The sequence below is a fragment of the Pleurodeles waltl genome, chromosome 7 (assembly GCF_031143425.1).
Source record: "Pleurodeles waltl isolate 20211129_DDA chromosome 7, aPleWal1.hap1.20221129, whole genome shotgun sequence".
NCBI classification, from domain to species: domain Eukaryota; kingdom Metazoa; phylum Chordata; class Amphibia; order Caudata; family Salamandridae; genus Pleurodeles; species Pleurodeles waltl.
In genome coordinates, this window is record NC_090446.1 from 9,210,234 (window position 1) to 9,332,129 (window position 121,896).

At 48.0% G+C, this 121,896-nt stretch overlaps 1 protein-coding gene across 1 annotated transcript; it reads left to right on the top strand.

Moving 5' to 3' along the window:
* The first annotated feature begins 30,564 nt into the window (after positions 1–30,564).
* LOC138303539 (gastrula zinc finger protein XlCGF57.1-like) lies at positions 30,565–120,811 on the top strand. The gene is made up of 9 exons (XM_069242768.1): positions 30,565–30,717; positions 59,563–59,666; positions 72,532–72,609; positions 73,613–73,711; positions 85,136–85,213; positions 86,176–86,274; positions 104,455–104,532; positions 105,267–105,365; positions 119,197–120,811. The coding sequence occupies exons 2-9, from the start codon at positions 59,651–59,653 to the stop codon at positions 120,372–120,374; spliced, it is 1,725 nt and encodes a 574-aa protein (XP_069098869.1). The 5' UTR covers positions 30,565–30,717; positions 59,563–59,650; the 3' UTR covers positions 120,375–120,811.
* The last annotated feature ends 1,085 nt before the right edge of the window (positions 120,812–121,896 follow it).

The following is a 121,896-nucleotide window of genomic DNA, read 5'->3' on the forward strand; positions in this document are numbered from 1 at the left end:
ACCCTCACCTATGGTATAGTGCACCCTGCCTTAGGGCTGTAAGGCCTGCTAGAGGGGTGACTGACCTATACTTGCATAGGCAGTGAGAGGCTGGCATGGCACCCTGAGGGGAGTGCCATGTCGACTTACTCGTTTTGTTCTCACTAGCACACACAAGCTGGTAAGCAGTGTGTCTGTGCTGAGTGAGAGGTCTCCAGGGTGGCATAAGACATGCTGCAGCCCTTAGAGACCTTCCTTGGCATCAGGGCCCTTGGTACTAGAAGTACCAGTTACAAGGGACTTATCTGGATGCCAGGGTCTGCCAATTGTGGATACAAAAGTACAGGTTAGGGAAAGAACACTGGTGCTGGGGCCTGGTTAGCAGGCCTCAGCACACTTTCAATTGTAAACATAGCATCAGCAAAGGCAAAAAGTCAGGGGGCAACCATGCCAAGGAGGCATTTCCTTACAGTCGTGCAGTCGGCATGTCCCAATGCTCTTCTCATAACCGACATTGTGAACGCTACCCGGGATGATGTGGTACTGAATCAGGTTAAAGAGGCGTTGAACTATAAGAAATGGAAACACTTTCTAGAGAAGACAAATGCGTCCAGCTCAGACCAGAAGTTGGCTATGCAGGGCATATGGAAGGTACGTGATGAATTGTCCACAGATAATGCTGGACTGATCCTGAGGGGAAGGAGCATTGTACTTCCTCAGTGTCTATGGTCTCGGTGATCGAGTTGGCTCATCAAGGGCATCAAGGTGCTGCCAAAACAAAAGCCAGATTACGTGCCAAAGTGTGGTTTCCTGGCATGGACAGTCAAGTTGATGAAATGGTGGGGAAGTGTCACTCCTGTATCATCACATCGGCGGAACTGCCGAGCTGCCCGGTGGTGACTGAACCTGCCACTTTGAAACCATGGACCAAGGTGAGCATGGACTTTGGGAGTTTTCCGGATGGGAGGCTGACTGCCGTTATGATAGATTCCTATACAAAGTTCCCTGTGGTTGAGGTCATAGCGTCTACGGCATTTGAAAATGTGCGGCCAGTTCTTCAGAAGACTTTTGCATTGTTCGGGCTACCCGACTAAATTAGAACAGACAATGGGCCCTGTTGGACCTGGCTTTTTGACAGGGACATCCCCAAACTTTTTGCCTCCTTCCTCCTATTTTTTCTGACCTGTTGTTGTTGGCTTTTGACCTCTGAGCACTTTACCACTGCTAACCAGTGCTAAAGTGCATATGCTCTCTGTGTAAATTGTACTATTGATTGGTTTATCCATGATTGACTATTTAATTTACCTGTAAGTCCCTATTAGAGTGCACTACATGTGCCTAGGGCATGTAGATTAAATGCTACTAGTGGGCCTGCAGCACTGGTGGTGCCACCCACCTCAGTAGCCCCTTAACCTTGTCTCAGGCCTGCCATTGCCAGGCCTGTGTGTGCAGTTTCACTGCCACTTCGACTTGGCATTTAAAAGTACTTGCCAAGCCTAGAACTCCCCTTTTTCTACATATAAGTCATCCCTAATGTGTGCCCTAGGTAACCCCTAGAGCAGGGTGCTGTGTAGGTAAAAGGCAGGACATGTACCTGTGTAGTTATATGTCCTGGTAGTGTAAAACTCCTAAATTCGTTTTTACACTACTGTGAGGCCTGCTCCCCTCATAGGCTAACATTGGGGCTGCCCTCATACACTGTTGAAGTGGCAGCTGCTGATCTGAAAGGAGCAGGAAGGTCATAGTTGGTATGGCCAGAATGGTAATATAAAATCCTGCTGACTGGTGAAGTCGGATTTAATATTACTATTCTAGAAATGCCACTTTTAGAAAGTGAGCATTTCTGTGCACTAAAAACTTGTGCCCTTCAATCCACGTCTGGCTAGGTTTAGTTGACAGCTCCTTGTGCATTCACTCAGACACACCCCAAACACAGGGTACTCAGCCTCACTTGCATACATCTGCATTTTGAATGGGTCTTCCTGGGCTGGGAGGGTGGAGGGCCTGCCCTCACACAAAGGACTGCCACACCCCCTACTGGGACTCTGGCAGACAGGATTGAACTGAAAGGGAACTTGGTGCATTTCTTAGAGACTCTTTGAAGTCACCCCCACTTCAAAGGCACAACTTAGTATAAAACAGGGCCTCTGCCCTACCTCATCAGACACTTGCTGGAGAAGAAACCTGAACCAGAAACTACATCCTGCCAAGAAGAACTGCCTGGCTGCTCAAAGGACTCACCTGTCTGCTTTCTCCAAAGGACTGCTGTCTTGCTGTTGCCCTGCTGCCTTGCTGAACTCTTGTCTGGCTGTGAAAGTGCTCTCCAAGGGCTTGGATAGAGCTTGCCTCCTGTTCCTTGAAGTCTCAGGACCAAAAAGACTTCTTCCTTTCACGTGGACACTCCGTGCGCCGAAAATTTCGACGCACAGCTTGTTTCGCGGCGAGAAAAACGCCGCACACCGACGCTGATCAACGCGACGCCCTCGGGACGATCGAGACTTCGACGCACAACCTCGCAAGGACAAAGCCGCCCGACTTCCAAGGAGAAATCGACGCGACGCCTACCGTGAGTGCGAAACTTTGACGCACGGCCTCGCAAGGACAACGCCGCCCGACTTCCAAGGAGAAATCGACGCGACGCCTGCCGTGAGACCAAAATTTCGACGCACGGCCTCGCAAGGACAACGCCGCCCGACTTCCAAGGAGAAATCGACGCGACGCCTACCGTGAGATCGAAACTTCGACGCGCAGCCCCGCAGAACGACGCGCAGCCGGAAAATAAGCAGGAGAATCCACGCACAGACCCGGGACATCTGGTAATCCTCGCGATCCACAAAAAGAGACTGTCTGCGCGCCGGAAAACGACGCCCGACTTCCCCGCGTGGAAAAGAACGACGCAAGTCTGTGTGTGCTGAGCGGAAAACGACGCACACACCCCTTTTTCCACGCATCTCTTCTCCTGTGGCCCTCTGAGGAGATTTCCCACCAGAAACCAGGTACTCTGTGCTTGAAAGACACTTTATTGCTTTTTAAAGACTTAAAGACTCTTAATATCACTTTTCAGTGATATCTTTACAAATTCGTATTGCAACTTTGATCGTTTTGACCTACAATTACCCAGATAAATATTCTATATTTTTCTAAACACTGTGTGGTGTATTTTTGTGGTGTTATACTATGGTGTTGTATGATTTATTGCACAAATGCTTTACACATTGCCTTCTAAGTTAAGCCTGACTGCTCGTGCCAAGCTACCGGAGGGTGAGCACAGGCTGATTTTGGATTGTGTGTGACTTACCCTGACTAGAGTGAGGGTTCTTGTTTGGACAGAGGGCAACCTGTCTGCCAACCAAAAACCCCATTTCTAACATTGGTGATCAGCGGTGAGGATAGGACTTGTGTTTGTGCAGTGACATACAGTAGCTAAGTATTTCACTACCTACCCACAGTTGAAGGTCAACTTGATTTTTTATCTCTTTTTTGACTTTTGGTCTCTGATGTCCTCCTGGATATACTATTGATATTTTGGACTTTGGATTTTGGTTTTTGCTGGTAAGATCCTATCAGAATGGGATCGCTTACCTACTTATTCTTTTTGCCTACTGACCACCTCACTAAGGCTGACCTAAGGAAGCTTTGCAGAGAATGTGGCCTTCCTGTAGCAAAGAGATCTACTAAAGCAGAGATGCTACATGCCTACATAGTCTGGGAGGAAGACAGATGGGCAGAGAGAGAGGCAGCAAGAAACCAAATGACTAAGTACCCCTCAGAGGAGGAGGAGGACGACTCAGATGAGGAAAGAGACCCAGTGAAAAAGGAATGGCTCATGGCTCAAGCACGGTGGATGGAAGAGCTAGATGAGTTTATTGAAAGGGCTGAGGCAGCAAGTCTCTTAGCCCTGGAAGAAGAAAAGATTGCAGCTCAAGAGCTGAGCTGTAAAGAGCTGAAACTGGAGGCCGGAAGGGCTGAGTCCAGTTCAGATGGTGGCAGCAAAAATCTTGCATCTAGTACTGCTGAAGAAGGGCACAAGCCCAGAGATGTGGTGCCCAACTTGAAGAAGGGAGTTGACACACCCCAGGCAGTTCAAGGGTATGAGGTAGTTCCCGTTATGCACAGGGTCCCTGAGAAGAATTGGGGAACTGGCACAGGGAGTCATATTCCTACTGGGGGGAGGGACACTTTACTGACTCTAGCAGAGAGTGACAGAGAAAAGGGTTCCCCCCTGGTGGACGTCCTGGATATAGAGTGTAGAGACATCCCAGAAGAGTTTGGGTTGAGTATCAGGGACAGACAGAAACTGTCTCACCAGTCTCAAGAGGGTGATGTAGAGTGCTTTTCCAAGGCTGAGTTACTAGGTGGTTGGGTGAAGGGTACTGTGGTTAATACATGTGAAGGGCAGAGTGATGTAATTGCTGGAGAGCATATGTCTGGTCCTTATTTTCCAGAGCTACGCCAACACCAGGTGGAGTGTGAGTTCTCTGACCCCAGGGAACTTACAGTGGAGGCAGACTTTTGGGTGAGTACCAGAGAGTCTGAAGAGGCATTTGGGGGTGCTCCTGAAGGGAGTGGTCTAGGTGGTTCCCGACCAAGTGAGGTGGGAGAGGATTGTAGTGTCCCAGGTAGGTCTCAGAGCCTAACCTGTACCGTAGGGCCACCTTTTGAGGGAAGCCCCGCAGTGTCAGAAGAACTTGGGGGGATGACTGTAGACAGCATCCCAACAGTTCTGGTGTCTGGCAGTACCACTCCTAGTGAGGGGGTGCAGAAGTCCAGACATAGGGTTGAGAGGGGGTGGCAGACCCCAGTGGAGGATCTTGAAAGTCAGGGGTCAGCTCTGAGAGCAGAGCCCCCCAGGAATGACCCAGGTGAGACCGTTTCTGGTTTGGGGGAAACCCAGACTCTGCCGGATGGGCAGAGGTCGGGAGACCTGCGCCAACCAGACTCTTGTGTGGCCCTTGGGGACGGCGTGTCCCTTGTGGGGGGTGAGAGTGCCCCCCAGGAAGTCCTGGCATGCCAGGCAAAGATTCAACCTCAGGGTGGTGACTCTGGGTTGGCTTACCAGGTGAAGAGGTCAAACTCTGACCTGGTGGGGGGTAGGTGTGCCCCCCAGAAAGTCCTGGCGTGCCAGGCAGTTGTCCAACCTCAGGGTGTCGACTCTGGGTTGGATGGCCAGGTTCAGAGGTTAAACTCTGACCTGGTGGGAGGTAGGTGTGCCTCCCAGAAAGTCCTGGGGTGCCAGGCAATTGCCCAACCTCAGGGTGGTGACTCTGGGTTGGCTAACCCGGTTCAGAGGTCAAACTCTGACCTGGTGGGGGGTAGGTGTGCCCCCCAGAAAGTCCTGGTATACCAGGCAATGGTTCAACCTCAGGGTGGTGACCCTGGGTTGGAGAACCAGGCTCAGAGGTTAAACTCTGACCTGGTGGGAGGTAGGTGTGCCTCCCTGAAAGTCCTGGCCTGCCAGGCAATGGTTCAACCTCAGGGTGGTGACTCTGGGTTGGATATCCAGGTTCAGAGGTTAACCTCTGACCTGGTGGGGGGTAGGTGTGCCCCCCAGAAAGCCCTGGTGTACCAGGCAGTTGTCCAACCTCAGGATGGTGACCCTAGGTTGGAGAACCAGGTTCAGAGGTTAAACTCTGACCTGGTGGAGGGTCAGTGTGCCCTCCAGGAAGTCCTGGCGTGCCAGGCGATTGTTCTACTTCAGGGTGGTAACTCTGAGTTGAATGGCCCAGTTCAGAGGTTAAACTCTGACCTGGTGGAGGGTCAGTGTGCCCTCCAGAAAGGCCTGGCGTGCCAGGCAATTGTTCAACCTCAGAGTGCTGACTCTGGGTTGGATACCCAGGTTCAGAGGTTAAACTCTGACCTGGTGGGAGGTAGGTGTGCCTCCCAAGAAGCCCTGCTGTGCCAGGCAATTGTCCAACCTCAGGGTGTTGACTCTGGGTTGGATGACCAGGTTCAGAGGTTAAACTCTGACCTGGTGGGGGGTAGGTGTGCCCCCCAGAAAGTCCTGGCGTGCCAGGCAATTGCCCAACCTCAGGGTGGTGACCCTGGGTTGGGGAACCAGGCTCAGAGGTTAAACTCTGACCTGGTGGGAGGTAGGTGTGCCTCCCAGAAAGTCCTGGTGCGCCAGGCAATTGTTCAACTTCAGGGTGGTGACTCTGAGTTGAATGGTCAGGTGCAGAGGTTAAACTCTGACCTGGTGGAGGGTCAGTGTGCCCTCCAGGAAGTCCTGGTGTGCCAGGCAATTGTTCAACTTCAGGGTGGTGACTCTGAGTTGAATGGTCAGGTGCAGAGGTTAAACTCTGACCTGGTGGAGGGTCAGTGTGCCCTCCAGGAAGTCCTGGCGTGCCAGGCAATTGTTCAACTTCAGGGTGGTGACTCTGAGTTGAATGGGCAGGTGCAGAGGTTAAACTCTGACCTGGTGGGGGGTAGGTGTGCCTCCCAGGAAGTCCTGGTTTGCCAGGCGGTGATCCAGTCTGAGGGTACAGACCCTGGGCTGGAAGACCAGGTTCAGGGTGTCCCCCCGGACCTGGAGGGAGGGGCTACTGATAACAGTGCCCCTACCATGTTGTCTTCTGAGGAGGCCACTCCTAGTTGGAGGGTGCTGGACCCCAGAAGGGAGGGCAGGGGGAGGGAAGCCTCACCCCGGGCCCTAGTCCAACCTGAAGGTACAGACCCCAGGTTGGAGGGCCAGTGGCAGGTTAACAGCCCTGCACTGGTGGAGGAATGGTACAGGGCGACTTCTGTAAGCCCCCTGGCCATGTTGGACTCTGGGGGTACCGCTCCAGGAGGGAGGGTACAAAGCCCCAGAGGGGAGGACCAGGTTCAGGCTGTCATCCCTGACCTGGTGGAAGGGAGAGTGGTTAAAGGGTGCCCAGCACCTGGGGCTACCGCCCCCCACTCTCCACAGCCACAGTGGTTGGAGAGCTTTGAGAGGCCTGGGGCCTGGCTCTCATCCCTGGCAGCTGTCAGTAATCACTGTGGCTTGCTGTCCGGGTGGACAGAGTTATCCCTGGGGAGGGGACAAGTGTCCCACCCCGGGGATAGAATGGGCAACACCACTGTGTTGGTCCTGGTGGTACTATCCTGCTCCTGGGATACATCTGTGAGCAATGTAAGGTTAGGTGCTGCACAGATGAGATCCGCAGGAAAGGAGAAAGGTTCCCCATGGATGGGCTTAGTGGGCCCTGAGAGTATGGACAGAGGGATCCAATTGGAGTCAGGAAGGCGAAGAACTGGAGCATGCCCCTGCTGTTGTGGGCCTGGGTCCTTGTTCTGTCGCCTCAAACAGGGAAGTACATCAGGATAGTGATTGTTCTCCCCTGGCTTTAGGCTGGTGGGGGGTCATGTTGGACCTGGCTTTTTGACAGGGACATCCCCAAACTTTTTGCCTCCTTCCTCCTATTTTTTCTGACCTGTTGTTGTTGGCTTTTGACCTCTGAGCACTTTACCACTGCTAACCAGTGCTAAAGTGCATATGCTCTCTGTGTAAATTGTACTATTGATTGGTTTATCCATGATTGACTATTTAATTTACCTGTAAGTCCCTATTAGAGTGCACTACATGTGCCTAGGGCATGTAGATTAAATGCTACTAGTGGGCCTGCAGCACTGGTTGTGCCACCCACCTCAGTAGCCCCTTAACCTTGTCTCAGGCCTGCCATTGCCAGGCCTGTGTGTGCAGTTTCACTGCCACTTCGACTTGGCATTTAAAAGTACTTGCCAAGCCTAGAACTCCCCTTTTTCTACATATAAGTCATCCCTAATGTGTGCCCTAGGTAACCCCTAGAGCAGGGTGCTGTGTAGGTAAAAGGCAGGACATGTACCTGTGTAGTTATATGTCCTGGTAGTGTAAAACTCCTAAATTCGTTTTTACACTACTGTGAGGCCTGCTCCCCTCATAGGCTAACATTGGGGCTGCCCTCATACACTGTTGAAGTGGCAGCTGCTGATCTGAAAGGAGCAGGAAGGTCATAGTTGGTATGGCCAGAATGGTAATATAAAATCCTGCTGACTGGTGAAGTCGGATTTAATATTACTATTCTAGAAATGCCACTTTTAGAAAGTGAGCATTTCTGTGCACTAAAAACTTGTTGTGCCCTTCAATCCACGTCTGGCTAGGTTTAGTTGACAGCTCCTTGTGCATTCACTCAGACACACCCCAAACACAGGGTACTCAGCCTCACTTGCATACATCTGCATTTTGAATGGGTCTTCCTGGGCTGGGAGGGTGGAGGGCCTGCCCTCACACAAAGGACTGCCACACCCCCTACTGGGACTCTGGCAGACAGGATTGAACTGAAAGGGAACTTGGTGCATTTCTTAGAGACTCTTTGAAGTCACCCCCACTTCAAAGGCACAACTTAGTATAAAACAGGGCCTCTGCCCTACCTCATCAGACACTTGCTGGAGAAGAAACCTGAACCAGAAACTACATCCTGCCAAGAAGAACTGCCTGGCTGCTCAAAGGACTCACCTGTCTGCTTTCTCCAAAGGACTGCTGTCTTGCTGTTGCCCTGCTGCCTTGCTGAACTCTTGTCTGGCTGTGAAAGTGCTCTCCAAGGGCTTGGATAGAGCTTGCCTCCTGTTCCTTGAAGTCTCAGGACCAAAAAGACTTCTTCCTTTCACGTGGACACTCCGTACGCCGAAAATTTCGACGCACAGCTTGTTTCGCGGCGAGAAAAACGCCGCACACCGACGCTGATCAACGCGACGCCCTCGGGACGATCGAGACTTCGACGCACAACCTCGCAAGGACAAAGCCGCCCGACTTCCAAGGAGAAATCGACGCGACGCCTACCGTGAGTGCGAAACTTTGACGCACGGCCTCGCAAGGACAACGCCGCCCGACTTCCAAGGAGAAATCGACGCGACGCCTGCCGTGAGACCAAAATTTCGACGCACGGCCTCGCAAGGACAACGCCGCCCGACTTCCAAGGAGAAATCGACGCGACGCCTACCGTGAGATCGAAACTTCGACGCGCAGCCCCGCAGAACGACGCGCAGCCGGAAAATAAGCAGGAGAATCCACGCACAGACCCGGGACATCTGGTAATCCTCGCGATCCACAAAAAGAGACTGTCTGCGCGCCGGAAAACGAAGCCCGACTTCCCCGCGTGGAAAAGAACGACGCAAGTCTGTGTGTGCTGAGCGGAAAACGACGCACACACCCCTTTTTCCACGCATCTCTTCTCCTGTGGCCCTCTGAGGAGATTTCCCACCAGAAACCAGGTACTCTGTGCTTGAAAGACACTTTATTGCTTTTTAAAGACTTAAAGACTCTTAATATCACTTTTCAGTGATATCTTTACAAATTCGTATTGCAACTTTGATCGTTTTGACCTACAATTACCCAGATAAATATTCTATATTTTTCTAAACACTGTGTGGTGTATTTTTGTGGTGTTATACTATGGTGTTGTATGATTTATTGCACAAATGCTTTACACATTGCCTTCTAAGTTAAGCCTGACTGCTCGTGCCAAGCTACCGGAGGGTGAGCACAGGCTGATTTTGGATTGTGTGTGACTTACCCTGACTAGAGTGAGGGTTCTTGTTTGGACAGAGGGCAACCTGTCTGCCAACCAAAAACCCCATTTCTAACATTGGTGATCAGCGGTGAGGATAGGACTTGTGTTTGTGCAGTGACATACAGTAGCTAAGTATTTCACTACCTACCCACAGTTGAAGGTCAACTTGATTTTTTATCTCTTTTTTGACTTTTGGTCTCTGATGTCCTCCTGGATATACTATTGATATTTTGGACTTTGGATTTTGGTTTTTGCTGGTAAGATCCTATCAGAATGGGATCGCTTACCTACTTATTCTTTTTGCCTACTGACCACCTCACTAAGGCTGACCTAAGGAAGCTTTGCAGAGAATGTGGCCTTCCTGTAGCAAAGAGATCTACTAAAGCAGAGATGCTACATGCCTACATAGTCTGGGAGGAAGACAGATGGGCAGAGAGAGAGGCAGCAAGAAACCAAATGACTAAGTACCCCTCAGAGGAGGAGGAGGACGACTCAGATGAGGAAAGAGACCCAGTGAAAAAGGAATGGCTCATGGCTCAAGCACGGTGGATGGAAGAGCTAGATGAGTTTATTGAAAGGGCTGAGGCAGCAAGTCTCTTAGCCCTGGAAGAAGAAAAGATTGCAGCTCAAGAGCTGAGCTGTAAAGAGCTGAAACTGGAGGCCGGAAGGGCTGAGTCCAGTTCAGATGGTGGCAGCAAAAATCTTGCATCTAGTACTGCTGAAGAAGGGCACAAGCCCAGAGATGTGGTGCCCAACTTGAAGAAGGGAGTTGACACACCCCAGGCAGTTCAAGGGTATGAGGTAGTTCCCGTTATGCACAGGGTCCCTGAGAAGAATTGGGGAACTGGCACAGGGAGTCATATTCCTACTGGGGGGAGGGACACTTTACTGACTCTAGCAGAGAGTGACAGAGAAAAGGGTTCCCCCCTGGTGGACGTCCTGGATATAGAGTGTAGAGACATCCCAGAAGAGTTTGGGTTGAGTATCAGGGACAGACAGAAACTGTCTCACCAGTCTCAAGAGGGTGATGTAGAGTGCTTTTCCAAGGCTGAGTTACTAGGTGGTTGGGTGAAGGGTACTGTGGTTAATACATGTGAAGGGCAGAGTGATGTAATTGCTGGAGAGCATATGTCTGGTCCTTATTTTCCAGAGCTACGCCAACACCAGGTGGAGTGTGAGTTCTCTGACCCCAGGGAACTTACAGTGGAGGCAGACTTTTGGGTGAGTACCAGAGAGTCTGAAGAGGCATTTGGGGGTGCTCCTGAAGGGAGTGGTCTAGGTGGTTCCCGACCAAGTGAGGTGGGAGAGGATTGTAGTGTCCCAGGTAGGTCTCAGAGCCTAACCTGTACCGTAGGGCCACCTTTTGAGGGAAGCCCCGCAGTGTCAGAAGAACTTGGGGGGATGACTGTAGACAGCATCCCAACAGTTCTGGTGTCTGGCAGTACCACTCCTAGTGAGGGGGTGCAGAAGTCCAGACATAGGGTTGAGAGGGGGTGGCAGACCCCAGTGGAGGATCTTGAAAGTCAGGGGTCAGCTCTGAGAGCAGAGCCCCCCAGGAATGACCCAGGTGAGACCGTTTCTGGTTTGGGGGAAACCCAGACTCTGCCGGATGGGCAGAGGTCGGGAGACCTGCGCCAACCAGACTCTTGTGTGGCCCTTGGGGACGGCGTGTCCCTTGTGGGGGGTGAGAGTGCCCCCCAGGAAGTCCTGGCATGCCAGGCAAAGATTCAACCTCAGGGTGGTGACTCTGGGTTGGCTTACCAGGTGAAGAGGTCAAACTCTGACCTGGTGGGGGGTAGGTGTGCCCCCCAGAAAGTCCTGGCGTGCCAGGCAGTTGTCCAACCTCAGGGTGTCGACTCTGGGTTGGATGGCCAGGTTCAGAGGTTAAACTCTGACCTGGTGGGAGGTAGGTGTGCCTCCCAGAAAGTCCTGGGGTGCCAGGCAATTGCCCAACCTCAGGGTGGTGACTCTGGGTTGGCTAACCCGGTTCAGAGGTCAAACTCTGACCTGGTGGGGGGTAGGTGTGCCCCCCAGAAAGTCCTGGTATACCAGGCAATGGTTCAACCTCAGGGTGGTGACCCTGGGTTGGAGAACCAGGCTCAGAGGTTAAACTCTGACCTGGTGGGAGGTAGGTGTGCCTCCCTGAAAGTCCTGGCCTGCCAGGCAATGGTTCAACCTCAGGGTGGTGACTCTGGGTTGGATATCCAGGTTCAGAGGTTAACCTCTGACCTGGTGGGGGGTAGGTGTGCCCCCCAGAAAGCCCTGGTGTACCAGGCAGTTGTCCAACCTCAGGATGGTGACCCTAGGTTGGAGAACCAGGTTCAGAGGTTAAACTCTGACCTGGTGGAGGGTCAGTGTGCCCTCCAGGAAGTCCTGGCGTGCCAGGCGATTGTTCTACTTCAGGGTGGTAACTCTGAGTTGAATGGCCCAGTTCAGAGGTTAAACTCTGACCTGGTGGAGGGTCAGTGTGCCCTCCAGAAAGGCCTGGCGTGCCAGGCAATTGTTCAACCTCAGAGTGCTGACTCTGGGTTGGATACCCAGGTTCAGAGGTTAAACTCTGACCTGGTGGGAGGTAGGTGTGCCTCCCAAGAAGCCCTGCTGTGCCAGGCAATTGTCCAACCTCAGGGTGTTGACTCTGGGTTGGATGACCAGGTTCAGAGGTTAAACTCTGACCTGGTGGGGGGTAGGTGTGCCCCCCAGAAAGTCCTGGCGTGCCAGGCAATTGCCCAACCTCAGGGTGGTGACCCTGGGTTGGGGAACCAGGCTCAGAGGTTAAACTCTGACCTGGTGGGAGGTAGGTGTGCCTCCCAGAAAGTCCTGGTGCGCCAGGCAATTGTTCAACTTCAGGGTGGTGACTCTGAGTTGAATGGTCAGGTGCAGAGGTTAAACTCTGACCTGGTGGAGGGTCAGTGTGCCCTCCAGGAAGTCCTGGTGTGCCAGGCAATTGTTCAACTTCAGGGTGGTGACTCTGAGTTGAATGGTCAGGTGCAGAGGTTAAACTCTGACCTGGTGGAGGGTCAGTGTGCCCTCCAGGAAGTCCTGGCGTGCCAGGCAATTGTTCAACTTCAGGGTGGTGACTCTGAGTTGAATGGGCAGGTGCAGAGGTTAAACTCTGACCTGGTGGGGGGTAGGTGTGCCTCCCAGGAAGTCCTGGTTTGCCAGGCGGTGATCCAGTCTGAGGGTACAGACCCTGGGCTGGAAGACCAGGTTCAGGGTGTCCCCCCGGACCTGGAGGGAGGGGCTACTGATAACAGTGCCCCTACCATGTTGTCTTCTGAGGAGGCCACTCCTAGTTGGAGGGTGCTGGACCCCAGAAGGGAGGGCAGGGGGAGGGAAGCCTCACCCCGGGCCCTAGTCCAACCTGAAGGTACAGACCCCAGGTTGGAGGGCCAGTGGCAGGTTAACAGCCCTGCACTGGTGGAGGAATGGTACAGGGCGACTTCTGTAAGCCCCCTGGCCATGTTGGACTCTGGGGGTACCGCTCCAGGAGGGAGGGTACAAAGCCCCAGAGGGGAGGACCAGGTTCAGGCTGTCATCCCTGACCTGGTGGAAGGGAGAGTGGTTAAAGGGTGCCCAGCACCTGGGGCTACCGCCCCCCACTCTCCACAGCCACAGTGGTTGGAGAGCTTTGAGAGGCCTGGGGCCTGGCTCTCATCCCTGGCAGCTGTCAGTAATCACTGTGGCTTGCTGTCCGGGTGGACAGAGTTATCCCTGGGGAGGGGACAAGTGTCCCACCCCGGGGATAGAATGGGCAACACCACTGTGTTGGTCCTGGTGGTACTATCCTGCTCCTGGGATACATCTGTGAGCAATGTAAGGTTAGGTGCTGCACAGATGAGATCCGCAGGAAAGGAGAAAGGTTCCCCATGGATGGGCTTAGTGGGCCCTGAGAGTATGGACAGAGGGATCCAATTGGAGTCAGGAAGGCGAAGAACTGGAGCATGCCCCTGCTGTTGTGGGCCTGGGTCCTTGTTCTGTCGCCTCAAACAGGGAAGTACATCAGGATAGTGATTGTTCTCCCCTGGCTTTAGGCTGGTGGGGGGTCATGTTGGACCTGGCTTTTTGACAGGGACATCCCCAAACTTTTTGCCTCCTTCCTCCTATTTTTTCTGACCTGTTGTTGTTGGCTTTTGACCTCTGAGCACTTTACCACTGCTAACCAGTGCTAAAGTGCATATGCTCTCTGTGTAAATTGTACTATTGATTGGTTTATCCATGATTGACTATTTAATTTACCTGTAAGTCCCTATTAGAGTGCACTACATGTGCCTAGGGCATGTAGATTAAATGCTACTAGTGGGCCTGCAGCACTGGTTGTGCCACCCACCTCAGTAGCCCCTTAACCTTGTCTCAGGCCTGCCATTGCCAGGCCTGTGTGTGCAGTTTCACTGCCACTTCGACTTGGCATTTAAAAGTACTTGCCAAGCCTAGAACTCCCCTTTTTCTACATATAAGTCATCCCTAATGTGTGCCCTAGGTAACCCCTAGAGCAGGGTGCTGTGTAGGTAAAAGGCAGGACATGTACCTGTGTAGTTATATGTCCTGGTAGTGTAAAACTCCTAAATTCGTTTTTACACTACTGTGAGGCCTGCTCCCCTCATAGGCTAACATTGGGGCTGCCCTCATACACTGTTGAAGTGGCAGCTGCTGATCTGAAAGGAGCAGGAAGGTCATAGTTGGTATGGCCAGAATGGTAATATAAAATCCTGCTGACTGGTGAAGTCGGATTTAATATTACTATTCTAGAAATGCCACTTTTAGAAAGTGAGCATTTCTGTGCACTAAAAACTTGTTGTGCCCTTCAATCCACGTCTGGCTAGGTTTAGTTGACAGCTCCTTGTGCATTCACTCAGACACACCCCAAACACAGGGTACTCAGCCTCACTTGCATACATCTGCATTTTGAATGGGTCTTCCTGGGCTGGGAGGGTGGAGGGCCTGCCCTCACACAAAGGACTGCCACACCCCCTACTGGGACTCTGGCAGACAGGATTGAACTGAAAGGGAACTTGGTGCATTTCTTAGAGACTCTTTGAAGTCACCCCCACTTCAAAGGCACAACTTAGTATAAAACAGGGCCTCTGCCCTACCTCATCAGACACTTGCTGGAGAAGAAACCTGAACCAGAAACTACATCCTGCCAAGAAGAACTGCCTGGCTGCTCAAAGGACTCACCTGTCTGCTTTCTCCAAAGGACTGCTGTCTTGCTGTTGCCCTGCTGCCTTGCTGAACTCTTGTCTGGCTGTGAAAGTGCTCTCCAAGGGCTTGGATAGAGCTTGCCTCCTGTTCCTTGAAGTCTCAGGACCAAAAAGACTTCTTCCTTTCACGTGGACACTCCGTACGCCGAAAATTTCGACGCACAGCTTGTTTCGCGGCGAGAAAAACGCCGCACACCGACGCTGATCAACGCGACGCCCTCGGGACGATCGAGACTTCGACGCACAACCTCGCAAGGACAAAGCCGCCCGACTTCCAAGGAGAAATCGACGCGACGCCTACCGTGAGTGCGAAACTTTGACGCACGGCCTCGCAAGGACAACGCCGCCCGACTTCCAAGGAGAAATCGACGCGACGCCTGCTGTGAGACCAAAATTTCGACGCACGGCCTCGCAAGGACAACGCCGCCCGACTTCCAAGGAGAAATCGACGCGACGCCTACCGTGAGATCGAAACTTCGACGCGCAGCCCCGCAGAACGACGCGCAGCCGGAAAATAAGCAGGAGAATCCACGCACAGACCCGGGACATCTGGTAATCCTCGCGATCCACAAAAAGAGACTGTCTGCGCGCCGGAAAACGACGCCCGACTTCCCCGCGTGGAAAAGAACGACGCAAGTCTGTGTGTGCTGAGCGGAAAACGACGCACACACCCCTTTTTCCACGCATCTCTTCTCCTGTGGCCCTCTGAGGAGATTTCCCACCAGAAACCAGGTACTCTGTGCTTGAAAGACACTTTATTGCTTTTTAAAGACTTAAAGACTCTTAATATCACTTTTCAGTGATATCTTTACAAATTCGTATTGCAACTTTGATCGTTTTGACCTACAATTACCCAGATAAATATTCTATATTTTTCTAAACACTGTGTGGTGTATTTTTGTGGTGTTATACTATGGTGTTGTATGATTTATTGCACAAATGCTTTACACATTGCCTTCTAAGTTAAGCCTGACTGCTCGTGCCAAGCTACCGGAGGGTGAGCACAGGCTGATTTTGGATTGTGTGTGACTTACCCTGACTAGAGTGAGGGTTCTTGTTTGGACAGAGGGCAACCTGTCTGCCAACCAAAAACCCCATTTCTAACATTGGTGATCAGCGGTGAGGATAGGACTTGTGTTTGTGCAGTGACATACAGTAGCTAAGTATTTCACTACCTACCCACAGTTGAAGGTCAACTTGATTTTTTATCTCTTTTTTGACTTTTGGTCTCTGATGTCCTCCTGGATATACTATTGATATTTTGGACTTTGGATTTTGGTTTTTGCTGGTAAGATCCTATCAGAATGGGATCGCTTACCTACTTATTCTTTTTGCCTACTGACCACCTCACTAAGGCTGACCTAAGGAAGCTTTGCAGAGAATGTGGCCTTCCTGTAGCAAAGAGATCTACTAAAGCAGAGATGCTACATGCCTACATAGTCTGGGAGGAAGACAGATGGGCAGAGAGAGAGGCAGCAAGAAACCAAATGACTAAGTACCCCTCAGAGGAGGAGGAGGACGACTCAGATGAGGAAAGAGACCCAGTGAAAAAGGAATGGCTCATGGCTCAAGCACGGTGGATGGAAGAGCTAGATGAGTTTATTGAAAGGGCTGAGGCAGCAAGTCTCTTAGCCCTGGAAGAAGAAAAGATTGCAGCTCAAGAGCTGAGCTGTAAAGAGCTGAAACTGGAGGCCGGAAGGGCTGAGTCCAGTTCAGATGGTGGCAGCAAAAATCTTGCATCTAGTACTGCTGAAGAAGGGCACAAGCCCAGAGATGTGGTGCCCAACTTGAAGAAGGGAGTTGACACACCCCAGGCAGTTCAAGGGTATGAGGTAGTTCCCGTTATGCACAGGGTCCCTGAGAAGAATTGGGGAACTGGCACAGGGAGTCATATTCCTACTGGGGGGAGGGACACTTTACTGACTCTAGCAGAGAGTGACAGAGAAAAGGGTTCCCCCCTGGTGGACGTCCTGGATATAGAGTGTAGAGACATCCCAGAAGAGTTTGGGTTGAGTATCAGGGACAGACAGAAACTGTCTCACCAGTCTCAAGAGGGTGATGTAGAGTGCTTTTCCAAGGCTGAGTTACTAGGTGGTTGGGTGAAGGGTACTGTGGTTAATACATGTGAAGGGCAGAGTGATGTAATTGCTGGAGAGCATATGTCTGGTCCTTATTTTCCAGAGCTACGCCAACACCAGGTGGAGTGTGAGTTCTCTGACCCCAGGGAACTTACAGTGGAGGCAGACTTTTGGGTGAGTACCAGAGAGTCTGAAGAGGCATTTGGGGGTGCTCCTGAAGGGAGTGGTCTAGGTGGTTCCCGACCAAGTGAGGTGGGAGAGGATTGTAGTGTCCCAGGTAGGTCTCAGAGCCTAACCTGTACCGTAGGGCCACCTTTTGAGGGAAGCCCCGCAGTGTCAGAAGAACTTGGGGGGATGACTGTAGACAGCATCCCAACAGTTCTGGTGTCTGGCAGTACCACTCCTAGTGAGGGGGTGCAGAAGTCCAGACATAGGGTTGAGAGGGGGTGGCAGACCCCAGTGGAGGATCTTGAAAGTCAGGGGTCAGCTCTGAGAGCAGAGCCCCCCAGGAATGACCCAGGTGAGACCGTTTCTGGTTTGGGGGAAACCCAGACTCTGCCGGATGGGCAGAGGTCGGGAGACCTGCGCCAACCAGACTCTTGTGTGGCCCTTGGGGACGGCGTGTCCCTTGTGGGGGGTGAGAGTGCCCCCCAGGAAGTCCTGGCATGCCAGGCAAAGATTCAACCTCAGGGTGGTGACTCTGGGTTGGCTTACCAGGTGAAGAGGTCAAACTCTGACCTGGTGGGGGGTAGGTGTGCCCCCCAGAAAGTCCTGGCGTGCCAGGCAGTTGTCCAACCTCAGGGTGTCGACTCTGGGTTGGATGGCCAGGTTCAGAGGTTAAACTCTGACCTGGTGGGAGGTAGGTGTGCCTCCCAGAAAGTCCTGGGGTGCCAGGCAATTGCCCAACCTCAGGGTGGTGACTCTGGGTTGGCTAACCCGGTTCAGAGGTCAAACTCTGACCTGGTGGGGGGTAGGTGTGCCCCCCAGAAAGTCCTGGTATACCAGGCAATGGTTCAACCTCAGGGTGGTGACCCTGGGTTGGAGAACCAGGCTCAGAGGTTAAACTCTGACCTGGTGGGAGGTAGGTGTGCCTCCCTGAAAGTCCTGGCCTGCCAGGCAATGGTTCAACCTCAGGGTGGTGACTCTGGGTTGGATATCCAGGTTCAGAGGTTAACCTCTGACCTGGTGGGGGGTAGGTGTGCCCCCCAGAAAGCCCTGGTGTACCAGGCAGTTGTCCAACCTCAGGATGGTGACCCTAGGTTGGAGAACCAGGTTCAGAGGTTAAACTCTGACCTGGTGGAGGGTCAGTGTGCCCTCCAGGAAGTCCTGGCGTGCCAGGCGATTGTTCTACTTCAGGGTGGTAACTCTGAGTTGAATGGCCCAGTTCAGAGGTTAAACTCTGACCTGGTGGAGGGTCAGTGTGCCCTCCAGAAAGGCCTGGCGTGCCAGGCAATTGTTCAACCTCAGAGTGCTGACTCTGGGTTGGATACCCAGGTTCAGAGGTTAAACTCTGACCTGGTGGGAGGTAGGTGTGCCTCCCAAGAAGCCCTGCTGTGCCAGGCAATTGTCCAACCTCAGGGTGTTGACTCTGGGTTGGATGACCAGGTTCAGAGGTTAAACTCTGACCTGGTGGGGGGTAGGTGTGCCCCCCAGAAAGTCCTGGCGTGCCAGGCAATTGCCCAACCTCAGGGTGGTGACCCTGGGTTGGGGAACCAGGCTCAGAGGTTAAACTCTGACCTGGTGGGAGGTAGGTGTGCCTCCCAGAAAGTCCTGGTGCGCCAGGCAATTGTTCAACTTCAGGGTGGTGACTCTGAGTTGAATGGTCAGGTGCAGAGGTTAAACTCTGACCTGGTGGAGGGTCAGTGTGCCCTCCAGGAAGTCCTGGTGTGCCAGGCAATTGTTCAACTTCAGGGTGGTGACTCTGAGTTGAATGGTCAGGTGCAGAGGTTAAACTCTGACCTGGTGGAGGGTCAGTGTGCCCTCCAGGAAGTCCTGGCGTGCCAGGCAATTGTTCAACTTCAGGGTGGTGACTCTGAGTTGAATGGGCAGGTGCAGAGGTTAAACTCTGACCTGGTGGGGGGTAGGTGTGCCTCCCAGGAAGTCCTGGTTTGCCAGGCGGTGATCCAGTCTGAGGGTACAGACCCTGGGCTGGAAGACCAGGTTCAGGGTGTCCCCCCGGACCTGGAGGGAGGGGCTACTGATAACAGTGCCCCTACCATGTTGTCTTCTGAGGAGGCCACTCCTAGTTGGAGGGTGCTGGACCCCAGAAGGGAGGGCAGGGGGAGGGAAGCCTCACCCCGGGCCCTAGTCCAACCTGAAGGTACAGACCCCAGGTTGGAGGGCCAGTGGCAGGTTAACAGCCCTGCACTGGTGGAGGAATGGTACAGGGCGACTTCTGTAAGCCCCCTGGCCATGTTGGACTCTGGGGGTACCGCTCCAGGAGGGAGGGTACAAAGCCCCAGAGGGGAGGACCAGGTTCAGGCTGTCATCCCTGACCTGGTGGAAGGGAGAGTGGTTAAAGGGTGCCCAGCACCTGGGGCTACCGCCCCCCACTCTCCACAGCCACAGTGGTTGGAGAGCTTTGAGAGGCCTGGGGCCTGGCTCTCATCCCTGGCAGCTGTCAGTAATCACTGTGGCTTGCTGTCCGGGTGGACAGAGTTATCCCTGGGGAGGGGACAAGTGTCCCACCCCGGGGATAGAATGGGCAACACCACTGTGTTGGTCCTGGTGGTACTATCCTGCTCCTGGGATACATCTGTGAGCAATGTAAGGTTAGGTGCTGCACAGATGAGATCCGCAGGAAAGGAGAAAGGTTCCCCATGGATGGGCTTAGTGGGCCCTGAGAGTATGGACAGAGGGATCCAATTGGAGTCAGGAAGGCGAAGAACTGGAGCATGCCCCTGCTGTTGTGGGCCTGGGTCCTTGTTCTGTCGCCTCAAACAGGGAAGTACATCAGGATAGTGATTGTTCTCCCCTGGCTTTAGGCTGGTGGGGGGTCATGTTGGACCTGGCTTTTTGACAGGGACATCCCCAAACTTTTTGCCTCCTTCCTCCTATTTTTTCTGACCTGTTGTTGTTGGCTTTTGACCTCTGAGCACTTTACCACTGCTAACCAGTGCTAAAGTGCATATGCTCTCTGTGTAAATTGTACTATTGATTGGTTTATCCATGATTGACTATTTAATTTACCTGTAAGTCCCTATTAGAGTGCACTACATGTGCCTAGGGCATGTAGATTAAATGCTACTAGTGGGCCTGCAGCACTGGTTGTGCCACCCACCTCAGTAGCCCCTTAACCTTGTCTCAGGCCTGCCATTGCCAGGCCTGTGTGTGCAGTTTCACTGCCACTTCGACTTGGCATTTAAAAGTACTTGCCAAGCCTAGAACTCCCCTTTTTCTACATATAAGTCATCCCTAATGTGTGCCCTAGGTAACCCCTAGAGCAGGGTGCTGTGTAGGTAAAAGGCAGGACATGTACCTGTGTAGTTATATGTCCTGGTAGTGTAAAACTCCTAAATTCGTTTTTACACTACTGTGAGGCCTGCTCCCCTCATAGGCTAACATTGGGGCTGCCCTCATACACTGTTGAAGTGGCAGCTGCTGATCTGAAAGGAGCAGGAAGGTCATAGTTGGTATGGCCAGAATGGTAATATAAAATCCTGCTGACTGGTGAAGTCGGATTTAATATTACTATTCTAGAAATGCCACTTTTAGAAAGTGAGCATTTCTGTGCACTAAAAACTTGTTGTGCCCTTCAATCCACGTCTGGCTAGGTTTAGTTGACAGCTCCTTGTGCATTCACTCAGACACACCCCAAACACAGGGTACTCAGCCTCACTTGCATACATCTGCATTTTGAATGGGTCTTCCTGGGCTGGGAGGGTGGAGGGCCTGCCCTCACACAAAGGACTGCCACACCCCCTACTGGGACTCTGGCAGACAGGATTGAACTGAAAGGGAACTTGGTGCATTTCTTAGAGACTCTTTGAAGTCACCCCCACTTCAAAGGCACAACTTAGTATAAAACAGGGCCTCTGCCCTACCTCATCAGACACTTGCTGGAGAAGAAACCTGAACCAGAAACTACATCCTGCCAAGAAGAACTGCCTGGCTGCTCAAAGGACTCACCTGTCTGCTTTCTCCAAAGGACTGCTGTCTTGCTGTTGCCCTGCTGCCTTGCTGAACTCTTGTCTGGCTGTGAAAGTGCTCTCCAAGGGCTTGGATAGAGCTTGCCTCCTGTTCCTTGAAGTCTCAGGACCAAAAAGACTTCTTCCTTTCACGTGGACACTCCGTGCGCCGAAAATTTCGACGCACAGCTTGTTTCGCGGCGAGAAAAACGCCGCACACCGACGCTGATCAACGCGACGCCCTCGGGACGATCGAGACTTCGACGCACAACCTCGCAAGGACAAAGCCGCCCGACTTCCAAGGAGAAATCGACGCGACGCCTACCGTGAGTGCGAAACTTTGACGCACGGCCTCGCAAGGACAACGCCGCCCGACTTCCAAGGAGAAATCGACGCGACGCGTGCCGTGAGACCAAAATTTCGACGCACGGCCTCGCAAGGACAACGCCGCCCGACTTCCAAGGAGAAATCGACGCGACGCCTACCGTGAGATCGAAACTTCGACGCGCAGCCCCGCAGAACGACGCGCAGCCGGAAAATAAGCAGGAGAATCCACGCACAGACCCGGGACATCTGGTAATCCTCGCGATCCACAAAAAGAGACTGTCTGCGCGCCGGAAAACGACGCCCGACTTCCCCGCGTGGAAAAGAACGACGCAAGTCTGTGTGTGCTGAGCGGAAAACGACGCACACACCCCTTTTTCCACGCATCTCTTCTCCTGTGGCCCTCTGAGGAGATTTCCCACCAGAAACCAGGTACTCTGTGCTTGAAAGACACTTTATTGCTTTTTAAAGACTTAAAGACTCTTAATATCACTTTTCAGTGATATCTTTACAAATTCGTATTGCAACTTTGATCGTTTTGACCTACAATTACCCAGATAAATATTCTATATTTTTCTAAACACTGTGTGGTGTATTTTTGTGGTGTTATACTATGGTGTTGTATGATTTATTGCACAAATGCTTTACACATTGCCTTCTAAGTTAAGCCTGACTGCTCGTGCCAAGCTACCGGAGGGTGAGCACAGGCTGATTTTGGATTGTGTGTGACTTACCCTGACTAGAGTGAGGGTTCTTGTTTGGACAGAGGGCAACCTGTCTGCCAACCAAAAACCCCATTTCTAACATTGGTGATCAGCGGTGAGGATAGGACTTGTGTTTGTGCAGTGACATACAGTAGCTAAGTATTTCACTACCTACCCACAGTTGAAGGTCAACTTGATTTTTTATCTCTTTTTTGACTTTTGGTCTCTGATGTCCTCCTGGATATACTATTGATATTTTGGACTTTGGATTTTGGTTTTTGCTGGTAAGATCCTATCAGAATGGGATCGCTTACCTACTTATTCTTTTTGCCTACTGACCACCTCACTAAGGCTGACCTAAGGAAGCTTTGCAGAGAATGTGGCCTTCCTGTAGCAAAGAGATCTACTAAAGCAGAGATGCTACATGCCTACATAGTCTGGGAGGAAGACAGATGGGCAGAGAGAGAGGCAGCAAGAAACCAAATGACTAAGTACCCCTCAGAGGAGGAGGAGGACGACTCAGATGAGGAAAGAGACCCAGTGAAAAAGGAATGGCTCATGGCTCAAGCACGGTGGATGGAAGAGCTAGATGAGTTTATTGAAAGGGCTGAGGCAGCAAGTCTCTTAGCCCTGGAAGAAGAAAAGATTGCAGCTCAAGAGCTGAGCTGTAAAGAGCTGAAACTGGAGGCCGGAAGGGCTGAGTCCAGTTCAGATGGTGGCAGCAAAAATCTTGCATCTAGTACTGCTGAAGAAGGGCACAAGCCCAGAGATGTGGTGCCCAACTTGAAGAAGGGAGTTGACACACCCCAGGCAGTTCAAGGGTATGAGGTAGTTCCCGTTATGCACAGGGTCCCTGAGAAGAATTGGGGAACTGGCACAGGGAGTCATATTCCTACTGGGGGGAGGGACACTTTACTGACTCTAGCAGAGAGTGACAGAGAAAAGGGTTCCCCCCTGGTGGACGTCCTGGATATAGAGTGTAGAGACATCCCAGAAGAGTTTGGGTTGAGTATCAGGGACAGACAGAAACTGTCTCACCAGTCTCAAGAGGGTGATGTAGAGTGCTTTTCCAAGGCTGAGTTACTAGGTGGTTGGGTGAAGGGTACTGTGGTTAATACATGTGAAGGGCAGAGTGATGTAATTGCTGGAGAGCATATGTCTGGTCCTTATTTTCCAGAGCTACGCCAACACCAGGTGGAGTGTGAGTTCTCTGACCCCAGGGAACTTACAGTGGAGGCAGACTTTTGGGTGAGTACCAGAGAGTCTGAAGAGGCATTTGGGGGTGCTCCTGAAGGGAGTGGTCTAGGTGGTTCCCGACCAAGTGAGGTGGGAGAGGATTGTAGTGTCCCAGGTAGGTCTCAGAGCCTAACCTGTACCGTAGGGCCACCTTTTGAGGGAAGCCCCGCAGTGTCAGAAGAACTTGGGGGGATGACTGTAGACAGCATCCCAACAGTTCTGGTGTCTGGCAGTACCACTCCTAGTGAGGGGGTGCAGAAGTCCAGACATAGGGTTGAGAGGGGGTGGCAGACCCCAGTGGAGGATCTTGAAAGTCAGGGGTCAGCTCTGAGAGCAGAGCCCCCCAGGAATGACCCAGGTGAGACCGTTTCTGGTTTGGGGGAAACCCAGACTCTGCCGGATGGGCAGAGGTCGGGAGACCTGCGCCAACCAGACTCTTGTGTGGCCCTTGGGGACGGCGTGTCCCTTGTGGGGGGTGAGAGTGCCCCCCAGGAAGTCCTGGCATGCCAGGCAAAGATTCAACCTCAGGGTGGTGACTCTGGGTTGGCTTACCAGGTGAAGAGGTCAAACTCTGACCTGGTGGGGGGTAGGTGTGCCCCCCAGAAAGTCCTGGCGTGCCAGGCAGTTGTCCAACCTCAGGGTGTCGACTCTGGGTTGGATGGCCAGGTTCAGAGGTTAAACTCTGACCTGGTGGGAGGTAGGTGTGCCTCCCAGAAAGTCCTGGGGTGCCAGGCAATTGCCCAACCTCAGGGTGGTGACTCTGGGTTGGCTAACCCGGTTCAGAGGTCAAACTCTGACCTGGTGGGGGGTAGGTGTGCCCCCCAGAAAGTCCTGGTATACCAGGCAATGGTTCAACCTCAGGGTGGTGACCCTGGGTTGGAGAACCAGGCTCAGAGGTTAAACTCTGACCTGGTGGGAGGTAGGTGTGCCTCCCTGAAAGTCCTGGCCTGCCAGGCAATGGTTCAACCTCAGGGTGGTGACTCTGGGTTGGATATCCAGGTTCAGAGGTTAACCTCTGACCTGGTGGGGGGTAGGTGTGCCTCCCAGAAAGCCCTGGTGTACCAGGCAGTTGTCCAACCTCAGGATGGTGACCCTAGGTTGGAGAACCAGGTTCAGAGGTTAAACTCTGACCTGGTGGAGGGTCAGTGTGCCCTCCAGGAAGTCCTGGCGTGCCAGGCGATTGTTCTACTTCAGGGTGGTAACTCTGAGTTGAATGGCCCAGTTCAGAGGTTAAACTCTGACCTGGTGGAGGGTCAGTGTGCCCTCCAGAAAGGCCTGGCGTGCCAGGCAATTGTTCAACCTCAGAGTGCTGACTCTGGGTTGGATACCCAGGTTCAGAGGTTAAACTCTGACCTGGTGGGAGGTAGGTGTGCCTCCCAAGAAGCCCTGCTGTGCCAGGCAATTGTCCAACCTCAGGGTGTTGACTCTGGGTTGGATGACCAGGTTCAGAGGTTAAACTCTGACCTGGTGGGGGGTAGGTGTGCCCCCCAGAAAGTCCTGGCGTGCCAGGCAATTGCCCAACCTCAGGGTGGTGACCCTGGGTTGGGGAACCAGGCTCAGAGGTTAAACTCTGACCTGGTGGGAGGTAGGTGTGCCTCCCAGAAAGTCCTGGTGCGCCAGGCAATTGTTCAACTTCAGGGTGGTGACTCTGAGTTGAATGGTCAGGTGCAGAGGTTAAACTCTGACCTGGTGGAGGGTCAGTGTGCCCTCCAGGAAGTCCTGGTGTGCCAGGCAATTGTTCAACTTCAGGGTGGTGACTCTGAGTTGAATGGTCAGGTGCAGAGGTTAAACTCTGACCTGGTGGAGGGTCAGTGTGCCCTCCAGGAAGTCCTGGCGTGCCAGGCAATTGTTCAACTTCAGGGTGGTGACTCTGAGTTGAATGGGCAGGTGCAGAGGTTAAACTCTGACCTGGTGGGGGGTAGGTGTGCCTCCCAGGAAGTCCTGGTTTGCCAGGCGGTGATCCAGTCTGAGGGTACAGACCCTGGGCTGGAAGACCAGGTTCAGGGTGTCCCCCCGGACCTGGAGGGAGGGGCTACTGATAACAGTGCCCCTACCATGTTGTCTTCTGAGGAGGCCACTCCTAGTTGGAGGGTGCTGGACCCCAGAAGGGAGGGCAGGGGGAGGGAAGCCTCACCCCGGGCCCTAGTCCAACCTGAAGGTACAGACCCCAGGTTGGAGGGCCAGTGGCAGGTTAACAGCCCTGCACTGGTGGAGGAATGGTACAGGGCGACTTCTGTAAGCCCCCTGGCCATGTTGGACTCTGGGGGTACCGCTCCAGGAGGGAGGGTACAAAGCCCCAGAGGGGAGGACCAGGTTCAGGCTGTCATCCCTGACCTGGTGGAAGGGAGAGTGGTTAAAGGGTGCCCAGCACCTGGGGCTACCGCCCCCCACTCTCCACAGCCACAGTGGTTGGAGAGCTTTGAGAGGCCTGGGGCCTGGCTCTCATCCCTGGCAGCTGTCAGTAATCACTGTGGCTTGCTGTCCGGGTGGACAGAGTTATCCCTGGGGAGGGGACAAGTGTCCCACCCCGGGGATAGAATGGGCAACACCACTGTGTTGGTCCTGGTGGTACTATCCTGCTCCTGGGATACATCTGTGAGCAATGTAAGGTTAGGTGCTGCACAGATGAGATCCGCAGGAAAGGAGAAAGGTTCCCCATGGATGGGCTTAGTGGGCCCTGAGAGTATGGACAGAGGGATCCAATTGGAGTCAGGAAGGCGAAGAACTGGAGCATGCCCCTGCTGTTGTGGGCCTGGGTCCTTGTTCTGTCGCCTCAAACAGGGAAGTACATCAGGATAGTGATTGTTCTCCCCTGGCTTTAGGCTGGTGGGGGGTCATGTTGGACCTGGCTTTTTGACAGGGACATCCCCAAACTTTTTGCCTCCTTCCTCCTATTTTTTCTGACCTGTTGTTGTTGGCTTTTGACCTCTGAGCACTTTACCACTGCTAACCAGTGCTAAAGTGCATATGCTCTCTGTGTAAATTGTACTATTGATTGGTTTATCCATGATTGACTATTTAATTTACCTGTAAGTCCCTATTAGAGTGCACTACATGTGCCTAGGGCATGTAGATTAAATGCTACTAGTGGGCCTGCAGCACTGGTTGTGCCACCCACCTCAGTAGCCCCTTAACCTTGTCTCAGGCCTGCCATTGCCAGGCCTGTGTGTGCAGTTTCACTGCCACTTCGACTTGGCATTTAAAAGTACTTGCCAAGCCTAGAACTCCCCTTTTTCTACATATAAGTCATCCCTAATGTGTGCCCTAGGTAACCCCTAGAGCAGGGTGCTGTGTAGGTAAAAGGCAGGACATGTACCTGTGTAGTTATATGTCCTGGTAGTGTAAAACTCCTAAATTCGTTTTTACACTACTGTGAGGCCTGCTCCCCTCATAGGCTAACATTGGGGCTGCCCTCATACACTGTTGAAGTGGCAGCTGCTGATCTGAAAGGAGCAGGAAGGTCATAGTTGGTATGGCCAGAATGGTAATATAAAATCCTGCTGACTGGTGAAGTCGGATTTAATATTACTATTCTAGAAATGCCACTTTTAGAAAGTGAGCATTTCTGTGCACTAAAAACTTGTTGTGCCCTTCAATCCACGTCTGGCTAGGTTTAGTTGACAGCTCCTTGTGCATTCACTCAGACACACCCCAAACACAGGGTACTCAGCCTCACTTGCATACATCTGCATTTTGAATGGGTCTTCCTGGGCTGGGAGGGTGGAGGGCCTGCCCTCACACAAAGGACTGCCACACCCCCTACTGGGACTCTGGCAGACAGGATTGAACTGAAAGGGAACTTGGTGCATTTCTTAGAGACTCTTTGAAGTCACCCCCACTTCAAAGGCACAACTTAGTATAAAACAGGGCCTCTGCCCTACCTCATCAGACACTTGCTGGAGAAGAAACCTGAACCAGAAACTACATCCTGCCAAGAAGAACTGCCTGGCTGCTCAAAGGACTCACCTGTCTGCTTTCTCCAAAGGACTGCTGTCTTGCTGTTGCCCTGCTGCCTTGCTGAACTCTTGTCTGGCTGTGAAAGTGCTCTCCAAGGGCTTGGATAGAGCTTGCCTCCTGTTCCTTGAAGTCTCAGGACCAAAAAGACTTCTTCCTTTCACGTGGACACTCCGTGCGCCGAAAATTTCGACGCACAGCTTGTTTCGCGGCGAGAAAAACGCCGCACACCGACGCTGATCAACGCGACGCCCTCGGGACGATCGAGACTTCGACGCACAACCTCGCAAGGACAAAGCCGCCCGACTTCCAAGGAGAAATCGACGCGACGCCTACCGTGAGTGCGAAACTTTGACGCACGGCCTCGCAAGGACAACGCCGCCCGACTTCCAAGGAGAAATCGACGCGACGCCTGCCGTGAGACCAAAATTTCGACGCACGGCCTCGCAAGGACAACGCCGCCCGACTTCCAAGGAGAAATCGACGCGACGCCTACCGTGAGATCGAAACTTCGACGCGCAGCCCCGCAGAACGACGCGCAGCCGGAAAATAAGCAGGAGAATCCACGCACAGACCCGGGACATCTGGTAATCCTCGCGATCCACAAAAAGAGACTGTCTGCGCGCCGGAAAACGACGCCCGACTTCCCCGCGTGGAAAAGAACGACGCAAGTCTGTGTGTGCTGAGCGGAAAACGACGCACACACCCCTTTTTCCACGCATCTCTTCTCCTGTGGCCCTCTGAGGAGATTTCCCACCAGAAACCAGGTACTCTGTGCTTGAAAGACACTTTATTGCTTTTTAAAGACTTAAAGACTCTTAATATCACTTTTCAGTGATATCTTTACAAATTCGTATTGCAACTTTGATCGTTTTGACCTACAATTACCCAGATAAATATTCTATATTTTTCTAAACACTGTGTGGTGTATTTTTGTGGTGTTATACTATGGTGTTGTATGATTTATTGCACAAATGCTTTACACATTGCCTTCTAAGTTAAGCCTGACTGCTCGTGCCAAGCTACCGGAGGGTGAGCACAGGCTGATTTTGGATTGTGTGTGACTTACCCTGACTAGAGTGAGGGTTCTTGTTTGGACAGAGGGCAACCTGTCTGCCAACCAAAAACCCCATTTCTAACAGGCCCCCATTCCAGGGGAAAGAGTTTCGCTCGTATCTTGATGGGTTGGCTATTCATCATCGTAAGATCATGCCGTACTGGCCTCAGGTGAATGGTGACGTTGAAAGATTTATGCGAACCTTGAATAGGGCTCTCAGGATTGGAGTTGAGCAAAGGGAGGAAAGTGAACAGTGCCTACAGCAGTTCTTGAGTGCCTACTGTCAAACACCGCATAGCACCACTGGGTGTGCCCCCTCCGCCTTGATGTTCAAGGTTTCTCCACGTGACTGTATCCCATCTGGTCCAAGGTGGAAACCACCTGTGTTGGATGTTAAGGCCGCTCAGAGACGACGGGAAATTACTAATCAGAAAGCCAGTGGAAAACAAAGAGCCAAGTATTGAGAGTTTCGGGGAGGTGATCGAGTGGTGGTGAAAAGTCGGAGAGGAGGAGGAAAGTTCCGGACACCGTTTGAACCTGAAGTCTGGGAGGTCATCGGTGTACAAGGAGCAATGATAACAGCGGCCAGAGGAAGACAGAGAGTGACACGAAATGTGTCACATTTCCGTAAAGCTGGTGTTGTTGTCTCGGCAGAAGAAGAAGGAGAGATGGAGGATGTCATAGGCGGTTCGCCGAGTACACCTGAAGAGACTGTGAGTGTTCTTGGGCCTGTGCTGGTTGAGCAAACCAGGCCTTGTGTTGCTCCTGGACATGGGGGTTTGCGTACCAGAAGTGCGAGGTACGATTTACGCCCCAATTCTGCCCCAGCAGCCAGTTGAAAGATTTTGGGGGTCATTCTAAGTCTGGCGGGCGGCAGAGGCCGCCCGCCAGACTTCCCCCCTCCAAAATACCGCTCCGCGGTCGCAAGACCGCTGAGGGTATTTTGGCTTTTGCACTGGGCTGGCGGGCGACCGCCAAAAGGCCGCCCGCCAGCCCAGTGCAAAAACCCTTCCCACTAGGACGCCGGCTCAGAATTGAGCCGGCGGAGTGGGAAGGTGCGACGGGTGCAGTGGCACCCGTCGCGTATTTCAGTGTCTGCAATGCAGACACTGAAATACAAAGTGGGGCCCTCTTACGGGGGCCCCTGCAGTGCCCATGCCATTGGCATGGGCACTGCAGGGGCCCCCAGGGGCCCCATGACAACCCATACCGCCATCCTGTTCCCGGCGGGAGAACCGCCAGGAACAGGATGGCGGTATGGGCTGTCAGAATCCCCCATGGCGGTGCAGCAAGCTGCGCCGCCATGGGGGATTCCCATGGCAGCGGAAAACCGGCGGGAGACCGCTGGTTTTCCTCTTCTGACCGCGGCTGAACCGCCGCGGTCAGAATGCCCTGCGGGGCACCACCAGCCTGTTGGCGGTGCTCCCGCCGACCCTGGCGGGGTCAGAATCACCCCCTTTGTCTGTAAAGCAGGCTGTTCGTGAACTGTATTTCGTTACCATCTTCCGTTGACTGAAGACTGTTGAAGCCCGATATCGATGGTATAAGAAGGTGTATGGAGGTTAAAAGTGAACAGTGTTAGTGTGTGTGGGAAAATGGGTTTTTCCTGGATTATGTTATTCAGTTCTATTGTTCTTTCTAATATCTTCCTTCGGGGGTCTGTGGGGTAATGTTCAGTTGTTTGTTTTAAGTTTACAGAGTAATCCTTGTCCGTGTGAAGTAAAACATGGGAGGGATGTAGAGAGTGTGCGGAGTCGGGCTCTCCTCTGATGTACAGCATGCTATGCGTGTCAGGGAGGGGCGCAGAGCACGGGTATAAATAAAGTGGGAACTGCGGTGACGCAGTTCCTGGTGTGCTAGCATCCAAGCACCACCTCTGTGTCTTTATTTGTGCAACCCAAGGGTGACGCTACACCTGGCACAGGGCACCATCATGGGGTTCATTCAGTTACTCCAAGGTGTTTAAGAAGTGTTCACATTCTGTAATTGGCATTTCTACAGCTGCCCCTGGAGTCTGCTGCCCCTGGTCCTTCCCAGCCACTGACACCTGCTCTGCAACTGAAGTACATGGAAGGGGCTGGAGCTGCCAGCGCCCCTCCTCCTCGTCTGGTGGGTGTTAAAACGCGGGAAAACGGGATAGTTCGTCATCCTGCAGTGTAAGCAGATTGTTTAATAAACTACAAATACATCAGAGCACTTTCGATTTAAAGGGACTGAACATGTCCTACGAGGTCAGTGACTCAGAGTCTGCACATGCGCAGTAAACCACATAAGTGACGCGGAGCGTCTGCGTATTTCTCAGTATTGCGAGGTTCGAGTTGTGCGCACGTGCAGAAGAGCGGTATCTCGAGTTCTGCGCATGCGCCCTGGAGAGGCCGGCTCATTCCCTATGCACAGCTCTAGTCTAGGGAGGGGACCCGGTTCATTGTCTGTCCCCCGCCCCAGGGTCTCCCCGAAGCCGGCGCTCCCCCCGAGCGGCCACCAGGAGGAGTGCACCCGGGCTCGGGAAGAGAGGGACAGGTCCCACCTGGAGCAGGTGAGTCCTGCGCTCCGACGGGGTTGGCAGCGCTGTGACGCTGGTGCTGAAGCGCTTCGAGGGAGCCCGGGGTCTCCAGGCGCTCCTTCCCGTGGGTGTCACATCGGCCACCCCCGGCCTTCCCTCAGCACCGCTGTGTGTGCTGCGGTTGAAACCGGGACTACAAGGTCCAGGATGCACTGCGCGGCTGGCTGGAGAGCCTGGGCTGGCCGGGGTGTCACAGCGCGCCTGCTCCCTGGCAGCTGAGCAACACCTCACTGTTTCTATAACACTTATAAACATCACAGATGACAATACATGACAACAGCACAGGACTCACAGCAGAGCCCCCGTTGCTAGACCCATGACAGTGATGGGAAAGGAAAGAGTGACCCTGAGCTCACCGTCCCGGGGGGAGGACTGGGAGGGCTGGGGGGCAGGTGATGTGATCATGTGGGTACAAGCAGTGATAACTCTTCATCTAAGAGGAAAACGAGGGGCTACCTGGGTGATAGCTGCATCACCGGCCCATCATGCCCCCACTTATAACAAATGCAATGATTCCCCTCAGGGGGGGCTAGAAGTCTTTGCCCCATAGGCTTAAAAAACGATAACCGACCTTGAGCAAAAAACAACAGCTGTTTAATGAATGCCCTTATGTTTGAATAAAGAAGCCAGTGCATTCCGTACATTTAGATATTTACATACAACGCTGCTATTCAAACACAATACTGATATTTACATAAATATTTTTGACTCACAATACAATAATCAGTGCCAGCACTCCTTTGAAGGAGAGCTGCTCAATTCATGAACTGAGTCAGCACTTTTCAGCAGGGCTCCAATATGTGTATCCGACAACAACAGCAGTTCTCAGTGCAGTCCTTTTTAGATTGCAGCCTGCGAGACAGCACAGCTGTCTGCCTTGTTAAAGACATCTTAGAGACATTTAAAAACTGACCTAGGAATGCATTATGTCTATTGCTTACCATGGGCTTTTGTGGTCTGTAACTCACATTTTCTTGCTTTCTGTTTGTTTGCTTTGTTTTAGGCTGTCCAGCTTGAGTATGGCACCCCTCCCCACCTCGTTGCCCAAATTTGTTTACTTTATTATTCCACTAACTTGCTTTCTGTAAACAGGTTTTTTAACTCTTCTTCTATCCTGTCACATCTGCTCTGCTTTCAAAGACAGAGGTCAAATGTCATGCTGTTTCTTCCAGGGAGCTTGGTGTTTATTTTTCTTTCTCTGACTTCAAATTGAGAGAATTTATTTGACAATCTTGCTGAGTACTCATATAAAATGAGAACGGTGGTCTTTTTTTTCTAACACACAGCAAATAAGTAACTGTGTGATGTTTAGGAATATATCAGAATTGGTACAAATGAAGAACATTTTTTAGCAATTCTGAAGCGTGGTGCAAACAAATATTTGAATACGACCAAAACAGTAGGGCATTACATTTGCACACATTATCGTTTGTGTGCTTTAAAACTGTATTTCGGTGGCAATGTAATTTCAGTTGAAATGTGTTTCTCTAATGGCAGTGTGCTACTGTAGGAAAGTACCATCTTGCCTGGCATGTTACCCCCATTTTTCACTGTATATATGTTGTTTTAGTTGTATGTGTCACTGGGACCCTGGTAACCCAGGGCCCCAGTGCTCATAAGTGTGCCTGAATGTGTTACCTGTGTAGTGACTAACTGTCTCACTGAGGCTCTGCTAACCAGAACCTCAGTGGTTATGCTCTCTCATTTCTTTCCAAATTGTCACTGACAGGCTAGTGACCATTTTTACCAATTTACATTGGCTTACTGGAACACCCTTATAATTCCCTAGTATATGGTACTGAGGTACCCAGGGTATTGGGGTTCCAGGAGATCCCTATGGGCTGCAGCATTTCTTTTGCCACCCATAGGGAGCTCTGACAATTCTTACATAGGCCTGCCACTGCAGCCTGAGTGAAATAACGCCCACGTTATTTCACAGCCATTTTACACTGCACTTAAGTAACTTATAAGTCACCTATATGTCTAACCTTTACCTGGTAAAGGTTAGGTGCAAAGTTACTTAGTGTGAGGGCACCCTGGCACTAGCCAAGGTGCCCCCACATTGTTCAGAGCCAATTCCCTGAACTTTGTGAGTGCGGGGACACCATTACACGCGTGCACTACATATAGGTCACTACCTATATGTAGCTTCACAATGGTAACTCCGAATATGGCCATGTAACATGTCTATGATCATGGAATTGCCCCCTCTATGCCATCCTGGCATAGTTGGCACAATCCCATGATCCCAGTGGTCTGTAGCACAGACCCTGGTACTGCCAAACTGCCCTTCCTGGGGTTTCACTGCAGCTGCTGCTGCTGCCAACCCCTCAGACAGGCATCTGCCCTCCTGGGGTCCAGCCAGGCCTGGCCCAGGATGGCAGAACAAAGAACTTCCTCTGAGAGAGGGTGTGACACCCTCTCCCTTTGGAAAATGGTGTGAAGGCAGGGGAGGAGTAGCCTCCCCCAGCCTCTGGAAATGCTTTCTTGGGCACAGATGTGCCCAATTCTGCATAAGCCAGTCTACACCGGTTCAGGGACCCCTTAGCCCCTGCTCTGGCGCGAAACTGGACAAAGGAAAGGGGAGTGACCACTCCCCTGACCTGCACCTCCCCTGGGAGGTGTCCAGAGCTCCTCCAGTGTGCTCCAGACCTCTGCCATCTTGGAAACAGAGGTGCTGCTGGCACACTGGACTGCTCTGAGGGGCCAGTGCCACCAGGTGACGTCAGAGACTCCTGCTGATAGGCTCCTTCAGGTGTTAGTAGCCTATCCTCTCTCCTAGGTAGCCAATCCCTCTTTTATGGCTATTTAGGGTCTCTGTCTCTGGGGAAACTTTAGATAACGAATGCAAGAGCTCATCCGAGTTCCTCTGCATCTCTCTCTTCACCTTCTGATAAGGAATCGACTGCTGACCGCGCTGGAAGCCTGCAAACCTGCAACATAGTAGCAAAGACGACTACTGCAACTCTGTAACGCTGATCCTGCCGCCTTCTCGACTGTTTTCCTGCTTGTGCATGCTGTGGGGGTAGTCTGCCTCCTCTCTGCACCAGAAGCTCCGAAGAAATCTCCCGTGGGTCGACGGAATCTTCCCCCTGCAACCGCAGGCACCAAAAAGCTGCATTACCGGTCCCTTGGGTCTCCTCTCAGCACGACGAGCGAGGTCCCTCGAATCCAGCGACTCTGTCCAAGTGACCCCCACAGTCCAGTGACTCTTCAGCCCAAGTTTGGTGGAGGTAAGTCCTTGCCTCACCTCGCTGGGCTGCATTGCTGGGAACCGCGACTTTGCAGCTACTCCGGCCCCTGTGCACTTCCGGCGGAAATCCTTTGTGCACAGCCAAGCCTGGGTCCATGGCACTCTAACCTACATTGCACGACTTTCTAAGTTGGTCTCCGGCGACGTGGGACTCCTTTGTGCAACTTCGGCGAGCACCGTTTCACGCATCCTCGTAGTGCCTGTTTCTGGCACTTCTCCGGGTGCTACCTGCTTCAGTGAGGGCTCTTTGTCTTGCTCGACGTTCCCTCTCTCTTCAGGTCCAATTTGCGACCTCCTGGTCCCTCCTGGGCCCCAGCAGCGTCCAAAAACGCTAACCGCACGATTTGCAGCTAGCAAGGCTTGTTAGCGTCCTTTCGGCGGGAAAACACTTCTGCACGACTCTCCAAGGCGAGAGGGATCCGTCCACCAAAGGGGAAGTCTCTAGCCCTTTTCGTTCCTGCAGAAACCTCAGCTTCTTCTGTCCAGTCGAAGCTTCTTTGCACCCGCAGCTGGCATTTCCTGGGCATCTGCCCATCTCCGACTTGCTTGTGACTTTTGGACTTGGTCCCCTTGTTCCACAGGTACCCTAGATTGGAAATCCACAGTTGTTGCATTGCTGGTTTGTGTCTTTCCTGCATTATTCCTCTAACACGACTTCTTTGTCCTTAGGGGAACTTTAGTGCACTTTGCACTCACTTTTCAGGGTCTTGGGGAGGGTTATTTTTCTAACTCTCACTATTTTCTAATAGTCCCAGCGACCCTCTACAAGGTCACATAGGTTTGGGGTCCATTCGTGGTTCGCATTCCACTTTTGGAGTATATGGTTTGTGTTGCCCCTATCCCTATGTTTCCCCATTGCATCCTATTGTAACTATACATTGTTTGCACTGTTTTCTAAGACTATACTGCATATTTTTGCTATTGTGTATATATATCTTCTGTATATTTCCTATCCTCTCACTGAGGGTACACTCTAAGATACTTTGGCATATTGTCATAAAAATAAAGTACCTTTATTTTTAGTATAACTGTGTATTGTGTTTTCTTATGATATTGTGCATATGACACTAAGTGGTACTGTAGTAGCTTCACACGTCTCCTAGTTCAGCCTAAGCTGCTCTGCTAAGCTACCATTATCTATCAGCCTAAGCTGCTAGACACCCTATACACTAATAAGGGATAACTGGGCCTGGTGCAAGGTGCAGGTACCCCTTGGTACTCACTACAAGCCAGTCCAGCCTCCTACAGCTACCACAAGATGCATACGCCACACTACGCCTCTCCACTCTGCTGTATGCCATTCCAACCTGTGACACACCACTCCATTCTATGTCACTCCACTCTACGACATAACACTCCACTCCCCTCTAAGACACTCAGCGACACACCAGTCCACGTTACTCCAATCCACACCACTCACTCCATGACACAACACACCATTTCAGTCTCTGCCTCTCCACTCCACACTACTTATCCCACTCCACCCCACTCCAATCCTCCACTCCACTTCAATATACGCCACTCTAGCCAACCCACTCCACTTTGCTACAGTCTACCCCATTCCAATCTACCCCACTCCACGCCACCCAATCTACCCCACTACACTCCAGTCATCCTCACTCCACACTTATCTACCCCACCCAAATTTACCCGTCCCACCATAATCTACCTTCCCCACCTACCTCACACAATTTCAATCTACTCCTCTTCAGTCTACCCTACTCAAGCCCAGTCTACCCTGCTATAACCCCACTTCACTCCACTACAATCCAGTCTACCTCACTCCCCCACAAACTACCACTGTCTACCCCATTTCAAGCCAAACTACTCCAGTCCAGTGTTCCCCACTCCACTCAATCTAACCCAGTCAACCCCACCACACTCCACTCTACCCCCAATCTACTGCACTCCCCTCACCCCACACTGCTATCTATCCCAGTCTACGCTACTTCAATCCACTCCAGTTAACACCAATCCAGCCTACCACACCCCTTCCAGTGTACACCACTGTAACCCACTCCACTCCAGTCTACTCTAATGCACTCCAGTCTGCCCCACTCCAATCTACTCCACTACACCCCAATCGACCCCAGTCCAATTTACCCCACTCTATTCCAATCTACCCCACTCTACTCCAAACTTCACTGTAATCTATCCAACCCATCACCACTCTATTCTACCCCCCCTCCATTCCAGTCTACCCCACTCCATTCTATCACCATCTATCCCATTCCAGTCTATCCAGTCTACCACACTCCACTCCTGTCTACCACACTCCACTCAAATCCAGCCAGTCTACCTCACTCCACCCAAATCTACCTCACTCCACCCAAATCTACCCCTCTCCACTCCAGTCTAACCCAATCTACCCCACTCCAATCTACCCCACACCAGTCTACCCTCCTCAATCCACACCACCCCAATGAAGTACCCCATCTGCTCCACATCAGTGTACTTTAATAAGTACTCTGACCACAGGGTGAGGATAAGTACTGGTTTATTAGTAGGAGCTACATGGTTGTGGAACAGCACAGCCAGCGAACACCCAGAGCATCTTCAGTTCATACAGTAACTGTCCATCACTTTCAGTATCAACTAAGAATGTTACTACTCACAGTCCAGCACCAGAATGTATTACATCATCACAGTAATCATCACAGTACTACACATCTTCCCTTCTTCATACAAAAAAACAACTTAAAAATTCACTTAACATAATATCAACTGACCAGAAAAAAATAGAGCAATAAATAAATACAGAAATGTATATAAATATATAGCAAAATATATTACCATAAATTAATTCTCTATATCTCCTCAGAATAAATATGGTTCTTAAACTCTGCCTCTTTTTGTAATTATTATTCCTCTCATCCTCATCATTTTCTTCACTGTGTCGTTTCACACCAACTTGTTCAGTTTCTGGATCACCAGCTTGACATCAACTTTTAGCTTTACAACTTTAGCAATATTCCACCAGTGACCTCCTTCAACTTGGATGGCATTGCCAAGAATCTTAAAAAAAAATAACAGGTCTCTCAAATTTGCTCTTCCCCTTTTTTTTTTTTTACATGGTTTGGTGACCTAATACGAACCACATTTCCAACTTGTAAGGTTGTTAATTTGACACCCTTTTTGGTGTCATACTGTTTCTTTTGTTGAATTTGACTCATGTTTTCTCTTACCATCTGCTTCAAACTTGTAACATTAGAATTTTTTTTAACCACTTTGCCATCCACGTTGGTCTAAAGCTTGCGTTTGCCATTCTTCCCCTTAGTAACTCAAAAAGAGAGACTTTTGTAGATGAGTGAGGTGTAGTTCTGTAAAACCAAATCATACTGTTAAAAACTTCTCTATATCATGGTGTCCATTTTTGGCCCACTTAATACACTCACCCACAACCTGATTCATCCTCTCCACCAAACCACTGGTTTGTGGATGATAAAGAGAACTCTTCACATGGTTAAGGCAACAAGATTCCACAAACTTTTCAAAATCATGACTTACAAATTGAGTACCATTAGTTCTTCCATAGATTTTTACATGAGCACATCTACACATGAATATTTGTTTGTGCTAAAATACAGTTCACAAATATTTTCTAGGAGTACGATTTCCTGCTCTACTTCAGTAAGTTCCTATGAATTCATGAAAGCCACTAATTCAAAGACATATGCCATGGGTACACATTTGTGACTTTCTTTAAGAATTGGGTCCCTAATTAGGTCTGGCGTTAACAAAGACATTTTGATTTTATTAAACTTCTATTTCTCTCTCTGTTGCTGACTTTACTGTGAGTGATCGAATGTGCTCTTCCACAAGGAGCATGTTGGTACACAAAGTAGTTTTGTTCAGTGATAGAAACTACTGTGGCAATCAGTGGCATAACAAAAACTAGAGGGGACCCCCCTGCAAAGAACATGGAGCCCCCCCTCCAGACTCACTCAGGGCAGGTGCTGTATTGAGGGGGGTCATTACAGGGGGGCTGTGGGGCCTTTGTTACGCCACTTTTGGCAATGTGTGATTTTTGAGACCAAAACCCTTTTTTTTTTTTGCCAGTGTTTGTTACAATGGTGAGGGTCTTGCAGCTTCCACAACAATAAAGTGTTACAAAAGCCATGTCAAAACAATACACGTATTGACGAATTCAAAAGACTCACAAAAAATGTCAGATCGGTTGGCTTTGCCAGTGCTTGTTTATTTTCATGCTGCCCATAATCTTGTTGAAAATGGTTACACTGATTTTCCATGAGGAATATTTTTGTGAAATACTAGCATGTATCAGCACATTTTACTAAATGACGCTTCAAAGAAATAACACCTAAAATTTCATAGGAGCAAATTTTTTTTTTCTTTTTCGTACTTGCATTTTTTTCTGCATATTTGATTTTGAAAGCAAAAAATCATCACCATTGCTTACAAGCTCCTGCAAACATTTACATCTAATCAGAGAGCATTCTGGGAGTATTATACTTAGCCTCATATTGTTAAACTTTTCAAACATGTGTACACTTTTTTTTTTATTGAACCTCTGTCAGTAGTTCAGTGTGACCTTAAAATATTTATTTACAATACTCACCCTAATAATGAAGGCTTTTTATTAATGAACTATAAATACAGGTCCAAACAGCATTAACATATGGACACACATATTACTGCAACTGTAGACAGTCCCTTCTCTGTAAACTGGCAGTCAAAGGGTTTGTACTGCAGGAGGTTGGACCTACTTGTCACAAGGACAAAATAACATAAGAACTTATTGCCCTTGACCCCAAACAATATGACCCAGACATCGAGCAATAGGAATTCCACATCCCCGTAAGGTCACATCCAAAGCTGCTACCCTAACTTTTCCCATGGCCTATCTGGACACTCAGGCATAAGAGGAGGTGTGACCACTTTCAAGCCTTTATCAGCTGATCCACAAACACAACAACTGCCAATTACTTCCTCGACCTCCACATCCATTCTTGGCCACCAAAATATTTCACGAATACGACGTTTGGTAAGGGACATACCCAAATAGCCCTCATGTGCCTTCTTGATAATATCCACTCTGATTGAATGGTATGGAATATTCTTATCTGTATGTAATAACATTCCATCTTCAATAGAATTCTCACTATTTACTTTACAGTGAGGTTGCAACAACGGAGACAACATTTTGTCACGGGGCCACCCATTTCCAACCATTTCGAAAACTTGTTGCAAAATATCATCATCTGTCATAGCAAGCATCAATTCGTTCTTTGTGCATGTCCTCATATCAGGTACATCCAAAGCTGCTACCATACACTCTTCACAGTCTTCCTCCACCAGATCAGACAATTCTACTTCCTCATTTTCTTTCTTTTACTGAAAACTTGACAAATAGCTCTCCCATTCTTTCCTCCTGTAATATAGTAAATATCAAACAGATATTATAAACGTTTTGAGGCTAACCTCAGAATTTTGGGGGTACAACACTTACTCACTCACTCCACTGGCCAGTATACTGACTAAGGGTTTATGATCAGATATCAACTTAAAATGCCTTTTCCAAATATATGATCTAAACATTTCAAAGGCCCATATACACACAAATAGTTCATTTTCTATAACAGAATATTGAAGTTCGGCTTCTCTGAGCACCCTAGGTGCAAAAGCCACTGAAATTTCAGAGTCATCAAACTCTTGTGTTAACTTAGCTCCTAGACCTACTTGACTGGCATCAACAGTAATACAGCATGACTGTTTGGAGTCAAAAGGTTTGAAAGCTCCACTCTGACCTAGCATCACTTTAATTTCTTCAGATGATTTCATACACTAGTTTCCCCACACAAACTTCACTCCTTTCTTTAACAAATTGCTAATAGGGCGCACCTTGGTAGCAAAGTCTGGAATGTGTCTGGAGTATAACCCACATAAACCAAGTAAAGATTTAACCCCTGTCTTGTTTGTAGTAGAAGGAGCCATGGTAATTGCATCAACTAAACCCTGTCTCGGTTTGATTCCTTCCACTGAAATCACTTGTCCCAAGTACTCAACTTCTGTGCACCCAAACTTAACACTTTTCGGTCTTCAGTATCACTCCTTGTTTTTGAAAAACGTTTAATACTTTTTGGAGAATTGCTTCATTGTCAGCAAAGAGCAGAACATCAGTCTGAAACACAAGTACACCCTCAATCTCTTTAAGCAAATTATACATGACTCTTTGAAAGACTGAAGCCGCGGAGGCCAAGCCGAAAGGAATTCGTCGATATTGAAAAGTTCTTATATGAAAAATTAATGCAGTGAAATGACGTGAATCAGGATGAAGTTCGACCTGATGATAAGCACTGGCTAGATCAAGTTTAGAAAAAATGTTGGCACCCCTTAGTCATGCAAAAAGATCACTGATCTTTGGTAGTGGGTGTGAGTCTCCCCAAATTTCTTGTTCAAGGACCTAAGATCAACACATACCCTTAATTGTCCATCCCTTTTGCGAGCTACAACCAAGGGTGACAACCATAATGAGGACTCAGTGGGCTTAATAATGCCATGGTTGCACAACTTCATAAGTTCCTTTTTTGTGTCTTCCCTAATATTGAAAGGAACACTGCTGAGTTTGTGTTTGGTGGGAACAGCCCCTTCTTTGATTTTAATGCTGTGTTTGAACCCACACATTTTGCCTAAATGATTCATGAACACAGAAGGAAACCTGACCTTCCATTTTTGACTTTCCCCCTCACAATCCGCTACTAGAACCTGTTCTTTCACTCCAGGTTTCAATACCATGCCACATAAACCCTGGTGAAACCACCCCAGAATGTAAAGTCCTTTGACAGCAACATATATTTGACCTCTGATCCTTCTACCTTTCAATTCTAAATCATCCTCAGTGTAACCCAGAAGTTCAATTCTACGACCTTCATATGAGACAGGAGAACGATCAGGTGGCATCAAAGGTCTCTCACTCCATGTTTCATTGAATAAAGATTGTGTGGTCATGGTGATTCTAGAACCAGAATCAACTAGTAATTTAAGAACATTGTCCCCTCTTTTATTTCTACGATAGGGTCAACAGAATCCTTATGATAATTGCCTTGTTAAGCATCATCAACCACAGAAACAATTTCAGGCTCTGATTCGTTCTGGGATTCCACAACACAAACTGTTGATTTCTTTTGTGCCCTTTTTTTTACAGCACTTTAGCAAAATGCCCTTTTTTATACAATAGTTAGAAGAAACATTGATTGCTGGACTCTTTCCCCCTTTTGTATGTGGAGCGTTACCACACCGAAAGCACAAATTTGTATTATTGAACCCCGAGTTAAAGTTCTTGCTTGATCTTGCCCCTTCTGCACAGGTTTGTCGATTGCAGCTACTTTCATCATTTCAATTGGTTTATCATCAATCTCCTTTAAGGAGACTTCTGAAATCTCAGTGCTTTTTGCTACCTTGATGATCTCTTCAAGAATTGCATTACTCATGGCTAATACTTTTTGCCTAATTTGTTTGCCTTTACATTAGTGTTCCCAAAACTGTGGGTCGTACCCACTGGTGGATTGTGAGGTGGTTTTTGGTGGGCCGTGAAAGCTCAAAGATGCCTTTAAATTCTTTGATTATCTCACCTCATTTGCTGCACTTCAAAGACTGAGGTCTATGTTTTCTGAGAGATGTCTGCCTATTTGTTTAACACAGGGATTGGTGTTTCCAAACTCATGTCACTTTGCAGCCCAAGGAAGAAAAATGAGGGTAAATTAGACAGTTTTGCAGGGATAGAGGGAGTATGAAAGGAAAGGCTGTAGGATGTCATTTTTTGTAACACAACAAGTTGTATATACTGGTTAAGGAACTGTACACCTTCAGCAGTTAGGAACGCAAAGATAAAGCACATTTGTTTTTGTAATTCTGAAGAATGATGGAAACAAAGATTTTAATAGGAACAAAACAAATCAAGACACTTTTCTTGGTGGTGCACAGTGATAAATATTTACTGAAACCCGATTTTTACAGACACACACACACACACACACACACATTTATATAGTTTTATTTTTGAAACTATGTGACTGTGCACATTTAGTGGCCATTTTCATGGAACATTTGCTGTCTGTGCATGACTGCCCTACTATACAATGCTTTAGTTACATTAAAAACATTGCTTGCTTCATGTCTATTAAAGGTAGGTGAGTCATGAAAGTTGGGCCCTGGTTCTCAAAAATTTGAGGAGCACAGATTTAGCTACTTTCAGCATGATGATAAATGAAAGTCTTTCCAGACAGGAGCAGTTGAATCATCACCCCATCGAGAGAGGATGCCTTTAGGTTTAAGGTCCACCAAATGTGATTGCTATCCACCCCTTTCATCAAACATACCCTTAGGGTATTTGTAGGTGTTTCCCTTACTACTAGGTTTCCATTCAGGAACCTCTTTTCTAGTTTCTTGATTTCCCTTCCCAAACATTACAACATTTGCTTTCTCTGTATTAGGAATCATCCTGTCTCATCGTAGTAAGAATCCAGTGCTGACAGCTGCAAACTACACTCGTCCTGTTTTGTGAAGGTAAACAAGCCAGCACAAGCTTCAAAGGAATAACGTAGTTTATTCAAGAGCTCTTCCAACGCGACACTCTCTCTTTCCCGATCAGCAAGCCAACTGTCGGGAAAGCATCACGTTCTACAAGTTTGGCTCGAGGCTAAGCATGTAAGCAGCCACGAGCCACATCACAACATATCCCTCTCCGTTAACAACATTAAGGAGAGTAGAAAACCCAATACAAATAAAACACCTAATATAAACAATACATAAGAGAACCAACAAAATAACACTACAAAAAACATTACAACCAGAAAATCAAGGTTAATTATACTAACAAAACACATAAAGAAATTAAGGCACTAAGTTACATAATCATTCAAAAATGTGGGTGGCCTTCTAACGCTAGGAATCCTTTCCTTCATATCACTAGAGGATGTACCCATAGCATTCATAGCAACACCACCCTCATCCTGAACACGTTCACCCTCCTGATATCTACAAGGTCCTACAACATCTTCATCCCTCATCAGCATATAACCACTACAATCATTACTGCTTAACTCGTTGTTCCCAGACCAATCAAAAGCAAATTTAGCGACCCGTCTGAAACTCCAGTGCTGACCATTATCAAGCAACACATGCCACCTGTAAACGTTTCGAACTTTGAAAGGACCTAAAAACTTGCAACCCCCTTTTTTTATTCTTCCCGACTTGATTTTCACCCAATCACCCGGCTTAATCTTCGCTTCATTACACACTATCTCACTTACATGCTCGCCCTCATACTCACTACATCCTTTGACCAATTTCTCCATCCATTAAGTTTTGAGTTTACCCACCGGTTTCCTGCCTCTCATGATCTCAAATGGTACCCTCCCAGAAACAAGATTCGCCGTGAACCGATGCACCCATTCCATATCCGAAATCACCAATTCCGCATCCAAGCTGTTAACAACAACCAATTGTAGCCCATCTTTAATCATACGGTTAGCCCGTTCAACAATTCCATTAGCACGAGTATTGTACAACACTGTACGTATATGCTTCACACCACATGCGTCCAGAAACACTTTCATCTCATAAGATGTCAACTGCGTACCATTAACAGTCATCAACACTACAGGAAACCCCTCCTCGGTAAAAATCTCGCCCAAAACACTTATGGTCGCAGCAGTCGTAACTTCTGACATAAACTTGACAATGAGCCATTTGGAATGTACATCCACCATAACCAGTGCAAAACTCTTACCTCTGCCTGCACCGGCCAAAGGTCCAATAAAATCCATGCACACACTATGCCACGGCCTACCTGGGTCAGCTATATTACCTCCATCAGACTATCTTCCCACTTTTAACCTTTTCTCACTTCTTAGACATACCGAACACCTCTCAACCCATCTCACAACATCATCATCCATCCCAGGCCACCAAAACTCCATTCTCAATCTCCTTTTGGTAATTGTTTGTCCCAGGTGACCCTCATGTGCAATATCAAAAAAAAAATCCGTACACCTCCTGGTGCGACAATCTTCTCTCCATGCAATATTATCCTCCCATCAACCTCTGAGTGTTCATCTAACACCTTGTTGAACGGCCGTACCAACACAGGAAGAGTGCTGTCTCTTCTGCCGCCCTTTCTTACCAATTCAATGACCCTCTCTAAAATCACATCATCCTTCATTGCCATATCCCATTCTGTTTCATTCACAACTCCTTTACTCCATTGCGTAACTTCACACACCAATGCTACCACACCCTCCCACTCACTCTCTAGTACATTCACTTTATCCACCATTTGCCAATCAAGAGCCAAACGAGAAAGACAATCAGCCTGTACATTCTTCCACCCAGGAATGAACTCAACATTGTAATCATATTCTTGTAGACGTGAAGCTAATCTTGCCAGTCTCGCTGACCCCTTACCAGTCCCACCAGGTGACAACATTTTAAGCAAAGGCTTATGATCAGTACGCAACGTGATGTTACTACCCCATACATATGTGCGAAAGTATTCCACACCCCATGCTGCAGCTAAAGTCTCACGTTCAATAACTGCAAAACATCTCTCTGCAGCTGTTAACGTGCGAGAAGCAAAGGAAACCGTTTTCTCAACAGATCCGTGCCACTGTGACAAGACCGCACCAATGCCCAGTGCGCTTACGTCTACAGTAATAATGTTTTTTTTTCTTGTGTCAAAAGATACCAAGACACCTGCACCACACACCTCATCTTTGATCAATTGGAAACATTGACTCTGTGCCATTCCCCACTCAAAACTTGCTCCCTTACGTAAGAGCACTTTTAAACATTCAGTTTTGCTGGCAAAGTCTTTGACAAACTTGGAGTAATATTCAACAAGCCCCAAAAATGACCGTAATTGATCTTTGTCCTTGGGATCTGGCGCCGACCTGATGGCATTAAGTAAGTCTTTTTTTGGTTTAACACCCTCCTGCGATATCGAATGTCCAAGATACTCCACCTCCTTCATCAAAAAATGACACTTTTCTTGATGTAATGTCAACCCAGACTCCAAAAGTCTGTCCAACACCGTCTTCAATGTGATATTATGATTTTCAATAATATTGCCAAAAACAAGAATGTCATCTTGAAAAAAGAATACATTTTCCAAACCTTTAAAAATATGACTCATCATCCTCTGAAATACACTGGCAGCAGATGCCAATCCAAAAGGCATCCGGGTAAACTGGTACATGCCCTCCATAGTGATAAAAGCAGTAAAAGCCTTGGACGACGGATGAAGTCTTATTTGATGATAAGCGTGCTTGAGGTCTAACTTAGAAAAGTATTTGGCATCTTTCATCAGTAAGATCAACTCATTGATGTTAGGCAAAGGAAAATTGTCAGTTATGATGTTTTGGTTCAAACCTCTCAGGTCCACACAGAGTCTCAAATTTCCATCCTTTTTTTTAAAATGACAACAGGTGACAACCATTCTGAGCCTCCACAGGTTCGATGACACCACTGTCAAGCATTTCATTTAAAAGTTCCTTAACTCCACCCCTTACTGACACTGGTACTTTTCTGACTTTGTGCTGAACCAGGACAACACCCAGTTTCAATTTAATTTCATGCATATAATTTCTTAACTCCCCCATTTCATCTCTAAACACCTCCCTGGTACCTTCCAGGATATCACCTACTGAAACATCATCAATAACAGTAACCTGGCTAGGAGCACATGGATTGATGACAATGCACAGATCATATTGATGTTGCCAACCCAAAATTTGGTGGTCCAGATTCTGCCACATAGACTTTGCCTACCATATTCCTTCCCTTAAATCTTATTTCTCTAAACATGTATCCAATTATATATATTTGTTCACCCTGATAGCCCCCAGGATTAATGTCTTTCGGCAACAATCTGGTTGACGGCCACTTCTGAAGGAACAAATCCTTAGGAACAATGGTATAAAGTGAACCAGAATCTATCATCAAATTTACAGGCACATTCTTTACAATAAATTCAGCTTTAGGCCTCTGCATCCTCTTCACTCGTACTGCAGCATTATCAAACTCAGACACACAAAGCACCCTCTCTAGCTTGTCATTCATGGATGTACTACCACCAGCATCTGCGACAGTGGCCACTTTCCCTTTACCATGTTCCCTCTCTCTACACATTCTTACAAAGTGCCCTTTGCGTCCACACCTCCGACACTCTTTCCCTAGTGCAAAACAATTTTTGAATTCTGAAGTGTGAAATTTACTACCACACTTGCCACATACCCTGCTATTAATCTTGCTAGAATTGAAGGCAGTGTTGACAACTTTGTCACGCAACGATTTATTCAGAACCGCAACATCACCCTCAACCAATGATATCTCCTCAATTTCCTTCACCCCTCTCCTGTCCATCTGCTTCATACACAGCTCTCAGTCTTCTACAACTTTTGCGATTTCTACGGCATCTTTCAATTTCGGATCTTTCGCCTCCCACAACCTTTCTTGCATCTTCTTGCTCTTACACTGTACTATGAGTTGGTCTCTAATTAATTCCTCAGTCATCGCTCCAAACCTACATTTAACAGAAAGATCTCTTAAATGAGCAACAAATTCATCAATAGACTCGCCCTCTCTCTGAGGTTGCGTGTAAAATTTATACCTTTGCATGACCACATTTTCCACTTTAGCAAACCTTACTTCCAATCTCCGTCTAGCTTCCAAAAAAACATCATCTATGGTCTGCCCATCCTGATCAACTGCCTTTGGAAGGTATTTGAAAACACGTTGTCCTTCATTACCCAAGGAACTAAGTAAAATAGCTTTCTTCCTGTTGGAAGAGAACCCCAAGCCATCTAAAGCTTCTAGGTAATTGTCAAAAATATCAATCCACTCTTCCCACGGTATTGGTGGATTCCCAGGTTGAGTTAAGAACAGAGGTGGCGATTGTATTGCAGAGGTTGTGATCTCCATAGTCTTGACGCAAACACAAACACAAGAAATGAATCAAATGTACTAAGTGTCCAATATGGTGATAAATACACAAAATTCCAATAGTAAACAATGTTACTAAAAAGCAGATACACCCATCACCATCAAAATGAAGAAGAAACAGAATAATGTCATTAACGGCGACAAAAGAAAGATCCAGGTGTGCCCATCACCGTGATAGGCACCTTCATTAAAATCCTGTTGATACATTAGCCATCCACACAGCAGACGTGCACTGGACACGATTTCCGATCAACGTTTTCTAGCGCTTGTAAATAGCTAGAGTAGACGTTCACCAAATGTTACTCATGTGCCATTAGACTTAATGAGAATTATCCCAACATCCCAAGATGGCCGCCAGAAACGTGAATCACGTACACTTGACGTTGATCCAGCAACGATCACACCAAGGCGTTGCTAGGAAACCGGACTCAGAGACAACTGCGCAGATGTCCGTAAATGAAACGCGGCTCATCCGACAATGTACACCAAACAAAAGTCTAGCGATCCGGTTGTGACCAGCAATGAAGTTTTAACGAGCACCTTGCCGATGATGTCCTTAAACGTCTCTACAGACTGCTCTTACTGTGGGTCCCATGCATCTGCGTTGGAAGAGGTGAGTCGCTTGCTGACCTTCGTCGCCATAAAAATGTTGTGAAGGTAAACACGCCAGCACAAGCTTCAAAAGAATAACGTAGTTTATTCAAGAGCTCTTCCAACGCGACGCTCTCTCTTTCCCGATCAGCAAGCCAACTGTCGGGAAAGCGAACGCCGCACCACGTTCCACAAGTTTGGCTCGAGGCTAAGCATGTAAGCAGCCACGAGCCACATCACAACATCCTGCTCAGCAGGTTCATGGAGTCAAATCTCAGGATCAGTTCGCCCTGTATCTTCAGAGGAGCGAGACACAATTATCAAGTCTTTCATCAGGTCAGACACAAAAGCGATTAAAGAGCAGGGGTGTGGGAATTCAGCCCTGCTTTAAACCACTATTTGTATAGCTCCTAAGTTACAGTCCACATGCACCCCCTGATTTCAATATGGACCAGAATTCATTCTTATACTTGGCAAATGGTACCTAGCAGTAAATGGCTGGTATCCCAGCTTTGTAGTTCTGCTCAAAGTAAGGCCTTGTCTAGGTGATAGTTTTATCATTGGAGGGAAGAAAATGAATCTTTTCAAATCAATGAGCTTGGAGAGACTGGCATTTTGCCAAAATATGTAATAAATATGTAATTGCACAGCCTTTTTCTTTTTCAAGTAGACTCCCTATTTTTTCAGTTTTTCCTGAATTTATATTGGCTTGCCAAGAAATGATTTATGTGAGACCGAAAGAGAATCAAGTCTGTTCTCAAAATTGAACTGCAAAGTAGTTGTCCCATTGTAGTTGCTTGCAATTGCTTCTGGTGACTTCTGCATAAAACTCACACGTCAAAGGCAGATAATAGAGAATTAGAGGAGACAATGGGTCCATGAATGCATTAGACAATGCCATCAATGGCCCTAATCTTACTGCATTTTCTGCAAATTCCGTGAGCACATCACTCAATGTCAATCTCTCCTACATTTTTCTTCAAAGTCCTCCACTACCCCTGTGTCTGCTCGAAGGTGTTTCATGTGCATTTCTTTGGTCAGGTTCTATCCAGTCCTGTCTGTACACCACCCATCAAAAGATGGGCCAGTGGTTTGTACACAAAGCAATTTTGTCTTCCGTTTTCCTTTTTCTTCTGACGCAATCCTAACACACATCTACTCATTATGGGCACCCCCTTTCTCCACCAGTCGCCTGCACCAAATGTTGAATACTCTTTCCAAGAAGCTTGTACTACTCTGGCTGCAGATCATGGAAAAGTTGTCTGCTGAAGCTACTGGACACCTGGGAAGCTGTGTGGGCTGTTAGGATGCTCCTATGTCAATAGGGTAGTGATGAAGTATAGTCTATGTAAGAATTTAAAATGGAGATTTAGTTGTAAGCGTGTATTTATTGACACAAGCTTAGTGTATTCTAGGATCTTGCCTCACTCCGTAACCACCACGTGTTCACCTATGTCTTCCTCCCATTACCTTCTAAGTCTCTGCTCTTTTTCCGGCCTGTCCTGTCACAGTGGGTGATACAGAGTAGTTCGGAGTTTTCCACTTTATTTATTTAATGTATTGAGGTTCTCCATGTTTTATTACTTCCTGATCCTGTTCACCATTCACCCCCGAGGGCATCTCTCTCCACCAGCTGAAGTCATCCATTACTTTACTATCAGTCCTCTGTCTCCACCAGCTGAAGTCATCCATTACTTTACTATCAGTCCTCTCTCTCCACCAGCTGAAGTCATCCATTACTTTATCAGTCCTTTCTCTCCACCAGCGGAAGACATCCATTCTTTACTATCAGTCCTCTCTCTCCACCAGCTGAAGTCATCCATTACTTTACTATCAGTCCTCTCTCTCCACCAGTGGAAGTCATCCATTACTTTACTATCAGTCCTCTCTCTCCACCAGCTGAAGTCATCCATTACTTTACTATCAGTCCTCTCTCGCCACCAGCTGAAGCCATCCATTACTTTACTATCCATCCTCTCTCTCCACCAGCTGAAGCCATCCATTACTTTATAAGTCCTTTCTCTCCATACTTTACCATCAGTCCTCTCTCTCCACCAGTGGAAGTCATCCATTACTTTTCTATCAGTCCTCTCTCTCCACCAGCTGAAGTCATCCATTACTTTACTATCAGTCCTCTCTCTCTACCAGCTGAAGTTATCCATTACTTTATCAATCCTTTCTCTCCACCAGCTGAAGTCACCCATTCTATAATATCAGTCCTCTCTCTCCACCAGCTGAAGTCATCCATTACTTTGCTATCAGTCCTCTCTCTCCACCAGCTGAAGTCATCCATTACTTTACTATCAGTCCTCACTCTCTCCACCAGCTGAAGTCATCCAGTACTTTACTATCAGTCCTCTCTCTCCACCAGCTGAAGTCATCCATTACTTTACTATCAGTCCTCTCTCTCCACCAGCTGAAGTCATCCATTACTTTACTATCAGTCCTAACGCCAGCCATCCCTTTAATTCTCACCTCCTAAAGGACAAACACAGACCAAGGAGCTGCATCCAGTGAATCTTTAAGCAACCTTCAGTGAGCGAGAGGCTCAAGCCCACAAACTAAAGCAGGAGGTTCTTTTCCTCTGGCTTGGATTTAGACCAGTAACATGTATTTCAGCAACCCCCCTCCCCGGTTCTCCGTATTCCCTGCACTGCCTCTTCCCAGTAGACTCCCACGTATTGTGAATAGGATTGGTCAGTCTGGCATACACCAAGAACTGACCCAGTCTTACTCCATAGCTGTGCTCGCAGGTCTGCAATGATTGCCTTGGGAGTGGCACCCAGCACTCTCCAGTTGAGGGCAGACAAGCCGATGGGGAGCTGTCACCATCATTTACCATTGAGGTTTGCCTATCAGTTAGAGAGATTTGTTTCTATTATTTGAGTCCTATGATTCCTCACAAGGACACAGTAATGGATGTCTTGTTTGCAGTAAGCTGCCTCCCACCCTCGCAGCCTACATTTCCACCCCCTCGATGTTGCCTGCATTCAATGTCGGTGTTCCTCAGGTTGTATTTAGCAGCATCATAGGTGCATCTCCTACATCTAAGACTTGCATTTTCTCTCATGTCCTGCATCCAAGACTGGTAGTATCTCTCATCTCCTGCATCCAAGATGGGCAGTGACTCATCTCCTACATGCAAGACTGGTAGTATCTCTCATCTCCTGCATCCAAGACTGGTAGTATCTCTCTTCTCCTGCATCCAAGACTGGCAGTGTCTCATCTCCTACATCCAAGACTGGTAGTATCTCTCATCTCCTCCATCCAAGACTAGCAGTGTCTCATCTCCTACATACAAGATTGCTAGTATCTCTCATCTCCTACATCCAAGACTGGTATTATTTCTCATCTCCTGCATCCAAGACTGGCAGTGTCTCATCTCCTATATGCAAGACTGGTAGTATCTCTCATCTCCTGCATCCAAGACTGGCAGTGTCTCATCTCCTTCATCCAAGACTGTCAGTGTCTCTCATCACCTGCACCCAAGACTGGCAATGTCTCATCTCCTGCATCCAAGACTGTCAGTGTCTCATCTCCTGCATCCAAGACTGGTAGTATCTCTCATCTCCTGCATCCAAGACTGGCAGTGTCTCATCTCCTGCATCCAAGATTGGTAGTGTCTCTCATCTCCTGCATCCAAGATTGGTAGTGTCTCTCATCTCCTGCATCCAAGATTGGTAGTGTCTCTCATCTCCTGCATCCAAGATGGGCAGTGACTCATCTCCTACATGCAAGACTGGTAGTATCTCTCATCTCCTGCATCCAAGACTGGTAGTATCTCTCTTCTCCTGCATCCAAGACTGGCAGTGTCTCATCGCCTACATCCCAGCCTCAGCATCTCTCACCTCCTGCATCCCCCAGTGAGAGCATCTCCTCTTCTGCTTCCTAAATTCATTCTTTCCCATCTCCTGCGTCCCACACTGACAGCATGTTACCTCCTGCATACTATACTGCATACTATACTCACTCTCTCTCGCCTCCTGCGTCCCACACTGACATTATCTCATCTCCTGCATCCCATACTGACAGTATCTCACCTCTTCCATTCCATACTCAGCCTCTCTCGTCTCCTGTGTCCAACACTGACAGTATCTCATTTCCTTCTTCCCATGCTCGGTCTCTCTCACCTCCTGCATCCCCCAGTGACCGTATCAGATCTCCTGCATCCCATACTCGGAACCTCTAGGTTTTGGCGTACGGGTTACTCTGTCAAAATGGTGATGGATGTCCCGTCCGCCGAAATATAAATCCCGTTATTTCCTATGGGATTTATAATTCAGCGGATGGGATGTCTGTCACCGTTTTAATGGAGTAACCTGTCTGACCAAAACCTAAACCAGTCCCTCAGTCTCTCTCCTCTCATTCATCCCACACTGACAGTATCTCATCTCCTGTTTCTCATACTCAGTCTCTCTTGTCTCCTGCGCCCCACACTATCAGTATCTCATCTCCTTCATCCCATACTCAGTCTCTCTCATCTCCTGCATCCAACACTAACAGCGTACCTGCCAACTCACACGGTGGCACTGTGTGTCACACGATATCGGCTGACTTCATACGGTCTCCTGGTGAAGAGCCTATATCACACAGTTAATCCATGCCTGAGATCAGTGTTGCCAGACTGCACGACTTCCCGCACAAATGGACAACATTTTTCTGATTTGTGTGGGAAAAGCACCACTGGCGGGTCACTGAATGGGCTGGATTAAATGTTTTAAAAATCGATGACGTCCTCCTTATCATGAGGCATGCCGTGCCAGCAGTTGTCCGCATCCCTGCTTTAGCATAACAGATCCACCAATCATAGTAGCGCTAAGCCTCTACCAATGACTCCTTGCAAATAGATTATTAGCACGTCCCTCCTTGGGGTTGAATTGTGACGGCAATGTAGATCAGTGTCCCCACTTTTTGCCCGTCTCAGCATACTGACTGCACAGTCCTAGTCAGTTCACAGTAGCAAGCAGCACGACGTGCAGCTGCAGGCCTCAGATTAAATAAAAGTAAGTCGGGCCAACCATAAAGAAAGTGCTAAAAGCTGTCCCTGACATGATGCTGCAAGACAACAGAGGAGTTCAGTCTCTCTTTTGTAAAGTGCTTGTATGTGCATCAAAAAGAAAATTAATTCTGTCTGTTACCTACACTATATTGTCTTTTGGACAAAACATTACTCTTTGATATCAGAATTACATGCCCAATTGGTGGCTGAATTGCAGTGAAAAATTGAAAACCTGGGATCAATCCCGGCTTTCCTGTTTAACCAATTAGTCTGATCCTAGTCTCATATTTCCTTCCATTGACTCTCCTTTCTATTCATTGGTGTAAGCAAGGAGGGAGCTAAAGCTGAGGATGTCTATTTTCCTCAGATAGTCTCACTGTGTGTCCCGTTCATACCTCTTCACACCTGTCCCAGGTAAGATGAAGGTGTGACAAGAAATCATTGTTGCCTAGCTGCAAGGATTTCATCCAGATTACAGCTTTTGCTTGTCTTTTTCTGCTCTATTTTAATAGTTTGCACAGACAAGCAGAGATAATATGTTTATTTTTTTGCAACCCTGGAGACAAGCTAAAATTTATTTCTGAATGTTTCTACACATTCCGAGCTGCTGCAGCTTTTTTTTTTAAAGTGACTTGTATTCAAGTGTTTCTAATATCTGTTTGCTGCAAATATCCACCAGGTTTTTGATGTGGTTAATTTTGTACTAGAGGTTTTATTTTTCTTATTTGTGTTTGCAAACATGCTCGCTCTTTCATATTAAAGAGCTACGCATCAATGTTTTAAGTCAGGCCTCGAAAAATCATAAAAATCTTACTAGACCTGCAGGTCGAGTAGCTTTAATAATCTACTCAACCTAACTTTAATGTACTTGACCCAGACACCCGGTCTCAAATTTAGTTATCCTAGGCAAATATTGTATATTTCCAGAGTCACCTTTTTCTTCATTCTCACATATGAGTGCACCTTCAAATATGTGAGTTAAGCATTTCTGCTGTTTCATGCTAAAAAATCCTCTTTTGTTTGCCCATGTATATAAATAATCTAGCCCACATTTGGGTACACATGACCCATGACTTGCGGAAGCCTATTGGTAGACATGCGCTTTATAAATAATATAACATATAACATAACTTGCCTCTTAGTTTACTAATAGCTCTGCCATCAGGCCAGGAGTGTTTCTCAGTTTATGTTTAAACACTCACTTTTAATAAATATATCACTAAAGCACGATGTGGACACACACTGTCATTTACAGACTGTAAATTTCCAAGAAATGGCCAAAAACCTTCCCACTAACTTGTAGCTTTTCTGATAAAACTATACAGTGTATTAACAAGAATTGGGTTTCAGAAAACACATTTATCATTTGCACCTCACCAAGTAAAGTGTTCTGATTTGTTTCATCCTATTAAAATATTTTTTTCATCACACAGAAGTACAAAACATGGTCTTTCACAGCTACTGAAATATATCTTGAAATGTTTGTAAAGTTGACTTAGTTACATAAATGTTGTGTGTTAGGAAAAATCTGATACTGGCAGCCTTTCATTTCCCACAGGTTAGACAGTTCACCTTCTAAAATCCTGGACCTCTGCAGTCACAAGGAAAAGTAATTGCATCACAAGAAGACAAACTGACTTTTGACCTTTGTCTCTGAACACAGAGCAAATTTGACAAGAATAAGATTTTAAGGCATCTTAATTTCTAATTCAGTTTCTGACTGAACAGAACATCTGTTCTTTGTCACTCGCCAGAAGGGGTGAGTAGGTTCTAAAAATAGCTCAACCTGATAAAATATGACTTGCCATAGCGAGTGGTCAAGTAGGTTTTTTGAACCCTGTATGTGCTTTGTGGGAAGGGTGATGGAATGACCATGGATTATATGGAATAAAGTACCTCCTAGTGTACATTTTCGGGCTTCTATATGGTTCTGAAAGCCTCGGGTAGGGTTGGGCAGAGAACAGAACTGCTAGTTTATTTACCAGACCAATATTGAATAGCAAAGGAAATACTGCAAAGCTGCTAATGTATATAAAGTACTTTAATGTTTACAATAATGTTATGATTTAAAGCACAGTTAATGTACATGCAGCAATTAATAAACTACCTGGTAATTCTCAGAATAAGCATTTCATGTTTTATGTTTTATATCCCGTGAAGCAGCCCTGTGCCCACTCCTGTGACACACTGTGGAAAGGTTGGCAGGCCTGTGACAGTATCTCATCAGCTGCATCCTATATTCAGTTTCTTACGTCTCCTGCAACCCACACTGACACTATATCATCTCTTGCATCCCATATTCAGTCTCTCTCTTCATCTCTTGCATTCTATACTCAGTCTCTTTTGCCTCACGCATTCCACAATGACAATCTCTTTGGTCTCCTCCATCTTACGCTGAAAATTGCTCTCATCTCATTACATACGCAGCTGTCCAGAAAACCTTTTCTCACAAAAGGTGCAATGTAGGTTTGCTGAAGGGTTGTGACTGATAACATCTTGAGCATGAATGTTAAAAAAAAAAATGTCTACAGCCTCATAGAACAGACTACAGTTGTAGCTAAAAACATTTTGTAGCAGGGAACAAGCAAGTACTTCAAGTCACATGCAGCTCATATTAACATAGTGCCCTCCTCATGCTTCAAGTGACTCCCCTCCCGGACAGACTTTAGCTACGCACGCTCTCAGACGTCATCCTTTAGATGGAGGAAAGCCCAAAGATCTTAGTGATGTTGGGGGGGTCATAACACGGCTGGATAGGATTTGATCATTGCTGATGGGCAGTCAAGCCTCAATGACTGGTTAGAAATTCTAGGCAATCCTACAGAGCTGTGTTTTAGGTCTCATCTAAACAACACATGCACTGTCACTTTGAAACCTTTTGTTTCCTATCAGTTGCCTTAAGCCCACCCATTGCCTACGATTCGTTGGCTTCATTGCCAGTCTCATTTGTTTGCTTTTTATTGGTCAACTGGCGTAGGTTTCCTTCTCCTCATGTGCTTGTCCCTCTCCTGGCTCACATATGCATTATTTATTTACTTCCACTGCTCATTTTTTAGGAGCTACGTTTTTTATTTGTGTTTAAGCACTCCACCAAAATGCTTCTGTTTCAGCTGGCTTCTCTGTGTACTTCCCCCACCCTGTATGTCCCACCTTCTCTTGTCTGTGTTGCATGCCCCCATCCAGTCTCCCTCCCTCTGTTGTTGCCTCTTTGCACCCACCTTCCATGGTTGTTTTGGTTGCTGTTCGCACCCATCCCCTCCCTCCCTCCTTCCATTGTTGTCAATGTTGTTCCTTGCCGCCATACACCCTCTTTCCTTCCTTCCGCTGTTGTCCATGCTGTTGCTTGCCTTCACCATTTCCTTCCCACCCTTAGTGTTGTCACCAGCTCACCCTCCCTCCTGTGTTGCCTCCCACCCCTTAATACACAAAAAACAGTATGATGCAAACAGCACTGTCCGCGTCATAGCACTTTTCTACCACCCTTGTTTTCCGTGTTGCCCAGCTTTCCAATCTCTTACTCCATGTTACCCCACCCACCCTGCCAGTAATAGAAAATGCACTTTTTAGGTTGAGCGCACAAGTGCTCTGATGTGTTGTAATCTATCTGTGGGCTTTTAACCACACCCACCGCACACCCATCACTATCACTTGTTCATGGGTTTGCCTTTCAAAAATCCTTTGTTATCATTGGTAAATGCTTTACCTTTGTCCCTCCTTGGGGCAGTTTTGTTAGTGCTTTGGCCATTGACCCTGTTACATGGATAATTGCATGTTTGCCGACACGTTTGACTGCAAGCAAACTTCTTTTTCTTTTTGTGTCTCTCCTTCGCACTCATGCTCATGGCAGCTATGGTGCTTTGAATCGGCCCGCTTATATCAACTGATTTACTTTTCATCTTCAATTTATGTGTCAAGAAAAGTCCAGTTAAGAATTCACAACGCTAATAGCTCTTATTTGAGCAAATGTGAGACCCATTGCATTACAAATGCTTGTTTAACTTTCAATTACTGTGCACACCAGCCCAGCTGCTGTATAACATGAGTAAAAACATTAAGAGCACCCTAGCTCTGTCGTAGGTGAGATCTATTGGCTTTGCTAATGCTTTTTGTTAGTTGTGGCAACATAGTCTGCTGTGTCCATAATGTTATTTTCACAATCTATGAATAGATATTGATACCTGCCTTTGAGATTTTCTAAACAACTATTAAGTTGTTACAGCCAAGCTGTCTCGTGACTAGTTAGCTGCTTAAATGTAGGTGAGGTGTGAGATCCGAATAGCTGGTAGCAGTTGGGATATTAGTAAAGTAGGGTTGGCTTCCATTGACCATGTCTGCTAATAAGTTAAGCGCTAATGCCAGTGCTGGGCACACAGTGGCCACGGGTGTTAAGATGATGTTAGAAAAGACACTAAGGCCCCAGTCACGAGTTGCAGGGATGTTAGCGTGAGGATACCGGGGAACCAGTATCTCTGCACAAGAGTCCCGACTTCTGGGTTTCTCCTCCTGGAATGGGGAATACCTACGCATACCAGTTTTTTCTGCACAAAATTCTGCTTTCTCAATTGTGGTCAGAGTAGGTGGAAAATGGGAGTGGAAGGGCCGAAGGGCATCAGGAGGTCTGAAGGCTGCAGTAGGGTGCAAGATATGGATGGGTAGGGGTCTCTTTTCCTCCTGCACCTCAGCCTTTGGCCCAGGTCTTCTAATGTGACTGGGTCAAGATCAACAGTCAGACTTTTTGTTTGCAGGAAGTGAGTGGAGATGGGGTCAATCAGCCAGGAAAAGCCATGAACCTGTTCAGGGGGGATTGATTGACAGCTTCCTCCTAGTTATGGTCCTGATGGGTGAGAGCATTCTCATACTCTACCTATTGCTGTGGGCTGTTGGTGCTCAGACCAGTTGGTGGGTACATTAGCCCAGTAGATCTGTGGCTGAATTGTGACCTACTGGGCCATTGTTCTAATGTTTTTACAAATTTAACCTGCATAAATTGTAATGAAGGGATTAATTTAGATCTTGGCGGACAGGTTACTCTGTCACAAACGTGACGGTTGTTCTGTCCGCTGTATTACAATTTCATAGGATATAATAGACTCGTAATATGGCAGATGGGATATGCTTCACGTTTGTGACAGAGTAACCCCATCCCCCAAGATTTAAATCAGGCCCAGACTTTGAAAATAAAGGCAGCAAAATACTGATCCTTGACAGAGAAGGTTAGATTTTGAAAGATTTTCACCAATTAAAGGAGGTCTTTACTTGTGCCTCTGGAGCTCAATAAGTTTGATTTCTGTTAGAAGAATGCTCTTTCCTGAGAGGACGAGCACAGTTTTGTTCAGAATTAAAATCCAAGGATTCTGTTTCCTTTTGGAGATTTATAAACAAATTACACTACCAAAGAAAGACCAGCAGTAGCTGGCAGTTGCCACTTAATAGAAAACCTACCCCCTTACATTAAAAGCAGGACACTGTTTTGACTCGCTAAAACTTCCCTTGAGACAATCATGTGTGGTTGGTCAACTAGTATATTTAGTTTCTTTATACACATAAATTTGGTCACAATATAGGTTCACGTGCTTTCAACTAGTTTTGTGAGACCGATGTCTACTAGCTTCTTCAGGCAAATATTTTGTTTATTTTGTAGAGGAATGTTTCACCCATAATTTTTTAACACTTTGTCCTCCAGGTCAATGAGTGGACAAGTAAGTGTAAATGTGCATTGCTCTATGCAAATGTAACTATAGGCTGGTATGCAGTAGTGGTACTTGGACTGCAGCTTAGTATGTACATATATATACCGATAAACAGCCTCATTACGAGGCTGGCAGTCCTAGGACCGCCAGCCTCGCGGTGGTAGTCGGACCTCCGCGGCTGTGGCAGTCCGACCACCACATTCCGAGTTAGCCAGGCGGACCCACCTCAAGACCACCGTCCCCACCAGGATCACAGACCCCGACGGGGCGGCGGCAGTCTTGGTTGTAATCAGACACGGGGACGCTGAACTCAGCACCACCCTGCTGCTTACAACCTTGTTCTCCGCCAGCCTTTTCATGGCAGTTTCCCCACCATGAACGGGCTAGCGGAGAACAAGTGCAGGGGGCCACGGGTGGGGTCCTGCATTGCCCATGGCATGGGCAGTGCAGGGCCCCCCCTCCCAGCACCCTCGGAATGCGCACTGTCTGCTTTGCTCCGGTTCACAGACCGTGCGCATTCCGAGGGTGTTGATCGGCCCCCTCTGTGCTACGAGATAGCACTTGGCTCCTTTAAGGGAGCAGAATGCTGTCTCGTAGCACTGTTCCCGCCAGTCTGACTGGCAGGAACGCTCTATTTCAAGGTTTCCGCCGGTCATTTAAGTCAGGCCGGTAGAAATCTTGTAATAGGGTGGGGGGGATGCCACTGCAATGGCGGTGGTGTCGTCCCTACGAGTTTTGCGGTCCCGGGTTGGGACCACCAAATTCGCAATGAACCCCATAATTAGCCTAGTTTATACATATATACCCCATAGGTGTGTGTGCGTATGTGTAGCTTTTTATTTTTTTAAATGTATTTTGAGTTTCATCATAGTGAAGAACGTGCAGTGATTGTAAAAGCATTAGTATATCATAAATGTAACAAATAATGTACGTGCTGTCTCTGCTGCTATGATTACAGGATTGTCAGAACAGTAGTCGTATGGTTCAAATCACACAATCAAGCATTAATAAACCGTGTACTAACTCGTCATGGTGTGATATCAAGGTGTAGCTCTTTTCCTCTTTGTGTAATTATTCCTTTATTTCCATCACTGCCTGTGTGTGCACTTCATGCTGCAGCTCTGTTTGCTTAGTTTGTACTCCTGTGTCTCCAGGATGCTTTGCTTTTTCTATGTCAGTTTCTGTAGTTGTATTGCTTTGACCTTCTAGGTGAGTTAGATACCCACAAACATGTTGTGTGATGGTCGTCCCAGTCATACTACATTTGGGGGACTGTGAAGGATCTCGTGAGAGAGTCATTGATGTCTGTTTTATGTTATTAACAGGTCCTGTTGTTATTACCAATGTCTGCGCATTAAAATCCGAAGAGCCGCCCCCTCTAGATCACCTGCGCGGAGTAAGAGACGGCGCAACATGAGTACTCCAGAGGGTGAGTGACACGTACATGGTCGGCCCTGTCCTTGTTTCTAGAGCCCATAGACAGTTGTGCATCGGTACACATACTTAGGCAGATATAGTTCAGCCAGCGACACAGACTGACCTACACACAGCTGAACACATACACATATTGCAGGGCACAGGTGCCTCATGTTTGGTGCAATAACAATACTTCTACAGTTTGCATATGGATTTATGGCCACCCTGTTTGGGTTTAAACCCGTGCAAGTGCAGTCGGGGCATCATTTCAGTGCTTTTTGGTGCCTTGCTTTTTATCAATGTTCAGATCAGCAAGGTTTCATCGTCCTCCTCCTGCTTTTTCATTATATTTCTATGCTATGTAAAGTAATTCTCATTTTGCCTAATTCATTTCACCAAACTGTAGTACAGACCCTCATCCTTTCCCAAACGTTTGGCTGCAAAGCTCTTTACATGGGCACCCAAGATTATAATTTTTTTTAACAATGTTTATTCGCATACATGTATATGATGTGTACATACAACAAGGTTCATTGTAATGTTCCAACAACAATCACGATCTCATACCTTGCCCATAGTCTCTGCAACCATTCTAGTAAACAGAACAACTAAACCCCCTTTCCTCCCACTCTCCTGGTGCCAAATATCACCTCAGTTGGATAGTATGTCCGCCCCTTGCAAATGTACAAAGAGATAGTGAACCCACCAAGGACTTCCCACGCAGCCACTGGAGAAGACCTTACCTGTTGAACACCTACGCTCAGAAAACACCCATGGGCACAACTGAGCGACCTCGCACCCAAGAGGCGGAGTGCAAGTTATGTATTTTGCAAGGACACTTCAGGGCAGGTGGGTATCATCTGTGGTAATGTTTTAAAATTGCTCAGAGAGCATGTCCAAGACATGTGATATGAAATATTTCTGTAAACCTGCTCGCTCCTCCCTGTGCAGCAATGTACTCTCTGCCTGGCCTCATGTAATCAGCGTACGTGGCCAAGAAGCAGCTGCAGGAGCACTTGAATGCTTCCAACACCTGGTGATGGCCTGTTTAGCTAATATGAGGGCCAAATCGAGGAATTTAATTGTGGGTCTGGTCAGGGATGGATGAGGTCAAGGAGCAACCATGCAAGCGTGTTGGATATAGAGCCACTTGTGGTCGTCTGTGTTTGTAAACTCCTGGCCCAGTACTGTTGTAGAAAGGGACAGGCCCTCAGCACATGGATTCAATCCGCCTGGGGTAAGGCATGAATGGAGCCTGATACCACACTTGGAAAGATCTAACTTATTCTGGCTGGCGTGAAGTAAGCCCTGTAAGGATGTTAAATTGAATATATTGAAAGTGGACTCCACAGGACACCCTGAGAGGGCAGATGATCTATCTTCTGCCAATCTGAGTCGATTATAGTTTGAACCAGGTCCAACTCCCAAGCCTTGCGCAATGTGGCATGGTTCTGGTCCATCTGCTACAGGAATGCTCTTTAGACTGACCTAATAAACTTGCACCAGGTGCCCGCTGAGAGATTGCTTAATGCATTCCTACGTTAGGAACTGTCTGGGGTTGGGGGGCAATCATACTCAGTTGTGGAAGTCTTTTAGCTCCCTGTTTAGGGAAGGATCTCCCATGGTGAAAATGCTAGCCGCATGTCAAGCACTCAGACGTCCCAAATTCAGATAGCCTGTTGATGTCGGTGGGACTATTTGAGGACTGGCTGGGGCAAAGAGTTTGCTTTCCTGTTATCTTGCTCACTCTAGCTAGATAAGTTGCAGCAATGCAGAACAAACACGTGGGTAGAGAAGGACGTCATGTGGAGGAGTACAGTGTGTAACGTAACATCCTATCCCTAAATTAACTCTTAGCCTTGTTTTATGACAAGATCAGCCAGAGAGCCAACGAGCCATCCATTGCAACTGAGCCGCTAAGTAATAGTGTTTAAAATCCAGAAGAGCCAGTCCCTCCGCCTCAACTGAAGTTTCAGGATGGCAGGAACAGCGTCCACTGCCCCAGAGCACAGTCACCAAACACCAAATTAAGTTGTTGAAGGAAGGAGCTGGGGATAAGAGAAGATTGACAAAGGGAGGACCACCGTCTTCACTAAGGTCTCACTCCCTGTCACCGATGATAGAGGCAAGGATGCCCAGAAGAGCATCTGGGAATGAAGAGCTCAAGGCTTTACCCAAATTACAGTCAAAGATCTGCGGGAGAGCAATATATATGGATACTAAAGTACTGAAATATAGTAATTTCAAATGGCAGTCGAGGGTCAGTATGTGTCAGAAGAGGATGATGTCAAGTTTTTTTCCAGAGATAAAATGCAGGATTTAGCCCAGTTGACATTAAGACTGGAGATGGATGCAAAGTCAGAGGTGATCTGGTCCGTAAAGGATAAATCCATGGACACACCTGGACATAACAGAAGATTGTTAGTGCACAGCAAAAATATGTGTGTTTGGCTGTGTACCAGTATCCCCCACGTGGTTCAGGGTACACGCATTTGTGCAACCAGTGCCCCAGAGACATGGCAACTGCCTGGTGCCCCTGAGTATTGGCCAAGAAGCTGAGATATACTTACCTGTTTTCACTCGGGCAGTTGGGGCTAAATACAATATTCATATCCATTTTTGCAGCAAGGACCTATTCCAAACCACCACTACGCGCTGTGCATGTAGTCCACAAGCCTAGAGCAATACTCCTCACTGCGATACCGAGAGGCAGTCTCCACCTTGATATGCCACAAGCGGCAGACATTGTGCAATGTATGACAACCTGGAATGAAGCCCGTCTGATCGTCATATATTGAGTCAGGCAATATCAGGAATAACCGAGTAGCTAGAATCTTGGTCAGAATTTTATAACCTATTTTCAGAGGGGACAGTAGGAATTATGATAGCGACGTGAAATGAACTACACCAGTAAGCAACTAAGATTGTAGCCTTCATTATGGGTTCTCGCAGTATAGTCATGAAAGCAAAGTGGTTCTAGTTTATCATGGAGGTCACTACACGCAGCTCTAAGAGCATCCACATTTTTCAGATCAGTGACCGCACCCGCTCAGCCCTTGCTAAGGAGGTCTTCACCTCTCAATCTCTCAGCAGGACTCAGCGCGCTCTAACTGTCCTCTTGTAACTACTTTATAACCCTCCCATTCGATCAGCGGAGAGCAGGAAGATCTGGCATTGTCATGAAAGGACGACTCTCTCTGTCTGGTGGATAATTTTATCCACCAGCATCGCAGCCAAGAGCCGCCACATGAGAATTGGAGAGGGGGAGTCCTCCCCAAGCCAGTCTCATACCTAAGGAAAGTATTCAAGGTTGGTAATTTATGAATGATACGGCAGTATGTATGAGCACAGAACAGATGAATCTGTCAAGTTGAGAATGCAATTTATGGACCGTTGAATAGAACGAAAAGTTGGGTGCGTAGGGTACTTGACTCACCGGGTATCATCATGGAATCATTGAGTTAGCCATTGACAGAAATGAGCAGCATTCAACAATTTAGGACAGTGGTTCTTAACCGTTTGACTTCTGTGGCCCCCCACTTAGTCATTACTGGTACCCGGGGACCCCATTGAATCATTATCAGAATCCGGGGCGCGCCACTGAGTCATTAATGAAAGCCAGTGGCCAAAGCATACGCATTGTCAATGATTTGGAACACAAAACAATACTTAAAAATACAGAAACAAGCATTCATCAAACAAACACACAAATGATTACATATTTTATTTAATTAACCAACAAATATGCAGAGAGAATCTAAATTTTAATTTTAACGTGAAGATTGGAGCTTCTCTAAATTCAATTTAGCGCACTTATTATCCATGTTTGATGTACACTGCTCCCACGATTCAGTTCGGGGATACTAACTTAAGCCTGATCTAGAACTCGGAGGACGGGTTACTCCATCACAAACATGACGGATATCCCGTCAGCCGAATTCTAAATCCCATTCTATCCTAGGGCCTTCCGGTTTTGGCGGATGGGATATCTGCCACCATTGTGACATAGTAACCCGTCCGCTGAGTTCTAAATCAGGCCCTTAAATTTTAGACTCCAGTTTCAAATCCCTTCATGCTTACAGAACGATGATCCTAGACGCATCCTGCCAATAAGCCATGACAAAAGTTATTCAGGACGAAAGGGATGCATGGTCTGAAGGTGGTCTGAATGTAATACTAGGGAAGAAGTGAAAATAAAGGTAGTAGACAACATAAGAGAATCATAGAATAATTACAAAGAAAAGAAGACAACATTTAGAGATTATAACCCAGTATTATAAGTTGACAATCATCAATACATGAGTAAAAATATTAGCAACAAATATAAAAAAGTAAAAGCATGCCATTAATGATAGCGAGTCAAATACTTCATCTACTGTGAGGGTCTTAGACTTGTGTCTAGACGAAAAGGAGGAAAATGGCAACCACAGCACATCTCTCTTAATCATTTGTTGTGTGGATGTTGTATTCGCTCCATCCTGTCTATGGTTGTGGCACAACACAACATGTTCGACCACCCAGTGAAATTAATACTAACAGTATCCTTCCAGTTAGATGTAATAATTTGTAGAGCAGTAAGCAGATCTACAAACTTCTCAACCATGAGATCAGCATGCCAAACAGTAGACGATCTACCTAGACAGTTGTAATGGTAATGGGATTGAACATATATCTGTAATCTTTTCCAAAACTTGTAAGCAAAACATATTAACCTATGGACGTTCAAAAACATATGCAATACATCACTATTAAAATTTCTGCATGGCCAACATTGGTTGTGTGTAGATATTTTCATGTTATAGAGGGAGGTATGCGTTAAATGTTGTTGAATATATAAAAAAAAAAAAAAGGTTTGCATAGTGCTAGTTGAGTGAGATGGCAAGTGAACCTTGGACCAAATTTTGTTATGCATTTAGAGACAAAAAATATAATGAATGTATTTTTGTCACTGTAATTCTACTTTAGTTTTAGATCTGTCTACAAGATCAATGTCAAAACCCTTATACATAAAAGAAATTCTTACTTCTGTAAAACAAATTACAGACACAAGAAGATGTTACTGGACATTGTAAATCTGATATCTGAGAGGAGGACATTGATTGGTTAATATTGCCTTCAAACAATTCATATTTAAGATTAGGTGCCGGGTAAATTAACTTTACCTTGGAAATCATGAAAGGGAAGAAAAATATTTCCAAAGAACAACTGGGCTACATTATTAAAACCTTGGTTTAACCTATCTTTCCAAAATATTACTTTTTATTTTAACATTTTTATTATACCAGATGGGGGCTAATTTTAAAGTATTCATGTTGGAAAAGGAGCAGATAAGAACAGGCTTTGCTTAAAAAAAGAATGACTGATAACCCGAGGAAGGGAAAGATTTAGGAGGTTGTGAAATGTAAACCACATCCCTATATGAAAGTTGTATTATAAGGGTATTTTCTTATCTCTCCGAGATATTGAAACCTTCACTAGAATCATCACAGAGAAATCCAAATCTTTTGAGGGTAAAAGCTGAAAGATATTTCATAAAATTGTGAAAGTTAACGCTACCTGATACTGTAGATCTTCTAATATTATACAAAGATATTTGTGCTTTCTTTTTATTCCACAAAATTGTTTAAAAAAGCTATCAATTGATTTTTGAGTGATTTTCACAGGAAGCATGAATAAATAGAAAATAAAGATGGCTAACATCATCATCTTAATGATAACCCGGGGAAGAGAATGATTTAGGAGGTTGTGAAATGTAAACCACATCCCTATATGAAAGTTGTATTATAAGGGTAGGGTCTTATCTCTCCCAGATATTGAAACCTTCACTAGAATCATCACAGAGAAATCCAAATCTTTTGAGGGTAAAAGCTAAAAGATATTTCATTAAATTGTGAAAGTTAACGCTTCCTGATACTGTAGATCTTCTAATATTATATAAAGTTATTTGTGCTTTGTGTTTATTCCACAAAATTGTTTAAACAAGCTATCAATTGATTTAAGATATTTGAAGGATTTTCACAGGAAGCATGAATAAATAGAAAATAAAGATGGATAACATCATAATTTTAATGGTACTCAACCTGTCCCACCGGGATAAAAACAGAGGAAACCATTTTTTAGATAGAATAAGTGATTTATATTTACGGATCTCTAAATTAATAGAGATAGTACCTCTAATAGAATTTGAGTACAAAGCACCTGTGTTTATTAAGGGGCAAGATATCTGATTTAGCAATATTTAATTGGTTTCCTGATACATTTGAACATTACAGTAATAAGTTAAAGAAAACAGGATAGTAGGTAGAAGGCATCAGTTACAGTGAGTAGAATGTCATTAGCTCAAGCTATGAATTTGACTTCTATATGTCCCTGTTTATATTGAAGAACACCACCTAGAAAATTTCCAATTTTCTCCAGAAAAGGTTCCCGGGGTGAAATAAAAAAGTAGTGTACACTGTATAAAACAGTTGTTTCTCAACACTGGGTGCTGTCACACTATGATATGTTGAAATATTTAACAAGACATGATGTGGGTCAGTCTTGCTTTCCACACTTACTGGGCAGGAGAACACGTTTTCGTAATGACTCACTGTCAGCAGCGACCCTTCACAACTTCACCCTGCAGTAGTGCAATTCTTTCAGTGGCGATTAATTAGAAAATCTTACATCAGCATCTTCTCACAATTTCGAGACCACAAATTAGGGGTAAATATTCTCCCTTTTCACAACACATCCTCAACACATTTCTATAATGATCTGATTACTACAAAGTACCCTTATAGTCCCTATACATAAATCCTTTCTACATTGCTTTCATCTAAACAGAGTGCAAGGTGCACTCATTTCTTTTAAAATACAACCTTGGTTTCTGTGGTTTACATACAGTCTTGCTGGAGGTGTTAACCTTGGGACACTCGGTCCTCCCACAAGGGCGTAGGGTAAGGTCACAACATCCAGGTGCGAAGGCACAGTACAAACAGTATGCTATGTGGACTTCTGCTAGTACGCAGCGGGGATGAGAGACCCTTCCAGACAGAGCACAGCACAAACATGCCTTGGGTTGCATTCCTACATGACCCAAAGCTAAAGGTTAGGATATTCAACAAAGACCATCACAGGTTTAAATGTACACCATAATGCCCATTATTACACCTCATCAGAACAAGTTGTGGTAATGAAAGGCTAGCATTTTTACCCACACTACTGAAAGACCAATGTTGCCATCTCACAAAAATAGAACTAGAACCCTTTACCCTCCTGTGTTCTCAACAGCAGTGTTGTATACCAAGGCAACAGAATTATGGGCCAGAAAGATACGTGGGTGACCTCCTTTGGTGAAGCCAAAATGCAACATTGCTTCAGTCACAATACAAACAAAAAGAACACAAACATGGGCCACCACCGACTTAAAAAGATGATTGTGTGTGTGTGAATCAAGTGCACGATGCGACTTCCACAGAGGATCGATGTGGATAAAAGCGGTCATATAGGTCAGCTAAAGGTCTCAGCGGCTCGTCTTCCAGGACAATGAAGTCTGCGTAAAACCAATCCCCTACTCAGCTTCATCAGACAATTGAGTACATCTGAGACTATATCACAACCACCAAACAAGGCCTAAATAGAGGGATGCATCACACAAAATGACTGTGAAAATCAGTCCACTTCTAATTTGACTTAGAAGGGAAGACAAATTGAAGAGGACCTTTATAAAGACACCACCTTACGATTATTCAAGGGGGAGTCGACACCCAGTGCAGGTTGACCATCTCAACAACAATTTTTCAAAAACAATTGCAGCAAACTCATGTAATGGGTGATCAAGTGCAGTTTGTGTCAAGTAAAGATCCAGCAAAATGCACCATTGTCCTGACGCCCTCACAGAACACAATAAAGTATGCAACTTTGAGTCATGTAAGTATACAATGCCATTTTAACTCTTAATTTTATAAAACCGTCACGCAACAGGGAATAATGCATACATGTGGTTGGTAACACTGAAATCAGCATCCTATTATTACAAATACAGTCAAAGCATATCTAGAGCACAGAAATAGCATGCTACTTGGCAATTAAGTTAATCAGTGCCTCATCAAGGGTCGTAAGCGATATATAAATACATTTACAATTGTATATACATACAAGCACTAGTCTAGTATGGAGTTGTCACTATTCAGACTTCACTCCCTCCTCCGCAGGGGGTAAAAAATCTCTAGCAATACAAAAGGATGATGGATGGAGTGTTGAAACATTTCAACCACTCACCCCAGTCACAGATCTGGGTTTAATCCATCGTTCTTTTGCTCACCATGCCACCCCAGTTTGGACCAAGCCATGTGAAAATCAGTCTTGACCCTGTTTCCCATGGGAACAGTCCAGCCTGAACTGCCAGGCCAGGACCTCCCTGTACCGGAAACAAGCATCCTGGGACCGGTTTCTGGGTATAACCCTTCATCAGCCAGGCTAGCTTGAATCCAGTGGCACAGTGAGCAAGGGACCCATGTCTGGGCATACCCCCACTTAGGGCAACTTTAGCAACACAAAAGGATGATGGACGGAGTGTTGAAACTTTTCAAACACTCACCCCCAGTCACAGATCTGGGTTTAATCCATTGTTCTTTTGCTCACCATGCCACCCCAGTTTGGACCCAGCCATATGCAAATCAGTCTTGACCATGTTCCTCATGGGAACAGTCCAGCCCGAACTGCCAGGCCAGGTCCTCGCTGGACCGGAAACAAGCATCCTGGAACTGGTTTCCGGGTATCACCCTTCATCAGCCAGGCTAGCTTGAATCCAGTGGCACAGTGAGCAAGGGGCCCACGTCTGGGCATACCCTTCCCACTTAGGGCAACATTTGCAACAAAAAAAGATGAGGGACGGAGTGTTGAAACTTTTCAAACACTCACCCCCAGTCACAGATCTGGGGTTAATCCATCGTTCTTTTGCTCACCATGCCACCCCAGTTTGGACCCAGACATATGCAAATCAGTCTTGACCCTGGGTAAAAATCTCTACATAGTCTATGCACAGCATGTGAATCTAGAAGAGATTTCCTGCAAAAGAAACAAGTTACTTACATGTGGCAGAGATTTTGCACTCACATGACCCTCCCACCTCCTCAGTGAAGGAGGACACAGTAAAAGAAACAAAAAGGTTGTGAAAAATATAAATAGTTACAAAATTAGCTTCAAATAACTACACTGGATACATACATCTGTACTCTGGGCTGCTCAGGTATTCAGATAACCCAAATATACCACACTACACATTACGGGGGACACTTTTATACTCTCATACAATGATGTTCACAGTCTACCATCAAACTGCAGAATGATAAAGCCCAAAAATAACAACTATATTGCTCTTCTTTTGCAAACATACACCGGAATGAGCAAAATTAGAAAATGAACAATAGTGACTATTTATATGTATGTGTATCTATATGTACGTGAACATACATGTATGTGTGCATATTTATGTATATATGCATTTGTGTGTGTGTGTATGTGTATATATATATATATCTATATGTAGGAAGCTGGCTGTCTATATAGTATACCAAAAAGAGGTAAGCTGCGTAAAGAGCCCAAGTATCCCTTATAAGTGGACAGGGGCTTGCTTTATCAATCCCAAGGTGCTCTGTTTGTTATGGTGTGGTCGAGCCGCCTTAGGCTTATCAGAGGGGAGTATTAGACACTTGTTGCATACACAGAGTTAATAAATGATGCACATACTCAAGAAGGAGATCCATACCAAAATAATACATATTTGTATATATATTTCTACAACAAGAACTTCATAATTAAGTAAGTAATTTTGGAGTTAGCGCTTTTTTGAAGTATGTAGAAACACACTTGTGTTTCTAGCTTTAATGTGGTAATGTGATCCTATGGGAAAGAAACATATACCACATATGGATACTTGACAACGACTTACAGGACTGTTCTTGTGGATTCAAGGTAAGTTTGGGACAAGGTCCAAGGCAGCACCACCAGGTCACCTTGGTCGGCTTTGGGGTGTCCGGGTGCAGAGCTGGGTTTCAGCGTCAAGTGCCCCTTTCCATGGAAAACAGTCTTGATGAAAAGAGGCTGCAAGCAGGCACTGAAATGGCAGTCTGGTGGAACTCACAGGAGGCTTTGGTCTCGCAGGACTCTGGCACACAGGGACACGGTCTGTTCACAGAAACTCTGGTTGGGGGCGGGGGCTTGTCTGCAGTGGTGCTTTGACCGTCAGGTTTGTGCTATGGGAGGCTCTCACTGTTCCTGCTGTCCTGCAACAGAGGCTTCCGGGAGGGACTGGGGTACCAGCCCGGCCAAACCCGAAGGGAGGCTCGGCTCGGCTCTTCATGGTCCCTGGATCCCATTGCACCATTGATGCACTTCTACTGAGGCTTTTGGGCTTGTGTGCAGTGGTGCTTTCTGGTTTTGGGTCATGGTGGTCCAAAGCTCTCGCGGTTCCTGCAGAAAGAGGCTGCAGGTGGTAGCTGGGGGACCAGTCCTTCCAAACCCAAAGGGGGGGGGGGGGGGCCATCTCTTGAGGGTCTCTGTACCTCAAGGCTCCATTGATTCAGTGGTACCCGCGCTGGGTGGCTCATGTGCACGCGCTGCTTTGTCTGGCGGGGTTGCGCTGGCAGAGGCTCTCCCTGTCTGACTTTTTGTTGCTTGCAGGATACAGGTAAGTAGCTCCTCTGCTCCAAAGCAGATGTTGCTGGCAAAGTGAAGTCGTGGGTGACTCCCCCATAGCTTTGGGAGGTGACATCACTATCTGGGTGAGCTGGGTCCATGCAGTTGTCGAGGTCCAGCCGCAAGGCAGGGTTTTGCATCAAAAGTTGTGGTGAAGTTGTGAGTTCTCGCGTCGTGGGCTCTTCTTTGTCCCTCTGTCTTCTCCAGGCAGATGAACCTCCGTTCCTGGTGTCGGGGGCCACGTAAATACTGATTGGGGATGTTAGGGGGAGTGAAGGGTAGTAGCCAATGGGCTACTTACCCTTGGGGTTTCTACACCTCCTATATGAGCACTTCCTGTGGGGAGTGGGCATAACAATGTCCCAGAGATCTTAATTCCACCAAAAAACAAGATGGTGGAACCCAACCCTTCTATCGTGAAGCACATCAGGCTGTTCACCCCAGGGGGTGACTGGCCTGGAGGTACAACACGCCTCCTGAATAACTAATTTCCCGCCTTTCCTGATGCCATATCGGCCACAGGCAGGGGGTGGCATCTCCCAGGTCTGGGGGAACCCGGGTCTCATATCAAAGGTGGCAGGGACTTTGAAGTCCCTGGCCTTGTTATGCAGATGTACGAGCCATCCTGCTGGAGGAGGTGCTAACACCTTCCTCTGGAGCAGGCATTGTTTCTGGCCTCTGAGAGCATGTGATATCACCTCCTCTAGGCGTCAGAAACTCGTCTGTGGTCGCAGGCTGTTCAATACCAGTCAGCTAGCACACTAGAGAACTAGTAGGGTTTCATGGGGCACTTCTATGGTGCTCTTAGGGTGTATGTCATAATAAATCCAATACTGGCACCAGAATAGATGTATTAAGATGAGGCTTTTGATACCAAACACCATGGGTTTCAGTTAAGTCATTATGTAGCTATGAAACTCCTTCTGACCAGTGGCCAGTACATACCTTAAGATGGCTTCACTGTCCACTTGCAATATCCATCAGTGGTACTAGACATTGCAGGGCATCTCTGCTCACGCAGACGTACTCACATATAATATAATGCCTTAGGCTATAAGGCCTGTTGTAGGGGTGACTTACATATATCAGATGCAGTGACATGGGCATGGCACTCAGTGAGTGTGACACATCCTGTTTTCAAACATGGTTTCCACTATGTCACGCAGTGTATGATGGTAGTCTGTGTGTTGGTCCATTAGGGTAGCATAATACATGCTGCAGCCCTTGGGGTCGCTCTTTGGTGCCCATGCCCTGGGAACCAGTGGTGCCTTTTACTAGCGACCTACTGGGGTGCTAAAGTCCATGCCAGTTGGGGAACAGTTAGACATATTGCCATTGACTGCAACTATATCATGCCTCATCACCCCAAGACCAAGAACATTGCTTCAGTATCGCACACTCCCTCAGTCGGAAGCCATTTAGGAAAAAGCCAGCTTGCAGCACAGATGTACTTACAGGTAAAGAGAGAATACAATGCATCTAAAACTATGTCGTACACAGTCGCATGGAGTAAAAAATAACCTGAAGGCTTGGCCACACAAAGGAAGGTTTAATAGGCTACTCTCGAGGGATCTGGTTTAACCACGTGCGTCCGCCTCCAAGAGGAGGCAAAGAGGCTTTCAGGTTCCAACCACTAAGTGGCGGAATATGCGCAGCATCTGACTCTAGTCGAGCTTCAGGCTGCACAACCATTGTTACACGTAACTTGTTTCTCCTGCAGTAGAAATGCAGTTTCCTAGGGGGAACGGGCATTATTTGATCTTGGCTTTTGAGAATAGAATTAAAGAACTCGTTCAGTGCTTCCTCCGATGGAAGGTACTGGAACGAAACACACTTGCTGATCTATTGAGGCCATTCGAGATTACTCATGCACAGAAAACTGAGATTTATCACAAGTTTGGGAAAAGAAGCATTTACTCAACAAACTGAATTCAAGAAGTATTTTGTTTTTTATGTCTGACTTTATGGATGAAGCAGCCTGAATGGAGTAGACCGCAGTCTTCAATTTTTAAATATGAATTCTATTCTGGTTCAGAATAGAGCAACCTTGTGGCTGGGTTTCCAGCAGATTTTGTTTGCACTGTCTTGTCTATATATAGGTTTGGGGATGTGCTAAGGTCTGCAATGGCCAGAGCTGCATGTCAATTGATTATTGCGTAACTGTCTAAAGAACTCACATTACTTAACCCTTTCTGCAGGATTTTCCTCTCCCAATAATGATCTTGACGTGAAGAACGAGGACAAGCCAGTCCCACCTGTCAGCAACCCTCCCTCAGGTTTGTTGTGATTGCTTCTAATTCCTTACAGGGCTGTGATTGGCTAGCTTCCAGATGGTTTGTTACATCACAGTCTGCAAACACTCCTTGTCAGTGTGGTTCGAACGCTCCCACGGTTCAAACAGTAGGATCTGATTGCGGTCTTGGCAGTTAGAATACTCCGTCACAGACGTGACAGATATTCCGTCTGCTGTGTTACGATCTCAGTAGGATATAATGGAATTGTGATACAGCGGACGTGATATCCTTCATGTTTGTGATGGAGTAACCCCGTCCGCCAAGATCATATTCAGGCCTAAGTCTCTTGGTTTATTTTAAGTGACTTGGCCCATGTACTAGTAGTGCGCAGATCCCTTCTCAGGCGTTGACTCTTGTTTGCTCCTAAATTAGGATTAGAAGTCAGCCTAAAATACTCTCAACGCAGGAGTTTGCAGACTCCGCACTGAGTGATGTTGGTTACGATTTGCTTGCAGTTCTCCTTTCTGAGGTGTGAGACTCAAGATAATTAGCAGTTTCGGAGATTCCACCTGAAAATTGCAGCCACTTGTGATAGGTGCCTTTAACTGGGTTTCCCAATATCTGTGTTACTTTGGCTCACGATGGATTGTGTATAGCTCCTAATCAGGGCATCCCCTATGCATCTAGGTCTGAGGGAAGCATGGTTTTCAGATGACACTGCCGGGGCGAGCCCTTTGTAAAGACTCTGCTATAACACATTGCTGTTTTGTTTCAACATTACCAAGATTACTTTTACAAACCTCTTCTGAGGAATTCCACAGTGGAGAATATAGGGTTCCACTTCCTGACCCTAACTCCTGCCCCTGCTTTTAGACTGACCCTTTGCCTAACTGTAGACTTTTCTCCTAACTTTTGTAAGTCCAGATGTTGAAGTAACACCTACTATCCTCCAGTTACCTCACATGTGACACTAACTCCGACCACCTGTTGAACAATGCATTGCTTTGTGTTGTAATGTTATCCCTCATCTGTCTTTATCCACCAGAGTCCAAAGTGATTTCCTTATCTATTAAAGAGGAGGAAGAGGCTCATTGCATCAGCCATGATGACATTAAGATGCACAAGGGCGCCATCGGTTCCTTGGGTAAGTACTCAGGAGTGGTACACTGTGGCAAAACCCCACACCCTATCCCTGGCAAGCGTGTGTGTTATGTGAAATCCTTCATATTTAGTCACGTTGGACTATTCCTCTATATTCCATCCCATATCTCTTCTGATAATCTTCATTTACACTTCAGGGTTTTCTGCAGCGGGGAACATTTTCTTTCTTAGTGTAGATGACCATTTTTTTGCCCTCTAGGGTACATTTGAATATGTTCATAAATGCATGTTCCTCTTTATGTGACGAAGAAAATCAAGCCTCTCCTTCCCAGCATTACACTGGGACATAAAATAGTCCTGTGCACCAAAATATAAGTTGCCCCCATTAGTGAACTAGAGTCCTCGAAAATTGGCCCATATTTACAAATTGAAGCAGTTTTGAACTTGTAAAGACACACTGTTAAGTTTTTTGCAAGGTATGGGAGACTGAATAACAGTGAAAGCCCAAAAAAAACAGACCACACACCGACCTTTCAGTTAATCCACAACAGGTCCAAGATGAAGTGAACGCTCAATTCTCTGCAAATCTCCTGGTGTTCAGTTCTGAAAAATGGTCCAAATTATCTCTTCTTTAAGGAAGACCACACTAGGGTCATACACATCATTGATGTTTATGAGCGGGTGCCCTCACCCACTAACCAAGTTAGTGGCATGGTTCATCTTTGGGCATATGTTCCTCGTAGGGCTGGTGCTGCAATGCTCTACGGGTCCCTCAAGAGGATTCTTTGTCGAGACCTTTTTTTTTTTATTCAGTCTTGGAGTACATGTTCATGGACTCTGAATGTAGATTAAATTGGCCAAAGAAGTGGGTAAGGGAACCTTTAAATTAACTAATAAGCCCCCTAAACAAATTATTGTGTTTAAAGTAATTTGGTGGGAGAGGGCACTTTCTCCTAAACGTTAATTCTGCATTCGACCCTAGTGAGGTCTTCTTAATACAAGAGACAATTTGCACCTTATTTCAGAACTGCACACCAGGGGATTTGGTTATGACATTAGGAGGTAGTGCGCTAGGCTGACCCAATCTTCTATTCAACTCTACTAGTGGCGGCTGGTGACATTTGAAAGTGGTGGCGTGTAAAAGTTGGGCCTGACTGTTATGTAGTGAGTGAAGCGAGCAAACCTAGTGGACAATTGTGGGGTCCAAGGTAAGTCCTCCTCTCAAGAAAAAAATGAAAAAGATTGACAAAGGGTACATTTGAAAGCAAATGAATGTAGTGAGAAAGCAAGATTTATAAAGCAGTGGGAACATATAGGGGGTCATTCCAATATTGGCGGGCACCGCCCGCCAAGCGGAAACCGCCAATTGGCCGCTCCGCGGTCAAAAGACCGCGGAGGCCATTCAGACTTTCCTGCTGGGCCGGCGGGCGCCCGCCAAGGGAGCGGCCGCCGGCCCAGCGGGAAAGGCCCAGCAACACAGAAGCCGGCTCCGAATGGAGCCGGCGGTGTTGCAGGTGTGCGACGGGTGCAGTTGCACCCGTCGCGATTTTCACTGTCTGCTATGCAGACAGTGAAAATCATGCTGGGGCCCTGTTAGGGGGCCCCACGACACCCGTTCACCGCCAGAAACAGGCTGGCGGGAAGGGGGTCGGAATCCCCATGGCGGCGCTGCTTGTAGCGCCGCCATGGAGGATTCTCCCAGCCGGGGGTAATCCGGCGGGAAACCGCCGGACCCGGCTGGGCGACCGCGGCTGTGCCAAAGGAAGCACCGCCAGCCTGTTGGCGGTGCTTCCGGTGACCTGGAATGAGGCCCATAGTCTTGAAATATTAAGTGCATTAAAAACGGGCCCATATCTTACTGCATTAATATGTTCAACAGTTACATTAATGTCTAAATTGTACAGTGTGACAACTTCAGGCCCTTTAAAGTGTGTGCTTGCCCAGTGTCTTGCACTTAATGTGTGTAGGAAGCTGGCTCTGTATATGCTATATAAAAATGAGATATAGTGTGCACAGAGTCCAGGGGTTCCCCAGAGACTTGACGGAGTCAGTAATAGATAATACTAATGCTCTATTTGTGGTAGTGTGGTTGAGAAGTTAGGCTTATCAGAGAGCAGTGTTAAGCATTTGTTGTAGACACACAAGCAATAAGTTGTTGTATACACTCAATGACTTAACTCCAGACCAATAGGTTTTTATATAGAAAAATATTTTTTTTAAACTTTATTACTAGAACCACAATCAATCAATCAGTCAGGGATTTGTAAAGTGCACTACTCACCCGTGAGGGTCTCAAGGCGATGAGGAGGGGAGGGAGATGGGGGGGGGGGAGGGGGCAGTGCTGCTACTGCTCTAACAGCCGGGTCTTGAGAAGTTTCCTGAAGGTAAGGAGGTCTTTGGTCTGGCACAGGTAGGTGGGAAGAGTGTTACACGTTTTGGCGGCGAGGTGTGAAATTGATCTTCTGCTGGTTGTAGTTCTGCGGATGCGTGGGACGGTTGCGAGGTTGAAGTCAGTGGAGCGGAGATGCCTGATCGGGGTGTAGAAGGAGAGTCGTTTGCTGAGGTATTCTGGTCCGGTGTTGTGCAGTGATTTTGAGCATGGTGATGAGTTTGAAGTTGATTCTCTTGTTGACTGGGAGCCAGTGCAGGTTTTTCAGGTGGTCTGTGAGGTTGCAGTGGTGAGGGATGTCCAGGATGAGGCGTGTGAAGGCGTTCTGGATACGTTGCAGCCTCTTCTAGAGTTTTGCTGTGGTTCCTGCGTAGAGGGCATTGCCGTAGTCCAGTTTGCTGCTTACGAGATTTTGGGTGACCGTTCTTCTGGTTTCTGTGGGTATCTATTTGTAGATCTTTCGGAGCATGCTGAGGGTGTTGAAGCAGGAGGAGGTGATGGCGTTGATTTGCTGGGTCATGGATAGTGAGGGGTCCAAGATGAATCCTAGATTGCATGCGGGGTCGGCGGGAGTCAGAGCGGTTCTGAGAGTGGCAGGCCACCAGGAGTCATCCCATGCGGAGGGGGTGGAGCCGAAGATAAGGACTTCCGTCTTGTCTGAATTGAGTTTGAGGCAGCTGCTCTTCATCCATTCGGCGGTGGCCTTCATTCCTTCGTTGAGGTAGGACTTGGCAGAGTCCTTGGTGAGGGAGAGGATCAGCTGGGTGTCGTCGGCATATGAGATGATGTTGAAGTTGTGGGATCGGGAGATGTTAGAGAGCGGGGCCATATAGATGATGAAGTGGGTCGGGCTGAGGGACGTACCCTGGGGTACGCTGCAGATGATTTTGGTGGCCGCTGAGCGGAATGGAGGGGAGGCGGACTCTCTGGGTTCTGCTGGTGAGAAAGGAGGTGACCCAGTCCAGGGCTCTGTTGTGGATTCCAGCTTTGCTGAGGAGTGAGCGTAGGGTGTGGTGGCAGATGGTGTTGAATGCGGTGAGAGGTCCAGGAGGATGAGGGCCGCGGTTTCGCCGCTGTCCGGTATGGTTCTGATGTCGTCGGTGTCGGCGATGAGGGCAGTTTCAGTGCTGTGGTTGTTGCAGAATCTGGATTGGGAAGGGTCCAGGGTGCGGTTCTCCTCTAGGAAGCAGGTTAGTTGTCTGTTGACGGCCTTCTCAATGACTTTTCCAGGGAAGGGGAGCAGGTTCAGAAGTAAATACTGTTGCATGTAATTACTTAGCGTAGACATCATTATAACTTTGTTTCATTTTAGTCAAGTAAACAGTTTTTAAGAAAATAGAGATATCTATTTTAAAAGTGGACACTGCATTTTCAGAACTGTTCCTGGGGAAGAAAATAAAGTACAGTGTTAGAGGTATGTACACAACTTACAGATCCAGTGTCCGGGTTATAGATAGTTCACCGTTGGGGGTTCAAGTCAACCCCAAACACCCACCACCAGCAACACGGGGCCGGTTGGGTGCAGAGGTCAAAGTTGAACAATTTTAATGTGGGCTCCTATGGAAACAGGGGGTACTCGTAATTTGGTCTGCCAGCAGGTAAGTACCCGTGGCTCGGAGGGCAGACCTAGGGGGATTAGAGGAGCACTGGAGGGGCCCCAAGTAGGCACCACTCCCACACCCTCAGCGGCACTGTGGCGGCCGGGTGCAGGGTGCAAACAGGGCATCTGGTGTCCAATGAAACTCTATGTGGGGACCCCGGGGGTCACTGAGGCGCTGCAAGCGAGGTCCGGGGGGTGTCTTGGGCACACCACCGTCGGACAGGGAAGCGGGACGCCTTTTAGTCGTTGCTGCACTGAGTGTCAGTTTCTCCAAGGCCTCGGGGCTGCGGGTGCAGTGGGTCCTTTGGTGTTGATTATCATCTTCCAGGGCAGTCGCGGTCAGGGGGTTCTCGGGATTCTCTCTGCAGGCGTTGTCGTGGAGAGGTCAACCCAGGGTGGGCACTTGGTCGCTGTTGCCTGGGGTTCCTCTCTGGTCGGTTGAGCCACTTGGACTCGGACCGTGGGCGTCGGATGCAGAGTGGTTACTCACGCTTCTGGAGTGAGGTGGGAGTCCTTTAGAAGCAGTTTCTTCTTTTCTTTTGGACAGGGCCGCTGTCCACAGGAGTTTCTTGGTCCTCTGTGATGCAAGCAGTCCTCTGGAGGCTTTTCAGAGGCTTTTCATCTGCAGGTTCTTTGAAGCAGGAGACAGGCTGGTAGGGCTGGGGCCAAGTCAGTTGTTGTCTCCTTCTCTACTCTGCAGGGTTTTCAGCTCAGCAGACCTTCTTTCTTGAGGTCATCAGGAATCTGACTAGCTTGGTTCAGGGAGCCCTTAAATACAAGATTTAGGGGCGTTTTAGGGGGTCAGAGAACAGTAGCCAATGGCTACTGTCCCTGAGGGTGGCTACACCCTCCTGGTGCTCACTCCCTCTGGGAAGGGGAGCACATTCTTATCTCTATTGGCCCTGATCCTGTAAAGCAAGGTGGAGGATTTCTCAAGGAGGGGGTCACTTCAGCTCTGGGCGTCTTAGGGGTGGTCCTGGCTGAGGGGGTGACTCCTCCTTGTTTTTCTCATTATCCCTCTGGACTTGCCGCCAGAAGTGGGGATTTGTCTGGGGGGCTGGGCATCTCCACTAGCTGTAGTGCCCTGGGGCATTGTAACACGAAGCCTGAGCCTTTGAGGCTCACCGCTAGGTGTTATAGTTCCTGCAGGAGGGGTGTGAAGCACCTCCACCCAGTGCAGGCTTTGTTTCTGGCCTCAGAGAGCACAAAGGCTCTCACCCCATGGGGTCAGAAACTCGTCTCTCAGTGGCAGGCTGGTACAGACCAGTCAGTCCTGCACTGAAGGACTGAATAAAATACAGGGGGCATCTCTAAGATGCCCTCTGTGTGCATTTTTTAATAAATCCAGCACTGGCATCAGTATGGGTTTATTATTCTGAGAAGTTTGATACCAAACTTCCCAGTATTCAGTGTAACCATTGTGGAACTGTGGATTTCCTTTTGACAAACTCCCAGACCATGTACTTAATATGGCCATACTGTACTTACAATGTCTAAGAATGGACTTAGACACTGTAGGGGCATATTGCTCATGCAGCTATGCCCTCACCTGTGGTATACTGTACCCTGCCTTACGGCTTTAAGGCCTGCTAGAGAGGTGACTTACCTATGCCACAGGCAGTGTTTTGTGTGCATGACATCCTGAGGGGGATGCCATGTCGACTTTGCCTTTTTCTCCCCACCAACACCCACAATCTGCAATGGCAGTGTGCATGTGTTAGGTGAGGGATCCCTATGGGTGTCACAGCACATGCTGCAGCCCTTAGTGACCTTCCCTGGTCACAGGGCCCTTGGTACCACAGGTACCTATTACAAGGGACTTATCTGTGTGCCAGAGGTGGCCAATTGTGGAAACATTGGTACATTTTTAGTGAAAGAACACTAGTGCAGGGGCCTGGTTAGCAGGGTCCCAACACACTTCTCAGTCAAGTCAGCATCAGTATCAGGCAAAACGTGGGGGGTAACTGCAATACGGGCCATTTTCCTGCAATGTGCCATCAACTGTGGAAGAAAATACTCTAACCAGGCATCAGTAAGCACACACAGCTGCTGGCTGCAATCAGTCATACAGAAATATGTGCAGACAGATCTTTAAGTAGGATGAAAAAGTGAGGGCTCTTTAAAAAGGAACATGTAAAATACATTTCTGTGATTCCCACAGTGTGCCACCCGGCCTGTATTTTGGTTTCTCCCTGAGATGTTATTGCATCCAGAAATATAACACAACAACTGACATACACCTAAAACCTGTCAGTACTATTTGCTTTGTCAGTGATTGTTAGCTGTTTATGATAAATTAGTAACAACAATGATTAGTTATAAATAATTAACATTGGAAATGTTTCAGTTCTGAAATTGTGAGACTGTGAATTAAATATTGAGGCCTGTGGAAGGAGTAGGGCCTTCGGTTATGTGTGCTTTACGTTAGATATGTTTGCCCTTTTTCTCTTCACATCTCATCCATCTGCACATTTTCAACCTCATCTTTTTCCTCTTCAGCACCCTCTTTTCCCTCTCCCCTGAATGCACTTCCTGGCATCCCCCTCATTTTACCGTCTCAAACATACACTGCACTCACTCACATTTAAGCACTTTATTTCATTTTGCTTTTGCCTTCTTAATATTTTGACCTGTACACACCCCTTCACACACATTTATACTGAATTTCATTTGCAACTGGAATACATGACCATTGTTCTGTGTGCCCTGCGGAGACCAACCCACTGTCAGGCACTTTGCTTTGCCTTAAGCCTCATCACCAGCCGTCTCAATCAAAGCCCCTCATAAGCACCTGTCACAAGTCAAAGTGTGCACTATGCAAGAGTAATACAATGCACGGAAAGACAGGATGATGAAACAGCTAACTCTCTTGGGGAATGCAACATTAAGTAAAACATGTGAAATAGGAACTAAACTGCTGACACACATTACACACACTTTAACATTCGTTGTTCGCATATCAACCCATGTTTGTGGCATTAATGTTAAGGGCATGAAGACCGGGTCAGATTTAACACCATACAGCAGATAACTGCCTTTTCTGTAGGCACATCTTTCTCCCCTTGCACTTAAGTCGGATCAATTTTTAAGGGAACAAGAATCCTGCTCGTCTTTTGGAACAGTTTACGAGGAACAAATACAGCCGCTCCACTTCTAAAGGAGCCAGTGATCTGCTGCCAGGGCCTTGGGTGCCACATGGAGGAGGTTAGTGTGACAATGGGTCTCAGTACAATAAAAATAATACAAGATCAACATTATAACACTTCCTGTTACCGAAGACAAGGCAGAGTCGCACATGCTTGTATCCAGTCTTTCTGTGTGACGAATGGGGAAAGGGTGGGATCTATGCATGTGAATGACAGACAGCTGCCCTCACGCCGGGATGAAGACTCCCAACGCCCAAAATCATGAGACTAAAAGCATCACTGGCTTATAGTGCATACTGCCGTAGACCACAAAAAAAATGAAGAGCTTTAGAGCAGTGAGCCCTGCATCGTGCATCACAGTGTAGAAAGATGATTTACTGCCTGTCTTTCGTCTCCTGCTTCAAAGCGAGGCGGGGAGACAGCCTGGCACAGATCTTATCTGTAACCAAATCGATCTATTTAATATTTTTTTGTATGAATGTGTATGAATTTCAGAGGGGCGCACCTCTTATGTTCAATACGTGGATCCAGGATTATCCAGTGCACGAGTAATCACTGTTATGTTACTGCCACTGCAAACCCCTGCGTGTCCTCCTTCCCACCAAGACACTGTTTCTGTCAGGTGCTGCTCCCCTCTTGTGGTCTTCCTCCTGCTCCGGTCACCGCTCTGTGCTTCTGACTTTTTGTTCTATCTCTTCAGTCTTTACAAACAGTTCCTCTTCACTCTCTCTGTTCATTTGCCCTTTTCCTTTGCTTCTCTGGTCATCGCTCTCTCCTTCGCTGCCCCTACTTTCATCCTCCTCTCCTCCTCCACTTGCCTTGTTCTTCACTGCCTTTCCCAAGTCACTGCTTCGACAACTCATTCTGCATGTTACCCTCCATGGAGAACTTATTTCAAAGGAAAGACAACTAGGCCCCTCCTGTCCAGCTCTGACCACTCTCCACAGAATCCTAGACTTGTCTCCCAGAAGCAGAATTCAAACACACCGGCGTCAGTCCGTGGTACGCCTCTTCCCACGGATCTTGTACAAGTGAAAGATGAACCAACCTACCCAGTGTACGAGTCTCTGCCAGTGCTGTCACAATCCCACACATGCAGAAAAACATGCAACGTTTCAGGGACAATGATTTTACAAAAACAAATCACAGCTTCAGAAAATGAAAAATGGCTGCCAGGCCATCATGCTACCACAAACTGGTGGGCCTTAGTTGATTGTTTTTGATGAAAAAGTGTGTGAAATGTTGGTGAGCACTTTTATTGAAAAATCCCGACTGACCTGTCAGGGAATTCCTGATACGTTAGACAAGCTAGGACTGGGGAAACCTGCCTGCCCGCCCAATATAAAGTAGGACCCTATGGTGTGAAGGGAGTTTGTGGTAATGCTCCCACTGCAGATTCAAGTGACAACTGTGCCACCCAAGGATGGGACAAGGTCCAAGGCAGCACCAACAGGTCACCTTGGTCGGCTTTCGGGCGTCCGGGTGCAGAGCTGGGTTTCAGCGTCAAGTGCCCCTTTTAAATCGATGGAAAACAGTCCTGATGAAAAGAGGCTGCAAGCAGGCACTGAAATGCCAGTCTGGTGGAACCCACAGGAGGCTTTGGTCTCGCAGGATTCTGGCACACAGGGACACGGTCGGTTCACAGAAACTCTGGTTGGGGGCTTGTCTGCAGTGGGGCTTTGACCGTCAGGTTTGTGCTGTGGGAGGCTCTCACGGTTCCTGCTGTCCTGCAACAGAGGCTGCCGGGAGGGACTGGGGTACCAGCCTGGGCTAACCAAAAGGGATGCTCGGCTCTTCATGGTCTCTGGATCCCGTTGGCACCATTGATGCACTTCTGCTAGGGCTGTTGGGCTTTTGTGAAGTGGTGCTTTCTGGTGTTGGGTTGCGGTGGTCCGAGGTGCTCACGGTTCCTGCAGAAAGAAGCTGCAGGCTGTAGCTGAGGGACCAGCCTAGCCAAACCCAAAGGGGAGTCAGCGCTTGAGGGTCTCTGTACCTCAAGGCTCCTTCGGTTCACTGGTCCTGAGCCTGGGTGGCTCATGTGCAGCGCTGCTTTGTCTAGCGGGGTCGCACTGGCAGAGGCTCTTGCTCTCCGACTTTTTGTTGCTTGCAGAATACAGGTAAGCAGTTCCTCTGCTCTGAGGCAGATGTTGCTGGCAAAGTGAAGTCGTGGGTCACTCCCCCACAGCTTTGGGAGGTGACATCACTATCTGGGCGAGCTGGGTCCGCGCAGTTGTCGAGGTACAGCCGCAAGGCAGGGGTTTGCACCAAAAGTGGTGGTGAAGTTGTGAGTTCTCGCGTCGTGGGCTCTTCTTTGTCCCTCTGTCTTCTCCAAGCAGAGGAATCTGAGTTCCTGGTGTCGGGGGCCACGTAAATACTGATTGGGGATGTTAGGGTAGTGAAGGGTAGTAGCCAATGGGCTACTTACCCTTGGGGTTGCTACACCCCCTATATGAGCACTTCCTGTGGGGAGTGGGCATAACCCTGTCCGAGAGATCTTAATTCCACCAAAAACAAGATGGTGGAACCCTTCTATCTTGAAGCACATCAGGCTGTTCACCCCAGGGGGGTGACTGGCCTGGAGGTACAACACGCCTCCAGAATAACCAGTTTCCTGCCTTTCTTGGTGCCAAGTCGGCCACAGGTAGGGGGTGGCATCTCCCAGGTCTGGGGGAACACAGGGTCTCATATCAAAGGTGGCAGGGACTTTGTAGTCCCTTGCCTTGTTATGCAGATTTACGAGCCATCCTGCTGGAGGAGGTGATAACACCGTCCTCTGGAGCAGGCATTGTTTCTGGCCTCTGAGAGCATGGGATCTCACCTCTTCTAGTGGGTCAGAAACTCATCTGTAGTGGCAGACTGTTCAATACCAGTCAGCACACTAGAGGACAAGTAAGATTTCATGGGGCAGCTCTATGGTGCCATCAGGGTGTATGTCATAATAAATCCAATACTGGCACCAGTATGGATTTATTAAGATGAGGTGTTTGATACCAAACACCATGGGTTTCAGTGAAGTCATTATGTAGCTGTGGAACTCCTTCTGACCAGTGCCCAGTACATACCTTAAGATGGCTTCAGTGTTCCCTTGCAATATCCATCAGTGGTACTAGACATTGCAGGGGCATCTCTGCTCACGCAGACGTACTCACATATAATATAATGCCTTAGGCTATAAGGCCTGTTGTAGGGGTGACTTACATATATTAGATGCAGTGATGTGGGCATGGCACACAGTGAGTGTGCCATGTCATGTTTTCAAACATCGTTTTTTCCATGTCATACAGCCTACGATGGCGGTCTGTGTGTAGTCTGTGTGTGGGTCCATTAGGTAGCATAATACATGCTGCAGCCCTTGGGGTCGCTCTTTGGTACCCATGCCCTGGGAACCAGTGGTGCCTTTTACTAGCGACCTACAGGGGTGCTAAAGTCCATGCCAGTTGGGGAACAGTTAGACATATTGCCATTGACTGCAACTATATCATGCCTCATCACCCCAAGACCAAGAACATTGCTTCAGCATCGCACACTCCCTCAGTCGGAAGCCATTTAGGAAAAAGCCAGCTTGCAGCACAGATGTACTTACAGGTAAAGAGAGAATACAATGCATCTAAAACTATGTCGTACACAGTCGCATGGAGTAAAAAATAACCCGAAGGCTTGGCCACACAAAGGAAGGTTTAATAGGCTACTCTCGAGGGATCTGGTTTAACCACGTGCGCCCGTCTCCAAGAGGAGGCAAAGAGGCTTTCAGGTTCCAACCACTAAGTGGCGGAATATGCGCAGCATCTGACTCTAGTCGAGCTTCAGGCTGCACAACCATCGATACAGGTAACTTGTTTCTTCTGCAGTAGAAATGCAGTTTTCTAGGGGGAAGGGGCATTACTTGATCTTGACCTTTAGCTATAGAATTAAAGAACTCGTCCAGTGCTTGCTCCGATGAAAGTTATTGGAACGAAACCTATTTGCTGATCTAGTGAGGCCATTCAAGATTATTTATGCACAGAAAATTGAGATTTATTACAAGTTTGGGAAAAGAAGCATTTACTCAACAAACTGAATTCAAGGAGTATTTTGCTTGTTATGTCTGACTTTATTGTCGAAGCCACCTGAATGGAGTAGACCGCAGTCTTCAATTTGTAAATATGAATTCTATGCTGGTTCAGAGTAGAACAACCTTGTGGCTGGGTTTCCAGGAGACTTTGTTTGCACCGTCTTGTCTATATATACGTTTGGGGATGTGCTAAGGTCTGCAATGGCCTGAGCCACAGGTGCTTGTAAACTGATTATTGCGTAACTGTCTAAAGAACTCACATTAATTAACCCTTTTTGCAGGATTTTCCTCTCCCAATAATGATCCTGTTGTGAAGAACGAGGACAAGCCAGTCCCATCTGTCATCAACCCTCCCTCAGGTTTGTTGTGATTGCTTCTAATTCCTTACGGTGCTGTGATTGGCTAGCTTCCATATGGTTTGTTACATCACAGTCTGCAAACACTCCTTGTCGGTGTGGTATGAACGCTCCCACTGTTAAGACAGTAAGAGTCTGATTACGGTCCGCTGTGTTACGATCTCGATAGGATATAATGGAATTGTAATACAGCGGACGGGATATCCTTCATGTTTGTGATGGAGTAACCCCATCCGCCAAGATCATATTCAGGCGTAAGTCCCTTAGTTTATTTTAAGTGACTTGGCCCATGTACTAGTAGTGCGCAGATCCCTTCTCAGGCGTTGACTCTTGTTTGCTCCTAAATTAGGATTAGAAGTCAGCCTAATATACTCTCTTAACGCAGGAGTTTGCAGACTCCGCACTGAGTGATGTTGGTTACGATTTGCTTGCAGTTCTCCTTTCTGAGGTGTGAGACTCAAGATAATTAGCAGTTTCTGAGATTCCACCTCAAAATTGCAGCCACTTGTAATAGGTGCCTTTAACTGCGTTTCCCAATATCTGTGTTACTTTGAATCACGATGGATTATGTATAGCTCCTAATCAGGGCATTCCCTCTGCATCTAGGTCTGAGAGAAGCATGGTTTTCAGATGACACTGCCGGGGCGAGCCCTTTGTGAAGACTCTGCTATAACACATTGCTCTTTCGTTTCTGTATTACCAAGATTACTTTTACAAACCTCTTGTGAGGAATTTCACTGTGGAGAATATGGGGTTCCACTTCCTGACCATAACTCCTGCCCCTGCTTTTAGACTGACCCTTTGCCTAACCGTAGACTTTTCTCCTAACTTTTGTAGGTCCAGATGATGAAATAACACCTACTATCCTGTCCGTTACCTCACATGTCACACTAACTCTGACCATCTGTTGAACAATGAATTGCTTTGTGTTGTAATAGTATACCTAATCTCTCTTGATCCACCAGAGTCCGAAATTATTTCCTTTACTATTAAAGAGGAGGAAGAGGCTCATTGCATCAGCCATGATGACATTAAGATGCACAAGTGTGCCATCGGTTCCTTGGGTAAGTACTCAGGAGTGGTACACGGTGACAAAACCCCACGCTGTACCCCTGGCAAGTGTGTGTGTTATGTGCAATCTTTCATATTTAGTCACGTTGGACTTTTCCTCTATTTACGATCCCATATCTCTTCTGATAATCTTCATTTCCACTTCAGGGTTTTCTGCAGCTGGGAAAATTTATTTTAGTGTAGATGACCATTTGTTTTGCCATCTAGGGTACATTTGAATATGTGCATAAATGCATGTTCCTCTTTACATGATGAAGAAAAATCAAGCCTCTCCTTCCCAGCCTTATACTGGGACAGAAATTAGTCCTGTGCACCAAAATGTAACTTGCCCCATTAGTGAACTAGAGTCCTTACAAAAGTGGCCCATGTTTACAAATTGGATCAGTTTTGAACTTGTATAGACACACTGTTAAATGTTTTGCAAGGTATGGGAGACTGAATAACAGTAAAAGCCAGCCCAGCAAACCATAAAACAGGCCCACAATAAGCCCACCCAAAAAAACAGACCACACGCCGACCTTTCAGTTTATCCACAACAGGTCCAAGATTAAGTGAACACTCAATCTTTTGCAAATCTCCTGTTGTACAGTTCCGACATATGGTCCAAATTATCTCTTATGATAGGAAGACCACACTAGGGTCATACACATCATTGATGTTTGGCAGCAGGTGCCCTCACCCACTAGCCAAGTTGGTGGCATGGTTCATCTTTGGGCATATGTTCCTCGTAGGGCTGGTGCTGCAATGCTCTATGGGTCCCTCAAGAGGATTCTTTGCCTGATACCTTTTTTTTATTCATTCTTGGAGTCCATGTTCATGGACTCTGAATGTAGATTAGAATGGCCAAAGAAGTGGGTAAGGAAATGTTAGAAATGGGGTCTCTAGTTGGCAGTCGGTTTGGACCATGTCCAATTAGAGACCCTCACTCTAGTCAGGATAAGGGAGATGCCCACTCAGATAACCCCTGTTCACCCCCTTGGTAGCTTGGCACGAGCAGTTAGGCTTATCTCAGAGGCAATGTGTAAAGCATTTGCATATAACAGTAATACAGTGAAAACACTACAAAAGGACACCACCCCAGTTTTTGAAAAATAGCCAATATTTATCTATATAAAACAAGACCAAATGCGATAAAATCCAACATACAGTAACATATGAATTCTGCAAGACTTACTCAAAAATACAGTTCCTTGAAGTCAATAGCTGTACCTGGGGCTGTCACAGCATTGTGATCAACAAAACCAACAGTTCAGGCCGGCCACAGCGTCACGGGCCAGCTGCGGTGTCAGGAAGACCCGTAAACAGTACCTTGGATTTGCAGGGTGTCGTGATCCTCATGGTGAGGTCCGGAGAGCGGCGTCGCTGGTGTTGTGGTGTCGGTGCAGGAGTCGTCGGGCCCTTGAAGTCACACGTGTGCGGATCGAACTCTGGGCTGATGGTTTCGGGGCTGCGGTGTGAAATGGGACAATGTAACGTGCAGTGCCCACAGGTCACAGTGCAGGCATTGCCTCGGTGACTGCGTATAGCGGCGTCGTTGAGACCAGGGCTGTGGTGTGAAGCCGGCGATGTGCTGTGTCACCAGGTCACGGTGCAGGCTGCTGCGACGTCATTGCTGAAGCGATGTCGTTGGTAGGCCCAAGCTAGCGGTGTGGGACGGGACGGTGCTTCGTGACCCTCACGAGCGGTGTCCACAGGCCATGGTGCAGAAGGATGCCCGGTGACGACACTTGAGTCAATGATGCTGGCATCACTGGACCGGGGCTGCGGTGCGGGACGGGACGGGACGGTGCTTCGTGTACCTTACGAGTGGTGTCCACAGGCCACGATACAGGCAGTGACGCCGGTGTCAGCAGGAGCGTTGCGTCAGGGATGCCAAGGCTGCGGTATAAGCAGGCGATGCCGGAGTGCGGGGTCCACAGGTCGCGGTGCGAGCAGTGGCTCAATTAAGTCGTCTGATAGCAGCTTCGGTGAGACCAGGGTCGCGGTGCGAAGCGGGACAACGCGACTCCGTGTGGCGTCGGCAGATCACAGTGCAGGCCAGCAGCATTGTTGGCGGCATTGCAGTGGTTTCTCCTCTTGAACAGCACAAAACACACAGTTCCCAGTGCTGCAGGTCGAGGAAAAGGAAATCTTTTGTGTCCCTGAGACTTCCAACAAGCAAGCTCTACTCCAAGTCCTTGGAGAACTTTCTCAAGCAGGACACACAACAAAGTTCACCCTTTGCACTCTTTTCAGGCAGAAGCAGTAACTGCAGGCCAGTCCAGAAAAGCAACACAGCAAGGGGACAGTACTCCTCCTCCAGCTCTTCAGCTCTTCTCCTTGCAGAGGTTCCTCTTGATTCCAGAAAGATTCTAAAGTCTGGGGTTTTGGGTCTTCTTCTTATACCCCTTTCTGCCTTTGAAGTTGGCAAACTTCAAAGCAAAGTCTCAAGATCCTTCCTTGTCCAGGCCCCAGACACACACCAGGGGGTTGCAGATTGTATTGTGTGAGGGCAGGCACAGTATTTTCGGGTGTGAATGACCACTCCTCCCTCCCCTCTAGCTCAGATGGCTCATCAGATTATGCAGGCTACACCCCGCCCCCTTTTGTGTCACTGTCTAGTGTGAGGTGCAACCAGCCCAACTGTCAAACTGACCCAGACAGACAATCCGCAAACAGGAAGAGTCGCAGAAATGTTTTAAGCAAGAAAAATGCCTACTTTCTAAAAGTGGCATTTTCAACCGGACAATTTATAAACCAACTTCACTAAAAGATGTATTTTTAAATTGTGAGTTTAGAGACCCTAAACTCCATATTTTTATCTGCTCTCAAAGGGAATCTGCGCTTTAAGGATATTTAAAGGTAGCCCCCATGTTAACCTATGAGAGATAGGTCTTGCACAGTGAAAACCAAATTTGGCAGTATTTCAGTGCTAGGACATATAAAACAAACTAGTATATGTCCTACCTTAAACATACACTGCACCCTGCCCCTGGGTACGGCCTACCTTACGGGTGCCTAACATGTTGTAAAAGGGAAGGTTTAGGTCTGGCAAGTGGGTACACTTGCCAAGTCGAATTGGCAGTTTAAAACTGCACATACAGACACTGCAGTGGAAGGTCTTAGCCATGTTTACAGGGCTACTAATGTGGGCGGCACAACCAGTGCTGCAGGCTCACTAGTAGCATTTGATTTACAGGCCCTGGGCACCTCTAGTGCACTTTACTAGGGACTTACTAGTAAATCAAATATGCCAATCATGGATAACTCAACAGTACAATTTACATGAAGAGCATATGCACTTTAGCACTGGATAGCAGTGGTAAAGTGACCAGAGTCGTAAAGGCAACAACAACTGGTCAGAATAATTAAGTGGATAAAAGATTGGGGATGACCCTGCAAAAAGGGCCAGGTGCAGCAGGGAACCTTTAAATTAACTAATAAGCTCCCTAAACAGATTATTCTGTTTAAAGTAATTTGGTGGGAGAGGGCACTTTCTCCTAAATGTTAATGCTGCGTTTGACCCTAGTGAGGTCTTCTTAATACAAGAGACAATTTGGACCTCATTTCAGAACTGCACACCAGGAGATTTGGTTATGACATTAGGAGGTAGTGTGCTAGGCTGACCCCAATCTTCTCTTCAACTCTACTAGTGTTGGCTGGTGACATTTGAAAGTGGTGCGGTGTAAAAGTTGGGCCTGACTTTTATGTAGCGATTGAAGCGAGCAAGCCTACTGGACAGTTGTGGGGTCCAAGGTGAGTCCTCCTCCCAAGAAAAAATTTGAAAAAAGATTGCCAAAGGGTGCATTTGAAAGGAAATTAATTTAGTGAGAAAGCAAGATTTATAAAGCAGTGGGAACATATAGGTGGTTATTACAATCCTGGTGGTCGGTGTTAAAGCAGCGGTAGGACCGCCAACAGGCCGGCGGTAAAATTTTGGAATTACAACCGTGGCGGAAACCGCCAACCAAGACAGCCACTTTAACACTCCGACCGCCACGGCGGTCCAGACAAACAGCTTGGCGGTCACCGCCAACAGACAGGCGGAGGACAAAGTACGGCCCACAGTATCACAACAGGCCAATCCGCCACCTTTTCCGGGGCGGATTCACTGTGGATAAAACACGGCAGAAACAGGATTTTGAAGGGAAAATGCTCACCTCTACACACCCCACGATGAACTAGGACACCATGGACCCGGAACTCCAAATTCTCCCTGTGATAGTCTTCACACACAAACAACACCCCCACCCTCACCCACTACAACACACACACTAATACAGCATGATACATCACAGTTACACCCCCCAACCCCCCCAGAAGAATGCATAGACAATGGGAAATGAGTGTAACCATTGTAATAAATTAAAATCAAGTAGGCAAAAAAATATATATACACCATGTACAAAATATATATATATACACCATGTACAAAATATATACCAAGCATAGTAGTCCAGGTAGTGCTCCAATTAAGTCTGTGTAACACTGGGCCCACACGGTATGGGCGAGGCCCACACAAAATCCCCGACCATGATGGAGAGAACACTGCAGGTGCATCAGAGAGCAACAAAACAGGCACCTCAGGGGGAGGGAAAGGGGGGGCACCTCAGCCGCTTGAGTTCACAACGCCAAAACCATGAGAGGGCCACATGCCCACCGTTCAATCCTGGGGAGTGCAAAGCCACAGTCTTTCAAGTCTCTACAGTGGGTGGTTTGCCCACTGTTCCATCCTGGGGAGTGCAAAGCCACAGTCTCTCAAGTCTCTACAGTGGGTGGGTTGCCCACTGTTCCATCCTAGGGAGTGCAAAGCCACAGTCTCTCAAGTGGATAGCAGTCTCCACTGGTTCTGGAGGGGGCATGGTGCCCAGAGTGCTTCAACCTGCTAAGGACAGAGGTAGTGGATGGATCTCTCCACTGGTTCTGGAGGGGGCATGGTGCCCAGAGTGCTTCATCCTGCTAAGGACAGAGGTAGTGGATGGATCTCTCCACGGTTCTGGAGGGGGCTTGGTGCCCAGAGTGCTTCATCCTGCTAAGGACAGAGTTAGTGGATGGATCTCTCCACTGGTTCTGGAGGGGGCATGGTGCCCAGAGTGCTTCATCCTGCTAAGGACCGAGGTAGTGGATGGATCTCTCCACTGGTTCAGGAGGGGGCTTTGTGCCCAGAGTGCTTCATCGTGCTAAGGACAGAGGTAGTGGATGGATCTCTCCACTGGTTCTGGAGGGGGCATGGTGCCCAGAGTGCTTCATTCTGCCCGTGATGGACTCAGTAGCGTCAGTGCCCTGGGCGCTCATGGGCCAGCATTGCTTGAGACGGCGGTGCCCTGTTCAGCGTTGCTTGAGACGGCGGTGCCCTGTTCAGCGGTGCTTGAGACGGCGGTGCCCTGTTCAGCGGTGCTTGGAGCGGCGGTCTCCTTTGCAGTGACTCAACTGCTGGCGGTCCTTCATGGCCCAGTGGGGCTTATGCTGACGGTCCTTCATGGCCCAGCGGGGCTTTTGCTGGTGGTCCTTCATGGCCCAGCGGGGCGTGTGCTGGCGGTCCTCTCTGTCCTAGCGGGGCTTGTGCTGGCGGTCCTCTCTGTCCCAGCGGGGCTGGTGCTGGCGGTCCTCTCTGTCCCAGCGGGGCTGGTGCTGGCGGTCCTCTCTGTCCCAGCGGGGCTGGTGCTGGCGGTGGCCTCCTGGGCAGCTGGGCTGGTGCTGGCGGTGGCCTCCTGGGCAGCTGGGCTGGTGCTGGCGGTGGCCTCCTGGGCAGCTGGGCTGGTGCTGCTGGCGGTCCTCTCTGTCCCAGCGGGGCTGGTGTTGGCGGTCCTCTCTGTCCCAGCGGGGCTGGTGCTGGCGGTGGCCTCCTGGGCAGCTGGGCTGGTGCTGGCGGTGGCCTCCTGGGCAGCTAGGCTGGTGCTGGCGGTGGCCTCCTGGGCAGCTGGGCTGGTGCTGGCAGTGGCCTCCTGGGCAGCTCGGCTGGTGCTGGCGGTGGCCTCCCGGGCAGCTGGGCTGGTGCTGGCGGTGACCTCCTGGGCAGCTGGGCTGGTGGCGGTGGCCTCCTGGGCTGCGGGGATGATAACGGTCTTCTCCGCCGTGCTGCTCTTCCCAAACTTGCTGAGTTTCTTGTGCCCCTTCCCCACCTTGGAAGGTGTCGCAGCTGACTCCACACTCCCACCTGTACCCCTGGGAGCGGCTTTGGTGGCTGGAGTCTTCCCCCTTTCCCGCCGGGCACTGGCCAACTTCTGATGCTTCACAGGTGGGGGACTGTCTGTGCTGTGGCTCCGTGCCACACTGGCTGCCCTGGTGGCCGGTGCACTCTAGATTCCGGTGACTACAGGCACCACTGGTCCCGGAGATGTTGTGGCTGAGGTGCTAGTTCGGGACCAAGGAGACGGACGGGGCGGGGGAGGTGTGGGAAAGAGGTCATGGTTGGACAGTAAACGTTTTTTAGGAACACTGGGACGGGTAGCTGGAGGGGGTTTGGGAGTGGAGGAAGAGGTTGTGGTTGTAGGAGGTGTTCGTTTGCTGACTTAGGGTGAAGGTGCATGCGCTGGAGGCTGTCGTGAGGTGGATGGCTGTTGGGTGGGTGTGTGCCTGCGTTTGTGTATCTTGGGAGGGGGGTCACAGACACACTGGGAGAGGACACAGGGGACGTGTGAATGGAAGTGGGGGTGGTGACTGCACGTGAGCGGGGTGTGGTGGTGGGTGTGCTGGAGATGGTAGTAGTGGCTGTAGAGGTAGTGCATGCAGGTGTGAGTGTAGACGAGACTGGGAGGGAGGAGGGAGACAAGGAGGAGGTGGACACAGTGGAGGCAGTGGATGTTGGTGTGTCTGCATGTGTGTGATGCTTGCGTGATGCTTGCGTGAGTGCCTGTGGGATGTGTGGTGCTTATGTTCGCCTGAGCTTCCCTTGTGTGTTGACGTGTGTGCATGCTGGTCTGTAGGTGTGCTTGTGATAGGCTGGGGTACAGGGGATTGGGTCAGGGTGGAGGAAGTTGGAGGGGGGAGGCTAGACACAGGGACAATGGCTGCCATCATTGCTGAGGCCAGAGTCTGAAAAGCTCGCTGAAGGGCCGCCTGACCAGAATGAATGCCCTCCAGGAATGCATTTGTTTGTTGCAACTGCCTTTCTACACCCTGGATGGCATTCAAAATGGTAGACTGCCCAACAGTGAGGGACCTGAGGAGGTCAATGGCCTCCTCACTGAGGGCAGCAGGGGTGACTGGGGCAGGGCCTGAGATGCCTGGGGCGAAGGTGATGCCCACCCTCCCGGGTGAGCGGGCACAGGGCAAAGGCTGAGGGGCTGCTGGGAGGGCGGTGCTGGAAGGGGGGGTGGCGGCTGTACCTGTAGATGGGGGGGGCACAGATGATGCCGCCACCACAAGGGAGCTCCCATCAGAGGACGAGTCCGTGTCACTGGTCTCAGCTCCTCTCCCCGACGTGGAGCTCCCCTCGCCCTCCGTCCCACTGGTGAAGTCCGATTCCGTAGTGTGGCCCTCCATGGCCATGTGGGATGCAGCCCCCTTGTGCTCCGGTGCCACTGCTCCTCCGCCTGATGATGCTAATGCACACAAGAACAGGGAGACCACAGAAAGGGGGGGGGTGACAGAAGAAAGACATGTTGAATGCATGCATTACCGCTACCGTTGGCGAACACGACAGACAAATAAGCCCCCTGCAGTACGCCGCGCTCATGGGCTCCACTGTTCAATTCCTGGGAAATGGCCTACTAGGCTATGAACGACATCTGCACACATGGATGACACAGGGGCATGACTAGGTGTAGTTGGCACTCTGTAGAGGTGCGTTGGGGTGCCACATGGCCTGCCTTACGGAGGGACCTTGCCTATGGAACTCGCCCTGGCCTAGGGAAACCCACAGCCCACCTCCCCCACCCAGACACCTCCACTGCGCGCAAAATCAGCAGAATGAGAGTGTACTCATCCACTTGTGGCTGCTGTGATGCCCTCAAGCGCATATCCAACTCCGGGTACGCCACCGCCAGGATCCTGAACATCAAGGGGGTCATGGTGCGACGGGCACCCCTCCCACGTTGGGAGGCCATCCCCAGCTGAGCCTCCGCCGTCTTCTTGCTCCAGCGGCGAATGTCCTCCCATCTTTTCCGGCAGTGGGTGCTCCGTCTGTGGTAGACCCCCAGGGTCCGGACATCCTTGGCGATGGCACACCAAATATATTTTTTCTGGTGGGCGCTAACCTACATGATTTGTACAGGGGGAAGAGAAAGTTATAACCAACTCCACCGTCAAAGTGATTGGCCCCCATCCCTACCCTTGCCATGTGGCACATGCAGTCACCGTCGTTTCATGCACGCCGCACTCTCTCCCCTTCCTTCTTACATCCACCCCTCTCCACACAGGCATAGCCCATACAGCATGCTCCCAGTGTACTTACCTGTTTGTCTGGAGGACCGTAGAGTAGCGTGTACTGGGGGAGGACCCCATCCAAGGGTTTCTCCAACTCCTCCGATGTGAAGGCAGGGGCCCTTTCCCCAGACACTCGAGCCATTGTCTCTTCCAGACCGAGGTCACAGCAGCACTTGCAGTGTAGTTCCTCTCCTGTCGAAGATCAGGTATCGAGTGATTGAATAGATAGAAAATGGCGGTCACGTCCGCGGCGGTGCGTACCGTCACCGCCGGCGTACATCGTCATTGGCTCCTGGGACCCATAGGGTCCAATGTTAACCAATGCAGCATTGCGCCGCGGTCTTCGACCGCCTACCGCGACAGTGTACAACGCCAGCGCAGTTGCCTCACATCCCATTGTCCCACTTTACAGGCCAGGCAGCCGCCATTTCAGGACCCCACATGGCTTCATTTTCAACTGCGTCACACATACCTAGGCCTAGACTCAACACACATACAGGCCACTTTTTAGATTATGAATGGTGTTCTGTGTAAGCTGTGGGTACGTACCTCTAAGTTGTTTGACTCTGTGCTCGCTGTTGTCCTTCATAGGCACCGTCCGCTGGGACATGTGAGGAGATGGTGGCATGCTCCGGTGTACAGACCATTGGTGGACCTGTCGACAATGGAGGAAAGACATGTGATAATCACATACAGGCTTGACCGTCCTACAATCCAGGAACTGTGTACCCAGCTGGAGCCAGACCTGATGTCAGCAATCCGCCATCCCACAGGAATCCCCCCTCAAGCGCAGGTGCTGTCAGTGCTCCATTTCCTTGCAAGTGGGTCATTTCAAACTACAGTGGCCATAGCATCAGGGATGTCCCAGCCTATGTTTTCCAACGTGTTGTCCAGAGTGTTGTCTGCCCTGCTGAAACACATGCGGAGCGAAATCGTTTTCCCTCAGGTGGAGGATTTGCCTACAGTGAAAGGTGATTTCTATGCCCTGGGACATATCCCCAACATCATAGGTGCCATTGATGGGACACATGGCTTTGGTACCCCCCCCACAGGAGTGAACAGGTGCACAGAAACCGGAAGAGTTATCATTCCATGAATATACAGATGGTATGTTTGGCAGACCAGTACATCTCCCATGTGAATGCCATGTTCCCTGGCTCAGTGCATGACGCCTACATCCTGCGGAATAGCAGCATCCCTTATGTGATGGGTCAACTCCAGAGGCACAGTGTGTGGCTATTAGGTGAGCACCTGGAAGCTAGTCAGTGGGAATGGTTGTCTGGGTCTGGGGATATCCCTCGAGGTTAGTGTGTGTCTAACAGTTGTCCCTCGCCATTTGCAGGTGACTCTGGTTACCCCAACCTGTCATGGCTACTGACCCCAGTGAGGAATCCTAGGACAAGGGCAGAGGAACGCTACAATGAGGCCCATGGGCGAACTAGGAGGGTGATCGAGCGGACCTTCGGCCTCCTGAAGGCCAGGTTCAGGTGCCTCCATATGACAGGTGGATCCCTATTCTACTCACTAAAGAAGGTGTGCCAGATCATCGTGGCCTGCTGTATGCTTCACAACTTGGCTTTGCGACGACAGGTGCCTTTTCTGCAGGAGGATGGTCCAGATGGCGGTGTTGCTGCAGCTGTGGAGCCTGTGGACAGTGAAGACGAGGAAGCAGAGGAAGAAGACATGGACAACAGGGACTCGGTGATCCAGCAATATTTCCAGTGAAACACAGGTAAGAATACAAACCTGCCTACTACATGTACTTAAACACTACTGCCTCTCTACTGTCTGTCGTTTTCACCCAGTGTATGGGCACTGAGTTATCACTTTCCCTTACGATTTCACAGATCTGTGTCCCACAGTGTGACATCTGCTTTGATTCCTCATGGACTAGAGCTGTGTGACATAGGTATGTTGACATTACAAATGAAAGAGCTTTTTGCCACAGTTATTGCTAATACAGTATCCCGAAATCACAGACTGACTCCAGATTGTTTTGTGCTTTAAGGATGTTTATTTTAGTGCTCAAAATTGGAGGGGGTAGCAAAATGGTGAGGGGTGATGGTGGGAGAATGTCCATGGCAGAGTCCAGTCTATTAGTCTCACAGGTGCATTGCCCAAATGGGCATAGGAAGTGGAGCTGGGGCAGTTTAAGGATGGACAGGGTGACAAAGTGGGACAGTAGGATGACAATCAGGGTGGTCTCATTTCTTGGCGGGGGTCTTGGTATCGTTCTCTGTCTTGTTCCTGGATCTCAGGGACCGTTTGTGAAGTGGTTCTCCCTCTGCAGGGGGTGGGGTGCTGGTGTTGTGGTCCTGTGGCGGTGCCTCCTGTCCACTAGCGCCGGCGGAGGTGGTGGGCAGTTCATCGTCCAGGCTAGTGTCAGGGGCCCTTTGTAGTGCCACAGTGTCCCTCCTGGTGTTGAGTACTTCCTTCAGCACCCCTACGATGGTGCCCAGGGTGGAATTGATGGTTCTGAGTTCCTCCCTGAAGCCCATATACTGGTCCTCCTGCAGGCGCTGGGTCTCCTGAAACTTGGCCAGTACCGTTGCCATCGTCTCCTGGGAGTGGTTTTAGGCTCCCATGATGGAGGAGAGGGCCTCATGAAGAGTGGGTTCCCTGGGCCTGTCCGCCCTCTGTCGCACAGCAGCCCTCCCAGTTCCCCTCTGTTCCTGGGCCTCCGTCCCCTGGACCGTGTGCCCACTACCACTGCCCCCAACTCCCTGTTGTTGTTGTTGGGGTGGTGGGTTAGCCTGGGTTCCCTGTAGTGGTGGACACACTGCTGATTGACGTGTCCTGGGGAGGGAGGTATGGGCCCGCTGGGTGGGTGCTGTGCTGGTGTTTCCAGAGGGGGGAAGCTCTGTGGTGGCCTGTGACTGGGTGTGGGGAACCGACTGTCCCGAGGTCCCCGATGGGCCGGGCTGGTCATCTAGATCCAGTTGGACACAGGTGCTATCATCACTGTGGGCCTCTTCGGTTGGTGGTGTGGACATGTGTGGACCCTCCTGTCCGGTGACGTTGGGTAGGGGTCCTGCAGGGGTATAAAAGGATGTTTATTACATCTTTGTGTGGCATGGTGTGCAATGGGTGGGTGACCGTGTACCCCAGTGCTTGCATTCCTGTGTGGGACCTTGTGTGATGATGGTTTATGGGGGTGTATGGGTATGTGCAGTGGGCATGCTTTAGTGTTGTGTGTCCATGCTTTGTTGTTGCATGCAGGGCTTGGGGTTAGGATGTGTGGTTTGTGATGTTGGGACATTTGTGAGGAGTTAGAGTGATGGGGGTGAGGGTGAGGGTGGGGGTATGTGCTGGCATGCAGGTAGGGTGGGGGATGTAATAGTTAAGATTTAACTTACCAGAGTCCATACCTCCACCTACTCCTGTGAGGCCCTCAGGATGCAGAATCACCAAGACGTGCTCCTCCCATGTTGTTAGTTGTGGGGGATGAGGTGGGGGTCCGCCGCCAGTCCGCTGAACCGCCAGGTGGTGTCTTGAGACCACGGAACGCACCTTCCCCATAGGTCGTTCCACCTCTTCCTGATGTCCTCCCGATTTCTTGGGTGCTGTCCCACTGCGTTGACCCTGTCCACTATTCTTCGCCATAGCTCCATCTTCCTTGCAATTGAGGTGTGCTGCACCTGTGATCCGAATAGCTGTGGCTCTACCCGGACGATTTCCTCCACCATGACCCTGAGCTCCTCCCCTGAGAATCTGGGGTGTTGTTGCTGTGCCATGGGGTGGTGTAAGTGATGTGTGGGGTGGTGTGTGGGGTGATAAGTGTGCTGATATGTAGTGGTGTGTTGTGTGCGGTGCGTGGAAGTTATGTGGGTGATGGTGTTGTGTGCCTGTGGATGCTTGTATGGTTGATGGTAGTGTCTCTCTCTGGCCTTCGTTCGTGATTTGTGGTCGTAGGGTTTATGGGTGATGTGGGTGTGTGTTTTATATTGTATTGGGTGTGTGGGAGTGGTGTGTGTATGTGTATCAGGTGTGTGTATTTCGAATTGTCCAATGTGGCTGTGTTTTGTGTATGTGTGTGTATTTTGAGCGCGGCGGTGTGTCCCGCCAATGGAATACCGCGGTTGAAAGACCGCCGCGTGGCTTCGTGTGTCTTGATAGTGTGGGCGTATTTCTGTTGGCGTGACGGTGGAGGTTTTGTTATCGCCAGTTTATCACTGACCTTTGGTGTGGCAGACTTGTGTGGGTGTCTGAATTTTGGGGGATTCCGTGCTGTGGGTCATAATAGCTGTGGTGGATTTTCACGGCGGTGTGTTGGCGGTCCTCTGCACGGCGGTACGCAGCTTTTACCGCCAATGTTGTAATGACCGCCATAGTCTTGAAATACTAAGCGTATTGAAAACTGCCCCATGTCTTACTGCATTAATACGTTCAACAGTTACTTTAATGTGCAAATTGTACAACGTGACAACTTCAGGCCCTTTAAAGTCTGTGCTTGCCCAGTGTCTTGCACTGCATGCAGCATCAACTTTCAAAGAAAATGCTCTAACCAGGCATCAGGAAGCACCCACAGCTGCTGGATGCAATCAGTCACACAGAAATATGAGCAGACAGGTCTTTAAGTGGGATGAAAAGAGTGGGGGCTCTTTAAAAGGGAACATGTAAAATACATTTCTGTGACCATCTGACCTGTATTTTGATCTCTGTCTGAGATGTTATTGCATCCCGAAATATAACACAACAACTGACATAAACCTAACCTGTCAGTACTATTGGCTTTGTCAGTGGTTGTTAGCTGTTTACGATAAATGAGTAACAACAATGATTAGTTATAAATAATTAACATTGGAAATGTTTAGTTCTGAAATTGTGAGACTGTGAATTAAATATTGAGGCCTATGGAAGGAGTAAGGTCTTCAGTTATGTGTGCTTTACGTTAGATATGTTTGCCATTTTTCTCTTCACATCTCTTCTATCTGCACATTTTCAACCTCATCTTTTTCCTCTTCAGCACCCTCTTTTCCCTCTCCCCTGAATGCACTTCCTGGCATCTCCCTCATTTTACCGTCTCAAACATACACTGCACTCACTCACATTTAAGCACTTTATTTCATTTTGCTTTTGCCTTCTTAATATTTTGACCTGTACGCACCCCTTCACACACATTTATACTGAATTTCATTTGCAACTGGAATACATGACCATTGTTCTGTGTGCTCTGCAGAGAGACCAACCGACTGTCAGGCACTTTGCTTTGCCTTAAGCCTCATCACCAGCCGTCTCAATCAAAGCCCCTCATAAGCACCTGTCACAAGTCAAAGTGTGCACTATGCAAGAGTAATACAATGCACGGAAAGACAGGATGATGAAACAGCTAACTCTCTTGGGGAATGCAACATTAAGTAAAACATGTGAAATAGGAACTAAACTGCTGACACACATTACACACACTTTAACATTCGTTGTTCGCATATCAACCCATGTTTGTGGCATTAATGTTAAGGGCATGAAAACCGGGTCAGATTTAACACCATACAGCAGATAACTGCCTTTTCTGTAGGCACATCTTTCTCCCCTTGCACTTAAGTCAGATCGGGTGCCACATGGAGGAGGTTAGTGTGACAATGGGTCTCAGTACAATAAAAATAACACAAGATCAACATTATAACACTTCCTGTTACCGAAGACAAGGCACTGAGTCACACATGCTTGTATCCAATCTTTCTGTGTGACGAATGGGGATAGGGTGGGATCTATGCATGTGAATGACAGACAGCTGCCCTCACGCCGGGATGAAGACTCCCAACGCCCAAAATCATGAGACTAAAAGCATCACTGGCTTATAGTGCATACTGCCGTAGACCACAAAGGAAATGAAGAGCTTTAGAGCAGTCAGCCCTGCATCGTGCATCACAGTGTAGAAAGATGATTTACTGCCTGTCTTTCGTCTCCTGCTTCAAAGCGAGGCGGGGAGACAGCCTGGCACAGATCTTATCTGTAAACAAATCGATCTATTTAATATTTTTTTATATGAATGGGTATGAATTTCAGAGGGGCGCAACTCTTATGTTCAAAATACGTGGATCCAGGATTATCCAGTGTACGAGTAATCACTGTTATGCTACTGCCACTGCAAACCCCTGCGTGTCCTCCTTCCCACCAAGACACTGGTCCTGTCAGGTGCGGCTCCCCTCTTGTGGTCTTCCTCCCGCTCCGGTCACCGCTCTGTGCTTCTGGATTTTTGTTCTATCTCTTCAGTCTTTACAAACAGTTCCTCTTCACTCCCTCTCTTCATTAGCCCTTTTCCTTTGCTTCTCTGGTCATCGCTCTCTCCTTCGCTGTTCCTACTTTCATCCTCCTCGCCTCCTCCACTCGCCTTGTTCTTCACTACCTTTCCCAAGTCACTGCTCCAACAACTTATTCTGCATGTTACTCTCCATGGAGAAATTATTTAAAAGGAAAGACAACTAGGCCCCTCCTGTCCAGCTCTGACCACTCTCCACAGCATCCTAGAGTTGTCTCCCAGAAGCAGAATTCAAACACACCAGCGTCAGTCCTTCCCACGGATCTTGTACAAATGAAAGATGAACCAACCTACCCAGTCTGCGAGTCTGTGCTAGTGCTGTCACAGCCCCACACATGCAGAAAAACATGCAACGTTTCAGGGGCAATGATTTTACAAAAACAAATCACAGCTTCAGAAAATGAAAAAAGCCTGCCAGGCCATCATGCTACCACAAAATGTTGGGCCATAGTTATTTTTTTTTTATGAAAAAGTGTGTGAAATGTTGGTGAGCACTTTTATTGAAAAATCCCGACCGACCTGTCAGGGAACTCCTGATACGTATAAAGTAGGACCCTATGGTGTGAAGGGAGTTTGTGGTAATGCTCCCACTGCAGATTCAAGTGACAACTGTGCCACCCAAGGATGGGACAAGGTCCAAGGCAGCACCAACAGGTCACCTTGGTAGGCTTTGGGGTGTCCGGGTGCAGAGCTGGGTTTCAGCGTCAAGTGCCCCTTTTAAATCAATGGAAAACAGTCCTGATGAAAAGAGGCTGCAAGCAGGCACTGAAATGCCAGTCTGGTGGAACTCACGGGAGGCTTTGGTCTCGCAGGACTCTGGCACACAGGGACACGGTCGGTTCACAGAAACTCTGGCTGGGGGGGCTTGTGTGCAGTGGTGCTTTGACTGGCAGGTTTGTGTTATGGGAGGCTCTCACGGTTCCTGCTGTCCTTAAACAGAGGCTGCCAGGAGGGACTGGGGTACCAGCCTGGGCAAACCCAAAGGGAGGCTCGGCTTTTGAGGGTTTCTGGATCCCATTGGCACCATTGATGCACTTCAGCTAGGGCTGTTGGGCTTGTGTGCAGTGGTGCTTTCTGGTGTTGGGTCACTGTGGTCCAAGGCGCTCGTGGTTCCTGCAGAAAGAGGCTGCAGGTGGTAACTGGGGGACCAGACCTGCCAAACCAAAGGGGGATCAGCTCTTGAGGGTCTCTGTACCTCAAGGCTCCATTGGTTCAGTGGTACCCGGGCTGGGTGGCTCATGTGCACGCGCTGCTTTGTCTGGCGGGGTTGCGCTGGCAGAGGCTCTCCCTGTCTGACTTTTTGTTGCTTGCAGAATACAGGTAAGCAGCTCCTCTGCTCCAAAGCAGATGTTGCTGGCAAAGTGAAGTCGTGGGTCACTCCCCCATAGCTTTGGGAGGTGACATCACTATCTGGGTGAGCTGGGTCCGCGCAGTTGTCGAGGTCCAGCCGCAAGGCAGGGTTTTGCATCAAAAGTTGTGGTGAAGTTGGGAGTTCTCGCGTCGTGGGCTCTTCTTTGTCCCTCTGTCTTCTCCAGGCAGATGAACCTCCGTTCCTGGTGTCGGGGGCCACGTAAATACTGATTGGGGATGTTAGGGGAGTGAAGGGTAGTAGCCAGTGGGCTGCTTACACTTGGGGTTTCTACACCTCCTATATGAGCACTTCCTGTGGGGAGTGGGCATAACCGTGTCCCAGGGATCTTAATTCCACCAATAACAAGATGGTGGAACCCAACCCTTCTATTGTGAAGCACATCAGGCTACTCCCCCAGGGGTGTGACTGGCCTGGAGGTACAACCCGCCTCCTCAATAACTAATTTCCCACCTGTCCTGGTGCCAAGTCGGCCACAGGCAGGGGGTGGCATCTCCCAGGTCTGGGGGAACCCGGGGTCTCATATCAAAGGTGGCAGGGACTTTGAAGTCCCTGGCCTTGTTATGCAGATTTACGAGCCATCCTGCTGGAGGAGGTGATAACACCTTCCTCTGGAAGAGGCATTGTTTCTGGCCTCTGAGTGCATGGGATCTCACCTCTTCTAGTGGGTCAGAAACTCACCTGTGGTGGTAGACTGTTGAATACCAGTCAGCTAGCTAGAGGACTAGTAGGGTTTCATGGGGCACTTCTATGGTGCCCTCTGGGTGTATGTCATAGTAAGTCCAATACTGGCACCAGTATGGATTTATTAAGATGAGGTGTTTGATGCCAAACACCATAGGTTTCAGTGAAGTCATTATGTAGCTGTGAAACTCATTCTGACCAGTGCCCAGTACATACCTTAAGATGGCTTCACTGTCCACTTGCAATATCCATCAGTGGTACTAGACATTGCTGGGCATCTCTGCTCACGCAGACGTACTCACATATAATATAATGCCTTAGGCCATAAGGCCTGTTGTAGGGGTGACTTACATATATTAGATGCAGTGACATGGGCAGGGCACACAGTGAGTGTGACACGTCCTGTTTTCAAATATGGTTTGCACCATGTCACGCAGCGTACGATGGCGGTGTGTGTGTAATCTGTGTGTGGATCCATTAGGGTAGCATAATACATGCTGCAGCCCTAAGGGACGCTCTTTGGTACCCATGCCCTGGGTACCAGTGGTACCTTTTACTAGCAACCTACTGGGGTGCTAAAGTCCATGCCAGTTGGGGAACAATTAGACATATTGCCATTGACTGCAACTATATCATGCCTCATCACCCCAAGACCAAGAACATTGCTTCAGCATCGCACACTCCCTCAGTCGGAAGCCATTTAGGAAAAACCCATCTTGCAGCACAGATGTACTTACAGGTAAAGAGAGAATACAATGCATCTATAACTATGTTGTACACAGTCGCATGGAGTAAAAAATAACCCGAAGGCTTGGCCACACAAAGGAAGGTTTAATAGGCTACACTCGAGGGATCTGGTTTAACCACGTGCGCCCACCTCCAAGAGGAGGCAAAGAGGGAGGGAAAAAAAGTTAGAACAATTAAGGCTTTCAGGCTGTAACCACTAAATGGCGTAATATGCGCAGCATCTGACTCTAGTCGAGCTTCAGGCAGCACAACCATCGTCACACGTAACTTGTTTCTTCTCCAGTAGAAATGCAGTTTTCTAGGGGGAACGGGCATTACTTGATCTTGACTTTTGAGAATAGAATTAAAGAACTCGTCCAATGCTTCCTCTGAGGGAAGGTACTGGAACGAAACACACTTGCTGATCTATTGAGGCCATTCGAGATGATTCATGCACAGAAAATTGAGATTTATTAGAAGTTTGGGAAAAGAAGCATTTACTCAACAATTTGAATTCACAAAGTATTTTGCTTGTTATGTCTGACTTTATTGACGAAGCAGCCTGAATGTAGTAGACCGTAGACTATAATTTTTAAATGTGAATTCTATTCTTTTCAGAATAGAGCAACCTTGTGGCTGGGATTCCAGGAGATTTTGTTTGCACCGTCTTGTCTATATATACACGTTTGGGAACGTGCTAAGGTCTGCAATGGCCTGAGCCAGAGCTGCTTGTAAACGGATTATTGCGTAACTGTCTAAAGAACTCACATTAATTAACCCTTTTTGCAGGATTTTCCTCTCCCAATAATGATCTTGACGTGAAGAACGAGGACAAGCCTGTTCCATCTGTCATCAACCCTCCCTCAGGTTTGTTGTGATTGCTTCTAATTCCTTACAGGGCTGTGATTGGCTGGCTTCCAGATGGTTTGCCACATCACAGTCTGCAAATACTCCTTGTCAGTGTGGTACGAACGCTCCCACGGTTCAGACAGTAGGAGTCTGATTACGGTCCGCTGTGTTACTATCTCGATAGGATATAATGGAATTGTAATACAGCGGACGGGATATCCTTCACGTTTGTGATGGAGTAACCCTGTCTGGAGTGTGGGACTCAAGATAATTAGGTGAAAATTGCAGCCACTTGTAATAGGTGCCTTTAACTGGGTTTCCCAATATCTGTTTTACTTTGAATCACAATGGATTGTGTATACTTTCTAATCAGCGCACTCCCTCTGCATCTAGGTCTGAGGGAAGCATGGTTTTCAGATGACACTGCCGGGGCGAGCCCTTTGTGAAGACTCTGCTATAATTCATTGTTGTTTCGTTTCAACATTACCAGGATTACTTTTACAAACCTCTTGTGAGGAATTTCACTGTGGAGAATATAGGGTTCCACTTCCTGACCCTAACTCCTGCCCCTGCTTTTAGACTGACCCTCTGCCTAACCGTAGACTTTTCTCCTAACTTTTGTAGGTCCAGATGATGAAATAACACCTACTATCCTGTCCGTTACCTCACATGTCACACTAACTCTGACCATCTGTTGAACAATGAATTGCTTTGTGTTGTAATAGTATACCTCATCTCTCTTTATCCACCAGAGTCCGAAATTATTTCCTTTACTATTAAAGAGGAGGAAGAGGCTCATTGCATCAGCCATGATGACATTAAGATGCACAAGTGTGCCATCGGTTCCTTGGGTAAGTACTCAGGAGTGGTACACAGTGACAAAACCCCACGCTGTACCCCTGGCAAGCGTGTGTGTTATGTGCAATCTTTCATATTTAGTCACGTTGGACTTTTCCTCTATTTGCCATCCCATATCTCTTCTGATAATCTTCATTTCCACTTCAGGGTTTTCTGCAGCTGGGAAAATTATTTTCTTAGTGTAGGTGACCATTGTTTTTGCCTTCTAGGGTACATTTGAATATGTGCATAAATTGATGTTCCTCTTTACATGACAAAGGAAAATCACCCTCTGCTTCCCAGCATTACACTGGGACAGAAAATAATCCTGTGCACCAAAATATGTTTGCCCCCATTAGTGAACTAAAGTCCTCAAAAAAGTGGCCCATATTTACAAATTGGATCAGTTTTGAACTTGTATAGACACACTGTTAAATGTTTTGCAAGGTATGGGAGACTGAATAACAGTAAAAGCCAGCCCAGCAAACCATAAAACAGGCCCACAATAAGCCAAAAAAGAACAGTCCACGCACCTACCTTTCAGTTAATCCACAACAGGTCCAAGATTAAGTGATCGCTCAATCCTCTGCAAATCTCCTGTTGTACAGTTCCGAAATATGGTCCAAATTATCTCTTGTGATAGGAAGACCACACTAGGGTCATACACATCATTGATGTTTAGCAGCAGGTGCCCTCACCCACTAACCAAGTTGGTGGCGTGGTTCATCATTGGGCATACGTTCCTCGTGGGGCCGGTACTGCAGTGCCCTACGGGTCCCTCAAGATGATTCTTTGCTGAGACCTTTTTTTTTATTCAGTCTTGGAGTCCATGTTCATGAACTCTGAATGTAGATTAGATTGGCCAAAGAAATGTGTAGAGGAACCTTTAAATTAACTAATAAGCCCCTTAAACAGATTATTCTGTTTAAAGTAATTTGTTGGGAGAGGGCACTTTCTCCTAAACGTTAATGCTGCGTTTGACCCTAGTGAGGTCCTCTTATCACAAGAGACAATTTGGACTTTATTTCAGAGCTGCACACCAGAAGATTTGGTTATGACATTAGGGCGGTAGTGTGCTGGGCCGGCCCTAATCTTCTCTTCAACTCCACTAGTGTCGGCTGCTGACATTTGAAAGTGGTGGGGCGTAAAAGTGGGGTATGACTTTTATGTAGTGAGTGAAGCGAGCAAGCCTACTTGACAGTTGTGGGGTCCAAGGTGAGCCCTCTTCCCAAGAAAAAATTGAAAAAAGATTGCCAAAGGGTGGATTTGAAAGGAAATGATTTAAGGAGAAAGCAAGGTTTATAAAGCAGTGGGAACGTATAGTCTTGAAATACTAGGCGCATTAAAAACTGCCCCATATCGTACTGCATTAATGCGTTCAATGGTTACTTTAATGTGCAAATTGTACAGTGCGACAACTTCAAGCCCTTTAAAGTGTGTGCTTGCCCAGTGTCTTGCACCGCATGCAGCATCAACTTTGGAAGAAAATGCTCCAACCAGGCATCAAGAAGCACCCACAGCTGCTGGCTGCAATCAGTCATACAGAAATATGTGCAGAGAGGTCTTTAGGTGGGATGAGAAAAGTGGGGGCTCTCTAAAAGGGAACATGTAAAATACATTTCTGTGATTCCCATAGTGTGCCACCCGGCGTGTATTTTGGTTTCTCCCTGAGATGTTATTGCATCCAGAAATTTAACACAGCAACCGACATACACCTAAAACCTGTCAGTACTATGGGCTTTGTCAATGGTTGTTAGCTGTTTACGATAAATGAGTAACAACAATGATTAGTTATAAATAATTAACATTGGAAATGTTTCAGTTCTGAAATTGTGAGACTGTGAATTAAATATTGAGGCCTGTGGAAGGAGTAGGGCCTTCGGTTATGTGTGCTTTACGTTAGATATGTTTGCCCTTTTTCTCTTCACATCTCTTCCATCTGCACATTTTCAACTTAATCTTTTTCCTCTTCATCACCCCCTTTTCTATTTCCCCTGAATGCACTTCCTTGCATCTCCCTCATTTTACCATCTCAAACATACACTGCACTCACTCACATTTAAGCACTTTATTTCATTTTGCTTTTGCCTTCTTAATATTTTGACCTGTACGCACCCCTTCACATACATTTACACTGAATTTCATTTGCAACTGGAATACATGACCATTGTTCTGTGTGCCCTGCGGAGACCAACCCACTGTCAGGCACTTTGCTTTGCTTGCGGCCTCAGCAACAGCGCTCTCAATCAAAGCCTTTCATAAACACCTGGCACGAGTCAAAGTGTGCACTATGCAAGAGTAATACATTGCACGGAAAGACAGCATGATGACACAGCTAACTCTCTTGGGGAATGCAACATTAAGTAAAACATGTGAAATAAGAGGAACTAAACTGCTGACACACATTACACACATTTTAACATGCATTGTTCGCATATCAACCCATGTTGGTGGCATTAATGTTAAGGGTGTGAAGACAGGGTCAGATTTAAAGCCATACAGCAGATAACTGCCTTCTCTGTAAGTAAGCACGCGTTTCTCCCCTTGCACTTAAGTCATATATTTGGATACATTTTTAAGGGAACAAGAATCCTGCTCGTCTTTTGGAACAGTTTACGAGGAACAAATACAGTAGCTCCACTTCTAAAGGAGCCAGTGATCTGCTGCCAGGGCCCGGGGTGCCACATGGAGGAGGTAAGTGTGACAAGGGGTTTCAGTACAATAAAAATAACAAGATCAGCATTATAACACTTCTGAAGACAATGCACTGAGTCACACATGCTTGTATCCAATCCTTCTGCGGGACGAATGCGGAAAGGGTGGGATCTATGCCTGTGAATGACAGACGGCTGCCCTCACGCAGGGATGAAGACTCCCAACACTCAAAATCATGACGCTAAAAGCGTCCATGGCTTACAGTGCATACTGCCGTAGACCACAAAGGAAATGAAGAGCTTTAGAGCAGTCAGCCCTGCGTTGTGCATCACAGTGTAGAAAGATGATTTACTGCCTGTCTTCCATCTCGTGTTTCAGAGCGAGGCGGGGCAGGCAGGCAGGCTTGACAGACAGCCTAAACTGAAATGCATTGATTTGTTTAGAGATACAGTAGTATCTCTAAACAAATTGATCTATTTAATATTTTTTATATGAATGTCTAGGAATTTCAGAGAGGTGCAGCCCCTCAGCCTTAAAAGAGAAATCGCCCTGCACTCTACTTCAATGCACGTCCTTAATCATCTGTACAGACACAGCGGGCTGGTTGGTTGAGGCTGAAGCTAGAGTTCAGTGTAGAGCTCCGAGACTGGAACGCTGACTCCCGACCTCCAGGAAGACATACACTAAATTAAATAAAAACATTTTTATGCACAAGGTAATTGCAGGTAACAGGATACAGCTACTGCTGGTCCCTGGAAAACAGGATTCATAAGAAGCCTTGATCTAGTAAAGACTCAGAGAAATATTTTTTTCATTGGAAAAGTTTATTTCTTTTCACCTCTAAAACAACATCCTAAAGTTTCCATGTTCCGCACCTTGGAAACAGGTATCATGGCAGTCCTGCCTTCTCCAAGCTCTAGTAGCACCATACTTACCTGTTATTCCAGTAATATTCTAGGGCAGAGGAGCCCAGTGGCAGAGGAAGGACTGGTGCAGGGAAGAGAAGAGGGAGAGGTTCCACTGGGGGGACTGCGTCCACTGGAACCTCTCAAGTTAGTGGGAGCACATGAATAAAACGAGAGAGCCCAGGGCTGTGTGATGGAGTGGTGGTCTTCCCAAAGAAAATGCTCACATTGAAATAAAAGGGGAAAACCTCTTATGTTCAATGTGTGGTTCCAGGATTATCCAGTGCACGAGTAATCACTGTTATGTTACTGCCACTGTGTCCTCACTTGCCTTGTATACTTTCATTCTGAGCTCCAAGATCTTTACTCTGTTCGAGCTCCCCCGGGAAGATCCAAGTACTCAAGGTGGGAAGTTCAGGAGGTAAGACTGGTGTACCAACCCTCTGCCGTGTCTTGATCCCATATGGCTTTAATCGTCAGACGGTTACAGGCAGGATGTTTTATCCAGGGTCTCCACAACTTTGCTGCATCCTTCGTACAAAATCGATTTGAGTCCACCTTACATTTGTTGACCACAGCGCTCAGCTATTCAGATTTGGAGGGGGCTTTTGGAGATTCCATTCCCTCCAAATCTCCCTTCTACCCAACAGTATGAAAAAAAAACAGCAGGCTTCTTTTGTGACCATACAAGTTTCCTATCTTGGGTGACCAACCAAAGAGGATCAGTTCTGGAGTCCTTTCAAACTGTAAGTCTAACACCTCATTTAATACCCCCCGAACCTCTGCCCAGAAGTTCTAAATGTGAGAACAAAAAACAAACATATGGAGGTCACCTGCCATAGGGAGGCCGCATTTCCTGCAATCCATATTCCCTGCAACTCTGAATTTGGCTATTTTCTTAGGGGTGTAATACCACCTGTGGAGGAAAAAATATGATTTCTTCTTAAATACGCTGGTTTTACCACTTGGTAAAGAAGGCGCCATGAGACTAACCATAAACGTCTTCATTTGGAAGAAGTTCACCCAATAAGGAGGCAGAGAGATCCTGATCTTGATCTAGACTTTCCAAAAATAAACTATAATAGGCCGCCACTTCTTTCTTGCAAATTGGTCCTTTGACCAACAACTCCTCCAGCTCATTTGTGTCAGCTCCCACTTCTCGTGACGATTGGGCCCAACTTTGTAGTTGATAATATTTGAATTTTGATAGGGACCCCCGCATCTTTGCCACAAGTTCCTCCTCTGAGTTAAGTTTCCCATTTTGGAGTATCTGACCCCATCTACAATGCCTGCCTCTTTTGAGGGAGTGATAGGGGATCCTTGAGGCACTCTGGTGTACCAGGGGAGTCCCACACAGGAGCATAGATGCTATAGTATGACATGTTTGTTATTTTCCTTATCTGGGCCCATAGCTGAACGGTAACCTGCAGAACTTCCAGTCTTACTTTTTTTGTAAAATCTGGGATGGCCAAATTTGTACATGAATTTAAACCTGTCTCTCCTCCCACTCCTAACATAACCATCTTTAGTTTATTGCCCCCTTTCCCTGATAGCAGATCTTTTGCGTTCTTTAGCTCAAAGCCCTGACGTATAGTTGGATATCTGGCAAAGCTATCCCTCCTCTATCATACTCCCTTCTGAGCTTCCTCCTTGCAATTCTGATTCACTGTGAAGCCCAAATGAAGGAATCCAGTTCAGATTGTAGTTTTTGTATCTTGGTCTTCTTAAAATGTAGAGCTATCATATTAAAAAGGAAGGTGAGTTTTGGGAGGATGGACATTTTTATTCGATGTACTCTTCCAAATAAAGTTAACGGGAGGTGAGACCAACTTAACAAGAGTTTGTTAACCTCTCTTGTAACGCAATTTAGGGCTACGTCTGCAATAGCTTCCAAGTCATTACAGATTTTGACGCCCAGATATTTTATTTCTTTTTTTCAGACTATGCCCCTCATCCATGTTCCATGTCATGATTTCTGTTTTAGCCATATTGACTGCATACCCCGACACCTTGCTATATTCTGACGTCAGGTGCTCTAAACCATCCAGTGTGGAAAGCAGATCACTAGTATAGATCATAATGTCGTCCGTGTGTAATGATATTTTCTTTTCTCTATCAACATGGGCGAATGGCTTAGTTAAGTGATGCTTCCTAATCTTCAAAGCTAGTGGCTCAATATAGAGATTAAATAATAATGGGGAGAGCGGACAACCCTGTCTAGAGCCCCTCGTAATTTTAAACGCTGTAATAAAGTTCCCATGTAGCAATAATCTAGATGACGGGGTACTATAGATATCTCTCAGCACCCTGCAAAAGTTTTCCCCAAAATTAAGATACACTAAAAGGGTGTTTAAGTATCCCCAGCCCACTCTTTCGAAAGCCGTGGTAACGTGTAGGATTATTACGGCCAGAGGGACTTTGTTTGCCTTTGCCGGGTCTATGGCTGCAATCAGTTCGTAAAATTCCCTTTAAGAATCCCTTCTGATCTCCCTGAATCAATTTCCCTGCCACCTTCCCCAACCTTTTACCAAGATGTTTGAGAAAAGCTTATAGTCATTTTTCAATAATGAGATTGGTCTATACGATTCACATGTCAGAGGGTCCTCCCCTGGTTTTAGTAGAAGGGTAATCACTTCCTCCTCCCATGAATTAGGAAGGGGTATCTCCACTAAGAATGCCGTTGAATAGCTTAGTTAAGACCGGGTTGATTATCTCCTTCATCCCTTGATAGAATTCATTAGGCAGCCCGCCAGGTCCTGCCGCCTTCCCCTTTTTGTCCTTGGTAACGACCTGCAGCTCCTCCGCCAATGTTATCGTCTCCTTTAACCCGACCTTCTCCTCCTCAACAAGTTTTTCCATCTGCAGATCTTCAAGCCACTCCGGTCTTAATGATGGTATTTTTGCTGGGTCTTCAGTATATAAGGACCTAAAGAAATTCGCAAAGGCCTTTTGTACCTCTGAGGACTCCTTCAACACTTTCCCAGTGGTATTGCATCTTATCTCTCTTTCTTCATTTCTTGTTAAATCTGTCTTAATTCTCCAGGGAGGGAGGGTTCCAGGGGTAAAAGGGGGTGAAGGGGAGCACAAGGGGGGGAGCATTACGAGAAAAGAAAAAGGGGTGTGCCTCAGAACGCAGCAGATTCTCGGAGGGACTACAAGATACATAACTCATAAGAGCTAGGGAAGTAAAGGAGATGGACGATAAATGATTTCAACTCCTATCCTGGGATGTGAACGGTCTCCGAATAAGGCCTAGGAGAGACTATATCCTTCAATATGTAAGGGATGCCCTGGCCCAGACAGCAATACTTCAGGAGTCACCCATCACAAGCAAAGAATCTCACGTAATTTTTTAATCTATGGGGTGCGTGAAACAGATGGTGTGCACAGACAATATGTTTTACTCGAGGAGGTTCTAATCTTTATTATGAAACAGCTAAATGCCTCAATTTTGAGCTATAAATCAGATGGGAAGGGCAGGTTTGTTATAGCAAATATAAAAAATTACGAAAATGTTTACACACTAGTAGGTTACTATGGTCCTAAGACGGATGATACAGAGCCCCTGCAAGAATTGTGCCAAGAACTGCTAGACGCCCCTCATCCAGTCATAATCTCAGTTGATTTTAATGCTGTTCTAGATAATTCATTGGATAAATCAAGTAAAAGTAGATCCCTAGGGTGCCCAAAATCACAGACATACGTACATACATTAGGTCAGTAATTTGCGTTCTTAGACATTTGGAGAGAGAATCATGGACGGTCCTGAGGTTACACATACCACAGTAAGGAATATAAACATCATTCTGGGACAGATCACCTTTTTTATATACAGGGCACTTAAAGGGGACATTTTGGACATCCAGCACACAGCAGTACACCTGTCCGAACACACAGCGGTGGTCTTGAGGATGAAGTGTATATCCGGGGTACAAATGAGGAGATGGACTTTAAATGATCAGGAGGTGATAGAAGCTTTGAAGGTTAAGACAAGCGAGTTCTTTGAACTCAATATGAAGTGGGCAGCACTTTATGTGCTTTGGGATCCCTACAAGCCCTTCATAAGGAGTGCCCTGATCACTATTTCAGCTACAAAAAAACCAGGGATTATAGGAAGACAATACAGGAGCTGGAGAAAGCCAATGCCCGTCCAGAGGGGAAATTGGTAGAATCACAGACACCGGAGAAGGTGGGTGAGTCCTTGCGGAATGAAACTCTACTGAAAAGGGCCTCCTTAGGTGCCGTCATAGAAGCCAGAGTGAAAGATAGATGGGAAGCACGTAAATTAGCGCACTGTGAATATGGTGAAAGTGCAGGAAAACTCCTGGCCTGGAAAATTAAGACAGATATAACAAGAAATTAAGCAAGAGAGATGAGATGTAATACCACCGGGCCTTAATTGATTGTTTTTGATGAAAAAGTGTGTCAAATGTTGGTGATCACTTTTATTAAGAAATCCCGCCCAACCTGTCAGGGAACTCCTGCTATGTTGGGCAAGCTAGGACTGGGGCAGTCTGCCTGTCCAATATAAAGTAGGACCCTATGGTTTGAAGGGAGTATATGAAAATACTCCCACTGAAGATTCAACAGACAACTGTACCACCCATCTTCCACCAAGAAGATGCAGATTACTACTGGGCCGCACAATTCTGAGATGCTACCATCCGCCAATAAGGCCCTTTAACAGACTTGCTAGAATGAGCAGATTTTCCCTCATTGCACTTCACCCCATTATATAGTATTGTGAAGAATAATATGTTTTATGTCGTTGAAATTGACATTCTTAATTCCTAATGTCTTTAAATTGTTACGTTATTAATATTTTTCTTTGCAACAGGGCATGAGATTATTTCATTTCGTATCAAAGAGGAGGAAGAAATTGATGGCTCGGGCTTTAACCACGCTAATTGTTAGGAATAGGGGTCTCTAGTTGGCAGTCGATTTGCAAGCTGTCCAAGTAGGGACCCTCACTCTAGTCAGGATAAGGGAGATACCCGCTCCGATAATCCCTGCTCACCTCCTGGTAGCTTGGCACAAGTAATCAGGCTTATTTCAGAAGCAATGTCTAAAGCATTTGCACATAACACACAGTAATAAGTGAAAACACTACAAAAGGACACCACACCGGTTATCTGTATAAAACAAGACCAAAACGAGAACAATCCAACATACAGTAATAAAGATAGGAACTTTGCAAGAATGAGCTTAAAAATACAATTCCTTGAAGCTAGTTGCTCCACCTAGGGCTATCACGGCGTCGTGAACAACAAATCAAACAGTTCAGGCCGGCCGCTGCATTGTGGGCTAGCTACGGTGTTGGGAAGACCCACAAACAGTACCTTGGAAATGCAGGGTGTCATGATCCTCGTGATGAGATCAGGAGAGCGGGGTCGCTGGTGTTGCAGTGTCGGTTCCAGAGTCGGTGCAGGGGTCATTGGGCCCTTGAAGTCACAGGCGTTGCAGATCGAACTCAGGGCTGATGAAGTCAGGAGCGCTGACGTGGATAACATCAAGGCTGCAATGTGAAGCGGGATGATGCAACATGCGGTGCCCACAGGTCACGGTGCAGGCAGCCGCTCGGTGACGGCGTCCAGCGGCGTCAGTGAGACCAGGGCTGCGTTGTGAAGCGGGGTGGTGCAATGTGCGGTGTTGCCAGGTCACGGTGCAGGCAGCGGTGTCATAGTTGCTGAAGCGCTGTCGTCAGTAGGCCCAAGCTGGCGGTGCGGGACAGTGCTTTGTGTCCCTCACAAGCGCTGTCCACAGGCCACGGTGCAGGCAGGGATGCCTGGTGACGACACTGGAGTCGATGGTGCTGGTGTCAGTGGACCAGGGCTGCGGTACAGGAGTAGTGACCCTTTGCTGTGTTGCTTTGCTGGGTTGGCCTGCAGTTGCTGTTTCTGCCTTAAAAGAGAGCAAAGGGTGAACTTTGCTGTGTATCCTGCTTGAGAAAGTTCTCCAAGGCCTTGGAGTACAGCTTTCCTCCTATTGGAAGTCTCACGGGCACCAAAGACTTCAGTTTCCACGACCTGCAGCACTGGGAACTGTGTGTTTTGTGTTATTCCAGCGGAGAAACCATTGCGTTGCTGCCAACGAAGCCGCAGGCCTGCACCGTGACCTGCGGACGCAGCACGAAGCCGCACTGCCCCACTTCGCACAGCGACCCTGGTCTCACCGATGCAGTCATTGGATGACTTCACTGAGCCGCTGCTCGCACCGTGACTTGTGGGCCCGCACTCTGGCATCGCCTGCTCACACCGCAGCCTGGGCATCCCCTACGACGACGATGCTCCTGCTGACACCGGCACCACTGCCTGCACCGTGGCCTGTGGACACCGCTCGTGAGGTACAAAAAGCACCATCCCGTCCTGCACCGCAGCCCTGGTCCACCGACGCCAGCACCATCCACTCCAGTGTCATCACCAGGCATCCCTGCCTGCACCGTGGCCTGTGGACACCGCTTGTGAGGGCCACGAAGCACCGTCCCGCACCGCCAGCTTGGGTCTACTGACAATAGCGCTTCAGCAACGACGTCACCGCTGCCTGCGCTGTGACCTGGCAATACCGCATGTTGCACCACCCCCTCTTCACACCGCAGCCCTGGTCTCACTGAGCCGCCGTCACCCAGCTGCTGCCTGCACTGTGACCTGTGGGCACGGCACGTTGCATCATCCCGCTTTGCACTGCAGCCCTGATGCCATCCACGCTAGCACTCCTGGCTTCATCAGCCCAGAGTTCGATCTGCAACACGTGTGGCTTCAAGGGCCTGATGACCTCCGCACCGATTCTGGAACTGACACCGTGACGCCAGCGACGCCGGTCACGGCTAGGATCATGATGCCCTGCAATTCCAAAGGTACTGTTTGTGGGTCTCCTCGACACAGTAGCTGGCCTGCGACATCGCGGCTGGCTTGAACTGATTTTTTTAACACAACTCTGTGACACCAGGTGGAGCTATCGACTTCAAGGAACTGTATTTTGGAGGAAATCTTTCAGAATTTGGTCTTGTTTTATATAGATAAATATTGGCTATTTTTCTAACAATAGTGTGGTGTCCTTTTGTAGTGTTTCATTTATTAGTGTGTTATGTGCAAATTCTTTACACCACACCAGCCACACCACCGAACTCCACTGGACCGACCATCGCTGCATCCATTTCTCCTTCCAGAAGCCGCCTCACCACTCAACACCCCCGTCGCTATTGGAACAGAATCTCGACAGAACAGCTGATCTCCACCCTCGCCCAGGCACCTCCTCCCTGGACCTGGGACCCCAACACAGCCGCCACCAACCTGCATCAATGGATACAAGACTGCGCCAACACCCTCGCACCACTCAAACAACCCTCAGACATCCACCACAGACCCAAGGCCAGCTGGTTCACCCCCGACCTGCAGGCCTCCAAACGGGAATGCCAAAGAATGGAGAAGACCTGGTGCCTTACACCCACCGAATCCAACCACATCGCCCTCAAGACTGCCATCCACAAACATCACCAGCTGATCCACATTACCAAAAGAACCTACTACAAAAGCCGCATAGACACCAATGCTCACATCAACAAAGAGCTCTTCGGCATCATCAAAGAACTCTCCAACCCCAGGCCCTGCTCCTACGAACCCCCGCCATCACAGGAGCTCTGCAACTCCCTTGCCACTTACTTCCATCGAAAGATTGAAGACATCCACAACAGCTTCAAACCCCAGACCCACCAGCCAACCACAGACAACCACGAACCCAACGCACCAAGCAACACCAATCCTCTATATTCCTGGACCTACGTCAACAATGAAGACACCATCAACACCATGGCCTCCATCCACTCCGGCTCCCACTCAGACCCCTGCCCTCACCAGATCTTCAACAAAGGCAGCGACATAATCACCCCCCACCCGTGCGCCATCATCAACAGCTCCTTTGAGACAGCCACCTTTCCGGAGAGCTGGAAACACGCCGACGTCAACGCCCTGTGGAAGAAACCCAAAGCAGACCCAGATGACCCCAAAAGCTACTGGGCCATCTCCCTCCTCCCTTTCCCAGCTAAGGTAATTGAGAAAATCGTGAACAGCCAACTATCCCGCTTCCTGGAAGACAGCAAAGCGCTCAATACCTCCCAATCTGGATTTCGCAAGAACCACAGCACGGATACCCCACTCATTGCTGCCTCTGATGACATCAGGACCATGTTCGACGAAGACGAAACCGCAGCGCTCATCCTCCTGGACCTTTCCGCAGCCTTCAACACCATTTGTCACCACACCCTTTGAACACGCCTCCACAACGCCAGGATCCACGGCAAGGCCCTCGATTGGATCTCTTCACTCCTCTCCGGCAGAACCCAGAGAGTCCGCCTTCCGCCCTACCTGTCCGAATCCTCCAAAACCATCTGTGGCGTCCCCCAGGAATCCTCCCTCAGCCCAACACTTTTCAATGTTTACATGGCTTCTCTCGCCAACATCGCACAATCCCACCACATCAACATAGTATCCTACGCAGACGACACCCAGCTGATCATCTCCCTCACAAAAGACCCCACAACCGCAAGAAACAACCTACACAATGGACTTCATGCCATCGCCAACTGGATAGGATCAAGCCGCCTCAAGCTAAACACAGACAAAACAGAGATCCACATCCTCGACAGCAACCCCTCCGCCTGGAACTACTCCTGGTGGCCTACCTCCGTAGGAGCCGCGCACACTCCCACCACCCAAGTACAGAACCTGGGAATCATCCCGGAGTCAGCACTCAGCATGACAACGCAGTCTCCTCTTCCTGTTACAACACCCTCTGCATGCTCCACAAGATTTTCAAGTGGATTCTCGTCGAAACCAGAAAGACAGTCAGCAGCCGACTGGACTTCGGCAACGCACTCTATGCAGGAACTACGGCCAAACTAAAAACAAAAATGCAACGTATCCAAAATGCCTCCGCCCGACTCATCCTCGACGACCCACACCGCAACCACATCTCTGCCCACCTCAGAGACCTACACTGGCTACCCGTATCGAAGAGGATTACCTTCAAACTACTCACGCACGCACACAAAGCCCTCCACAACACAGGTCCGGCCTACCTCAACGACAGACTCACCTTCCACACTCCTGTCCTCCAGCTCCGCTCCGCCAGCCTCGCCCTCGCCTCCGTCCCCTGCATTCACCGCACCACCGCCGGAGGAAGATCCTTCTCTCACCTCGCTGCCAAGACCTGGAACTCCCTACCGCTCCACCTAAGCCAGACCCAGGACCTCCTGACTTTCAGGAAACGCCTCAAGACATGGCTGTTTGACCAGTAGCTGCCCCCGCGCCTTGAGACCCTGACGGGTGAGTAGCGCGCTCTATAAATTACGTGATTAATTGATTGATTACACATTGCTTCTGAGATAAGCCTGACTGCTTGTGCCAAGCTACCAAGGGGGTGAGCATGGGTTATCTGAGCGGATATCTCTCTTATCCTGACTAGAGTGAAGGACCCTACTTGGATAGGGTGCAAACCGACTGCCAACTAGAGACCCCATTTCTAACAGGCGGATATGGCGCTTTTTTACATAGTGGAACTTTTAGCTCATTGCTGAAGAGTACAGGATTTTGAGGGCACATTGCAGCTTCTGTGGACCTCCCAAAGCCAGCCTTGCACTCGCAGCACCCAGGCCAAGGAGTTGTGCCAACTCTTAGCAAGGCCACAGACACTGCCTTGCTGTGAGGGGGGTATTATGGGATTGGGGTGTTGATGTCATTGGAGATGGGCATAAGAGGATCAGGGTTAACGCTCATCATTCTACTACTGTGATAGTGGGTACAGCTGAACATTCTAGAAGATATCCAGTAGGAATAACTATTTGTCAGTGGAGAAATGGTATCTCCAAAGGAAAATGTCTCTCACAGAGAAAGTAAATTGTATGTAGGGACAGAAAGACCATGGGGGCTGAGCTACACATTTTGAATCTCCTTCATCCCAGCATGTTTGTGATTGATGAAAGGTTCAATAAAATATTGTAAAAACAATAAGATTGGAGAAGTCATCCATGCAAAGATTCTTGGGGCCCCTTTAAAGAACTCACTTGTGCAGGATTGCTTAGGTCAAGACTACAGAACTTTCTAATGTGATAGACATTTGCAACAGGAGAGCCTTATTATAATCTATCACAGTGCCGCCCGATGGTGGTCTATCACTCAATTTCTTAGCGCCTGCGACTCAATGAAAACTTGACATTAGACGTTCATTAATTTACTGCTTGCATACCATGTGACACATTTTGACGTATGGCATTTCAACTTTCATTTTGCAGAAGACCCTGAAGAAAAGCCAGAGACGTTAAACAAGGTTATGAAAGACTCCTGGACATGCACTGAGTTGACGAGCGTCAGCCTTAAAGAAGACCAAAAAAACTATATAAAACAGAGACTCTTTCCCTGCAGTGCGTGCGACAAGAGATTTATCCAAAAGAAACATCTGAAGTGTCACCAGAGGATTCACACTGGAGAGAGGCCATTTTCCTGCACTGAATGTGACAAGAGCTTTACTCAAAAGACACATCTTAAAAATCACTCGATGACTCACACAGGGGAGAAGCCGTTTTCCTGCCCTGAGTGTGAGAAGAGCTTTACTCAAAATGGAACTCTTCAGCAGCATTTGAGAGTCCACGGAGGAGTGTTTCCCTTTGTCTGTCCCGAGTGCAAGAAGAGCTTTGTTCTGAAGAGCCAGCTTCAGCGCCATCATCAGGTCCACTCGGGACTCAGACCCTTCTCCTGCAGCGAGTGTGGGAAAAGCTTCCCTCGAAGGTATTATCTTAAACATCACCAGAGAAGTCACAGGGGCGAGAAGCCATTTTCTTGCACCAAGTGCGGGAAGCATTTTACTTTGAAATCTGCTCTTCAGATTCATGAGAATATCCACAAAGGGGAGAAGCCTTTTTCCTGCCCCGAATGCGAGAAGAGCTTTACTCAAAAGGCAACTCTTCGGCAGCATCTGAGAGTTCACGGAGGAGTGCATCCCTTCGCCTGTACCGAATGCCAGAAGAGCTTCACTCTAAAGAGCCAGCTACAGCGCCACCTTGTCGTCCACTCGCAAGTGAGGCCATTTGTCTGCAAAGAGTGTGGGAAAAGCTTCAGTCGAAAGTTTCATTTTGAACGCCACCAGAGGTGTCATTCAGGTGAAAAGCCATTTTCCTGCAGCAAGTGTGGGAAGTGTTACGCTCGGAAATCTGTTCTTCAGCTTCATCAGAAAGTCCACTCAGATGAGATGCTCTTCACCTGTACCAAGTGTGAAATAAGTTTCACTTTGAAGAAACAGCTTAATCGTCACATACGAGTTCACACTCGAGAGAATCCATTTCCCTGCGATGAGTGTGAGAAAAGCTTTATTCGAAAGATGGATTTTGAAAATCATCGGAGACTTCACATGGTTGAGAAGTTCTTTCCCTCAGAAGTGTATAGCAAGAGCTTTATGTTAAAAACAGATCTTTAGCAACACCTGAAAGTCCACAAGGATTGAGCTGATTCTACTTTCAAGGGATCGGGCAGGAGGTGCAAAGCAACCTGGTCTCAGGTTCAGTTTATGGTCACTGGGGTGGTCATTACAATCTGCATACACTCACTTCACTTATGAACACATGTCCACAATTGTGTTGTTTGGCATGCGATGCTGTGCCTTTGTCCTCGCAACCTAACCTCGCGCTCAGGACAACAACCTCATACTGGTGAAAACTGCCCAATTCCCTCTGAATTGTAAAGGGGACTTTTTAGGTCCTGCTACCAAGCCTCGTTCCCTGGCTGGCTGCTAGTAATGAGCTCTGAGGTGTGAGAGTCCAAACCATCATGTTTTTTCTAGACCCCCCAGTCCTTTGAGTTCCGCCAGGTTCAGTCAGAGGGTAGGAAAGGGTGTTAAACGGAGAGCCACCAATAACATTTGCTTTGAGCTTTTCACCTGTTTTACTCTTGCACGGCCAATGGGAGGACCAGTGGCAAACAGTTGTTGCATCTCTTGTTTTGCAAGCATTATTGCAAAATTAATGTACACAGGCAATACCACTGGTGCTTAGTTTCCACTGCCCGCCTACTCTACCCTAGAGCTGAATTAATTTTGATTGCATGTGCACCTTTTGCTGCTATCATTGGGGACTAGACAAGACTGTTTCCAGGTAGTCCGGCATGTGCTAGACCAGAATCACATGTTTTTCTGAGAGCTGCCATGGGCACATAGGATCAGATAGTCCTTTAAGTTTTTTTTTTTAATATATGTTTTTATGAACTTTTCAACATCATTCCCTATCCCTTCAGAAGCAACTTTCCAGGAACTTTACATGAGATCGTATTGTATGTGAAGTTTCAAATATCATTAGGGCCAAGCAAAGCATAAAATAAAATTGTACAAAGCAGGAAATGACATCAAAATCCCTCCTCCCCCACCCCTCCCGTGCTGCGCACTTTGCATATTGCAGTGTCCCAAGGGCACAAAATAAACAAGGAACTGTAGTACGACACCCTTAGTGTGAACCCATGCCCCAGCTCCAGTGCACCACTTAATAAGGTCTTTATTTTCACAGCCCCATCAACGTGGCACCTATATTTGCATAGCACTCCCGGCTTTAGTGTCCACCGCTGTAGTGGGGGGCAGAGTCATTTCCACCAGTAAGGTCGGGCATCATGGCTTCCCACGCTAGCAGGTCATCCTGCTATTGGTCGTCGTGCCTCACTTTCTTCAAATGAGCCTCTTCCGCACCCACACAGTTAGTCAAATCACGCAACCATTCTGGAGGAAGGGGGTGCCGAGCTGCCTGAAGCACTAAATCCCTCTGTGCGTTTGACACCCATGGAAGTTACCACGCCGACACCTGCAAGTACCACCTTCATAGCGTCCCACTCTGTCGTCCCGTATTGGGTACTCTCCTAGTTAAGGGTAAAGTATTCGGTCAGGGTGTCCAATATTGCTCCCCTAAAGACTTGTTCAGTAAGGGCCTCGGCCTGCATTCTCCACTGCGGGACCCGGG

What these genes read in the sequence shown, in the direction of transcription:
- LOC138303539 (XM_069242768.1), top strand. An exon ending in TGTCAGCAACCCTCCCTCAG is followed by an intron (nt 72,610 to 73,612) that starts GTTTGTTGTGAT and finishes TTTATCCACCAG; the next exon opens with AGTCCAAAGTGATTTCCTTA. An exon ending in TGTCATCAACCCTCCCTCAG is followed by an intron (nt 85,214 to 86,175) that starts GTTTGTTGTGAT and finishes TTGATCCACCAG; the next exon opens with AGTCCGAAATTATTTCCTTT.